The sequence below is a fragment of the Anopheles nili genome, chromosome 3 (genome assembly GCF_943737925.1).
Source record: "Anopheles nili chromosome 3, idAnoNiliSN_F5_01, whole genome shotgun sequence".
Taxonomy (NCBI): domain Eukaryota; kingdom Metazoa; phylum Arthropoda; class Insecta; order Diptera; family Culicidae; genus Anopheles; species Anopheles nili.
This window is the reverse complement of record NC_071292.1, coordinates 38,657,658-38,762,345: the sequence shown is the minus strand read 5'-3', so window position 1 is coordinate 38,762,345 and position 104,688 is coordinate 38,657,658. Positions and strand designations below refer to the sequence as shown.

At 45.7% G+C, this 104,688-nt stretch overlaps 7 protein-coding genes across 8 annotated transcripts; 3 read left to right on the top strand and 4 right to left on the bottom strand.

Moving 5' to 3' along the window:
* Nucleotides 1-6,120: 6,120 nt before the first annotated feature.
* LOC128726328 (GTP-binding protein Di-Ras1) lies at nucleotides 6,121-16,940 on the top strand. Its single transcript, XM_053820130.1, has 5 exons — nucleotides 6,121-6,291; nucleotides 6,376-6,653; nucleotides 16,242-16,402; nucleotides 16,612-16,777; nucleotides 16,859-16,940. The coding sequence occupies exons 1-5, from the start codon at nucleotides 6,121-6,123 to the stop codon at nucleotides 16,938-16,940; spliced, it is 858 nt and encodes a 285-aa protein (XP_053676105.1).
* Nucleotides 16,941-21,674: 4,734 nt separating this feature from the next.
* LOC128723542 (protein kintoun) lies at nucleotides 21,675-24,717 on the top strand. The gene is made up of 3 exons (XM_053817295.1): nucleotides 21,675-23,959; nucleotides 24,022-24,142; nucleotides 24,228-24,717. Exons 1-3 carry the CDS (start codon nucleotides 21,675-21,677, stop codon nucleotides 24,498-24,500), a joined length of 2,679 nt encoding a protein of 892 aa, XP_053673270.1. The 3' UTR covers nucleotides 24,501-24,717.
* Nucleotides 24,718-41,718: 17,001 nt separating this feature from the next.
* On the top strand, nucleotides 41,719-62,699 carry LOC128727358 (potassium voltage-gated channel subfamily H member 8). The gene is made up of 17 exons (XM_053821262.1): nucleotides 41,719-41,794; nucleotides 44,008-44,118; nucleotides 44,208-44,327; nucleotides 46,212-46,349; nucleotides 49,179-49,366; nucleotides 50,254-50,482; nucleotides 50,892-51,055; nucleotides 52,400-52,604; nucleotides 53,924-54,103; nucleotides 56,294-56,412; nucleotides 56,605-56,685; nucleotides 58,458-58,553; nucleotides 58,638-58,791; nucleotides 58,876-58,991; nucleotides 59,065-59,381; nucleotides 60,154-60,373; nucleotides 61,580-62,699. Exons 1-17 carry the CDS (start codon nucleotides 41,719-41,721, stop codon nucleotides 62,507-62,509), a joined length of 3,444 nt encoding a protein of 1,147 aa, XP_053677237.1. The 3' UTR covers nucleotides 62,510-62,699.
* Nucleotides 62,700-63,221: 522 nt separating this feature from the next.
* Nucleotides 63,222-64,687, bottom strand: LOC128723690 (myeloid differentiation primary response protein MyD88). The gene is made up of 2 exons (XM_053817454.1): nucleotides 64,320-64,687; nucleotides 63,222-64,260 (listed from the first exon to the last, which is right to left on the bottom strand). The coding sequence occupies exons 1-2, from the start codon at nucleotides 64,684-64,686 to the stop codon at nucleotides 63,251-63,253; spliced, it is 1,377 nt and encodes a 458-aa protein (XP_053673429.1). The 5' UTR covers nucleotide 64,687; the 3' UTR covers nucleotides 63,222-63,250.
* An 8,090-nt stretch (nucleotides 64,688-72,777) lies between these two features.
* LOC128726990 (uncharacterized) lies at nucleotides 72,778-80,220 on the bottom strand. 2 transcript variants are annotated; one of them, XM_053820848.1, is made up of 4 exons: nucleotides 79,987-80,220; nucleotides 76,733-76,829; nucleotides 75,298-75,471; nucleotides 72,778-75,121 (listed from the first exon to the last, which is right to left on the bottom strand). In XM_053820848.1, exons 1-4 carry the CDS (start codon nucleotides 79,996-79,998, stop codon nucleotides 74,067-74,069), a joined length of 1,338 nt encoding a protein of 445 aa, XP_053676823.1. In that variant the 5' UTR covers nucleotides 79,999-80,220; the 3' UTR covers nucleotides 72,778-74,066. The 2 variants fall into 2 exon arrangements, with proteins under 2 accessions (XP_053676823.1, XP_053676822.1); XM_053820847.1 differs by lacking the exon at nucleotides 79,987-80,220 and adding an exon at nucleotides 77,052-77,138.
* Nucleotides 80,221-86,706: 6,486 nt separating this feature from the next.
* Nucleotides 86,707-87,578, bottom strand: LOC128725940 (ras-related protein Rab-3). Its single transcript, XM_053819714.1, has 4 exons — nucleotides 87,354-87,578; nucleotides 87,155-87,273; nucleotides 86,926-87,097; nucleotides 86,707-86,856 (listed from the first exon to the last, which is right to left on the bottom strand). Exons 1-4 carry the CDS (start codon nucleotides 87,576-87,578, stop codon nucleotides 86,707-86,709), a joined length of 666 nt encoding a protein of 221 aa, XP_053675689.1.
* A 564-nt stretch (nucleotides 87,579-88,142) lies between these two features.
* On the bottom strand, nucleotides 88,143-89,495 carry LOC128727266 (juvenile hormone acid O-methyltransferase). The gene is made up of 3 exons (XM_053821161.1): nucleotides 88,997-89,495; nucleotides 88,632-88,912; nucleotides 88,143-88,567 (listed from the first exon to the last, which is right to left on the bottom strand). The coding sequence occupies exons 1-3, from the start codon at nucleotides 89,383-89,385 to the stop codon at nucleotides 88,383-88,385; spliced, it is 855 nt and encodes a 284-aa protein (XP_053677136.1). The 5' UTR covers nucleotides 89,386-89,495; the 3' UTR covers nucleotides 88,143-88,382.
* Nucleotides 89,496-104,688: the final 15,193 nt, after the last annotated feature.

Sequence of the window (104,688 nt, the reverse complement as noted above, 5' to 3'; positions counted from 1 at the left end):
CATTTCATCACCGGGAACTCGCACGGTGTAGAAAGCAAAGTGTCGGAGCTATCAGAAAATTCATTTATTGTGCCTATATTCGTGCACCGGCGCCTCGATGGTGTCACATTGGAAGTTTTTCCTGTTCATCGATTGATTACCTGCAAACTGCAAATCAAGCGCCTCCGTTTACGACATAACTGAAGCACAACGGTGATGAGAATGTTGATGGTTGATCCTGCCAGATTGCGTAAGAGCGAAGCGACCGGCGGGAACGGTGTTGGGCGAAAAGTGTTTACGGCTATTATGGGGCCATATCATTCGCGATAAATGAGTTACCCAACCGTTGGGAAATGGGGTAGGTTTGGGGCTGCATCCTGGCCAATGTCTATAAATCATTCCACAATCGGGCGGCCACAACGCGCACCTTTTCTGGGAATTGCTTGAAACCGAGTGGGGATGGGTAAACGAAGGATGCGATAAGTAAAACTACTGGGCTACTACAGACGTTGTACAGCCGTGGAAGTTCATATTTGTAAATACGTGGGGCTGCCAAGGTGGGAAAAATCGCCTTTGAAAACCGATCGTCCTCTTCGAATCACTTCTCCTGCAGGCAGGCGCGTTCAAGGAAGCGAGCGAATGTTCGGAACGATTTGGGTTCCAGCAAATGAACACTCTGTCTTTTTGTGGCCGCGATTCGCTTCGATCAGCGTGGTACGGCCAAATCATCGAAGTGAAATGTTGATTTATGGTTTCGTTTTACTGACTGGGTTCGTTCGTACACCCGCTACACTGTTGTCTGGGCGGAGTTCGCCCAAATGGGGGGAGCGAATGGAATGATAAAAATGAATGGACAACCGTTGGACGCGGCCAACCACGCGTTCGATTGATGCGCTCGAGCCGATTTGATAAATGTACTTAATTTATCTATTCACCGGGTGAATCCGAACGAATGAATGCAATTAAAAGCAGCACCATAGCAGCTGAGTAGGCTGTGATAAAGTAAAGAAACAAAAAAAACGCGCAAAAGATATTGAATAAGGACTTGCTCCTTCGATGGTTCTCGCTCCTTTCCCCGTTCACGAGGCTTCTCGGTTTCCGTAAGTCTCCCCGCTTATTCGAGCAACTTTTGCAAACTATTGCATCGGTGTGGCTTGCGCTTGGAACGTATCACGTTGAATGCACATCAAACGAAAGCAACTTCCGGAACGGGTTGCAGTACTTTCGATCGGTTCGTGTAAACATGAGCGCCTCGGGACACAATAGAAACGGAACCGTCGAGACCACCTTCATGGGAACTAAGAGCGAGTACTGTAAATACCGTTACGAAACTGTATCCACCCGTACGAGCACGAGCGGCAAATGTAATGGAAATATGTGTGAGGATGTCGTTTACGTCTCAAACAAATTTCTCAATACCTGGGGCTGGCTTTTTCGCAAACATTTAGCAACCTTTGGTGTGCTCGCACGAGCATCCGTTGCTGTAAACTGCCAGGAGCAAAAACCAGCAAAACGGTCCATTTGGACTGTACACAATTTCTCACAGCCGTACCGAAATGTGGTCCGATTTCCGGCGAGTCCCTGTGCAAGTGTTCATGCGGCATACCCACCAGACAGTGGTTAACGAGGTATCCATAAGTTACTCCACTCATACGTCAAACGAACTGCAGAAGCCACCGTCATTGAAACGAACCATCTCGACTGCTCAGCCAATTTAATTAAGTGCTGACTTCTGGTGGCTAAGAGCCCACCAGCCAGCAACTATGGCAGCTCGACCGTCACCAATAAGGGAGGCAATTTTTCCGTAGTGGTATTTGCAGTTCCATTCTGTTACTTCCAGAGTCCTTGCTTGCGCCATCCCGGGGGCGCTTTCGTGAAAAGGCACTCCACTTCCGTTTTCGGGCGAAGCGAAAGAATGACGGCTAAAGCAGGCGAATCTGGGGCTCATGGTACTTGTCGCACTTTTGCCCGGCGGGGGTGTATTGTAGTAAATATAAACAGCATCATTTGATAGGCGTTTGGCAGGCAGTATGACATTTTTAAGCGATCGCCTCGAGTGGGCCCCGGAGAAGCTCTCGAATCGGGCAGGAACCAGCAGCAGCACGTTTTCTATTGTGTCCCATCCAAGAAGAGGTACGTGCGTCGATTACACCGGTCCTTGGCGACGGTCTTGACGGTCGTGTTTCGTCCTGCGCGCGATTAGACAATATTGGGGGTGGCGTATCGTGTTTCACTTGCTTCAACGATTTTCTTCCCAGCCGTCTAAGGTAGACGCATCGTTTCCATCACAACGAACGTGAAACTTGGGTAGCCGGGATAAATTTTGAGCAACCGACACCATGTTCATCGAATACCGGCGCTGTTGAAATAGAATTCGCCAAAAGTTTGCAGGCATCCTATTTCTCTACCAGCACGGGCCAAAATGAGAATTCTCGTTACGCTGGATTGTATGTCAAGGGAGAATTAATTAAGTCATCCCACTATCGAATTTCATGCACCGGGTGTTGCGTGATGTTTTTTTCGTAGGGAAGTTCTCTGATTTGGCGAGAACATTCTCCGGTGTCTGTAGATTTGAATGTCATTTTCAAATGCCCATTTCCTTTTTACATTCGTATAGCTAACCCCTCACGTGCGACAAGGTTGGCATAATGGTAAACGAGATTGAACGCGCATTGCAGGGGTCGGTGTGATATGATAAAAAACCTCACTCAAATGGAAGCACGGTTGGTGGTCTCAAAAGCAAATATTACTATTGCGAATGATATCGTTTTCGATGTAGAACCGTAAATCTCAGTGCTATCGATGCTTACTAGCTCAAAAACACACCCACATACACACACATACACACAAACACACGCACACACACAGTCAGACACACTTTCAATGCGAACGTTGAAATATTCCAGATGTGGAATGCACGACTGAACGCGTTGCTTCAAACCGCACATTCAGCTAGACACAAGAATTGGAAGCTGCGGCACGCATTGAATGGAAAGCTTTTCTACGCTGGCGCATGGCATGTAACGTGATCATAAATTCCACACCAAAACGAGAAAGGAGACGCATTATTCGAGCGTGATGGGCTGGCTGAGCTGAACTAGCTGAGGATAAACGGCATGAGCATAAAACGTTCATCGATGGATTGTAACGCCATCGGTTGGTCATTTTCTCCCTGCTAGAGTGCTCGCGCGCCACTGTCACGTATGATTTAGCTTTTGTGGATGGCGGATTGGCTGTTGTCCCAGAAAGGCTGGCCCCTTCTTGTCGGTGCGCTAAAATTGTGTCGGTTCGGGTCGCTAATTAAGACGCCAGCGCGTTTGGCGAACAGACGCTGTCACAGCTTGCGAACGGAGACACCGACAAGTGCTATTAATTGCGCTCGCCTCAGGAATTCGTCTTGGGGGTCGCAGGCATATCGCTTCACCTCGCCACCGAGACGGAATTCCTCGGACGAAGGTTCATGTGGAATGACTCCGGCTGTTTACGAGGCGTATGGGATCCCTTGACCTTCATGCGGCGTGGATCCAAATTCGTTTCAAGCCTCCCCGGAAACCGCCTTGGGGCGGCGTTTCGGAGAGAGGAGGGACCGTTTTCGATCTTTATCTAACGAGCCTAATCTGCGACCTCCGGGCTTGCTATCTAAACTACACTCCCCCTGCTTCCTTCCTTTTCCCTTGACCGCGTCACCACCACCGTAATTCCAGGAATAATTTTCCCACGAGGGCACTTCGTTGAAGCGGAAAATCATTGGCCGACATGCGGTCATGCCAAGCTGACCCAGCGGTATGTCCAATATGTTTGCCTAATGAGAAAGGGCCTGCTCCACCCGCATGCTTTCCGTGGCCGTGATCCTTCCCCGTGCGGTTCGTACGAAGGAAAGCTAAATTGGAAAACACGTCCACCCCAAAAGCGCAAATGGGCCCCCTGCGACAGGTGAGCCAGAGGGTGTGTTCGGGTGTGTGTGTGTGTCTGTGTGTGTGGAAGGACTTCTCATTGCGAGTAAAATTATAAACATGGAATTAGAATTTTGTAGTCAACGGATGGATGCTACTTTGAAGCCGTGATCCTCGCACAAATTTCCGCTAATAGCGTGGTGGCTTTTCCCGCGGAAACGCTACGGATCGTACGAAATTCATTAACACTTGTCAGCCACCCTGCCGTCCGGTTGAAGGGCGGAAACGAATCGAGAGACCCTAGCGCGCTGCAAAAACGAGGCCACCACTGCCAACCGGCCATTAGCGGGTGCTCGAGTACGGTTTTTAGTCAATTCAAAATTCTAGACCGGTGGTTACATGCATCAAGCACCCGTGTGACGCCCCGACCGTTGATTGACGGTGGACGTGCTAAGCCGTGTCGCTAATGAGGTGGGATATACGTTACAAGCCCGAAGCCTAATGGCAGGCAATGCGGGCGTATAACTTTACTTTCAATTATTGCGATCTGGCATCACACCGGCAATTACCGGCGCGCTCGAAACGGGGCTTCAAACACTCGCGGAATCATGAGTCTGTTTGTCGCATTAGATAATTTGTGTTTAATTATGCACGGGGCGAATTAATTTTCGCAACCATTCAGGATTTGCCTCTCTCGGTGCGAGTTGAGGTTCGACCAGCGGTTTTACAAAGGTATAGCCCGTATTGGATTGATGGAAAAAAGCAGTGCGCTGTTTGCTGTCTGGTGTGGTTAAATGGTTTGCGGCAAAATCGCAGAAAGTAATTGAGTATGCACCAAATATCTCAACAGTGCTTGCTTAAAAAGTGCATAATTTATAATTCTCTGCTATGAAAATTATGCCACGTTGGCTCGTTTGCTTTCGCAGGTGTTGAATTTCAAAGTATGTCTTTTTAGCCACAGAAAATATCTGCTTAAAACGATTTCTAATTCCTTATAACAATTTCTAATTCCTACGCATATGACGCTTGAAAGGGAAAGTAAAATGCGACATAAATGAGTGGAAGGAAGGAAAACGCACGAGATTTGTCAAATGGTTAAGCGCTATTTGTGAGCTACCTATAGAACTATGGAAATTGAAACATCTAAATTTTTTTATCGTTTTATTTTGTCCATGTTAGAAATAGAAATTAAAAATGTCGTATTTTGGTATTCGTATGATGTATTCGTTAGTTTCGAATAGTCGCTAAACGAAACCAAACTTAAAGGAAAATCCCAAGCCGTCTAAAAGTGAGCTCATTTAATTAGGAACATAAAGGAATCCACTGAGCTCTGATCTATCTTCCCCACTTGGGAAACATTCAGAGACATTACACTAACAATTCTTCTCACATACCAATATGGTGTTATTCGACCGATTCCAAAATTCGTTTACTGGCAGCTCTTGAGGTTCGAATGAAAATCGATTAGAACCCGCCTGCACGTGCTCGTTATGCCGTACATTATGATTCATTTTCTGTAAGCATTTTCGTGGTAGAAACAGGCTGCAAGCTTCTCGATGTAAAACGCACTGCCGCAGAAACGCTCTGTTAGTTCGCAGACTAATAACTCGTCTGTGGGAGCTAAATTATACGCACTGCTTGATTTGAAAGCGGAGGCCTTGCAGATGTGGAAAAAATTCTTCCTAAGAATGCAGCGATGTGGAAGACCATTTTCGTTGCTTCTTGCGCATATCGTGCCGTTCGTCTTGGGCAGCATCGTTACAGCGTGCTGCATTTCGCAGGAGGAAATGTTTACGAAAGCAGACGGGGAAAAATTCAATTCTTGTATATGCTAACCGTGACGATTTTCCTTTGGTCGGTTTGTACTGTTTCGTTTCGTTCGCAGATTGGAGTCCCGTATTGAACGATGAGAGTGAATTCGAAAACCGAAACGAATCTGCCAGTCGCTGACACGCGTATGTTCCGCCTGCTGGCGAAGTGCTAGACGCCATTCATCCGTCGGAGTAGCAGCGGCAGGCTCAATCCCAGCGAGCCGTGTTTGGCCGTGGAAGCGTGAAGAACCTCGTTGCAGCGTCTGCCGCGACAGGAACACGAAGGAAAACGTGCAACACTGGAGCTCGAAGGCTTGTTCGGCGTCTCTTGCCACTCGGAAATAAGCCACTTCTAGGAGAATCCGACAACGCACCCGATTCCCATCCATCCACGCCATCGCGTTCGAGGTACGGAGCGCGCGCGGCGAACGGGTTAAATGAAAATGTCAGACTTCGAACGAATAAGGCTCGTGATTTTGGGCGGGGCCGGCGTCGGTAAGAGTTGCATCATAAAGCGGTTCCTGTTTAAAACGTACTCCGACAAGTACCGGCCAACGGTGGAAGACCTGTACAACCGGGAGTATGACCTCGGTTCGGTAACACTCAAGGTAAGTTGCCGTGTGCGGCTTGTGCTGCGACTGCGAACGCAAAACTCGGTTTCTTCACAATCGAACGGAACTTCTCGTTCGCAGGTTGACATCCTTGATACGTCCGGTGAGATGCAGTTTCCGGCCATGAGACGGCTCTCGATTGCGACGGCCCATGCGTTCCTGCTGGTGTACGCGACCACGTCCGAGGCGAGCTTGGGCTGTATCAAGCAGTGCTTCGAGGAGATCCGCGAGCAGCGGGCCGACTTCCAGGACATTCCCATGGTGATCGTCGGCAACAAGTACGACCTGACGGCGTCACATCGCGAGGTGCGCATCGAGGACGTCTCCGAGTGGGTGTTCTGTGAGCTGCCAAAGCTGAAGTAAGTGAAACAGATTGGCACGTTAGTGGCACGAGGCGGGCACCCGCGGTGTTCCTAATGCTGCTTTCCTCTAGACACAGTGCCTAGTCGCCTTGACGCTCGTTGGAACGAGTCTGTTTAATTGCCATCGCAACGGTTGTCATGGTGGCGTTGATCGTAAAGTTAATGAAAGTAAACCGTCAACGTGCCATAAGTTTTCCCTCCCTAGAACCGATCGATGCTTGTCGACAATGATAACGGACGACTTGTAAGGAATATACTGTACGGCCTACAAAATTTCACACATACCAATGTCGTGTGTCGCTAGAATGGCATTTCAAACTCAAAAATGTATGGTAATTTCGTTGCGATAGCATTAACATGAAACTATTTGCTCATTGCTAGCAATTTGAAGTAGTTATGAGATTTTTTTCGGTTCATATATTCATACGTACTATGTACTTTTTACTATTGCCATGAGGAATCAAAAATGGTTTCCTGTTTCGTAAATGCAGCTCCTGTGGATGGATGTATTCAATCGACACATCCTTCTTTGTCAGAAACAGTTTACGTTGTAATACCATACGCCATCCATGCAGCAAACGTTAAATATCAAACTATTCTATACGTGTCAAACGTCCAACGTTCTGTTTAATGCAGAATTTACTCGCATTTGTGCTAGCGCTTTCAGTGTTTCGATGCAAACAAGAAATGCCCCTCTACAGAAAACAACGAAACAACTGAATCCAGAGATTAACATTAATTGCAACGGATGCAAACAAATGCCACCGCAAAACTGTTGCCACCTTGCCGGTGCGAACATACCATAGGATGGAAAGGTGTGTTGTACTCTGTCCAACGATCGCACAATGCAATCGGTCTGACGCGGTGCAGCAAATTGTCTCTCAGCGCGAGGCTGAAGTATCAATTTTAAATTAATTTGTTCTCGCACAACAAATATGCCCCCAACCAGGCTGCTGCGGTGCACCCGCGGAATATTATTAGTATTACAGCCGCGGAAACACTGTACGGGAGCATTGTTGTCAGAAGATTGGATTTGTCGGTGGAATGACACATTCGCCCTGTGTGCGCGACCGTTGCTGGCATTTTCAGGTATTTCCGCTCACCATCACCATGGCAACTGTGGTGTCGAGATTACGAGCGAGTTTTCGGGAAAGCGAAAATTCAATTCCGACCCTAATATTTGCTGTCGCGTGGCAACAAAAGTAAGGTGAAAGGATGATGCACCGCTGGCTGCACCAGGAGCCAGCATCGTGGCGCACGGCTAACGGGAACGTTGCATAATTCCTTGCACTATGAATAATCAGAACCGCTGAAAGTGTTCCAATAAAGCGCCCGTTTGTCGCTGCAAACGATTGACAGAAATTATTCAGTTCGCAAAACCATTTCCTGGCCAGGCGCCCGTCCAGGCGTATCCAGATCCGCCAGCACCAGAGACCGACAACTAGAGCACCACAGAGGCGTCGGAATTAAAGCGCCCGGTGCCGGTACGGGGATCGTGGCTGCTCTGTGAAAGATAAATAGAAGACCCGGAACTTCCACACCCTTCCGGGCTTTTCAAACTGAAATGAACTGATTCTAATGGGTTTCTCGCACGTTAGCCTGGCACGTTCGGGTTGATTCGGAAACACATGCTCGCGTTCCCATAAGCATTAATGTTGCTGCAATTCCCTGCACATAATCCCGGGACGGTGCTTTGGCTGGGGCGAAATGTCGAAGATTGCCAAATTGATTGCACAATTGAACGTGTCTGTATTGTATTGATTGCATTTTTTGTACACATTTCAATAGAGTGCGCGAATATTTCAAATGTTTAAGTGGTGGAATTCTTTCATTGCAAAAATAAACGGACTGATGATGGTCCAGCAAAATGAAGCCGGTTGGAGAAATGTTGCTCGTGGGTAAGCATATTTCTGACAATACAAGATCCGCATAGTTTGTGATCTCAAAGTACTTATCTACAAGTTTGCTTTTGTTGCTTTGTGAATAATTTGGAACATATTCGTTTCATAAAACTGCTTAAAATATATCCTTAGCTTCATGTCGAAGTCTCTTTTGTCAAAGTTTTTGGTTTCCCAAACTTAGGATCTCCAATGGGTTTCGTCTCATTTAGTGCTAGTTAGAGTTAACATTTATTGTCAACCATATCGCTCATGAGCCCCTTTCGTGTAGTGAAGCAATTCCAAAGTCGTTTTGCGATTGAGAGAATCTCAAAATTGCGCCCCATAACGTCGAGTCAATTGTGATCTCAAACACCGCATGATTATTACACTCGATTGAGGTGTCAGGTCTTCGATAGAGTCTTCTTCTCACTTGATCGATCATCTCAATGTCACAGCCAGAGAAACGTCGAATCGGTGCGAATGTTGCCGCGTGCCGGATCATAACTCACCGGCAACGCACGGAGGTCACGATTCGAAAACTGATACGTAACATGACAAATGTGCACGGCTACACGTCCTTCTGACATGGGCCATTTATTACGATAGTGCTCAACCGTTCCATGCCATGGTTTTACGAAGATATGTGCCTAATAGTCGCGAGACGGTTCCGACAAGTCACGGTGTTTCACTTGTCGAGCATCGAGCGAGGGGCAACTGTGAATGCGTCGTGCATGCGCCGACAAATATGTTGAGAGGGTAAAATTCCCCTCAAAAAGCTCAGCAACCCGGCACCATACCAACGGAAAATCATTGGGATTTTCAACAGATGACTTTGCCCTCGGTGCGACCTCGCGATCCACGGCACGATGGGTGCGCTTCCGTGCGTGCGAGTGTGTGTTTGATTGTTAAATAAATACATCCTCGAATCGCGCCTCCGGGAATGTTTGTCACAGAATCGAAGCGAACGAGCGCCCGGTAAAGCCAACCACTTGTCATGTTTGGGGGCGACATAGTAGGCTGTCAAGTGTATAGCGCTAGGACGAAGCGCGCGAAAAGTGACAGTGCCGGGCGGTAACGTGACTAAAGCCAATTGTGTAGGATAAATCTTAATTCAATCTTTTCGTGTGCCGTACTCTTTAAGGGCTCCGTTGTCTGCGAGCGTACGTGCGTTGGTTTATTTATGTGGGTTTGGGAGTGTTTTTTTTTTAGTTCATTCGTATTGGTGCAGGTTTTATGCTAAAGCACAAAGCCACATCTGCAAATTGGTGGGAGGACTTGAAGAGATAGCAGAAACCCATTTTGGATTGTTTCGAAATGGCTCGAGGATAAGTTCACTTACAATAATTACCGATCATAAGCTCAATTACAGCAGCAACGCTTAACGCGCAAAATGGCACACAGCCGGGGAGAAATAGTGGCATTTGTATATAGGTAAAAGCATTATGGTCGCTGTGTGCAGGGATGCAAATAGTGGGGAGGGCTACTTTTTGCCCCGACACAAAACTTTCATTTTGCAATGCCATTATAATCCCAGCGCAACTGGTAAGCGGATGGATATGGTGGCGGTGATAGAGGAATAAAGTTTTGCTTTCCGTAATGAGGCAGACACTGCTGAATAGGGGGTATTGTATTTTAAACAGCACACACAAACAAACAAACCGCCCATAAACATGCTGGTGGAGGATAATTAAACCGTAATCAAAAGAATTACACAACCACATGATCGCGATAGCGCTTATTACCATGCACTGCCATCTGAAGCGATAGAATGGGTGATGCGGCACTGGCAGCATTGATGGGATAATTTTTTAAGCCAATGAAGATAATTTTTCTACGCTTCGTCGGCCGTGCCAACACTTTTGTTGGCCGGTGTAAATCTGTATCAGGATAACTGATTCGGTGTATGTGCTCCGTTCTACGTGGAATTCGTTTTCATCCGAAAAGTGGATAACCATCCAAACATGAACTAGTGAAAGAAACATTATCAGATGTTTCACAATTTCAGAACTTCAGAAGAACAAAGACGCCCGCTATCTAGAGCAAATTTGTATCTTTTGTCTCTCAGATTGGGCTTCGAACAGGACGTTTTCCCGAACGAGTTTGGCGAGAAGCAAAGCGAAACAATCAGCTCAAGCGCAGGTATTGCAGGTTATTCTGTTGCCAACGACCCAGAAAACGCTACTACAGTAGATGCAGAATGTGCTCCCAAAGCAGTGAGCAACTTATCATGGGAGCTGATAACGCGCATATCGGCTTTGATGGCGAGTTGGCGTGAACACTCACCCCCCTGTCGATCATTACGTCGGAACGCGTGTGTGTGTGTGTGTGTTTGCAATGGGTAAAACTTCAATCAATAGTACATGCCCTCGGAACAGGACTGCGCAAAAGTTTCACCACTTTCTCAGGAGAATGTCACAAACTGATGCTCGCAGGTTCATCAGTGACCCTTGGCGCCCTCACACGGATGTAAAAGCACACGACGGGAAAAAAGCGAACCCTTGTGTGTGGAAGAAAAACAGAAGCCCATAGCGCCATCGTTGGGATGAGCGTGGCAAACGTCGACAAGACAAGGCCCCTTCCGGTTGTAATCGGTGCCATAACGGGTTTCAATTGTTCCGCCGTGTGCGAACGGTGTCCTGGTGTGAGTGGGTGGGTCCTCGATGCACACCGACCGAGAAGGCGGAAGGCACACTGTAATGGTCTAATCGCGTCCCTTTTATTGTGCAATCGTTGGTGTGTGTGAGTGTGTGTTTTTTTTACTTTTATTCCCGACGATGGAGCTCCTGCGTGCAGGGACAGAAGAACATGCAGAACATGCTGTGGCCGTGGGTTGCAACAATGAACACGAGGAAACGGTTGCATGCAAAACACAAAACCATCCGACATGATTTGCTGCACCGTGGCACGGGAGTTTTGAAAAACAAAAAAGGTCCACGAGCCACTTCGGGCGAAACCCGACGGAACTAATCGAATTTTAATTGCACACACACTCACTCCCAGGGACTTTCAGGGACAGCCGTACGCAGTCTCCGGTGCGGGATCCTGCTGTTGGGAAAATTGAAATCTACGGTTGCGGGAGTGCCACCCTCGCGTTAAGCACCGAATGACATGGTTACATCGCATTTGTTTCTTTCCTGTGGCAGCCCCCGTGAAATCTGGGGGTGATTGTGGGCTTCCCCGGCCAAACTTTCCCAGCGAAAAACCGCACAGGGGTGTGTGCTAGCACACGATAAGCGGACACACCGCAGTCGTTGGCGGTGGACCAGGTAATTAACTTCGGTGTTCGCTGAACGACGGTGCTGTTGGGTTTGGAAGATGGGTGAAGAACGCTTCAGCCGGATCTGGCGATGAGCTGCGCGGATAACAAGCGGATCTTAAACTTTTTCGGAGTGAGCGTGTGCTTCGATGGTGCTTCCTTCCCTTGGAGCCTTCGCGTGATTTGGCCCGATGAAGCGCGAACGGGAGTATAAATTCATAACGCTTCTCGGAATCTCGTGCATCTCGTCCTGGGGGAGGGAAAAAAAGCATACGGGTTATGTCGAAATACAGCGCAAAACAGCTCCAAGTACGCGTATGATCCTAGCTAGTAGGATGCTGTAGGCTTGCGTGTACTACCATCGCAATATGCTGCTTCGCACATGCATGAAACACGGCTTGGGGAGCTTCGCGATGAGATGAGTTGCGTTTGGTAGGGTTGCTTTATCCGTTCTCTTCTTCCCGAACGTGTGTTCTCGAAGTCCTGGAGTGAGCCTCACGATTCCCGGGGGCCCGCAGCATAACGCAGCATTAATTACAATTTTTCTCCAACGATGATAATACGCTTCTCCGAAGTGAAGCCGCTCCGTTGCTGCGGTACGGTCGCACTTTTCCAACAGACCCGCTCGACAGGATCCGCTCACAAAGCGGTTATTACAGGGCTGATCAAACATCGTACCGTCGTGCCTGCCCCCACCATGGACCAGGGCGGTTCAATTTGAATTGATTATTTTAATCAGCATTTTAAGGAGCGGTCTCGGATGCTGCGTTGCTTGCGTAATCGGTTGCGCAGGCGACCGTGTGCCCTGCGGCTACACGAAACCAATCGAAGCCGGTGCTCTACAGCTCGGTCCTTCGGGAGGAGCCAAATTGGCAAGTTTCACCACATTGCTCTATTTCACCAAATTTGCCATGCCCGCGGGACCTCAGATGCCAGGGAACACTGATACGGGGGCTGGGCTGGGAGACTTTAATCCCACCCACGCGAAGGTTGCAGAAGGTAGGTGAAAATTGGAAATTGTTCCCACCATATTGGCCCCACAGCACACAGCGGAACGTCGTGCTCCTAATGACGGACCAAAACACGGAGAAAAGGTCAACCGTTTGATTGTGTGATTGAGGTTGTCGAAAACAGGACGCGCCCAACGCGTCCTGCTGAGTCGAACTAATTGAATACGCAGCGAAGGTGGTGGAAAACGCACACCCACCACCCCGGGAAAGCGTCTTATCACGGATCGTTCGAGTGGGAAAAGGTGTGCGATGGGTGGAAGTGATACACAACATTCCGTGCATTGATTTCGTTTCCAAAACAGTGCCTTCGCATTTGATGTATTCTTCTGTGTTGTCTCTTTTTTTTTGTTACGCCTTATACAGCCGATTGCGTGGCACATCATACAATCGTTTTCAAAGCGAATGAATTTGGCACAGCACCAGTAGCAGTTTCACACTCTACTACTGGAGTTAAATGGCGTGGACATAAGCGAATGCTTTGATCTATTTTGAGCCACGTGGCGAGAGCTTATGGATAGGGCTTCGGTACGTAAGATAGCGAAGCAGATATTCCCATCAAGGGGATTGTTTTTTTTGTAGCAAAATATTTGCACTATAATGTGCTTAAAAAGTATGACGCATAATATATGAAACGAAGATATGCGACTGACACGTCATGCACATGGCCACGCAATGAGATGATACCGATAGAGGCAACTAGCGGGAAGAAAAATATATATGTATAGATATCCGACATATCATGCTTCTCCACACTGATTCTGTCACCGCAAGCTATCGGAACAGAAGCAGCGACAACATCTAACAGCCTCTGTTTGTCCTGCTGTGGCTCATGACGGGACAAAATCAGAACGTTCGTCTAATGCTGGTGAAGTTCGAAAGAAAATGATACAACACGCGTCGACGGACCAGCACAAAGGATGGAATGGACAAAAAAGGGTAGACGTACGGAACTGTAAAAAGCCGATTCTAGAGTCAACAACGGGTCGGAGATCTAGTGCGACATAAATCTCTCTCCCGGTATTAGACCGGTTTCGGGTCCACTTGAGCAGCAAATCGCATGAAGTGGGGGTGACAAACATACACATACATGGTGCCGGTACGTACGGGATTGATACGCCAAAGGTTGTCCCGTCGAAGCGTCCATCTTTAGGGCTTTTCATTCCAGGAGGCAATTCGTACCACTCGATTCGCCTCTGGTTCAACGTAACACAGCAAAGACGAACAATTACTCGCCGCTGCTGCTTGTCGCTAATGATGGCGAAAAAAAGTTCAAGGGGAAAGTCGTTAAGAAGGAATTTTGGTGGATTTATGAAGCAACATAATATTGAAGTACATAAATAGCTTAAGTCATTCGTTTAACATCTAAGTATCACATTTTAGCCATTGCCTGTTACGTAGAGTTAGTCATAAATGGAATGAGACCCGACGTGATATTGAAATTGATTTCAGATTGCTTGAGCTTCACTATTTTTTATTATCTTTGCAGTGTATGCATAAAAGCCAATCCAAACGTAAGAGGACTGTGAAAATAAATCAAAGCCCGATTCCAAGAAAAAAATCTGCTTCTAAAAATATACTCTACGCAATACGTAGTAATATGCTCTACGGGTTGAAAAAGACTCTACGATACACCTATACGTTGTTCAAAACATCAGCATCCTGCGTATACTCTCGTTACCCATTTTAAAATTATACTTCATTATTCCTGAGAGTAAAAAAAACATACACCAGGCTGTTCCGGCAAAAAAGCAAACGGAGAAAGAAAATTCTGCTAGGAGTGTGCCTTTTCTTCGTCCTTGTTTTTTTTTCAAAACCGCAAATTGAAGCACAACGACCAAGCCTTAGTGAACGTAAAGAGTTCTCGCTGAATGCGTCTGCCGTTACCGTTAGACTGCTTCTGCAGCATCGTGACATTACGTATTCCCTTTGAAGAAGTTGAAACCATCGTCCGTATAAAATAACAAGCAACGAGTGAGCCTTCTAATTATCGCGCAAATAAAATTGAGCCTAACTCGTGCGAGGTTTTTCAAGCTTTACGGCGGGTTTTTGAGCTCATCTAAGCAAGCGACGACCAAAAGCTGACCATTCACAACTGCCGTGGCTCTGTCGATTGCTCCAAAGGGCCATTTTCCGATGACGCCCGTTTCCTGGATTAGTGTTTTTAATTTTCCCCCAATGTGATTAGCGTAACTCGACGCTGCCATTTAATCGTGACGAGGTGCTGTGAATCCACCGCTTCGAATGGGTACATACCCTGATTAGTGCCTCACTTTGCTGGAAGCATGGCTGCGCCTCTTTACCAAACATGAAGGTATGAATTAATCAAAAGATCCGCGGTCTTGCGGCCCGCGCGCTCAATCGTCTTGGAGTAGGGGTATAAAAAAGAACCGGTACGGAAACGGAAATACGAACATTTGGACCAGCCAAAAAAGCACCCATTACATCGTCTTTATGAAAAAGGGCTTCAGGTTTTATGAGCGCCAACGCCTACTACGTTGCTGGGAAGCCCCTGCGTTGGCCAGCTGGGTAGAAGAATGGGATAAATTTGAAATTAATTTCATCACGGCACGGTTTCCAGTTGAGTGTTCTTGTCCCGAGCGAGCTTAGGCGTTTTGTGCCCTTCCGCAGTGCTGCAGAAGTGTTACTCGGTGTCCTCATCAGTGCCTGGTGGCCTTCCGGTGGTCATTCGTGATGAGGAGAAGGATAATAAAAATCGATCGTTCCTGTGTGTCTTTTTCCCCCCAGTGGCTGGAAACACCTAAACGCCGTACGAGATTCACCTGGTAAGGCTGGTCCAAAGCCGATAGAACTTTATGACCCAAACCATCTGCCCTGGAATGGAGCCTGTGTTCAACGCTCTGCAGTGGTACGAAAAAAGCCACGCGATTAAGCTGGCTAGCGTTTATTTCCGCTGTGTGTGTGTGTTTGGATTTTTTTGTCGTGTTTTCCGTTTTTCCGATTCGCTTACGGCTCATTTGGTATAAAGCAATTTTGTGATCAAATGTTTGACCAGGCCTCTTCTGCATGGCGCGCAAGGACTAGCAGCGGAAATGAGGTCGACAAGGGGACGAACACGCGGCAAACGATAGGAAAATTGGCGGCAAATTGTTGCAGGCGCGAAGAGGAAAAAGTCATAAAAAGCGGCATAACGGGTTTAAGCACGAGAATTAAGCGCTTAGCGGTAACCGCTCCCGATCCCAATCGATCGGTTCGAGGATTTCCATTTTCCAAAAACGTCACATCGAGCGGGTCCGCGGCATTACCGCCGGTAGAATTTGTTACCGTCGCTTAATTGCTTTCGACAGGATTTGCACGTGAAGCGTACGCGCACCAAAGGCCCGATATGTAATTCTGTGTGTTTTCCCTCTATTTCTCTCTCTCTCTCTCTCTCTCTGTGTGTTTTTCCGCTTCATCCTATTTTATCATGGCGACCGTGAAGAGTGAAGGTGCTCGAGTGTTCGGCAAAGGACGATTACAATATCATGGAGATATTTCGAACGTTTGTCACACTGTCCCGAATTCTACCAGCGAATGGGAGCGCCGAGTCCGGCTCTGGGTTGAAACGTCGTTCATCCGCCTACGTCAGCGCCAGCAGTAAAGGTAAGAACGTGTAGTGCGATAAAAGAGGCGCCGTCATAAGTGGATGTTACGGAGCATCGTTCTCAACCGGAGTCTGCTCATTACTATGCCAACGAGAAGATCTAATTAACCGAGGCTCTACTGAAGATGAATTTGCAGCACACGCAAGGCATTATATTCTACGGGTTTTTTTCTCTTTGCTTTTGTGTCATTTTCCTTTGCACGTGCAGCAAAATCGAGAATCGGAAGTCCGTCCATTGGAGGTTGTGAAAAGTCCAAAGACCCGTCGTACCTAGTGGCAGCCACATCGGAGGGTACGAGTGGCGGCTGCAGCAGTGGTGCCAGTGGTGTTGCCAACGCAACTGCGGCAGATCTGAAGGCGAAACCACGATCAAGGTAGGCCATGTAGTATACAGCATCAGCCTTGGCTATCACTAAACGTACTCTGGCACCGTTTTTACTCTGGCACCGTTTCAGATCGCTCATACGAAGATCATCCCGCAAGACCAAGCAACAGATTCAGAATGCGTCGGGAGCTGAAGACTGCAATATCCAATAAGAGCGAATGCTCCAGTGTGTATGTGTGTGTGTGTGTGTCCTTGCAACTTCAAGGATTGCTTTCTCTGCTCCATTGCGCGTTCCCCTGGGGTTGGGGGACGACCATTTGAGAGAAATTGGCTGTTAAACTCCTTGACGAATAGAAAAGCTCATCGGTGAACGTTACGAACGTCGTGTTTCTTAATGGCACACTTACACATTTGCACGTCGGTTTTCTTGTTACATATTGTTGTTGTAGCGACTAGAAACCACCCCATGACAGGGCAGGTCGAACTGGACGAAAAGAACCAGAGCGGAATGGCAGGATGGCAGGAAGCCACAGGTATAAACGTAGCGCATAAAGAGGGCCCCTTTCTGCGAACGATTGTGATCCCCAGCGGCACAAATGGAGGAGATCGAATAAAATTATATTAATTGAACTAACCGCGACCGGGGGCATGTACACGCGCCACGCTGCATTGGCAGTGTGTATGCGTGTGCTGTAAGTGTGCCCCGACCATGTGAAGGCCCCAACTGTCGTAGCTGATACTTGCAGGGAACAGTAGTACAGTAGCCAGCCATTGTAGTAGCGTTTTTGGACGATTATTGACCCTATGGTACAAGGGAGCTAAGTGACAAGTTTTCAGTTTTATTTTAAGTTTTTATGAGCAAATATGACGCCTCGTCTTTACCAGGCAGCGGTTGCTGTGTGCGATTAGGAACCGAGGTGACTATGCCAAATGAAGATCGATGCTATTACCATCCAGCACAAGGACTCGAGAGCACAAGAGTTGAAATCTTGAAATTGGTCTTGTTATCAAGTGACAACAAGAAGCCTTTAATGCGATTCGAGTAGACTAACCGACATGTCGGTACTTCACCTGACCGGTGTCGGTGGATGCGTGGATGCAATTGGCGCAGATTGTAAAAAGCAATAATTTTTGAGTAGATATGAACTCCGAACGATAGGCTCGAAGCAAGCGTATAGAAATTGACACATTGTCAAGAAACCGTACGATAATGCGAGATTGAAATGAATACTATTTTTCCCCACTCAGTACCGGTAACAATTTCGACCATAACAGTTATTGCCTCGAAGAACTAAAAAAGGGCATGACACGATTTAACACAGTACCGTAGGAGAGGGATTTGAGAGAAAGCTGATCGTAACAAATTTAGCAAATGGAAAACCCAGCAACCTTCAGACCGGAACTCAACCGATCCAGCAATCTACATTATTAAACATGCAAAACAAACACATTTCATTCACGTATGTACGTGTATGTTTAATATAACAAACAAATTTATCTACATTTATAACGTAACACATGGAGGGACACTGTTAAGTAGTTGGTTTATTCTACCCTATAATAGCTATCGAAACAAGGCAAACAAATATGTATAACGTATCGCTCAACCTTAAAAAAAACATGCGGCTATATTCACCGCTAAATCATGTGAACAGTTCTTTTAGTTTTCCAATCAATCCATGACCACAAAAGCAAGTGACCCTATTTGTCAGCCCTACGACCACTAACTACATAAGTTATATAGGAGCATAATGAAGGAATGGTGTCATACTAGTTCGAACAAGCTGAGCTTATCCTTTTATACGCATCAATCACTCGCTGTGTGTACGTTTCCAAGTGTAAGCAAGCTATGCATGAGCTAATATTCAACTAATCTACATTTTACAGTACCATAATTGATCAAATACAACACAGATCGCTATTTGAAATTGAAAATGGACACGGTTAATGGTGTTCTTTGAAAACAGCTCATCATTTATTCAGCATATTGATAACAGCGTGTTAACGATCAGAACAAACCCAAACAGAACATTTGGCCGTGCTTCTGTGTATTTACTCCCATGCGAGGCTACTAGCAACAAATGCTTCACTAAATTTATGTTATTGACATTCAAATTTACACGTTTAACTTTTTCACCCTGTTGATCTGAGAGCTCAAATGCAAAATTCCGATTGTAGTCGTTCGGTAGTGACATTCCCATTATCGATTTTGTTTCTCTGGCGAACTGATTATTGCTATTGCGTAATTTGGGAGGAAACAAACTAACTGCAAGAATCATGCAAATATTCGACGCACATCTCAAACTATACTATCTAGTCTTAAATGAATGTAATGTAGCTTTCTAATTTGAATGATCGCATCGCATAAGAGCAAAACTGAGACGCTTGGAGTTGGCTAGGATAAGTTTATACAAATAAACGTTGCGCATCAACGAGGAAGCTCATATGATGGCCATCGAGAGACAGAGTGAGAAGCAGTTGATTCTGGACGTTGTGTTCCACGAATAAACGCTAAGGAACACTCGCCAGAAGAATTATAATTCATACATTCACTGTTGGCTGGAAGAAAATCCTTGTGGACGTGCGAAATGAGATGTCTTATGATGAAACGCTAAATTGACATGTAAAAATAGTGGAATATGTTTACAGCTGCGCGAGTGGCTCGTTTGCCCATTGTAGCATTTAGCGCTGGTGGTTTGACGAACAAACCACGGTTGAGAGGATCAAAAAAAGATTGCTTGGAGTGCCCTGAACGATATTCCACGTCAGTAGAATACCCAATGGAATGATTCGGTAGTTATTAGCCAAGGGAATGACAAGACATACATACATTTAATTGTTGTAGCGGTTTCGAAAATTCGTCCTCTGGAACTTATCTGGTCAGCCAGACGGAGAGATTCGATGCATAACATTCGTAATGCCGACGAACGCCGGGCCATCAAACTGTGTGGGGGATAACATATCGTCGTTACATCAGTTATTGTTCGTACGTTGGAACAATGTTTATCAGTAGGATGTTTTTTCAAAATACGAAGAGACTGTTGTTTAGGTGGAAATAGTGCAAAGTTACAGCGGCAGCATTGAATGTGATTTCAAGTTCGTTGGTTGCACAGGCGATACTGTAGTTGTCATGGTGTGTATTGCCCTTCCATTTTCCATTTTCCTCAATTGCGGCTCCATTTCCTATTTCAAAACGAAAATGGGCGCATTGTTTGCCCTTTTGCCACGGTTTTTCCATTCGAAATAATGTACACGTTTGTTTGATTTCAACTTTCCGAAAGCTCTCCTTCGGGGGGCTTCGGAGTGAATCCAATGCATGACTCTCTACTGATAAATGTCTGAATGTTGTGTCAAAAGTACAGTGTTTTTCTATTTTGTTCGGTTGGTTTTTGAAGCGTTTCTCTAGTTCGATACTATCTATTGCACTCTAGCCACTAGGAAGTCGTTAAGGATAAAGCTAAAGTAAAATTTTGTAGTCTAAGTGTGGGGGTAACAACTCATGATTGGAAAACAAAGACGATCTTACTCATTCCTAAATCGAATGCGAGTGTAAATTTTGCTGGAAAATAATTTCCTACCACTAGAAACGGTTTGATCGATACTCTAGTATGTGCTGTAGGACGTTTGCTCCTGTGATCGTCCGGCGATTTAAATACATCACTTGACCTGAGAATGCACTCAATAATGAGCATTATCTCTGTAATGGGTATTGATTTTACCTGTCGGTTGATTAGCTAAGATAAGAAACAAAAAAAGAGCTAAGGTGAAAATTAAAATTAAATATATCGAGCGTAATACATTCGCATAAACACAAGCACAAGACGACAAAAGCGCGGGCATGTAGAGTGTAACTTACCAATTTGGAGAGAAACTTACCATAAGAAGAAACCAAACTGTTACTTATGAGATATCAAAATAAGATAATTGGAAGCGTTTATTAACGGATGGCGATGTCCAGAAACATTGCGGAGACATTCGCAGCCAACCAAATGCATTTGTAACGAGGTATCGCGGTGAAATATTTCTAACTAATAAAATGTTTCGATTATCCTTTCCTTATACAAACCATAATGCTCTTTTTGACTAACAAATTGATTTATTCAGTATATGATGACCCGCTGACTATTAGTCTCAAGTACAGTTGATCATACTTTTCCAAAAGTATAATTCAATGAAATGTGTCTTTTTCAACGATGTGTCATTGTTCTAAAAATGCGATAGTTTTGAAGTTGCTATAAAGGGCAACATTTCATGAGCCGAATAATCGATTTATAGCAACAATTCGATGGCTGAATTTGACGTAATGTTGACATCTGTTGACATTTGTTTTGACACGCCGGTGTTACAAACACGAACACAACTACTCTGTGAGACACAAAGTATTATATAGAATTTGGAAAATTTTACTATTTCTAGCTCACAGATAGCTGTTAAAAGTACCTTGAATTGTGTAAACATTGTTTTGTTGTTTTTGTACGGCCTATATGTACAAGATCTGCAATCGTTGAAGAAAAATAAGATAAAATTTTAGTGGAGCATTGTTTTTTGACTGGAACTGTGGTCACGATATTAGTGTGTTGTTCGCATACATGCGGCGAAGTAAAAAAGTTTTCACGTAAAATAAATTTGTTACTACTTTTCTCGTTGTGGGTTACAATTGTGATCAAAAGTTTACATAAAAAGCAAAGCAACCGATGTCTAGAGACGTGACGGTGTAAAATAAGCATATATTGTATTTGAAAAACGCCATTTCCACTGCTACTTCGCAAGGCCAAGAACAGGAAGGAGAGAAAAACAAGCAACTTCTTGGCAACGAAACGCCGCACGAAAAGTGGTCGTCAGATAAACAAAGTATACTGCGTAATACGTAGTTTTCGTTCGTTCGTAATCGCTGCCTGTTATATATTTATCCTGAGCGAAGATTTGTTTATCCGGACTATCTGAATATGGCAACGAAAGATTTTGAAATCTCGCGGGATGAATTTCGAAACATAACGCGGTGTTTGGATAATAAGGAGTTCCGTGATCTCTTTGCGGATTACTGCAACGAGCTGCGTGATAATCGGAAACAGTACGAAGAAGAGCTGTCCATACTTGAGGCGGAGCGTGGATACGACGTGAAGTTCCTAAAGCCCTTGCCGGGTTACGTAATAAAAACAATTGTTGACGGAAAACACAAAGGATTCATCAATGTGTGTCAGTGCGAGTTGGTGCAAAAACCGACGAGCGCTTCCGGCATCAACGAAGATGGAACGAAGGGCCTAAAGTGGAACATCCCTTACGCCCAAACACAACCGCGCCGGGATTACGACAACAAGCGGATAGAGTGCACTGTTTACGATGTGATGTTTCATCCGGACTCGCTGCACTTGGCCTCGAAGCACGATGGTTTCCGGAAGCTGCTCACCGATACATCGCTGGATGCGGTAGAAAAATCTTTCGGCGTAAAGTTGGATCGCGCGAATCTGCGATTCCCGAAGCTTCACTACAAGGGCACCCCAAGCTCTTCGGTAGTCCGCGAAAAAATGCCCCATTTCGAGAACCTACCTAGGGACGAACTTTTCGACAAACTGCTGCCACCAATTCCGAGTTCAGCCACCGCAAAGGCGGGAGCTCATCGTTCGGAGTTAAAAATCGAGCGTGAAGAGAACGTTAAAAACAAAGAAAACATCAAGCGATCAATCCCTGTCGGTGAGACATTTTATACAACACCCGAGTACAAAATCATTCAGCGTCGAGATGTCGAGTACGAGGAAATGACAAACGAGCTTGACGCCAAAATCGACGTGACAATTCCGCGCGAACTGAAAATAGTCATCACGTTGCCATTGCTAAAGTCAACCTCTGAGTGTGCGCTGGACGTAACCAAGACGATGTTGCACTTGGTAAGCGAAAAACCGGCCAAATATAAGCTGGAACTAAAGCTGCCCTATGAGGTGAAGGAAAGTGAAGGAAAGGCCACCTTCAACGTGGATGAACGGACGCTCACGGTAACGTTACCGGTGTTCCGAAAACGAAACATCACCCTGCAAGACATTAATTCCATTAACGCGAAAGAAACGGGGAAACTGATCGAAGAATTTCACACAGTTCCTGCGCACACCTTGCCTCAGGTCGGTTTGCAGGCGACCGAAACACATAGTGCTCTGGCGGCAGTGGTAGAAACACCGAGGAAAACGATTTTCCCCAAATTTTCGGTCAACAAGATGGAAAATCTGCTAGCTTTCACGCTCAACGTACGCAATGTAGATCCGGCGACGATCGAGCTGGACAACCGTAGCGATTCGGTTTACTGCCGGTTCACAAACGTTGGAAACGGATATTTCCCCTGCTTCTACGTATTTTTCGTGCGCTTTCCCAATGCACTTGTGACGGAAGTGCAACATGAAGAGTGGGACAACAATCTCATCATTCAAATCACTCTCAACACGGCAAACATTTCGTCCTATCAGGCAGGGCCCGACGAACATGAAACAGTGGAGTACTCCATCATGGAGGACATAACGGACAAAATAAATAAATTTGGCAAAGAGATAGAGGACGACAGTTTGTGTATAGCGGTGGTGCGCCAAGGCAAGACCTCGTCGAAGGTGAAGTCGGGAGGGATGATGAGCATCGAAATCACCAAGAGAGATCAAGCCGAACACTCTGCAGAAGAGTCCCTGGAGGATGAGGAGATGGCGAAAGAGGAAAGCAAATCTTCGATGCCGAATGCGCACTCGGCCACTTCTGCCGAAGAGTGCGACGAAAAGGATGGGTCGGAAGCGGAAAAGGCTAGAGCGGCTCTGAAGGCCAAAAGAAACTCCCGTAGGAAGAAGAAGGAGCGTTCGCTATCTGAATCATTTTGCGATCATCTTAAGGTGATCGTGGAAAATGAAGCTAGCACCGGTAGTTTCGGCGATCAGCCAAAGGCAATTTCCGAGGTTCCGAGTTCAGGGCCAGCATCGCAGACAGCTGATACACCGGACGGGAAGGCGAGAAAGGTTCGTAGTCTGTCCGAATGCTACCCGGTAAAGGATTCAGAAGCTGCCGATGAAGTAGCAAGCATCCCAACGCTAACGCGCAAGTACAAGGGTATCCTGAAACGCAGCTCGTACGACCGGAGCATCAGCGAGTGTTCTTCGGTTGATGATTTGGGCACGTCAGTTGAGATGAATTTAGCTCAATCCGTCGGCGAAGAGTGCCGGAAAACAGTTCGGTTTAATAATGCCATCCGGAAGCAGTTGTTCAGGTAGAACTATCCCGAATCATATAATTCAGTATGACTGAAGTAACGATTTTTTTTCTCCTTAGATCAAATTCATGCATTCTTACTATGAAGAGACGGACGCAGAAGAAAAAGGAGGTGAAGCGTCGTGCGGCGGCCCGTCGAATGAGCGAAGGGGAGAGCACTGATAATGACGAAAAAGAAGCGGTATGCGATTTTTGCATGAATTTTCCTATGTTGCATGTATGGATGACACTTGCTTTTTTGTTCATTTTATACATCAATTCTTCAGCAACACCAGGAAGATGACCATGGCTCGAGCAGTGACCAACAGGATGAAAAGGATGCGATAGAGGACGACAGCGGTGTGTCTTTCGATTCAGAATCTGGCGATAAGGATGTTGCTGACGTGAAGGAGGGAAATTCGAAGTTGACAACGAAACGGAAAAACAACAATAAGAACTCTCATTCAGCAGGTTCTAAGCAAACTCCTGGCAAAAAACGTGGCAGGGAGGTGAAGAACATTGAGTTTAAAAGTGATATGATTTTCGATATTGAACTGTAAAACGTTTGTGTTTTGATCTGTCGAAATTTTTTAGCCAATATAATGCATTATCCTACTTTCCCTCTAATATGTTACTCTTTTAATTGGCACGTACGGTTTACACTTTACAGTAGATTGGTACACAACACACGTAAAATTAAAATTATTTTGAATAAACGAGGCAATGTATTGCAATATTTGAGTCATATATGTATGGGCTGTATCACAAAATTTTTCCTAAACGGATGAGAGAAAACCATGTGGTATCAGTTGGGAATTTTTTTTATCGGAGCTAAACCATGCGAATTGGTTGCAACGACGTATTGCTAAATGTTAATAACCTTGTGCATGGGAATGATCGTTTGTAATGACTAAGACAACGGGTAATTAATAACACATAATTTGAGCACAAATGAGGGAGCAAACAGATAATGGTTTTTTATTTTGATAGCAAAAAAATCAATCGATATCTTAACAAGTATGATTATCCTATCTAAAGGATAAGGTTCAGAAAAAAATATAAGACATTTCAAAATCGGGATAGAAAAGCACAGGTAGGATTGAATTATTTACTTATTTAAATATGGTGTGCATCGAATCCCTTTTTTCACTTTTCCCAAACTTTAACCGAGGTAAAAGGATTTTAGTACTTGTGACGAACATAGAAATCATAGAAAAGTAAAATTCCGTAAATTTGCTCTACAATTATGACTACGAACCCATGAGATGTGTTTCAGATTGAATGAAAAAATGTTTTTTAATCTAGCATGTGTCTTACAAAAATAACAACTAAAGAAGAAAAACAAATAGTATTCTTTCATAAAAAAATATGGCTCTAGTAGAAATGGCCAATAATAAATCTTTTAGTTTTTCCCACCAGAAAATCTTTTTTAAAAGAATATTCGAGTTTTTGATTACCAACATATACTAACATTTTTTTTCGAAAATTAGAAGAAAATTAAGCATATGTTTTTTGTCATATATCATTGATTATGGGTTGAACATTAATAAATTTATGTTTCGCTCGGTCTAGCGCGATTTTGACCCAGCGGTTTGAGTTCAATGATATGATATAGTATTATCAACAATACCTTTAACTGTGGTACGTTTTTTTTTCGATGACCAAATCATTCTATCCATTCAAAATGCTGATTCTTTGTTGTATAGGTATTAAAGAAACGCGAAAAGATTTACCAGTAGTATTCCTGAAACGTGTCAAAAAGTCAAAGTTTGTCGGCTCGATTGATGACTTATCGAACTTTACACACATTTAGGGTCATAAGAAGGATATCTAAGTTTTCCATCATATCCATGATTACCCGATTATCCATATTAGAGCTTGTTTTGGACAGGCATTGCGATGATGCGGGAGGTTAATATGTTTATCTGGGACGTTGTTGATGTTTATCATACCGAACCATGCTTGTTCGAAAATAAACAAACTTTTGTGAAACCCTGGAACCGGGAATCTCGGTCTAGAACAATTTGTAATCTTAGGCAAGCAAAGGCCTAGCTGGGTTTAGTTTCAATTTATTTCCATACACTGGATAATGTGCCGCTGATTTGGGTTACGTTTACTTGAGGATAATAGTATTATTAATCTCCAATAACATCCGGATTATTCCCCGATAAATTAAATGAATCCTACCAACCATCACAAGCTAGTTGTTTTACGATCGCGAATATTGAACATGAGTATTTTTCTGCTTGATATGCAATATTCATGTACCTATAAGCGTAGTTTTCTTCAATATTATATTTAATGCGTTTTTAAGTAAACTGATTTTATATAGCATTATATAGGGAATGCAACAGCAACGAGGATGAAAATTCAATCGCTTCAAAAATAGCTTTGCTCATTCGTTTCCACGATCAAACCAATTCCCCGCTTTGCGAACGAAAGAGATCGATAAAAAAACATTAAATCGAAAAATCGTCACGCACTTGGTGGCTAATTAGCGTGGCCTAATAAACCTGGTTAAATTATTCATCTCCATTGGATCCGAGTGGCAAGCGAGGGTGGACGCGTGGTGTGGCGGAAATAATTGAATGAAAATTGCACCAGTATCCGGGGCAGCGAAATCCAGAACCGTTGCTGACGTACCGGATCCTTCGGCAAACGGAAAGTCGACGAAGGAAAAAAGAAAAAAAAGACTGAAAAGAAAATAAAACGCGGCACATGAAGCTAGGAGAAAAAAAACACCGACGAACGAAATAATAAACGCACAAACAACGCCGATAAAGATGGTGTCGATTTTTCTCACCATAATTTCCCTCTCGGTACCGGGAATATTACCTTCCCTCTCCTTCCTTGCCCATGCTTCGTAACGGCCGCGAAACCGAGCTGGCGTACATGAAAGCCGATCTAATTCATGACTCATTAGCCTCATGGTTAGGATTTGTTGGCAAAACGGAAGGCAAATTGATGAGCAATCATATATAAAGCGGACCACCTTTGGCACCCCCATGGGCGCCCATTAATTGGCGGGGGCCGGGAAGCGGTGGTTGATCGATTGAACAAACGGACCGACTGCCGCGGAACCAAGCGGACCGGCTGGAAAGGCCATCGAAAGATGCATACCAATCCCGGCCATGGTTGGCTATTTTCGAAGCTCGTTCCGTTTCCACTTATCAACAGGTGAGCGTCGCGCTCGGAATAGAAAACTTCGGGTGGCCTTCGATTGGGAAGGGCGGTTGGATTGGAACTGAAACCGTGCAGCTGGGTGTGCGGAGCGGGGTGTGTAATGTATGTTTTATTTCGCTAAACATTGTTACGCGCGCGTTCGCTTGGCATGGCTATTGGGTGGGTGGGAAAACGTGAAAATGGAAGCGTAGAATCGGTGCGCATGGTGGCGAATTTGACCCGATGGCGGTGTCCCGTTCTCGCGGCCCTCGGACTTAGGAGGGCACAGTGCGAGTGGATGTGTAAAAAATAATGACCGCTTGCACCGAGGGAATCATTTATTTGGAAAGCAAGGGCAAAAACACGAAACGAAACATGCAAAAAAAAAAGAAACCAAATCGAAAGCGAGTGCATAAACGGGAATACAACAGTCCATATGCGCGTGAGGGAACAACAAAAAAAATGAACGGCAATCATTTGGTGTAGCGGTTTAATTGGTTTGTTTGTAATAACTTGTTTGCTTAGTGCAGCAGTATGAGCTACGGAGAGTGTTGCTTTTTTTGGTACGTACTCATGGTGGCAATATTTTAATAGCATTTGCGGAGAATAAGTGAGTTCAAATAGTCCGGGGGATTTTTGGTATCGTTGATAGCATCAGGCTGTTCAATAAAATGTTCTTTTTTGGTGCTGATTGACTTTCATTTGTGATTGTGCAGAATACGTTCAGTGCGTTGATGGAAAAGTATGTCGGGAAGCAACCTATGTGCTCTATGTACACAACAGTATCAACGCGAAACCACACGTTTAAATTAGTTTCATTCATAGGTTTTGAACAGTTCTCGTGTATAATTTTAATGCAATAAGATTATCATTATGTTTATTTCACAAATGCATATACTTTAAGTTCCATCTGCTGAACATAAATGATTCATAACTCATTTTGCAATGCAACATGAATTTCTTATTGTTACAACAGCTAGGATAAAGGAATGTTAATCTGCAATTGCTTGATATTGCCGCCAAAGTTCCAGTATGATAATACCACCAAAGTTCTACACCAGTGTACATTACACTCGCCATTCATGGTGGCAAAAACGGAAATAATATTGTAATGAGCGCGCTTTTGTTAAATATAGCAATGGCAGTTTTGCCGCTGGCAGATGGGCACTCTGCTTTATTCCTATCGCTTAAATTGAAAAGCGTTTATAGATGCTTACGATAACAGTTATCGATCGTCATATCTGGCGGAAAGCGACCCTCCAGACCAGGCGCGTTGTAATCTGTATCAGGTATTATTGCATGATGCCCCATCGCTCCGAGCTCATTTTTCCTAGCAATGTGTACTGACGGTCGACGAAGTAGGCTAGATTTTCCTACCAAATTTTTTTTTCGGTACACCCAAGTACAAACTGGGCCAGTATGTCACGGATATGTGCTACGATTATTATGTTGAATAAACGTGCATCAGCTAACAGGAAATATTCCTCCTTCTCACCATTAAAAGGGACGCTCAAATACATGATGATCACACATTTTGAAGGAAGTAATTGGCAGCAGCATTACCTACGACCGTTTTCTTTGTTTTACGAAAATAATAGTACACAATATAGGTAGAAAATGTGTACATAAAAAGAAGCCGAACTCGGTTTTGTTTGAATAAGCTTGCCTGTTCTATTACACTACTATTGCAAAAAAAAACGATTCCTGCCTGAAAATGATCAGCATGGGAGCAACATAAATAGTTGTGCTCAGTGCGAAATAGCATGCACCGGGTCGTTGTCGTGGAAGAATCGTCGTTCGTTATCGCAGCGACGAAGGCTCCCACGGATCATGATGCCACCCGGTGTCTGTTTGCTTTGAATCAATCACACATACCGTACGCAGCCAAATGTTGCGTATTATCCCGACCTGATTTGCACAAGCGACGGTGTGTTAGGTGGACCAAAAAAGAAATAAAGACTGGAATAGTTCCCAGCGTATGGATATATTTCCAAAGGGTATCCGCAGGGCCGCTTGGTACCGGTTGCGTTTTAGGCAGTTTTGTTAGCTTCTGCTAGACAAATAATGAGTCAAGTGGCGGTAGAGCTAGCAATTGTGCCCAGGTAACGTCAGGTCCTGTTAGAGCTAGCCTCAAGGTAGTACCACATTCGAAGCCATAGCTTAAGGTCGCTCGACAGCTGTTCCCGAAGGGATCTACATGTTTGGAGTAGTGCGAGACACCGTATGGTTCCGTTCCCAATCGACAATTGTGGTGCGAACGCAACCCAGGGGCTCTTATTTGTTTGCTTTTCGGGCTTATGTTTTGCATTCCAAATGTCGGACGTCCGAAAGGCGCGTGGAGATTCTTTAATCGAATCCATCCCATCATCCAACAAGCGGGGTTTTTCTGACTTTCGGCGCGTCAGCCCCTCTTCCGGTCTGCTTGGCTTCTTGGCACCCGGGAGGCTCTGACCGAAACAAGGTCATGGGCATTTCGGTGATTACCGCGCGCAAAAGGGACGATTATCGCCGAATGGGGCTTCCGGTGCAGGCAAACGCAAACGCTATCAGAGGGTCCTTATCAAGTGAACATCGTTCGTGGAGGGAAGTTCCGGATTTTGCCGGGCAATGGGTGAGAAAAGTCAACCACCAGCCAAACCCCCCATCGGAACCGTCGGCACGTCGGTGAATCATGCCCGTGATGGTGCGAAATTCTGCGGAACCAACGTGGCACCCGTCCACCGGTGTCCCATCGGCGTCCTGGACGGGAGATGGCGCTTCGCTCGAGTTCACTGACGGGGGTTCCAGTGTTCCGGCGTTCGGCGACGGAGCGTTCGGAGCAGGCGAACACGAACCAGCACCAGCACCAGCACCATCAACAGCATCAGCAACAGCACCACTGCCATCGGTTGCGCATGTCCGCCAGGCCGTTTGCGAACGACGGCGTTGCACGACGTGCTCGAAAGCCATGCTCTTGCCCAGGGCAACAGTTTGTTCCGAGGATGGTTCATTCCGCGTTGATCCAATCGTCGCTCCGGTTCGTCAGTTCCGTCGCTCGCAGGTCGCGCTTGCATCGCTGGGCACTTGTGGACTCACTCGGTCAGCCGTAGCTGGTCACATGTAGTCGCAGTCGAGCCCGGGGCAGGCAGCATCGTCGACCCGTTTTGTGCTGCAGTCAATTACGAGCGCGCACGCGAGGTCCCCGGAGTGTCCGTGCCGTCTCGCGATCCTGGTAGGCTGTGCTCAGCTTCTTGCAGACTCCCATAGTAGGCTGGGGCCGCGGACGAAGAGGTTAGTGACGGTGGACCGAAGGGAGTGTTTACGGAGGAATCGAGCCCCAAAACGGTGACCGAAACCATGTGGCTTTGCTAATGAAGTTTGCTTAGCGTCTCGGCATTGGGTTAGCAGAGTGTGGGGAACACGATTTATGGTGGAACCCGCGTGGAAGTCGAAAAACCGCATGGAGAACTACACTCCGACCTTTTTGGGACAGCGGTGGACTGTTTAGTATTCGCAGCGAGACGCATGTGATGAAAGTTACGACCTTATCCCCCGGGGGGACGAGATCCAGTGTTGGCCGAAAGTAATCGAAGTTATCGTAAGCGAGTTGAGGCCTCGAACAAAGAAGGCACATTTTGCCCCATATTTCACGTTCGACACCAGCTTGATCCTCGAACGTGGCGTGGTAACGTGCAGGTGATGCATCTCGTGCAAGTACACTGTTACGATCCGTTATCGATTCAGCACAGAATTCGCAGCAACCGCCGTGAAAAGTGCGCCCCAAGTACGCCACCAAGAGCTGCTAATCGTTTTGGCGCGGTTTGACGTGGGTTGTGAAATTGCATACAACCAGGCGCATCCTGGACGCTGCTGTTGGGTGCTGCTGCAATCGTTTCACCTGATGCACGTTTTTCCGCAGCTCTTCCGAGCACACACAACAGCAACACGCGCGAGCATTTGTGTTCCCGTGCGCTGCTTTCAGAGCGCGAGGACTACGACGACGAAGATGGCGATGATGATGATGATGATAATGATGATGATGATGATGATGATGCTGTTTGCATTTCGCGCCTGCATCCATGGCATCGCTTCGCCTACTTTGTCAGTGTCGTAAGAAAATGAGCGAGGATTCAAGCGTGCATCCCTTTCGGTGGTAGCACAAAAGAAGGAAAAAATAAAGCCGAGGACGTGGTGAACGAAGAGGCATACTTACAGAGCATGAGAGAGAGAGAGAGAGAGAGAGAGAAAAAGTGAACACACTAGCCCACAATCTGCTGATCCAAATCCACAGTCAGCCACAGTGTTTCCCTTTTCCGGCCGACTGCCACGGTGGGTGGCGCAGATGGCAGTGGGAGTGTTGAGAGTGTTTTAAAATATACATAAGGTGAACTGCTTGCCGTTGGCGGCGTCCTCCAAGGGTGCGCGCAATGCCAGGCAGGGTGAAAAGCGTGCGTACGGGCAGGAGAAAATCAGCTCAAGTATAAATAGTGCAAGGAAAGTGCCGCCCGAGGTACTGCTGGTGCGGCGAAGAAGGACGCGCTCGGGGATAACTTCAGCCAGCGCCACAGCGTTGGGGCTGTTTGTGTGCCGTTGGTGTGTACGTGTGCTGCGCATATGTGTGTGGGCAGGAAGATTAGAGACGATGCCATTTTGTGTGTGTGTATGTGTGTGTGTATGTTTTTTTTTTTGTTTTCTTCGCGACCACCCGGTCGGATCGTTTTTAGTGGGAGCAATTTTTCACTTCATTTTCCCTCCCCGAGCGAGGCTTCCAGCCCACCGGGCCGTTTCCGATTTGCGATTTCCTTCCAGAGGAACCGCTTTCTTTCGTAGACCAGAGCCTGTCGTACACCGGCAGAGGGGGGACTTAATCCGCCCGAGGGGAGTCGAACCGAGCGTCTTTCGTTTCGTGGTTGCTTGGATGCCATCATTCAAAGATCAAACCGTCCCGGGGGACAGGTGGTTTCGTCGTGGAAAACTGACCTTGCTCTCGTTGCGCGGACACCGTGTTCACCGTCCTGCATCGTGGGCTTGTTTGCTCGTGTTTTTGTGTTTCATGTGATTCTTTTCTTTTTCTTGCTGCTACGACCGTTGCTTGTTTGTTTCGTCCACTTTTCGCTCCTACCGTGCGCTAGAACTGACCACTGGCCTGACTGGTTCTGGCGCTCGTGCGATTATCCTTGCGCTGCGACCTTCCAGCGTCGAGTCGAGTGCCGAACGAGCCACCAAAAACATTAGCATCTCACCGGCACACTCCGTCGGTCAACAGCACCTATTCTTTCCGCCTGCTTGTCGCAAGGATGCAAGGATCCGTGTGATTTCCCGCAGTTCGTCCGCCTTTCACGCATCCTTCGCACCGAGGGCGCCACGCAGCAGGTGAGTGGCAATTTTCTGATTGACTTCTCCATTTACTTCCCCAAGGCTCGGGTCCTTTTCCTCCGGCACGTGACCTTCCCGCTCGGCTTGTCCCCATCCCGTTCCTGTTCGTTGACGTTCTTTTTTTGTCAGCGATACCTTCGCCCGCGATATGGCCTCGCGCGTTCGTTCGTTAGATCTGCTGATTTTCTGATTTTTCCCCACCGGCCCGGGTGAGCGAAGGATGACAGAAAGAGATGTCACGGAAAGCGCACCGGGTCAAAGAAAAAGTAACACACACACACACCAGCGAGAGCTTCGGCACCCCGGAACGGGTCTATTTGGCAATATTTGTCCCGATCCCCTCTTGAAATCCGCTGTAATCCAGTTTTAATGGACCAACAACTTTTATGGGCCTACGAAGGGCCCGAAACACAGCTTCGCAATCGACTACCGTGAGTATCGGGACCATCGATGGCAGAGTTGGCTGACCAACGCTCAGTTTGCGGGAAAAACAAAAACAAGTCTAATGGACAAGAAAATGACAGCTTTCGGTGTGTCGGCACCGTGGGTGGGATGAGCCCAACGGCGGATTAGCCAGATGGGCCGGAACTGCTTTTGAAAATGCTCTGCCTTTTGGCGGAGCGACAGTGTGGTGTTTTTCCGTTTGGAACCAATACTGTGCCGTCTTGATCATGCAAATGAAGCCCCTCGAGGGCCGTTTATTGCACCATGAAAATCGACCACAACAGAGAACAAGGAACAATGAATGGTTGTGTGACTTCCAATCTATGGTTCAACTCCAAAGCTCGTTTTGGTCAGGAGTTTATTCCTCACGATCTGCTCAAATGTTGTGTTAAGGTACTTATTAAATGCAAATAAAAACTCATCTTGTCGAAAAAAAAGATCGTCAAACTTACCTATAAACTGGAATTTCACAAATGGCATCTTATTGTTTTACAAATTGAATGTCCCCTACTATTCATTCATTTCAGCACACCATCATCAAGTGGTTCGTATCAAGATACGATTCCAGTATCGTTAGAACAAATTCCGTGCAAGCCGTGATTTAGGTCAGCATCTTTCGTTAAATGTGGCACTTTTTCAAAATGCTAAGCATCTTATTAAAACACTCCCAATGCGGGGAGCGTTGCGAGAAATTGCTCGGGAACCAACATTATCACGTGATTTTAAATGCGCCCCACTCGTGAAGCGGAAACGGCACCGAATTGAAGTGAATCCGATGGAACGGATCCGAAATGAGTTTGCGTCCGGTTTACTTTCGAGTAAGTCGCAAACGCCAGAAGCGGGCAACCCGATGGGGGCTTTGGGGGATTCGATTTTTCATCACCCTTCAGGCGTCGTTAAATCCCGGTGACGGAGATGAGTACGGTTTTGCCGATCTGCTCCGGTACGGGACGATTTGACCCATGAACACTCGTGTCGTTGATAACGAGTCCCGGGTCGAGTCGGAAGTGGGACTTCCCATCCTAGCCGGTGGTTGGGATTGAGAAGAGGCCGCCTGCGAACGTGATATCGGTTGCCTGGGACGGGAGATGATTTAGATTAGGTGGAAGAAGAACCAGAAGGAAAAAGCTCTTAACGTAAAGGGAAAATCGCTGCTGTTTTCGGCTGTGTTCGGCCAACATCTACGACCAACGGCAGAGCACGTTCCGCCGGTCCAGGCTGTTGCCATTCCTGAACTTGAGCGACTTCGGAACAGTCGGAACACGAAACAATGGTCTGGGAAAATAGAGAGCTTTTATCCGGGGTTTTTGGCCTGCTTGCTGGCAAACCGCGGGAACTCTGCGCTCCAAGCAGCCAAAGTTGGAACCATTACGGGGAATGCGGGACCGACCATAAATCTGATTCGTGGTAAAGTTTCCGTCCAACAGGTGGTCCGATATTGCGAACGGAAAGTTTAAAGTTATACACCGACCGGGAGGGCATGGTTTTGCGTGGATTTCGTGTTTCCGTGGATGCTGGAATTTGCACCGCGGTTTGGTAATGGCGCCGGATCGATTTAACGAGAAAAATGTATGCGTTTTATTTCCCACCGTCGTTAGAAGCGCCCCATTGCACGGTGCTACGTGCGTTGAAAAGGAGGATACTGATTTTGCGCGTACTAGCAAATTGTTTTTCGGTTTCCACCAGTGATTTTCGAGCGATTCCTTTGCGATTAAGTTGAGCTTGTTATTTCTGGTAAATGATCAGACCAACAGCACAAGCTCGTTCGCTTTCGGTTTCGCTTTACCGCGGGCTTTCTTGGGCTTTATTGGCAGCATTTCTGTGGAACTTGTGATGTCCAATTTTCTGAGTAATTTTTAGACGCAGCTGCGGATATAGGAACAAGATATGACGATTGACTTGCAGGATGGTAAAACTTTCCCGTTACTATCAAGCTTTACGAACATGCAAGCGAATTTTCCTAGTTATCCTGGAAATCCTGGCATCTCGATCAAGGGCGAGACTCGCTTTCTCGCGACCTTAGGTGAAGTGAAAAAACGTACAATGTTCGAAGACAGGCGCCAGCATCGAGCTACTCGTTGATTAGCGCGTTCTGGTCTTCCGATACGTGTCTGGAAGTATTTCCCGACATGCGCTTTCAATCTAGCTTGAATGGAAATATTTGATAATATTGGAGCAATCACGTGAAAGGATACCCTCGTGCATGGCGTTCGATGTGAATTGTGAAGACAGCAAGGAGCGTATTCATTTTTTTTTCGCGTACCCTGTCTCCGGCTAAATCCTGCTTTGGATTTCGTTAAATCAGAAACAACTTCTCCCCACGCCCTGGTCGGAGAAACGAAGGCAACCGGTGGAGTGGTGAACGATACCTACAGACACACAATTGTAAGAATTGATGGTATTATATCGAACCGCGGCAAGAGTAGAGAAAGAAAAAAGGAAAAAAAGAAAGAAAAAAAAGTTGCAATAAGAGAAAGGCGCCAAAACCTGCAGAGACGCGGAGTGTAGATAGCTTTAGCGATGCAAACGATGTCGGTGGATATCAGCATTATTAACTGTTCTTTTGTAAATGAAACATAATTCGGAAAATTCCCCCAACTAATAACGATTGAGGAAATGGCAAATTTGTTCCGGCAACCGTAATAACACGGGCAATCGTTACGGCTGCGGCGTTGGATGAATAGCAGAGAGTCTATTGAGTCTGGCAAAAGAACGTTTGGGTGCACAAAGCGCACCGGCACGGTACGGTTCTGTATTGGCTCGAGCTCAACATGGTAAAACACTTCAGAATGGAGTAGCTAGAATACAGTGCCAATTTGGATGAGCTTCCATAGCACTTGGGTTGAGCTGGGTAGCTGAATTACGCACATGGGAAAAGTACTTTATTTATGGAACATCGTGCAAAGTTTGCAAACATGAATTAAACTGCAAGGTTTAACGATATATTGTTTTTTTCATCCTTAAATTGCTAACCAAACACAATTTTAACATTGAACATTCACCCTGCATTTATTGAATGGCGTGTTTTTATGCAAAACTACAGGACATTTTCAACTCAAACATCACTAATGTTGATCATTGTGTGAAAACGAATACAATAAATGACAATTTTTATTTCCAATTTGTTATCCGATTTAAGAATCATTTTTTCCCCTGGGTATCACAGTTCTTTGCAATAAAAGCAAAACAAATTCAGATTACTGATAAGTTATTTGTGCTTCGGTATTATTCAAATGAAGTGTTCATCATGTTTAGAACACTGTGCAGAATGCCAAAATTCACCACCCAAATCGAGCATCGTCAATGAATTTTCGTAGAGTGACGTACAATCATCAAACCCCAGCACGGTAGCTATTAACAATAGCATGCGTAAGCTTTCTTTAGACACTCATCCATTTTTCAGTAGCGAATTTTCCACTCAATGCCACACCAGATGGCGTCGAGAAGAAGCGAAGGTAGAAAAGATAATTTATTGCTCTAAATAACAAACGGCCCCATATAAATCTTCTGGCCAAGATTGTCTGCGGTACCGTTCGGGCAGGTGTCCTGCATTCCATCAGGAGTGCGGACGGTTGCATCGACGGCACCAAGGACGGCCAACTAGAGTCGGAAATGAGTGATAAATTGACTAATGCGATGAAAGCTCCCGTTAGCGACACAGGTCGAGAGAGGTGAAAAAAGGGTCGTGGGTTCAACCACTTGCCGGCTGGTGGAACGCCACGATCATTTCCCTTCCCAAGTCGGCTGTATCTTTGAGTAGTTAATTTAATTTGCAAGGCAAGCAGGAAATGGGCGCCTTCCGTAACACCACCACCGAAGCTGCCCCATCCATGTTAAAGCATTTGGTTGCAATCTTCTCTGTGTTGTTTCTCCGACACTAAGTTCGGGGCGTCTGGAACCGCAAGAACGGAGCCACTTCGCAGAGTATCTCCGCTTCGCTGGGGTTTGAAAATGAAACGGTTTCGCTACGTCCGGGCAGCATCGAGTTGTCGCGGAGTTCAAGGGCATCCGATGGGCGTAGCAGCAGTTCTTGCACCGGTTGCATCTCGACAATCATCCGCATCGCAGATGGGCTGCATAGCGCAGCAGGAGCAGAAATTTATTCATGAGATTTTGGGGCGCAAAATGGCGCTGCATATTGCAGCAAATATTGAACACGTAGCACAATCGGAGGATCCGTGCGTCCTTTTGGGCCCACTGCCATCTGCTCCGCCCACACCAGCACCCAGCTCGATCAGCATCAAACAGGCAATTGGACGTGTACGTACGCAAGCCAACTGGTGCTATCGTTGGTTATTTTGCAACGCCAGGGATTATTACGGTCATGCCAGTTTGATTGAACGTAAAACAGAAATGGTGCCTTTGCGTTGCGTGCCCGATGGCTTATCGCATGGTTCAAATGACATTCGAATGACGGAATTGGCAAAAACTTTATCGTTTCCATCGGCATCCAGCGTTCGTCGAGTAAAGGAGAGCAAAACACTTGCGAATATGTGGTGAATATAGATATTTGGCAGTCGCTGGTAAATAAATTTGTATTACTTTTAAAGCACCAGCATTTTTGAATTCCCCTGATTCAAAGAGAAACTTTCAAGCGGGAAAACTAATCACGTGGTAATAGAAAACATCCATGTTGCTCATTAGCAACAGATGAGTTTGGTACATTTTTTATGCAGAATAACATTTAGGAGCTGCACACTGGAGCAAATGTTTATGCTCGCATGATGAAAAATACTTATAACTTTGCCTTACGAGCTTACGAGATCGTCTCCAAACTTTCAAAGCAGGGCTATGCGGCTATAACTGATACGAATAAGAATACGATAAACTGCAACTACATGAACGAATTTATTATTATCCAAACCGAAAGCTTACAGTCCGTAGCTTTTCTTGCACATTTATTTTATCCCACCGTTGGCTCATTGCTGCGTACAGTTCAAACGAATGGAAGACGACGTCCCGCTGGTGACTTTCCGGTCCAATATCATTACTGATTATTTCCCAAAGCTCAGAGCGATTATCTGCTTTGGCCGCTGGAATCGGAAACACCAAACCAAGCGGCCCAAGAAGGCAAACGGAGCCGTGAACGGCTTTGGTGGAAATGTTCAGCTTTAGTTGTACGAATTCGATACCCGTATCAGGGTGAATTTGTGACTTGAAGCCGGTTCCATCCCTTTCCCATTGGTGGCATTTTGTCAGTGGGGAACACAGAACGCCCAGGATTGGATTGCAAATTTTATGGGATTAAATTGATGTGCCTTGGATTTGAGGGTATCTGAATGTAAGGTTGAAACGGTATAGCCCTAGGAAAACGTGAGCCTCGATGTACATTATGTATAAACATTGTACACTAATTCTATAACCGGCCGTTATGCGCGATGGGAACGATTCTCTCGTGATCTTGTGTACTGGCCGACTGTACCACGGAGACGGATTCATCGTTTTGATTTGTCGCTTTGAAAACGGGTTCGAACCGAGTTGAAGCCATCCTTCTGAGGCTTTAATATTTAATGCCACTATATTATTTAGCATGCGAACCACAGGGAACGATCAACGGGACGGGTTGGTTGGGTGAAAAATTCTTCACAGGCTTCATTTGCTTCGTAATCATGCCATCATGCTGTCAGCTGTTTGATCGGCGAGATTGCTGTGTAATGGGAACCGATTTCGGTTGGGGAAAAAATTTAATTTGCCTTCACGCTCAAAGCTCGACGATTGATGATACGAAAATGCTATTTTACCTTCGCTTCTTCTCACAACCGCAGCTCACAGCCATCCCTCTATTGACAGCCAACCCAACACCCATGAGGGTATTGAGCAAAAGGAGAGAAAGTTCTATACGTTGAGCAAAAAGTAGCTCGAAGAAATGGGCCTTCGGTGCAAGCAGCCAGCTTGGGGCTGAAAATCCTGCTTTGTATTACTTTTCAAAGGCTACATTATGGTACCTGTTGCGAGGACACACATGCGGACTCAGCAATCGCTAGCCGTAGATACGAGCGAAAAGTGATTCCCCGCAGAACAAAATGTAAACCCGATAACGAGCTCGCCCCGACAAAAGGCCCGCAAAGGGCGACGTATAACTCAATCTTCAATTTTCGTTCTGTGTCCACGCTTTCGAAGGCGATGTACAAAATGCTGCAAAACTTCAACATTTATGCTCATAGTGCGGGTAAGGCGGGTAACTGCGAAAAATTTTCATGACGTCTTTATGTTGAGCAAACTTTGAGCAGCTCATGTAGTGGAAGGTGTGTGTATATGAACCAGCCGTGTGGAAGTGTACAAGTAGTTGAACTTTCGGTTTGCACGAAATTCAGCATTCACACTTTAGGTTAACACCTAAGAAAACATTTGCAGTTCACACTTCATGGCGCACGGGCTGTAGTTGACATTCTAGCCCGCAGGGACGACCTAAAGTGTTAAAGTGCTGCACTAAAAAGGGCCCTTGGATCGGGTCTAGTCGCGACGGTCCCACAAATAAAGTAAGCGTGTCGATTTAAAAATAATCATATCCTGACCTCGGATAGGCTTCCCCAAGCACGCCTACCTGTTGCATCTATGTTTAACGCTGTCCACCGTTGCGCTCCGTTGGCGCGGCGGCAACGAGAAGTAAAAGCGAAAAAAAGGGTTCCGATGGAAGCGGGATCCTTTTTTTACCACCCACCCAACGGTCGGGACATCGAGCACCGAAGCCAGCCGGGCAGGGTGGAGCCTTCTCGACCTCGACGGTCGCAGTAGTTGGGACGTGGGTGAAGAAGAAAAAAAAAGTACCACTAGAGAGTTTTGCGCAATTTTCTCACTTCATTTTTTATTTAATGACCGCCTCATTGTCTCGCCTGCGGCCATAGGAGGTTGCGCCTTTATTTCCACTTGCCACCGACACTTTGCCCGTGGTCAGTGTTCCGGACGGTCCGAACGGAGTTCGAATGGGTGTGGGGGATTTTTTGTTGTTGTTAGTGTTGTTGTTGCTATCCTATGCGGGACTCAGTTGACGGTGGGCCACGCGAGGCACGCCTCTGCTTCATTGCAGGCGGAAAGGACACGGTGCCAATAAAAATTCTGCATCGTGACAACGACGCCAGCATGGACATCGTTGGCATAATTGATGGGTGCAATCGCACCGACCGGTTCAAGAGCACTTTCGTGACAGTTAAAATTAACACGCTCAGGCGCGATATCGCTCCCCGGAAGTCTCGCTCTAGCCGGAGCATACCGATGACGATCGCCGGTCGTCGATAAGGATATTCGCAGCTATCGTTGGTCTGGCCATTGAAAAGGCCAGCGATGTGCCGTTTCAGCGCATCTACACGCTAGCCACGCTAGCCGAGTGGCCAGGATTGTTGTGAAAGCAATTCTCACAGCGTGAACCAACATAGAACAGTGTAGTTATTCCCAATTCCCGGCTCTGCAGGCGGTGCCACACTACCGGCTGACTGCTCGACCTTTCGCGTCCCTGAATTCGAGCGCCCAATAGTGCGACGAGCACGTGGGCGAAGGTGCGATTGGTGGGTGGTGATGTGTAGGCGCTTGGCGTAATGTTTACACAATCAATATGCTAGCAATGGCACGGCATAAACAAAGTCAACCAGGTACCGGGCCAGGCGATCATTTTCCCCTTTCCCGATTTTCGGCCAGGTTATCTATTCCGGGGAGGCCGGTAGTATTTGGTGGCGGATTGAAAAGTGATCGGTTTGAGGGCTGCCATTTGATTGGGATTGGGCACGATGGGGATAAAATCGGACATCGGTGTTTTGCAGGTTAGCTTAAATTCTACGCCCAAAACCTGGCTTAAGATGTTCAGATGAATAATTTTTGGGGTTTTTTTTTGGCGAATATAATACCATTCGAAGATAACACTATCCCAGATTTTAGCCAAATAAAACCCACAAAAAAAAATAAAATGGACATTTTCGTGTACACTGGGTAGCATGATAATTTGCAATTAATTGGGCACAAGCGATGCACTCACTTTGCCTACCTAGCCAAATTCATGAACTGCTTGTTTTGATAATGTACAACAAAAATCCAAACAACCAGCTAATGACAACCAAAAAATGGTAAACTCCCGTGCTCGGGACTTTTCCATCCATCCCGACACGTTCGGAAAATGTACAAAAATGTACACGTATCCTAATCTGCTTGGTACTCACGTCAACAGCGAGAGCCGGTTGTTTGCTGTAAGTTATCTAATCGTCTTCTGGACCACCTCACCCCGTAGTGATAGTGATTAGTCACACTTCTCCCTCGTTCTCGGCGTTAATCCCTTCGGCCAGGCATGTCCCTGCACACTCCGTGCATCGGGTTGGCATAGCTGGTACATGATTTGGCATTCCGCCGGTTCAGTTTCAGGTGTATACAGCGATGCGCGCTGAAAATGCCAATGTTTGCCCTTTGATAGTGCCGGCCAACGGAAAGCCTGGAAGGTTGTGGGGAGTGCCATTTGGCTTCTGCGAACAAATTCACCTTCACGACGAATCGGGTTGATCGATTCGCGCAGAAGGAAAATCGATCTAGTGCTCGGATCAGGTTCCACACGCGCGCTCGTGTGTGTCCTCCTGTAAATATTTACCGAAATCAGCATGTGCCATACGCGTATCGTTTACAATTTCAAACTCCTTTCTGATTCCGTTACGTCCACTCGGCCTAGGAACCGTGGCTGAGTATCGCTCACTAAACAATCCCCCTTCACCTCGGCTAACGGAATTCTGAATTGTTTCGTTTTTCTCATCGTATGCCATCGTAACGTTTTCGTCGCAGGTTTAGCCGCCTCAGCCCACCCACTCGATCCCGAGGAGAAACGGAAAACAACACGCAGCACAAATGCCGGCACGAAAGGGGCTCCTGGCGCCCCAGAACACCTTCCTCGACACAATCGCGACCCGCTTCGATGGCACACGTAAGTAGACCGTTTAATTAAAGAGGCATTAAAATTTCCCCAAAGTGACTTATAACTGCGAAAGGCTCCAGCACACACACACACACACACACACACACACACGAGAGTGTGTCCTCGATTAATTTCATCACGCGCCGTAAAGGATTCGAATGGATCTGGAGGTCGCAATTTTGCCGTGTGATTCTTTCCGCGTACTCGTGGTGTGTCTTGGTGGCGTCTTCTGAGCATGTGAGTGCCTTTTTTGGGGTCGCAGAAACCAACAGCCGTTTGATACTCGAAGGTGCGGGAACCAAACGTACGTAAAATGGAAACTCCGGGGAAAGGCGGAAAAGAGTATTTTTTTTAATTTTCTCCGTCCGTACTACCGTCCCGTCCCGTTCTCGTCGTCTGCCTCGTCAAGGTTGGCGTTTCGGAACGGGTTCATAATTTCATGATTGGTCGTTCGCATGGCTTGTTAGCCGGCACGAAGCTACCAGAGAAGGATGGAAGAAAATTAATTGAGTTCACATAAACGTGTGATTTCTCGTTTGTACGTGCTGCGTGGCTGTTCGAGCGTCCTGGTACACTTATGTGCTTGGCCACGAGCTCCTTACAAACCGAACGTAATTCTAGGCTGCGGGATTTTAATAGCTCAAGTTAAACTTTAAATTTAATTGGCAACAAGAAAGGGTTAACGGGCTCGTACCAAAGCGTATTCGTGTGTTATTTCATAGATATAATTCCTCACAGTTCGTGAAGAGGTAGAGTAGGCAACCAACTTGATGTAATTGCGCATAAAGAGCATGTAGCATTTTCTACAAGTTCGAGTTTTCATTTTTGCTATCTCATTTTTTTTGCTAAACAATCTATTTACCACAAATGTTTCAAGGGCGCAGTTATTTGTTTCTCGTCCTTATAGCCGTTGGATTTATTCTTGATAATAAAATTCTAAATATTCTAATTTAACATAAACTAATTCTTAAAATTGTTCAAATTATTCTCTAAGACCATATAAAAATAATTGCTCAAAACTTGTACAGCAATCATGAACATTTTTTTTATAAATAGTATATATTAGTTTTGATTTATTACTATTGGTCATGCTTGTCATATCTCGATTCAGTAGTTTTCAAACGTTTTCAGTAGGTTTTCTTCTAAACTCAGTTATAAACGTACGATTTTTCTCTCTCGGATATTTGATTACAATAGTCCTCATAAATAAGGACAATGAAAGTTCTATGTAATCCATATTGATTTGTTGAGAAAACGTGCTTTATTGGAGTGTACCGGGGAAATCACCCGCACATATCGTAACAGTTAGTACGAAACGCGGTAGTACTTCCACAGCTGCATGTTTCATCATCTAAACTATGTTGCGAAATAGAAATGTAAAGAATTGTCAAATGTTTTTTTTAAAATTATTAATACGCGGCTTATGTTGGAAAACTTCAATTTCTAATAATGACTTATACGCATCAATAGATTTAGATTAACATTGTAGAACAGCTCGTCATTCAATATCATCATTCATGTATTATACTATCCTGCATCTATAGCATATCTTTAAAAACTGAACAAAAACAAAAAAATTAGATTGAATCACAAAAATTGATTGCTCATTTGATGCTTATCGTCTTTGCAGTAATTACCAGCATTACACAAAAAATCAAACTTTGCCTAAGGTTAGATAACAAGAATAAAAAATGAAAAAGGATGTTTGTTATCCATCGCTTGTACGGCTAGAAAACAAATATCAATTCTCATTTTTCCTACACCTACATTGTTACAGCTAAACCAACAGTTAATGTGTTGTAATTAATAGTCATACCCACACATTTCCTTTCAAAGATTTCACTTCAACAAAAGTAGACGTGACGTTTCGGAGAAGAATGTGTGTATTTTTGTCGTCTTCGTAATAATTGTTCAATGATTTATCATCTAAACGCACTGCTATTCATTCCTGCCACTTAAATCTCTTTGTTTGAAGTAATGATTAGAATGAATATTTAATACGATTTACAGTCTTAAAACAAGATCAATATAGCAAAATGCTTCTGCTAGCGGTTATGTATAAGGTGATTTGACTTTTCTCATAAGCTTTAAGACTCAGCAAACCCTAAAATTGAAAGTCTGGTTTTAAAACCACCGAAAAGAAGACAGTGCCTAAAGAATTTGTTTGCATATTTTTGTAAGGTAATCGCATCACATAATACTATTGCAATCTTTATTTCCAGATTCCAATTTCGTACTGGGCAACGCACAAGTAAACGGGTATCCTATAGTGTACTGCTCCGATGGCTTCGTTGAGTTGTCGGGGTTTTCTCGAGCGCAAATTATGCAAAAAGGTAATAAACCCGTGCATTATCCCTTGCACACGATAGCATTAAAGCTCGCCTTCTGTTCTCCATCTCGCTCGTCCCTGCCTTTTTGACAGGCTGTGCCTGTCGCTTCCTGTACGGTCCCGAGACCAAGGACGAGCATAAAAGCATGATCGAAACCAGTCTAGATGGAAAGTCGGAGCTGAAACTGGAGGTCATCTTCTACAAGAAAAACGGTAGGTAACGTTTCCATGGACATTGGCGTCGTAAAATCGGGGGCATTCATGAAAATAAGCTCTCGCTTCGGTATTCGCCAGTCGGTGCATCGTGCTGGCGGTATGCTAACGACAGTAGAGATGATTTTTTCGATAAATCATCGTTAAAATAACATCATCACGCAAATGAAATGCATCCTAAATGACGTTTATGTACACTTAATATAAAGATAATCGTCGATCAAACGAAACAGCATTAGGATACGGCGAGATTAGCATGAGCTTTCGATTTTCTCGAACAATCCTGCGGATATGCTGGTGGCACGATGTTCCCAAAATAAAATCGTCATGCGCATTCGTATCGATCTTTCGGGAAATTGTTTCGTAAAAGATGTTTAGCCCAGTATTCGATCGTTCCGAATAGTTTGCGGAATTCTGATATAACGTTTCTTGTCACATAACGCTTACGAGAGTAATTCAAGCTAAATCTGCCCGTGTTTCCCAGAAGCCAATCAAATGCTGGCCCTTTTAGAACTGCTCTGCCAGAGTCTAGCGCAGGTTCGGCGAACGATTTAACACAAAGTGTAGCCTAATTGAGTATTTTTGCTTTGCATTCGATTCCAGTAAAACGGAAGTGGAAAGCGGAGGGAAACTTGATTCTCGCTCTTGACTCATCGCCCAATAGACAACATTGACGTGAAATTCGGCCGTTCGATCTGTTCGATCGGTTCTCGTTCAGGCCGACTGTGTCGCTTCTCGTGACAAGCGACGCCCAGCTATGAATGCTCATTTTATGCACATTGTCTTTAAAGAGCCTTGGATACTCACAGTTGCCACGGTTGAAATGCGATTATATCTCCATCGCTTAAGCAAACAATCACAACAGATCATCCACCAGCCTAACTCCATTCAGGCACCTTTTGCGATTTACCGCTTCAGCTGTTGTGACACAACATCTTAATATTTTGCGTCTATCACTGTCACTTACTCTGTTGCGTAGGTGAGCGATTTCGGGCGATGTTCTCGCATGCAAATGTACTTATTAACGGCCCCATTTGCACCTGATTCGCGAACGCGAACGTCAAATTAATATAAACTGTGGGCGACGTCTCCGCCCGAAATTCCCGAGAGGCTAACCAAACCGCAGAAAGCCCACAACGCTGGGCATCGTGATGCGGGTCGGGATGGCAGAGGTCGTTATCTGTCAACAGCCTGCGTACCGGAGTTTCTGTTCTTTTTTATTTTTGCTCGAGTCAACGACGAGACATGTTTTTGGCTCACGCGGAGAAAAGTTTACCGGGCAACACCATTTTGAGTGGAAGATCCACTTTCGTATCTGGCGCGGGCGAAGGCTCACGTTACACTTGTCTCACATTTGATGCGGCATCAAGCGAGCAGCGGCTATGGGGGAGAAGCGATCTAAATGGTGTACTCTTAACCTGCAGCCGGGATGGTCGGAAAGCGTGATTTATGGGACAGACACCGGGACTTCAAAACTTACCGCGTAATGAAATTCCCGCCCAAGCCGTCGTTCCTGAAAAGTGTGTTCGCAAATGCCCTAACGAAAATAAATAGAACAGCCGGCAAAAGTCACCTCAGAAAACACACGGCATTAGGCGTCCGATTGTCCGGAAGATGAAAGCTGGTTACTAGCGGAAAGGCAAACGGCAGGAGTATAAAGGGATAGAGATGGTGGCTATTGTTTTTTTTCCATCTCGCATAGCATTCTCCGTTCCCGGAATCGAGCTCACAATGCCGCTGAAACTTTTACCTTTTCACCGAAGTTTACTCGTAATCGCTTTAATGAGTTATTATGCTTGTTATGCTTAACATTTCATGTCTTTTCGACAACTTTTTTGATCCGTTTCGTTCGCTCTATTGCCTCCCCGATCGCCTGGTCCGTAGGTACTCCGTTCTGGTGCTTGCTCGACATTGTGCCCATCAAAAATGAGAAGCGCGAGGTTGTGCTGTTCCTGGCATCGCACAAGGACGTCACGACGGCCAAAATGTCGGAGATGTCGATGTCGGACGAATGTGATAGCGGTAAGTAAGCCGACTTTACGCCCCTTTCCTCGCTTTTCGACTGCGACCGACGCGTCGTTTTCGGTGTGTGTGTTTTCCACTTTTTTGCGCAATTTATAACCTTCAATTCTGTTCGTTCCGTGACTGTTTCTGTCTGCCCGTGCTCGATATCTTGTGCGAATAAATAAATAAAAAAAACCCGCTCCTGTTTCCTTATTCTTGACGCGTCTTGATCTATGATGCTCACATATGTGGCAAGAAGACATTAGTTGTCTCGTGTTACCTTTCCTGGTCGTGGATAGTTTACTGCGGTGGGAAAACCCGCCTTGGTAGTTGTGTAAACAGGCAACGGATGTTCCAACAATTTATCTTGTAACGGTAGATTTGAGTTAGTTCGATATGCATAGCGCCGCCCTTCAAACCCCCATTTTAGCCGTTGAGTGTACATACTGCCAATACTAGCCAAACTCAGTGGCCTGGCTTGTGCTCTAAACTTTGGCATGGCATCAAAAGGTTCACTTTCGGTAAATCATTTCTTGTATAAAAGTAATTTACCGCAACTACCGTAGAATGGAATGAAGTTAATTCAAAAGTAATAAAATGGTGTAAAAAACCTGTTGAAAGATTTTGTAATAATTTCGTCATAATAATTTCCCAAAAAACAAAGTAAAATCAAATCAAGAATGATGTTTATGTCATGAAGTGGATTTATTCCATGTAAAAGTGAAGGAAAGGTATGTTACTTATGAAGTTACGCATGTATTTGAGTGGTTAGTTTATTGATCTGTTTGCCTGAACTGAAACCAACGTGAGTTGAAATCTAAATCTTCACTCATTCTTATTTTGTAGACATGAATTTGAAACCAGTTCGATTTGCATTTAAAAACAAACTTTTTCAATAAAATATCAATGTGAATGTATGTGTGAAAGTAAAAGCCCGATAGTAGCGCCATTTAATGCTGATGTTAAATCCAAACCACAATAATTATCCGCCCATGGGTTGTTTCACCAGTTACACAGGACACTTAGTGCAACCGCTCATAATTGTGATTTCACTAGTCATGGCTATACAGTTCGGTATCCCGAGAAAAGACTCCAACTGGCGTAGCTCATCGCTCGCGGATGTTGTTTTCAAGAATTTCCATTCGCTACCGGATGGAACAACAGCGTCAGGTTCACTCAAATGCGCACATCCCCGAAGGACGATACGTAACGAGGTTTGCTGCCGCCGATGCATTCTGTTTAATTTTGCTTCGTAATTACTCACCAGCGCCCGGGACCTGCTTCCGGATACCCAAACTGACCCTCCGCCATCGGGAGCGGTTATTTCGTTCATTGGCTCAAACGAAGTTCATTTATTCGTTGCTCCGGTTGGATGCCGCATGCGTTGGATGTGATTTCAGCCAACTCACTGGCAGCCAGCACCCAAATGGGACGAAATATTTGCATTTACATTGCCGCTTATGATTTTGTTCTGATAGTGAACGCAATACTCGTAGCTCGCGAGAACAGTCTACAAAATGTGTGCACAAACTTCCTCGTTGCATACTGTAATTGGATTATTGAGAATGGTTAAAAACGAAGAGGCCCTCTCCCCTGGAGATTCCACCAAGCGCGTAGTTTGAGCGTTGATTGATTCAGAATATAGCAGAAAAGACCACTTGCTATGCATATATTCTTCAAAACTGCGTTGTTTAAATACAACAGCTCTGAATTATCGTAGAACTATTCAGTGGCCATTCAAAATTTTGTAAAATTTAATAAAATTATAAAAAAACTGTAACGTATTTTAAAAAAGGGTCTATTAAGTATCCCAGTGGAAAATAATTCAACTGATAGAATAATAAAGATCATTAAAATACCTATTCATTAAATCAAAAGATGAATAATCAATCAATTAGTTCAAGATCAAATTAATCGCGCATCTAAAACCGGCACCCGTGAAATGTCGAATCCTAATGAAATGGACATTCTGCTACGTAATGATGCATTTTCGAATCACTTTCTTTTCCTTCCTGGAAAAGAGAAATAAATCCGTCTGAGCATTCCAGAGCCCTTCGTTTTGGGAGCAAAAATGTCATAAGAAATTAGGCAATTCCTTGAAGAACGGCTGTGCCCTTAGAGCATGGTTTTAGCTTTCATAAAAACAGATTTATCTGATGCACACACAGAAAATCCTCTCGAAAACCATTCCAACTTGCGACTGCCAATTGAAAAAAAAAATGATTCTCTCACTAAATAACATACTGACTGCATGGATGTTTCCCAGCTGAGCAATACGTTTTATTGTACCGATTATCAATGTAAGCGAAAGTGTTTCCATCTCGTTAAATCGTAGTTAGGAACAGTTAATGTATTACGTCTACCCTGTCACAACGATCGTTACGTGTAGTGTTCTTTTTCGTTACAAAACAAATAGAATGAGACTGCCATAAACCATACGCAATTGGAATTTCTCATCGAGCCAAAATTGAAAAGCATACATTTAGCTCATTAATAAGCGAAAGCTTTCAAAATTCACGCCAGAGCTCATGCCAAGGTCACCTCTAAGGAGACAGTAGGATTTTTCATCTTTCCGTGCCAAGTTTGGACGTTTTCTGTGGAGCAAGTAAATGTGTTAATTTTCTCTGTGTTTCGCTCGTACAGCAAAGCCGTTTTCTACGTTTCAATATTCGTTCATTTTCTTTGATGTTTCTAAACCCTGCTCGCTGCTATCCTGTCCAATCTTTACGTATCTTTCACCTTTGGCCCTCTAGTGCTGGCCCTCTCAGTACTCTTCTATTGAATGTTTCAGTGTGTGTTTTTTAATCAATTCAATTCTCTCGATATTTACACCGATGGAAATTTTAGCTGCTTTGTTGGGAGCACGATTTCGATCAGCTGAAACCTCTTTGCTTGCAGACGATGGGGCGGAGGATGATAGTTTGGAGATACCACCGGGTGTCAATATGGGCCGTCGACGCTCGCGAGCCGTTCTTTATCAGCTGTCCGGGCACTATAAGCCGGAGAAGATGAAAACCAAAATTAAACTAAATAGCGTAAGTATCATAATTGTGCTTTAATGTGCGCTTAGTTGTTTTTCTTTTCTTTTGATTTCAAATTGTTTCAAACGATACTCTAATCCATAAAAAGCACTTTCCGTACAATATTCTATATCGCTTTTCGGTAGGTTATATACTGATATTATTTCACTGTCTAGGTTTTCAATTTTTCAAACAGGATATTGGCAGTGATAAGCATACCTAATCTTGCGCAATTATCATGAGTATGTCTGCTTGAAAATTCTGAATCGTATTTATTTTATTTATTGCATATTCAAATGGTTCAACTTACATATTTTATATGATAGTAGATGATAAAATTTATGAAAATTGCGATAAGTTTTAAAATATTGAGATGAGAACTCTAAATAAATATTTTTCCAGTAATAAAACTATGTTTACATTATGCAAGATATAAGTTATACACTCGGAATACGGGTATATAATACCATGTGGTGTACAATTTTGCTGCAATGCTAATACGTTTTATGTGTATTGTATCATTAGCTCAATATGTTTGATGCAAATATGATTTTTAATTTATCTTTTTTCAAATTGAAAAATCAAACTGAAGCTCCATATAAAAAAATCGAATGACGAAGTTAATGAAAAGTATTGAAAACGATCAACTTCGTTTGCAGTAGATTAAGTAGTATTGCATTAGTCCAATATTTTTGCTTGTACCGTCATGTCGGCGGAAGATACATTCGCAAACTCATTGAAACATGTTCGCGATGAAGATTGATTGTCGGAAATGGAAAAGATCAGAACATAAATTCCAATGCAAACGGCGCTACGGAAACGAGTCGGTGTGCATGCCGATGCCGCATCGCTTGATCGCGATCTAAACCGTCTTATTTCTGGTTATCGATTTTCCTTTGCAGAATCTACTGCACTCGAGTGAGGCACCGCTACCTGAATACAAGACGCAAGCCTTAAAGAAATCGCGTTTCATTCTATCGCACTACGGCATGTTCAAGGGTTGCTGGGACTGGATGATCCTGGTTGCTACGTTCTACGTCGCCGTCGCCGTGCCGTACAATGCGGCGTTCGTTAAAACCGATCGTTTAACCATGGTGTCGGATGTTGTTGTCGAGGCTTTATTTATTGTTGGTAAATATTAATCTCCTCTCTCTCCTTTCCACCCACCAATGTCTTGTGCCATCACACGAGCGCAAAACCGAACGATCAGCCCTGTAATGGCAGGCAGTAAACTTTATCTCCTTGCCTCGGCAGCCCCAAGCAGGCCAGTAGCCATTTTGGGGATGTTTGCCTTTTTTGCGTTTGCTTACTGCGGATATATAACTAATTGCATCATTTTACTGAATCATTGCTCGGGCGGATTTTGGACCATCATTCCGGGCCCAATCCTGAACGCTGGCTGCAAATCGCTCCACCAGCACCTTTTCCTCAGCGACATCAGCATGCCGCATCCTGCAACGTGTTATTAACTTGCGCTTCCTTTCGTTTCCAACCTGACGCTCGCTTCACCCCATCTGGCATCAACCACCACCTTCGGCAGATATTTTAGTGAACTTCCGCACGACGTACGTCTCGCGCAAGGGAGAGGTAGTATCGGATTCCAAAAGCATCGCCCTGAACTATCTCCGCAGCTGGTTCATCGTGGATCTGCTGGCCGCCCTACCCTTCGATCACCTCTACGCAAGCAATGTCATTAGTGGTGAGGTAAGTTAATTTTCCACCCCCGATCGTCGGTCCGCTCAGCCACACGTTGGGTTGATCTGAGGAATCGCCCTGCAACTGGGCGAACTGATTCCCCAGTAAAGCCGTACAGGCGGAGCAGCCGCTGCTAAAAGGGATGAAAACCTTCACCACAAGATGACGGCAGAAGCACGAAACTCCACAGGTTTGCCGCTGCTCGAGCGAAAGCAGGATTCCCAAGTACGAGAGTCAACTGTGGAAGATGTTGCAGCGCTGTCTTTACGCGCCCATGAAATTGCGAGTTATAGCGGAGCCATTACATAGTTTTACGGGCGGTCGTCCTTGAGAGTGAAACTTTTCAGCTTCACAGTTGTGCTACAAACTGTTATCCAAAATATCCGCAATAGAACGGTTTCGTTTGCATTCGCGATGGCTCGAAACGATGGAGACTAGTGCAGTTTACGCAATGCGTAAGTGGTACGGAAATAGTGAGCAAAGAAATACAAGCAAGCTTTGTTCTTCACCATCATTTTCAAAATGATGGCCATTTTTCAGAGCTTTAAATCACTTTACAGCTGCAACAACAAGTTCGAAAACCTTATACATCTTAAATCCGCACTCTAGTTTGACTCTAGCACAATCATCTTATTTTCATCGTTATAAAAAGCTTAGATTTTTCACGTCTCTTTGAAATACAGCATTTTGCTCAACCTATTGAATAATTTACTCTCATCGATTTAAACTGCTCTGATTGTTCTCTTATTCCCTTACGCAAACATTTTTGTTTTGCTAAAAATATTGTTGAAATATTTCCTTATCTCATTACAAAGTGATGCTTACGAATCCCGTAATGCGGTTATAACTGATTTGTTTCTTATATCATTTCAACATAATATTCAAGTCATAGAAAAGAGAAAAATGGACTCCAAACTCAATACAGATGTATTTAAACAACAGGTTATATGGTTTACAAACATACAAAAATACACACGACAAATCCGCAGCGTGAATTTGTTAAAGATAAGTTTTTTTAATTTCAAGGACTTTCAATAATTTCAATAGCTAGGATCGGACGGTGAAAATTTTTAACAGCAGGTCATTTTTATTAGAGTATAGTTTGTCAAATTACATCTACATAATCACCAACTTGCTTACTACTTCTGTATTCGACACTGGCATCCAAATAGTAGCTACAATACTACATATTTGTTCCAATTCGCTGGAGTACTGCGATGTGATTGCCAACGGGCACGAGCACAACCACTATGTGGGCCTTGGGATGCATTTTTTTTTTTGCTCCAACATTGTATTTCCTCACCAGCACCAGTAAAATGATCCATCTTCTTCTCCCGTTTCTACCCCGCACAGGAATCTCACATACACTTAGTCAAATTAACACGTTTATTGCGGCTGGCACGATTGCTTCAAAAGATGGATAGATACTCGCAGTACACGGCTATGATTTTAACCCTGTTGATGCTATGCTTCTCTTTAGTTGCACATTGGCTGGCTTGTGTTTGGTATGTGATTGCAGAGAAAGAAAGACTCATAAACGACGCGGACTGGGACATCGGTAAGTGTTGCAAATGCGCCGCAGTACAGTGTTTTGTTCGGATCTTGTTTTTGTTGTTGTTGTTGTTGTTTGTGGTCGCAAGACCACTCGCAAAGAAATGTAGAACCGAGCGCGTATTAATATGCAATAGGACCGCCAACCGTGTGCCGGAGCGCTCGAGTACTGTTCCACTACCGTCCTTGAGGTTCTATTCCCTGGATGGATAATTAGGCCATGGCTGAAAGTTGAACGTCTGGTACGATGGTGTACGATTGGTCTTAAAATCAAACGCGCGCCAAACAATCTCGTGTTGTTTCCGGTGGCAAAACTTCGCAGCACACCCGTTGGAAGTTTGTATTAGATTTTTCACGTTCTCCGATTTCGCATAATTTCGGGAGGGAAAAAAGCTTTTAGCGTGCATGCATCAATTGAATCCTTTAGGAGCGACAGCCGCCTTGAACTCAATGCACAACTGCAGTACAACAGCGGGAAAAGGGCCACCCTTTAGCTCAATTTAATCGGCACCATGTTTGGCAAGCACTTTTGAGCGCGTTTTTCGAAAGCTAGAAGCAGTAGCGCGTATTATGCATGTGTAGATTTGATGCTAAGAATTTGTAGGCTCTCTCTGTCGGCAGATGTGCCGTCTACAGACCATCTAGATTCTATTCTGCAACGAGTATTTCGTTCCGCACACTAGACGCGTTTTCTTCCAACCACTCGGTATAGGTAGCCTAGCAGTTGCAAGCTGTTCCGCTTCCGTAGGCATCTCTTCCAGCAACTCACCACTATTCGCGACGGCACAAGAGACGTTTCTTGCCCGTGAAAACTTCGCCACACACAACACCTGAAGCAACATGAATAGCGTGCTGGTCCGCTAGCAGCACACCTAATAAACAAGAGCAAAGGTCTCACCGCGGTCGGGAGAAAGCCTAGGACACCGCAAGGATCCTGTACCCTGATTGGGCCCTCAATCGATGGTGAACATCGTGGGAAACCTCCTCGCCGGTTTCGAAGCAAGAGAAGGCGCCTCCTTTTTTGGCTCATTTGTTTGTTATATCAGTCGAGTTCCGGTGCTGCGGCACCCGACGCTTGATGCTCTCGAGCAGATTGTGGGAGATTATACGAAAGCACAAGGAAAGCAAGCGGTTTTTATGCGGTTAAGCGTTTACTGGCGAGGTCCTTGCGGAAAGTTCGGTGTAGTGTTTGAAAAGTTTTCCAACATCCCCTCCCGGCGCCGGTTCTAGGCCTGTGAGGCTGTTCATCAACCGCAAATCCGTTACGAGATGGTTTCGAGTTTCGAAACCTCCGCTGCTTCTCAACCCAGTTTCTTTTCCTCGCAGGATGGATCCACACGCTGGCGGAGCGTCTTAAAATTCCCGTATCGAACGTGACGCACGGCGAGGCGTACATAACGGCGTTATATTTCACCTTCACCAGCCTTACGTCCGTGGGATTCGGCAACGTTTCGGCGACTACACTGAGTGAGAAAATTTTCAGCATCATCATGATGCTGATCGGAGGTAAGTGCACGTGCACGTCGCTTCGTGTTGATTGGATCGTCCCGCTAGGCAGGATCTCGTGAAAAGAAGCAAAACCCCTCTGGTCTGGGTGCGTGCTTGTCGCTTCTGGTTTTCCCTATTTTTTTTTGTTTGTTTTTTGCTGGCAGCTGTTAGCGATTACACCGCGAGGTTGGTCCCGAGCTAGTTGCGATCTAGTTTGGCCCACCCAAATGGTGCCCGCCGTGCCCTGGGCAGCCATATCAAACACCAACCGACAGCAAATGAAGTCATGCGAATGCACTCTGTGTAAGCAGTTGGCGTAAATGAGAATAGAATCCCTTAGCTGGCTGGGTGGCTGGCTGACTGGAAGCGGCACAAGGCTCTCGCAGGGAATGGCATTCGTGTCGAAATGCTTCACGATCACGATGCTGTGTGTGGAGAGAAATCATAACGTGGGTTAGGTAACTGCGAAGCCCCGGGGAAAGCTGCTAGCATGGCTTCGTTTTGCGGATCCTAGGGGCATTATGGTTGATTTTCTTCCCATCATCGTCGTGGGGCAACAGTTGCTGATTTGCGATGATTTGGAAAGTTGTGGCTGATTTGAAGCGCCACGGGGCAGTTTTTCTTATTTTACTCTTTAACCAATAGACAATATGGTGTGCATAACTAATGATGAGTAACTGTAATAATCCCTTTACTTATAGAGTCATGCATCCGCTATTTCAGTATGATTTTGAAGTGAATATTGTGTAGAATCGGGAAAGGAAAAAAATGTTAATAAAGACAGGTTTTTGCATGTGTTAATAGTGGAGGGTTTATTTCTCGCACACAATGGTTGCAAGTAGGCAAAAGTATTCATTTGCGTTTCACTATTCCAGCTCTATAACTCATCACCTGGGCCTAAGTTGAAAGGATAGGTTTCTAGTGGAAAATTATGCGTCATCTAATGTTTTCCTCCTGCTAAATGGAGAGGGTGACACACTCCGAAAACCTTGCCGAAAGCACGATTCGGCTTAAAACGCGACCCGCATAATGTAATGAATTTCCAACCACGAACCACCCGTCCCGTCCTGTCCCGGAAAACCCGTTCATGTGGGTGTTGATGCTTGAAGATTTGAATGCTTTTCGGGGAATAAATAACCAGCGTCTTGGAGGGGGTAATTTTGTTTTGTTGCTGTCATTTGTCCAAAAAGAAAAAAAAATACCCGACTAAAAACAGGCGGATGAAAAATGGTGCTCGCTTTTGCGCGCAACGCATTCACAACGCGCCCCATCAAGATTAACTTTATCTCACCTTGCCAAAGGTTTAGCGACAGCGCTTGGCCAGCTCCCATTGCAAGGGCTTATTTTTCTCCCTTTCAATCTTTTTCCCCCCTTCGAACCGACACGCCACCGCAAAAGGTCGAAGCTCTGGGTTGAAGAAAATGCTGCCCCGAGATGGTGCCTTTGACCAGCATAACAATAGGTGCAAATGACAGAATCTTAGAAACGCGCATCGAATAACATAGGCCGATGGGTGGCCGCGAAAATGGGAAAATAATACCGCCAGCGATGCTGTGGGTGCGCAAATGGAAAGCGGGACCGAAAACAACCACCCCCGTGAATGGCGTGCGTGGCATGGCGCAGTGTGGTTTCGTGGTTTGGGAAACAGGCGGACATGAATTTGTTTTCGCTTCTTTGCGTCCTTTCGAAAGACCCACCCTTCCAAAACGTGACCCCGAGAAAGGGTGGGTGGGTCCGAGTGGCAATGTTTATTCGACCCAGAAGCCGCCAGAGGCTCCGGCCTGGACGCGGCTTCCCGGATTCGCGGGACGAAAAACCAAATCAAATCTCCTTCAAACCGCACGATTGAGTTCGCGATATCGACTGTCCTAATGAGGTTTTGCGGGCAAACGGGCGGTGTCAGACAGGCGGAATTAATACCCTGCGCCCCCGTCCCCCCCGTCCACCTCCCTCCCACTGATTGCCCACCCACCGGGAGTCCAATTCAATCTCGGCGATGTGACAATGGCAGGCCCAATTTCGAGCGCCGTATATATCCCACGTACGCCTTCCGGTCCGCGGACGAAAGGAAGGAAAGCAGCATCTTCGCCTGCTCCACGGGATCCCGGGGAGGGTTTTTCGGCCGTCCGCTCATTCTCCACATGTAATCCCCAAACCCGTGGGCTCACCGTGCTTTTTCGGTTTCTCCTCTCGCCCCGCTCTTCGCAGCCCTTATGCACGCCGTGGTGTTCGGAAACGTGACGGCCATAATTCAGCGCATGTATTCACGCCGCTCACTGTACCAGAGCAAGTGGCGTGACTTGAAGGATTTCATCGCTCTGCATCAGGTGAGTTGCAAGGCTCGACCTTCAGCCTTTTCCCGCACCGCAAAGCATCGCCGGCACCGAGGGCTGGGTGACATTTCGCTGGTGCAACGTGATTCGGCACTCGTTCCCGGCAAACCCGCAGCTGGAACCTAATTTAATTTTCCCTTCCGTGTACTTGACTTTTTTGCCGTCCTACCACTCGCGTGCTCCCAGATGCCCAAGGAGCTGAAGCAGCGGATGCAAGATTACTTCCAAACAATGTGGTCACTTAATCATGGAATTGACGTGTACGAGGTAGGTACCCTCACAAGCTCACCCGCGTGGCTCGTAAACTTACGTGTAGAATTAAACCAAACCCGCCCGGGACAAGTTGGCTACATTGGGAGCAGATTGACCTTGTGGGTGCAAGCAGGGTCGCTTCGACGAAAATGAGCCGTTTGGAGCCGTTCTGCAACTTTTAATGGAACCCGGTTGCTGCTTCTGTGGCGTTCTGGGATAACGAAAAAAAAACAACAATCGCACACGGATTCCCGTTGCGGATTTGTGCCTTCAAAACTGCGACACTTCTGTCGCTGGTGCAGATTTGCTGCTGCAGTGGCGAGTAACTTTGCAGCTTTGTGCAATTTTTGTGTGCGATTCTTGTGTCTTTGTGTGCGTTTTAATCAGTGCCAAAGTTGGAAAGTTTCTCCCGGTGGGCGAAATGGGTTTTGCCTCCTAGATCCTAGAGATTTTCCCGCCACTCCGTGTGGTTTGGGTGGTGCAATTATTTCCGAATTTTTCTTTGTTGCCATCGAAAGGGGTTTGCATTGTTTGCGATGGCCATTATAGCCACTTTGCAGTGGCTCAAAAAGTGGGAAGAGATGATGGGTTTAGGTTTTGGCGTGCTTGGGGTTCCGTTGTTTTAGCAGTGTTTTGTTTCGCTCCAGCAATGTGTGCTCAGAACGCACGAGGCCGAACTAGAGCCCAACGTGGTACGTAAATACAGCATGCAAATATTTGACGTTGAACGGCAGGTCTTATTCAATGGGCTCTGGTGGGGGGAGGCGCACGTTGGTGTTCGAGAATTTTAACATTTTCTTCTACACGCCACACTTCCAGCAAGTAGCTACTTCATAAATAATTCACAGCCGATAAATAGTAACACCACAAACACCTTGAGTTAATTTGCATGCTTTTGAGTGCCACTTTTCGCGGCGTTTTTCGCCGGTGGGAGTAATGCAAAGTGGCGACGTTCTCTGAGAAGCTCCCGTCACAAGATGAAGATGTAATGTAATGTTCTTTCTTCGATTCGAACACGCGTCGGTTATTGTTCACCGACAGGGCATCAAAGTGTGCGCCATTACCGCAAAATTCACCAGGAACTTTTATATTCCAAATTTGTCGGAACCATCAATCCAATCGAGGCTCAACAAGGTATCTAGTAGTCTTCATGTTCTGAGAATGTTTATCCGGCCATGTAGCTGTCGCTCATAGCAACCCGTCGTAACCATCTACGGCCAGGGGTGAACAAATTTGTTCCCAATGTGTGGAACGAAGTTAACGCATTATATGCGCGCACATCACACCATTCGGAATGCTTGTTAAAAGCCGGCATCATATCGATCAGGCTCGATTGCCGAAAAGCGACGCTTGAGAGAAACAGAGTTGTGATGTTTGTGAAAGCAACACGTGGGCGCTCGTATCCTCGAATGATATCGGGTGACGGTGACGCTCGAAAATTGCCCACCCCTGACGGCGTAATCGTAAGCGAAGTGCTGTTCGGTTGAATGGCCCGAGTGAATTCAGAAAAGGACGAAATTTGAGTCTCAAGAACTTGACAGACGAGTAGACAGCCCAGGCAGGGAAGTTAACCGTTTTCGCGAAATTCCGTTTCGCAAATTCGCGTTGGCCAATCTGGTTGAATTGAACGGGCCTTCGCACGAGTTTCATTCATTCACGCTGGTGATGCATATTTAACACCACCGAATAGAGGCGCAGGACGCAAAAAAAACCCAGCATGACTGGAGTAATGGACTTCTTTTTTTTTCTTGTTCGTCTTCCTCCTCGTTGACGGTGTCGTCGGTTAGATTCTGAAAGAATTTCCCGAGGAGCTCCGGGGAGACATATCAATGCATCTGCATCGCGAGATCCTTCAGCTGCCGATATTCGAATCCGCGTCCCAGGTAAGTTAGCAGCTGGTCGAGTGGGGTTTTTCTTTTTGCTTTCGTTTGCACCTACACACGCGTGTTTTCTTCACACCCCCGTAGGGCTGCCTGAAGCTGCTCTCTCTACATATCAAGGCGAACTTTTGCGCCCCGGGCGAGTATCTGATACACAAGGGCGACGCACTAAGCTACATCTACTACATATGCAACGGCTCGATGGAGGTGATGCAAAACAACATGGTCGTGGCCATCCTGGGTAGGTACACCCACCCCCTTCCGGCTAATTAGCATCACGAACGGATCGGTAATCCGCTAAATCTGCAATCGCCCTGTTTTGCAGGCAAAGGAGACCTCGTGGGCTGTGACATAAGCATACACCTGCTGCACGGAAATCAGGGCAACTCGGGTAACACCGGCTCGCAGGACACGATCGTGAAGAGCAGCGGTGACGTGAAGGTGCGTTGGCATTCGTTTCGTTCCACCTTCTGCCTAACTCCGGTCCGGGTTTTTCCCCGTTGTGTCCTCGTAGGCGCTCACTTACTGCGATCTGAAGAGCATCCACATGGGCGGGTTGGTCGAGGTGCTGCGGTTGTACCCGGAGTACCAGCAGGAGTTCGCGAATGACATCCAGCACGACCTGACGTACAACCTGCGCGAGGGTTACGAGGCCGAGGAGGAAACGGAAAACAACGGGCCGTGTCTAGCGCTGCCGTCGATCAGCGAGGATGACGAGAATCAGTCGGATGCGGAGACGAACTCTGCTTCACCGATGAACACCTCGTTGCAGAAATCACCGGCGCACAACCTGGGCACGGCCAGTCCGCGGCATGCCAAGCTCGTCCATAGGTGAGTCGCGAGCAATAGATCGCCAAATAGGGCGTGGAAAATTTCAACAAACGAACGTTCGAGTCCCCGGCGGACTTCCTGGGTGGGTTAAATCCAACGGATGAAGCTATCGGAACACACACACAGAGCGTTAGCAGTAGCTGTGGGCGCGTTACGGCGTCGACATGCAATGGTGCAACGGAATGCAAAATCGGAGATTACCGAAATTTAGTATACTATTCGCGGTCACACGTTGCTGTTTGATGTGCGGTACATTTACGTGCTCATTGAACGGTGTTTCGGACGGACTCCGATCCATATGGTTGTGGGTACTTTTGACATCTTTTTTTTTTTCAACCAAAACCAGAAAGATGAATCACCATAAGTGGCTCACCTAGTGGTTTATTTGCATTAAAAAATTGGTTTCATAACACAAGAACGACTAGTGGAGCGTCGTGGAGCATTGAAGCAATATCAATCTATGGAAAAAAGAAATCCCAAATCCACCAGCAAACAGTTCCCAGTGCCCATTTCGATAATCATAAAGCTCATCCTGCCGATTGGCTCATGACCGTCCATGAGCTTAACACCATTCCATCGCCGATAACACGGACTGTCGGTACGTTGGGACACAGCTTGGCCTCGCCTAAACACCGTTGCGATTTGGCGCGCGCGCTCTCAGCACGTTTACACTAAGCTCATCCCATAATGCAGCTAGCGAGCGGTGGCACGAATGCCATTGGATTGCCGAGAATATTATTAATTCATTTCATCTTGCTCAAACGCAACACAGCCGCAATCGGTCGTTAGTGGCCCTGAGGGAGCGAGTCGAGCGTCAGCGGTCAGTGCAGGCGGCAACCGGCAACCAAGCGGCAACCGTGGAGCAGACCAGCTCCTTCGAAGGACTCAACCTCGAGGTGGCGAAGGAGAAGGAAAAAGGGCGCGTGTCCGTGGAGCGGCTAGACAATCAGGTCACCACACTGCACAACGACGTGGCGGCGCTCAGCGTGGAGGTAAGTGCACGCGAACCGAGGAACCGAGCGAGTGGGAGGATTCTAATTAGCTTGCGTTTGCACTGGCTTGTTGGTGGTGGGAGTGGTGGTTTGACGTGCTTTTTCGATTAGATGTCCCGGGTGAAGCGGATTAGCTGCAGAATGGGGAAAGAATTGTCAGGTTTTGGGGAGTCGTTTCTGTAGCCTTTTTTTACGCCTGCCAATGAGGCAATGCGGATTGTCAATGATGCGAAACTGTCGAAAAAAATTTCATTACACGGGCCGATATTCATTAGCACAACACATGAATAACGGTCCTATTCACGTTTGCAATGTAACGGAAAACCTACGTTAGTGCCATTACGAGGGCGTTTCGTATCGTCGTGGATCAAGCTGCAGTTATATACACACACACATAAGTAGTGTGATTTTAGCAAGTGTGCAAAGTTCCGGACCTTAGCGAAACAGTATCGGTAGGTCAAGTGTATGGGAATGTCCAATTCGCACGCGGTTTGCTGCATTGCTGCATCACATCGCTTTCATTCAATTATTGTAGCAAATTCTTCAACTTTTCCGCGATCTGTTCTTGTCGATAGTGTTTCCGCACTTGAGCAGCCAAGTTTTAAATTGTCTCCTCCGTCGCTCGTTGCTAATTGATAAACCCCGGTACGGGAAACCCATGAATGGGTGCGCGATAGATGCAATGGACGATTGAGCGTGAATCACATGATGTCACGTTGTGGAATTCCAAGCAGTGGTATTTATTGCTCTTTTTTATGGCTGCATGATTCGTTTTATTTTGCAATTCATTTGTACTGCTGTTCGTTGGCTTACAGAAAGAATATACACAGCATGATTCATTGCGTTATGTGTTTTTAATAAGCGAACAGAAGATGCATGAATGGAATGTGAGCTAAAAACGGGCTCCAAACGCCTTTCTCAATGAATAGTGTCCATCTTACTGAAAAGAACTCTTACTGCCACTTCAAGCTTGTTGACACCGCCTGTGGGCGAACGAAGCGACATGGGCTTTCTCCATTCCCCCCTTCGAAAACACAAACTGCCCGTTTGTGATCGTGTGCGATTGATAGCCAATAGATAGACGTACTCAAACCCGTGATGGACATGCGATGGTAGCGATAGAGGGAAGATGCTCGTCATGCATGGAAATTTCCCTTGTTTTGCAAATATGGAACACCACTAACACGGGATCGCATATTGCTGCAGGTACGGAACGCCATACAGGCCCTGCAAGAGATGACGTACAACACCATGAACTCCCAGCTGGATCTGGGACATTTTCAGCCTGCCCGGTCCATTCCGAACCTGCAGAACGGTGTCGTCGGGATACTGCGGGACAGCGATCACGTGCTGATGGCACGCAGTAGCTCTCACCCGCCGGAAATGTGGTGCCGGGAGATGAACGTCTTCGCCGAGACGGGCCTGGCCAGCCCGAACGGGACAGAGGTACTGTCCGAAGCGATGTACCGCCGCAAGTCGATCCTGTCCCAAAAGTACTCGGAGGAGATGTCGAGCTCGACGCAGACGGAGAACATGATCGACTTCGACACGCTGGAAAAGATCGTGCTAGCTCATCCGCACCTTGTGCTCAAGATCCTCGGTGTGGAGGCCGTCTTCGGGAAGGAGAGCGACCATCACAACAAAGCGTACCCACTAAACACCATCTCCGAGGTGGCCAGCTCGGGGGAAACCATCTCGTCCCGGGTGCACGACTCGGGCAGCCTCAAACTGGCCACGTTTACGAACACCAACATCACAAGCAATCCGCCGATGCAGCACGCGGAATCGGGCGGACATCTGTACGGTAGCCACGCGTTGATCACCGCCTATCACCAGACCGACGAGTACTATCCAGCGAGCGGCGTCTGCCCCAAGGACGACACGACGAGCGAGAACATATCTTTGGCGGGACTGGCAGCACACCCGGAGGACGGCCAGTGCCCAGTCCCGGTGCCGGACACGGACTGCATTCTGATAGACGAGAACGTGAACGTACTGAAGCAATCTGCTATGAACCATATCTTCCGCAAACAGGACCGCGTACCACCGAATTATCGCTTCTCCGCCGGTGACGCCGACCACCTCGAGAAGGGGCTGAAGAATATACCTTCGTCCCGCTCGCTGGGTGGGAGTTGAATCGCACCGGATGCGGCCGGCGGAGAAGCCACATCAGCCACATGAATGTCGTAGTGATGAAACTGTTCTTTCTTTTTACATCGTCACTGTGTTGAATCTGTTTTAAAACCAAAAAAAACCTAGTGAGAGAAATCAATAAAATGAGACATATTTTAATGCTTAGCATGCAGATAATCGCTGCGCAATGGTACAGCAGGCGTTTTGTTGAGGGTTTTCAACCGACAAGCTGTCGAAGCCACTACGTAACGGAATCGGCGGAATTCTCCGAAAGGGCCATGAAGAAGTTTTGTGAAACAAACACACGGACATACAAAATTACCTGATTCCTTCTAATGTAATCAGAGGTTGGCATTCCAAACATTTGTCAGTGACCGTATTCTTCGTAATAGCCTCGGAGGCTATTATCTGATGCTTAAACGCACAACGCACAAATCAGTGCACACAAACAGACCGCTATCGTTATCGATAACGATGATTACCGGCCGGCTCAATGGAATGTCCGTTAGGCGCGAGGGGCTATTCAAATTTTGACCGATGTTTGTTTTTTTGGGTTCCCAGATAATAGAGCAGCCTAAGCCAGAGGCATGAGTTTCGCAAAAGCGATCAATTTATTTACTGCATTGTTGCGTATGGTGGTGGTTTTGATTAAAAAAAAAAAACAACGTTTCAAAGAGAATGTAACAGTTAAGCGTGTATATGCTAGTACGGTTGTATTGCACGAGACCTTCGGCGGCACTGGTATCACACGGGGGTAGCAACCTTCCGGCTAGTCGGTTTGTACCACTTCTTCTTCGATTTCACTGGCTTTTCCGCTTTGTCCAGCGGACATTCGGACGGCACGGACGAAGCCCCAAACAGGGGTTGCTTTTTCTCTCGCCCCAACGTCGAAAAACCCATCTTCTTTGGGTTCGTAGTCGATGCCGTCCCACTGATATTCAGCTGCGACACACTGCCGTTGAGTTTGTCCTTTTTGTGGTTGAAGCTTGGGAACAGGTCCCAGAAGGAGTGCGATTTTTTCAGGCTACTCGATTGGCTCTCCTCCTGCTCGACCGCGGTGGGCAGTTTCACTACAAGCGTCGGTTTGTCCACCACCACCGTCGGTATTGTCGGTTTGGGAGGCGGACTGATCGCGACAGGGGCGCTCCTCACTGGCACGTTTTGCTCCGTCTTCTGTTTGAGGCCCGGGCTTTCAACGGGCGTTTTGCGCGGACTGTCTCTGATGGACACGGCCAGCTTGTCCCAAAAGTTGTACAGATTCTGCGAGCGCTGGTAGTCTAACCGGCAGGTGTACCGTAGGTGCGGTGGCAACTCGCAACGATCGTACACGCACGGGATAACCTTACGTTCCTTCTTCTCGATCTGCAGCGCTTGGGCGAACGTGACGGTGAAATCGTTCAACGGACTCTCGAGGAATGCCTTCGAAATGATGACCACCACCCGGCGACAGCGCTCGGAGATGAGGCGCGATATGACCTCGTGTTCGAAGTTGCTTCCACCCAGGATGTCGCGGTCCTTCAGGCAAAGCTTCATTCCACGCGCTTCCAGCCGGTCCACCATCTTCGTGGCGAATTCGATGTCCGCGTCCGCGTACAGAATAAACGCATCGTACTGCTGCTTGTGGTCGGGAGTATCGTCCTTCGTGATGATGCCGCTATCCTCCACGCCTATCCGATCCTTCGATGTGCTTTCTTGTGCTGTTTTCATCGTCAACCGTTTCTGTTCTCTCGCCAGATGCTGCTCCGCGTCTTGGTCTGTGAAGCAAAGGATAAGGTTACTTTCTGTGCGGAGCTTATTTCGGACTCACACTTACCGAACATTTTCGATGTATCGTCCAGTATGTCCCAACGGTCGATGCAACCGAGCACGGTTTGCAGTTCGGCCAAATTTGCGCCGCGTTTGCAATGCTGCGATTCGTTTTGCCATAGTTCGAGCAAGCATCGAGTGGGACTGGGATTGGAGGACACCAGCGGCAGATAGCTTTTGGGAATACCGATCACATCAAACACACCGCGCCAATCGCGGAAGTATCCATCCTCGGACGTAAAGATACGCCGTTGATTCAACAGCTCGGCCACCAGGTCGCGTGTTCGAACGTTTAGTGCTTCCAGAGGAATCTCTCTCAGATCGATACGATTCCGAACGCTGACCTCCGTCGGTTTAACGGGATTGTCCAGCATTGCTACGTCCACGCGAAACTTAATATCACACGGCACAGTTTACCAACGACTATCGCGAACACATCAATAATCCACCGCAACGATTGATAATCTGCGCGGAAGTCTATCTATGTGTATCTTATCACAGAATGTTTCACCACACAAAAGTAAACAACCAAACAAAGGGGGAGGATGGTCAAAAGAGCAGATCATTCGGGAAGTAAATACGTTCATCAAACTGGTTTGAATTGGGTGTAACATACACTGAAGCTATACCGAACGACAATGCTGTTTTCAAACCAAGTTAAGCCGCTGAGCGTACGGGATATAAACCAAAACCTGATGATTTTGACAGTTGTGCAAAACCCTACAACGTGCGTTTCTTTATTCGAGCAGCTCTAGAATTTCAGAGCTAATAGATATTTTACAGTTTCTCGTATATAACCACAGTGTATGTATTAACTTTTAGCAAAATTGATGCAGAAAAAGGCCAATTTAGGTCTAAAGATCATCAATACGTAAAATAATAAATCACTGATTAGAATCACCGAATATATCACATGCATGATAAGCTGATGCTAATCAATGAATCTGATGGATATTATGAATTTTTGTTACATACATATGCAATTACGTTAATTAAAAATTTTTAATGTTCATTTAAATGATGAAGTTAAAACATGTTTCTAATAAATATTCTCTTACTAAAAAATAATACTTTGAGCAAAATATGTCAAAAAGTTGTAAGAAATAAAGTATTTCTAGGTAAAATGTAAGTTGTTTTGAAGAAAGAACTTTAAAGAAGAAGAACTTTTGCTTTTTTCGCTGCATGATTTGTGGGTGGAGACGCCTATTGATTGATGAACATAGCAGTTCTATTCAAACAATTTTAAAAGTATTATTTTATATAAAAGCCATTCGTCGAAATCATAAAAATCAAATCTTATTAATATCCACTTATAATATCAACTATTAAACATTTCGGGAAACTTATAACTCGACAAACAATAATATTGTACGCTTTATGTCACTGCACTTAAAATTTAAACTTTAAGGTTATGGAGCTGCTTTTAATATAACAATGAGGTTAACTTTTGTATGCAGATATCAACATTTTAAATAATCCATCATATAATTAAAACAAAATTGACCTATATTTGACCATTTAAATATAAATGTTAAAAATTCAAGTTAGAGATCATGGAACACATGAATATTTGAACGAATTATAAAATATCGCCATTTTAATCCAAATAGATCGATAAGAATACAGTCAGAAGTACAGATTCTGCTTGTGATGTTGAGAGAAGTTGAGAAAAGATGCCGAACATTGCCAGATATTTTCTAAGAATATTAACAACTGACCATGTGATCGAAATTAAAACAATTCAAAACGCAATGGAAAAATACTAAAGGCCGCGATCTGATTTTCCACTATGCCCTATAGCTGATTCATTTATTTTTCTAGACCACAATATCATAATAATAACAAGTTTATTTAACAAATCCTATCATCACATTCCGACTTAATACATCTTATTTTTAATAAGTTTAACATACCATAAAAAAACCTACATATTTAACTCTACAACGATGTAAATAAAACGGAAAAATGTATCATTATCACTCAGGAAAACAAAGCAAAATTTGTAGCTTTACTGTTTCTTAATCACATAATCCAACGAAGATTAACACGTGAGCTTATTATTCTGGAATAGACGAAGGACGCGCAGCATTGGAAATACTTCTTGTGATTTCCAGACCTTGAAACAGTCCTAAGAGGAGAATGGACGTCGATGAGGTTCACTGCGCACTTGTAAAATTAACAGATAAAGAGCATTGAAAAATAAAGAATGATTTCAACATAACGAACGTGTTGGACTTTAGCTTGATAATTTCTAGGATATAGGGATATGACAATTGTGTCATCAAATATGTGCATCAAGTATTCGCCCCAGAGGTGGCTGGAAGAGCGGAATCTTTTATAGGGAAATAATTTATTTCCTACCCGAAGAAGTAATGCGTCCCAGCAGCTCCGAATGTACGAGAACGGATTGGTTTATCATTTTATTTTAAACTTCTTAAGCGATTAATTTTTATTCATTTTTAAATAATTTTTACATAATATAACAGAAATATTCTATACAAAACATTAGTTATTCTTTTATTTTTTTTCTTTGTTTCTTTAAATATACTTTCATATTTTTGCGTACTTTCCGTCGGCAGCGATTTTGTTATGCGCACTGTTGTAATACTCTGTCACCGGTCGGCCGCTAACCACCCTCGACAGAGGGTGGCGCTTCCGGTCGGCAGATCGATCGAGCAGCATCTACTTCCAGTGAGTCTCGCGCATCTATAATACTGCGCCATGCGTGCACCCAGCCGGTGCCATAGTTACCGTCTAGTTACCGTTTCCTTTTTCGTTACGTTGCCTCGGCGTCCCATGGGGCTGGGACTTGCTTAGCATTCCACTGCATTCATTGCGTTGGTATATGCGAATGACCGTGTACGTATGTGTGTGTGTGTTCTGTGTGGTAGTGTGTACGAGTAATTCTTAACCCTCTCCCCTGGCACGAATCTCGATGTTTGCTACTAAATTCCAACCATGATGGGAACAAATCCATTACTAACCCTTTTCCCACTCCGTTGTCGGTTTGCTGATTTAGATTTAAGTGTAATTATGCACGACATTGCTACTTGTGATTGTATGATGTGTACGGGTGTGTGTGTGTGTGTGTGTGTATGTTTTGTGTACGTGTGTGGCTGCGTGTATTATTGTTCGTATGACGTGACGGAGCCTATTCATTATGCGTGCACCTGCGTGCGCCTCTCAGTTACTATAGTGCGTGTTTCGCAGGCGATAATGGCTTGCTCGTTTGGCATATTTGCTTCTGTTTTGTTCTATTTTGTTTACTTGTTGAATTATATTCAAAACCCGTTTAATTAGTTCTCATCCTTCGTCCTCCCTATCCGCTGCTTTGCTAGTTTACCCACACTTTGCGTCTCTCGTGTCCTCGTTAGCCATCACCGTTTAAATACTTGAATATTTAGATTAATAATTCTAGGTCTTAAATGAATTCGACTTTAATCAATGTGTTTTGTATGGGTACGTGTAAGTGTATCTGTTGGCTTCGTTACGCTAGTTTCCATCTGGCAATCGATGAACTATCGGTTGGCGAGATCCGATTGGCTTTGTTTTCCTGGGACTTTTGTTTGCACTTTAGTCACTAATTTTCGATTGATTTTCCATTTTTTCGCCTGTAACTTTTTAGGTCAACCTGTTACTTTACTTACTGTGTATGTGTGTGTGTGTTTTTTTTTCGTTTCGAGAGGTCGTCTGTACCACTTGCTTGTGTGCTTGCATTTTTGCTTTCCTGCTTCGTGTTGCTTCTCGCCCGGTCTCGTTTATATTTTTTGACGCTTTTTTTCTTTTATATATTTAAAAAAATATGTTACGATATCGTTTTGTATTAGAAGTTTGCTATATTTCAATTATTTTTTATCCACCATTCGTAACCAAGTACTACTGCCGCCTCACTGCTGCCGGTTCAAAGTTTGTTTTTTTTTATTCACCGTTTTTGCTCTCTGTCGTCGTGATCGCGCCCGCTGCTATGCCACGGTATGCTCGAAGGATTGTCAGCCCTCCCCAAGAACGAACGAACGGTTGATTAGTGGTTAGATATAATCCTTCATTCGCATTGCATTGCACAGTGTGGTTTGTAGGTGTGCATGGTTTTATGTGTGAGTGTGTGTTATTGGTGTGTAACGCAGTCGTCCGCTAATTTCAGTATTTCATTTATATATCCGCTGCTACTAGCTTCCTGACGCATTAGAGTAAGACGAACATTGGACTTGTTATTGTTTTGTTTGTTGGATCGTTTTGGCGTGCTTGGTTTATGTTGGTTTAGATTTGGTTTACTTTCCTATTTGGGGCTGTAGTTTAATGGCCTTTTCGGTTTAACGTACACTCAGCCTGTGTTCGGTGCAATAGGTTAAATGTTGGACTGCTTATCGGCTCTTGGCTTGAGGCTCTTGGGCGAAGCTGACGATTTCGAGCCAAAATCTCACTTGCCAATCCACTGCACGGCGGTTGATAGAAGAACTGGTTTCTACCGTTTCGTAATAGGGCTTAGGGCAGTGTCAGATATAATTTTAACCTCGCTATCTGTATCTACGAATTCGTACAGCTGCGTTGAGTTACTACATTTTTAACGACTGTGATTGATTCCTCGGCTTCTCGGCTTCTTACTGTGGGGCTAGTACAACGATGATCGTGGTATTGCGTGATCATGCTGGGGCCTCTCCTCCTCGCATCCAATGTAGGAAAATCAGCGTACTACGAAACATCTAACATCGTACATCAGCATTCCATGCGGCGTGCTGTTTTGTCACACTCACTCGAGCTACTTCCCACAGTTTAGGTACGGTGCTTGCTTTTGTCAGATCATTACAGGGCCTTCCGATCGCTATCGCTATCGAAGACTACCCATTCACTCGAGCTACGTTCCAATTTAACGTTCGATCCAGGGATAGGTCTCCGCCTTCCGTTCTCCCCTGTTGCGGATCGATGGTACTTCGTTCGTTTGCCAATTTGCTTTTTTTATAATTTGAACAACTCGCCCTACCTTCGATTCGTGTTTGCACAAAACAAAAAATGCACTGCTGCCGTTTTCTCTTCAACAACTTCTCCAGCTTCGTCTACCGTTCTCGGCTAAATCGCTCGTGCTACAATTCATTCGAAAATCGAAAAACACAATATAAACCGAAAATAGACACATATAAAACGGGCACCGTTCGCCCAGGCTACGGGGTTGTTCGCACGTACTAGTAGCAGAAAAAGATGCATTTATCAACTAAGGTGCAGCAGCTCTCAATGCATGAAACGGTTTCGAGTCAACTAATTACTCTCAAGCGGCCACAAATGCGCGCTTCTGTGTTTCCTTACGAAGAGTTGCTGTTTTCTCTCTCACTCTCTCTTTCTCTCTCTGTCTCTCTCTCTCTCTCTCTCTCTCTCTCGATCGCGCTCTGTGGCTACTCTATTTTACAGCTGCAGCTCAGGTGCACCCCATGGAATGATTGTAAGTGTTTTGGGTAAAAATTACCCGTGGTAATGATTCAGCGCGCACGATCGCGCCCACACCGGGTTTCTTGTCTTGTTCGCTTGCTCTAAAACTGGTAATCATTACATATACAATGGATTAACAAATCAACGCATCCATTCATATATTGTTGTCGCTTCTTTCTGGGCTACCGCTTAATTACTAACGTGGTAGGAGAGGTTCTTCTTTTTTCTTTATTTTTTTTATAACAATAATGCATGTATTTATGGTAAACCGACGGGTCCTAGCGCCTATGCGGTGTGCATTTGTTTCTGATCTCAGTTCTCCTCCCAACATCGAGCCCGTACCATTTCCTTCCGATGTGCGCCACAGTCGCGGATGCTCCATAGCATAGCCATTTGCCAGCTCTGCCACTCGTTCCAGTGAGGCGTTCATTCTTCACTCAAAAAGGGTCCTAAACACAAAATGGAGTGTGCCTCGATGTGTGTGAAGCATTTTGGAGAGTAACTCGCGAGTAACAAAATTCTACACCGAACGGTAGGCTTCGTCAAGCGTGATTGTGTGCTGAAAGCTGAAACACATGTGGCTTTTGGCACTGGGTTGTTTTGTTTCCTTTTATTTGGCATTTTTTTTTGATTTGACGCTTCCTTTTTCCCACCTCCCACCCTCCTCATAACCTCAGCTACGTCCCGTGTCCTTCCGAGACGTCCGCTAGTGTCCTGAGATGAGAGCCCACCCCCTTTCCGGTTGAACGAATGATGTGTGAACCAAGTCGAACCCTTGTCAGATACGGCAGCTTTGAGTTGTTTGGCAAGAACGGAAATCGGTACGGTTAGCCCCCACCGGCAGTCGTTTAGAGTTAAAATATCACAATGAACACTAGAATTATCCTCGCCAGCGTTACACCTACGCGGTGGCTCTACGATCGCGTGGCCGCCCTTATTCGTGAAGTTGGGATTTTATTCCAATCGATCAAATATGCCTCGTGTTGGAAGTTTGTTGCAACGCATGGCACAACGGAGCGCGCACGTGGTGAAGCATTTGCGAAACGCAACAAGATAGTTAACCGATGGTTTGTCATGGCTGCCAACGTTCAGCAAAGCAGTTCCACAAGCACACTCAAACACCTAACGGTCTAACGCAAGGGAACGCCATACCACTGGGAACGGTGATCGCGCGGAAAATGGCGGTACGCGATTCGTGATGCAAACAAGAAAAAAAATCCGGCCCGTTCGTCAGCCCGCCAGCCGGGATATGCTGTGCCTGTTCCTAGCGTTATTTGTCGCGTCGGGTGCTTGCACAGATCCGATTGCCACAAAGTGGTCGCCAAAACTAAAAAACCCAAAATCTCACTGGAAAGGAAAAACACACACCGAGCAAAAAGACACCGGGAGTGAAGACTATGTGCAATACACCACGTACAACATTATTCAAACATTTAATGTAAGCTTGCGACGATCGCCGTGCAGCCGACCCGCGATCACTGCAGGCAGCTGATCTCACTTGCTAATGCCCTTCCTGATCCTTCGGCGGGTCTTGGCCCAATTTTCCTACCTTCCAGACCATCCCATCCCAGACACGCACACACACAAACACCCACTTGGACACGTTTATACACATTTTCCAACAAACACCCACACGTAACATTTGCGGGTGTGTATTTTTAATACATCGACATGTGTTTTTTTCTCTTCCAATTCGTTTCTGAGTTTTTCTTCATCGTCTCGGCTCGTCCCTGGACGGCCTTCAACCAATTCAAAATGGCTCCCCCCCATGCACTGCTGCCATTTTTGTTGGGCAGAGCGCTGGAGGTGAATCGTTCGTACGTATGCTGTATGTGTGGGTGTGTGTGGGTGTGCGGGTGAATGTGCCTCCCTTCCCCACCCCCCTTTATCCACACCTCTTGTCACTCAATTACTTGCTAATATGTAGTTGTCTCCAAACCATTGCCGACCAAAATGATTATTGCATTTTATAGTACGTCGAGTTTCGCTTCAACTGCTGCCTCGCCTTCGTTTCTCCTGTAGTCTATCGGTAACATGGATTGTGTACGTGTGTTTGTGTGCGTGTATGTATGTGTGTGTGTGTGTGTGTGTGTGTGATGATACTCGTCATCATCATCGTCATGATCCAAATGCTACTATGGATTGTAACACCTGCTCGAACCTGCTCATTATCAATAATATAATATATATTATTTTCACCCACCATCACATCGCGTCCGATCCACTAACCGGTATGCCACTAACGCATACGGATAGGTTCCATATCATGGTTAATGTGTTCAATTTTTTTCTTACTGCGTTTATCCTATACCACTTTGCTATATTTGTTATACGAATGTGGGTCCGGTCCAGTTTGGTTGTTATTCGGATTAGTGTTTTTTTTTTCTGTTGCGCTTTAAATTTGAGCTTTCTCCGCTTTTCTTCCCCGGGAGGGGCGAGAGTGCGAATCGAGTTGAGAATCCTGTCTGGCCTAGGTTTCGGAGCATTTAATTTTGTGGGACCTGTGAGCGATGTCGGGTTTTCGAGCGGGCCTTATTTCTCGTGACTGTTTGTGAGCTGGTGTGGCTCGTGGGCTTGCCTTGCGTTGTAAGAACTGCTGCTGAGCGCCACCACCGCATGCATTCGAGTATGATCGTCGCACTCGACGATGTAGGTATTGGTTTCTCTAACGAATCGTATGGCATTGCGCGCTGTCACAGGGACCTAAAGTGTCTCTACCCATCTACGATCATCCACGGGTGTGATTCTTTTTTTTGTTGCTTTTATTGTAACCTATTCAAACTCTATCATCGAATCATGGATGCAATCAAAGCATCGTTACAAATGACGCAGATGCATTCGGGCTGGCGCGTGCGGCTCCTCCGGGCCTCGTTCTGCTGTATTTTACAAATAAATCTAGTGTAGTACCGACTGATTTTTGTTATCCTATGTTTTTTTGAAATTGTCCTTGGTTGCCAACCTTTCGCCGCGACTGTCCGCCCTTTCGCCCTGCTACAGGTTCTCGATACCGGCCCGACGGTCCGCTCTGGGGGTTGAGTGAATGTATATGATTTATACCGTTTATTTATAAGCTAATCCGACCGCGACACGTCCATTTACGATATTTTGTTGGTTTTTTTTTCATCTTTTACGGTGCCAGTTTTAAAGTTTGACTTTTTTTTATTTAATTGCTTCGTTTATATTTTATATTCTACCCCTGCGCCGCAGCGAATGTACTTTTCGCGTGCTGTCTGATTACAATGTGCTGCTGTACGCCCGTTTTCGTATGCTGCCTGCTACCTGAGGCGGTTTTCGGTATTCCGGACCGGTACGGGAGAGCTTACTCCGTTTCCAGCGCTGCTGCTACTGCTGTTACTGTATCAAACGGGTTAGTTTGCGGTAGCAAAAAACTGGCGGCTGGCGCACCCTTGTACGTTTGATTCGATTCACAAATGTTTCGTTTTAGGTTACCGTCGCAAATGGCAGCTTGTTTAAAAACGTGTCCCACTCCCGCGCTCGCTCGCGCTTGCCTGCGTTCTGCTCTGCTTGGGTTCATTTTCCAACCGTCAAATTGCGCCTTCGCACCGGGGGCGCTTAAATATGCCGCGCAGTGCGTCAGATTTGCTTTAGTTGCTTTATCATTTTTTTTATTTTATTCGTTTTGTTTGTTTGTTAAATTTATCTTAACGAGTTCTCACTCTGGCGCTAGCCTCGCTTTGTTTCGTGCCGCGTGCTCCTCCGCTCTCTAGTAATAATAATTCTTTGAACTACGGAAATGAAGTTTGTGTTTTCTTACTTTCACCTGCTGGGTGCTCCTTCACACGTCTCCCCGAACTGCACTTGGTGGATAACAGGGCCACGTCGTTGCTGCCGCGTGACGTTCGCATTTTGCTAACCTGAATTCCGACGGCTTCCGGCTATCGGAAGCCTGTGTGGGTGTAGTGCATGTTTGCCCCTTACGATCGAGAAACGATCACCAGCTTCACAGGCAACGTGCGCCCTACAAAATGGCGGCCGTGTGCTCTTGAGGACATGCAAACATGGCATCGGAGGCGTTCCAGTTCGACAAGACAAGACAAGAACAGTCACACTGGGCTCCTAGTAAGGGCGTGCTTTCGAGTTGTTCGTTTTTACGCGAACGATCCAAACAACAGCCTAACTCCCAAAAGAAGTTTGCTCGCACTGAACAAAGTCTGTTCCCAGTCTGATTCCGGTCTGCAGCTACATCACCAGGACTCGAACGCCCCATTCCGGCACGGAAGCTAACTGCACCACAAAACGCACCCCCGATCTGACCAACGTTCGGTGGCATGTAGAGATAATCCTAACTTATTGCACCCTTCGGCCCTGCACGACCTTATAACCTATCCTCGTCCTCCTCCTCCGCGTCCTCGCCGTTCTCCTCGTTCTCCTCCTTGTAGCCGGGATGCTCTGATATTGCGTAATAGTTTCCATTATAAATAACACCTAGCTCGCGCAACGCGTCGCCGCGTATCGTCGCCTTGATCGTCCAGTTGTAGCAATCGTCCGACTCGCTCTCGCGATCCAGCCGCTCCACGTCGAGGATCTTCGAGCTCAGCCGCTCGAGGATGATGCCGATGTCCTTGATGCTGAGGTGGCGCTTCTGGTCGACGGACAGCTGGTCGATCAGCAGCAGAAATTTCTCGGACGTCACGGTTTCATCCTCCATGACGGTGTTCTCCGTCTCGCTCTCGGAGCTGTCCCGCTCGGGCCCAATGTCGAGGAACCGCACGTGGCCCTTGGTCGTGGACGTGCGCCGGCTGTCGGACATGCTGCTCGGCGGTGGCTGCGGGCTCGCGGACCCATCCTGTATCGGCGAGGTGGCCACGTTCTTGTGCACCGCGATCTTGCGGCCTTCCTCGTGCAACGCGCAGCAGTGAAAATCGCACTCGGTCGCGCCAGGGCTGCCGGCACGCGTGGGCATATGCGCGTGATGCGCACACTCCGGCGTATGCACGTGCACCGCCCCAACGGCACTGTCGAAGGACCCACCCTGCTTGGAGAGCCGCCGGGCCGAGTGGTAGATCTGGGACTGCGGATCGTCATGGTTGATGACCGTGATTTGTGGGCTCGGGAAACGCTGCTGCTGTTGTTGACCCACCACCGACGACTTGTCGATCGAGTTCTGCGTCGACAGGATCTTTTTCGAGGGCGAAAACTTGTCCGACGTGGGTCCGTTGCTTAGGCCCACGCCCGGACCACCCGAGCTTTGGCTGATTCCACCTCCACCGCTACCACCGCCACCGCCTTGCCCGCCGCCTTGCCGTTGATCCCAGTGCAACACAACAGTGACTCGACCCTTGTTATCCATAATCTTCCAAGAGGGTGTTTCATCCTGCAGCTCCAACGCATGTATAGTCTCGCAAACAATCTTTGGTATTGCTGATATTGCTGCACGAGCCGTTCCGTTGCGTTGCGGTGAATGAAACGAAATGTAAGCAGAGAGAAACCACCCACGCGAGAGAGAGAGAGAGAGAGAGAGAGAGAGAGTGAGTAAGTGAAAACACACCTGTCAAATGTTCACCCATTACCCAGGGTGGATAGGATGTGCGAGGCGTTGCACTTACCAGCCTTAATTACATCGACGCCCGTAGGGTACCAGCGTTCACCTTGCCGCAGCAGGAGTAGCACCGTATTGTTCGCTAACGTTCTGAAGTATTCGCCATCCTCGACCTGCGTGCCGTCGCATTCCAGCACCAGTCGCACGGGTTCGGAGGCTGGCACTCCTAATTTATCTTTCCCTGCCGAAATGCACGTTGACGGTTGCGGTGAATCGTTGGAAAAGAGGAAGAAAAAAAACAACAGATAAGTGCCTTAAAAATGCACGTATTTTCCCACATCACGTAAGGCAGCAGCTAGCACGCGACCGCGAGGTCAGCACACCCACAGGAATTGCACAGGAGTTATTCGAGTCGGATTGGTATTGGGGATTCACGTTCTAGCACTACCAACGAAGCTACCTTCTCGATGCTCACGGGGCAGATCTTAACGACGGCTCTACTGTCCTGCGGATTGGCAGAAATAATTGAAGAAACAAAGCGCTGATTGCTGTCGTGGCCACCTACTCCAGCGTGGCTGTTTGAGGCGGACAGCTTTCCACAGTGGTGGCCATCGAAGAATGGTTCGCCCGTCGATGAGAAACGCACGATTTTTTCCACTTCACCCGTACGCGCACGGGAGAGCACATCCATCCATGCTCACTCGAGACGGGCTCCGTTTGGAGCATGGCACTCACCCACCCACGCGCGGAAAAACGACCATCACTCATTTTCCGCGCGCTCTCACTTTCACTCGAACGGCTCCACTCGCTCGGTCGCTCTGATTCTTGTCTTGTGTGTGAGTGCTGCTTCTCTTTCTCTCGCTCTCTCCTTTGCAGTCGCGAGCACGCAATCTCCCGTGCCTCTCACAAGCTCTCACAGGCTCTCGCAGGTACGGCCGTCTCGTGAGCGGTTCGCTCTCATCGCAGCAGGCAATGGCGCGCCATCCTGCTCGCACGCTCGTCGCTAGTCATAATTGGCAATGGCAGATTCGTTGTGCCCTAGTTTGGCCTACTTTTCCATTACTCGGTCACTTGCATTCTTCTCGCCAAAATTTCGGTCCACTTCGGTTTCGTGCGATCCTGTCGTGTGTACCTTGGCGCGGTAGCGCTTCTATAGCGAATCTTCTTGCACACGTGAACGTATGGATGGGAGAGTGCGCGCGTGTATGTGTGTGTGTGCGTATGTACGGGCGCGTGAGAATGAATGCTTTTTCCGATGGTACTATTTTTGCGTAAAATCATCGAATCCGCCTCCCGTTCACAGCACACACATGGCTGACACAACGCACAACGACGCCAACGGTCGCTCAGGTTCCAGGAGCGTTTCAGCTGGGGGTTTTGCTGGAGGGACGCTGTAAAGCCAGGAAAGACGAAAAGGACGAGAAAAAAGGCACCCTCGGAAAGGGCGTTTGTGCTGCTGCCCCACGCGGTTGCCCACGATGGAACTCGGGTTCGGCACGTACCTCTAACTATCAGCTCCTCGAAGCTGCCCACTACGAGACCTTTACGGACATTGCGCCAACTGTCCCAGATTTTTAAAGGCCTCTTGCCACGAGACTCCTGTTGAAAAAAGAAGGGTGGGAAATCGAAAAGAAAGAAAAGAAAAAAGCAAACAGTAATGAGAAAACCGATTGGCTCATGGGAAAAGGCTTCTGCCAAGCACGCCCCAGATGCACTCCACCGAACGTTTCGGCGATCGAGCTTCTAATTAGACGCCCCCCCTCTCCCCCCTTCTCGTACAGTGGCAAATGCCACATCTGCAGGACTGCAGGGACCACGTACCACGGACATTCCTTGGCGAAAGTTCAAACAGTTGCAGCCCCAAATCGGTTTCGAAACGCCCAATGTGCACAACGCTGCGGACCACATCTTCGGTGTGTTCGATGCCACCGTAGGCCAGCGGAGATGCTGTTTGTTTTAGCTCGCCTTTGATTGCCTTCTCTTCTTCTGCTGCCAACTTCTACCGCCTGTAGAAGGGTCCAATTCATCGCCAGTTCACCATAGCCACCCAACGTTGGCCCGCCATGCTGTGTCCGTTCGTTCGTTTGTTCGCTTTTATTTTCTGTTCTTGCGCTTGTTTGCCTACTACTTCGTCAGCTTCCTACTTCCGGTTGGCTGTCGGATCGATCGATGCACCGACCTGCGGTAATGATGAAACCCGGTGGGTCATGATGCCCGCGCAGGATCTGGCGTAGTTGCACTTAGCACTTGCAACACTGCACTTTTGCACTTCCGCCTGGGCTCAGCTCTCTAAGTCAGCGAGCTGCTGAAACTGGCTCTTCACGGTCTTCACGATACATTCACGCTGTATGGTGTGAGTTCATGACCCAAACCGGGTTCTCCAACCGCACAAAAAAACATTGACCTAGGTACGAGAACGTCAAACGGAAGCCCAATAGGATCTCCTCTCCTGCCGGATTGGGAATTGTACAAAAACGTGGCCCACAAAAGGGGCCACCTCTATCACAGGAAGCCAGCAGTATAGCAGTATCCACCGGTTGCGGGTGTAGCTCGTACGCCAAGCTAATACGCTCGTTACAGCGGGGCGGGCTTTTACAGGAACACAACAATCGCCACAACTCTAAACCGCCACCGCTGATCGGACGATCTCGGCGCGTCCTAACCGAACCAGTCTCAATTCCGACTGCATGTGGGGCTTTTTTAGAACACCACACTGCCTGCAACTCGTCCAGATCTTCCGTCTCGCTCGCGGCCAGGACAACGGCCAGCAGGTCGAGAGCTGAATACAGCGAAAAGGATGGCAGAGCGTGGTGTGTATGTACTACATAGTGGATTGTGCAGGCTACTACCACACATACACATATACACACACACACACACGCAAACCCACTAGACGCCACTCTCAGTTGGCCTACATTCGCTCCACGGGTTGCTGCCACTTCCTCGCTCGGGTTTTTCCTAACCCCCGGCGGTCCTGAAGCTGATGCTGCCACCGATGGCGAAGGCTGCTCGTCAGTAATGGGCGCTTCGGTTGTCCAGTGTGCCCGGTCTACCGTTGATTGCCTAACTTCTGTGCCAACCCCCGTGGCCGGGTGCTGGTTCTTGACTTGACTTTATCGAGGCTTATCACTGGCTACCGTACGTGGCTTATCGCCATCGCAAAATCCAGACCGCGTTTCAACTTCTTTTCGCACTTTCAACGCAACCACTCCAGCACATCAAGCGCACAATCGCTCGAGCTCAATGACCATTCAGGGGCGCGCTGGAGGACGGATATTTTTGGATATCGTCCTCGCGGGCTCTACGACGGTTCACGTTCACGTTCACCCACCAACGCAGCAGAATGCGATGGACCCCGCGCAAGGACGACGACCGCAATAGAAAACGGCAAAGGACGGTGGCCCACGCACAGCCACGGCCAACGCCACAACTGCCGACTGCCCGAAAGTCGATGGGTCCGCGGGTTCGACGATTGCTACGGTGACGGTGGCCCAAAGTGCACTGCCCTCATGACCGAAAAAGTTGGCATCGACAGTCGGTCGTTTACGGTGCCCGATCGTGTAACCTCGTTTCGGGCACAAAGTAGCGCTTGCAATGCAATAAATTTACAATCCCTATGTACCAGAAAACGGCCACCACCGCACGCTACCGTGAAAAACGGGTTGCCCTTTCCTTCCCCATCAAGATCCCGATTCATACTCACACACACACGACCGTGCTGGAGATGTGCGAGATGCTCTTTTTTTTTGCTCCCCGAGACACCAACCGAGATGGTGAGTCCTATCTCACTCTCGCTCTCTCGCGCTGTGCTCTCTTGTCTTCAAGGTGAGCTTCTTCTCCATAGAGCTCTCTCTCTCTCTCTCAGGGCTCTCAGCGCTCTCGGCGCTCTCTAGCCGAACTCTCTCCTCATGCTCACTGGCTGCCTGCGACTATGCAGCGATGAGTGAGCACTCTCGCAGCATCCATCTAAATGAAACGGAGTGCATTCCACGTTGAGGCACTCGGGCGCCTCTGTGAGTATCTGCAAGCCGTGCCTCGCTGGATCAGTGATAGCGAGTGCCTCGCGGTGTTGCATAAAGCGTACCCTACCCGCACAGCAAAAAGCAAAAACGCATGTCCCGCAAGTGCACATGTTGAATGTACCGAACCAGTAAAGCAGCAACGCATTTCTAGAGAGCAAACACTAGCAGGACTTCGCTTTTTGGCATCTCAACCTAGGTTTAGAACGAAATTCTACATTATTATCTCGACATCTCGTTGTGGACCTTTGAAAGCATTCGCTTTCGTTCGTCCCACAAGCTATGGTGTACCAGTTTGTCTCCGTGCTAGGATCTACACCACTCCTAACCGACGGTGATTCCGAAACGATTGCGAGACCCACCCGACCAGGACCTGGACCTGGACGGCACATCGCTGCACCAATGTTTTGACAGCACCTCGGACGGAGCAACGGTGGCCGCGGCAAATGGCTCCCATCTGTCAACCGGCGGTGGGGCGTTCGAATGGGATTGTTTTCATTAACCTTTTCCACCCGCCCACGCAAGCTGTCATCTCCTGGGCTGTCGACTCGTGTGGGCGAAAATTGGCCCACACTGTACGCATCGGGAGAGTCCCGATTCACACCCATATGAGAGCGCCGTGGTGGAATGGAATGATGATTTGCAGCAACAACGGCAGTAGCACAAGAGGGACGAGTTCGAAACCTGAAACACCTGCAGGATTGGCTTGGGGAGCTGCTGTTGTCGATCACACCTACCTCCCTTGCCATTACGACATGCCTCAAAGGAACGAACTAGGGGGCACTGCCTTGAGCCCCCTCGCTGCATCGACACTCGCCGGTGGTAAACACGACATCCGTCAGCTCCTGCACCGCAACTCCGTCCACGGCAAGTGACGGACCTTGCCCAACCTGCGAGCTCACGGTGCGACTAAACCAAGCTCCATCGTTCGCGAGGCTCTGGCAAGAAACTGGCGGGCTCCGGCGGCAAGCTTTAGCTACTCCTTTTTCTTCTGCTGCTGTTTGCAGTCGGTGTGTCGGGGAGGTGCCCGTCCGTAAAACCTGTTTCCGTGTCCACGTTGAATGTCTACCACCAGAGGACGAGTGAGAAGGACGAGTTCCCTACCGCACGGAGCCTCCCACGTTGCAGCACGCTCGAAGATGCCGATCCGTGCCGTGGCAGCTCTCTGCCATCGCACTGACACGCACTGTTCGAACACGGCACGGCCAACGATCGATCGAATCGAGTTTCGAATATCCTGCCCCGCGCTCCGGCCAAACCAACTGCCCGCTCGAGGCGTGTGTGTGTGTGTGCCTTTTCACTCGGTTGGCAGCGCGCAGACGCAGTGCGCGTGGTCGCTGTTTTCCTCACAATTTTCCGACACTACCACCGGCCGTTCCACCATGGAACGGTATCACCAGCACCAGCACCAGTACCACTATCACCACTACCACTACCACTACCACCAACACCAACAGCAGCACTGAGCCAACGTGGGGCACTCAATCGCACAATTCCACCCCACTAGGAGGTCCACCGCCAGGAGCTGCACCGATGGCAGCGATGAAGAATGGAGTGTGTCCAGCACGCGCTACTTCCATAGCCGGACCTGCAGGATCAATGTTTCACGCACCGCCACCGTCCCGATTCACTTGCGGCCATATCCGCTCGTTTTTTTTTTTCCTTCGATTTTTTTTTCGTTTGTTCCACACCGTCTAGGCACACGCGCACGCACACGGGCACATGGCGTTACGGTGGCTCTGTTCCGTTGGGCGGCCCTTTTCGTGCGTCGCGTTCGCGGGGTGGGAGCTGCTGAAAAGCAGGGGGAAACTGAAGGAAAGGGAAATGGTGGGTTCCTGGCCGATGAGGCAACAAGAGAGGGTCTTGGTGCCGTTGCCTACGTACCGCACTGCGCTCCGATACGCCCTTTCTCACTGCTGGCTGGTCGCCATCGCGATTGCATCTGGCGTTCGTGAAAAGCCACACTCGCCCTAATCGCACTAACGCCCCACTAACTTGCACGTTTTTTTCTTCTTTTCTTGCCTGTGCCCCTGCTGGAAGCGCACTGCCCTACTCCGACCGGTGCCTTTGGTGAACCGCCTAGTCGCGGTTGGTTCGAGCGCGTTGGGATCGCACGAAACGCGAATCGAATGAGCCGCCCTACGAGTAAAAGCAACACGACCGGAAGATACGGATGGAATTTTCGGGGCGATTGCGTTTGCAGCAACTCATTCGATCACGAGTTTTGACACGCGCGGGCGCTAAGGTAGGGCCTTCGACTTTTGTGAGTCAAGCTCGGCGAAAAGGGCACACGGTTCCACGAAACCACTGGCACATGGACTCTGTGGCAGCCCTTGTGTGAAGGATGTCAAACGGATGCTCGATGGTCGGTGGTGATGGTGTGCCACGGTGCACGATGCTGCGAACATAAATGAGCGTGCGTGGGATTTGTTTAATTTTGTTCGATTTTTTACGAGCGTCTTCTAGGCGCCTCCTTTTCTTTACGTCAGTTAGTGCAACGATGTTCGACGAAAAATGGCGTAAAAGTAAGCTCCATCGAGACACGTGTACGAAGACAAGAACGTACGAATTAGGTGTAAAAAGGTGTCATAAAGTGGGTCGGTTATGGGTAAAAAAAGGACAAAAAGTATTTTTGTTACCAAGCTGCTTTCTACTTATGACCACAGTCAAACCCATAATTGAAACCAACCGAAAAGTGTTGCAGGGTTGCTGCCAACTCAAATTTGAGCTTTTACTATATTGGAACAATTCTTCTAATGGTTTTATATTTTATAAGTTTGAGAGAACGTGATAACATTCAAAACAAAACTGATAAAAAATGGTAATCATACAAAACAGTCTAAATTTCATTGATAACTCTAATAATATGCATTGAAAACAAGTCATCTATAAATGCTGAAAGTAATGATATGAAAGAACCTGAAGAATTAGTTTGTGAAGAAATATGGAAATGCAAATATAATGGGCGAGGGAAGGAAGATCAAACGAATTACAAGCAAAATTTTGGTAAACTATAATTAAGAACACAACAGTAGCAGTGCAGTAGCGTCCTATGACTTATATTTTTACTTCTACATTTTAACATTATTCGCAACATTTCTGTTTCTGAAAGGATGGAAGCATACATTGGGACTTTACTCAACATCCTCAAAAATGGAAATTGTAAAAAATTCTTTTAAGCAAATGCACGAGCGCCAGCTCATTAAACAAGATCAAGGCTGCAACGACTACTACTCATTATCGCAACGATTTAGGAGTAATTTTTCGAAAAACAAATGACAAGAATTTCGACATTTCCTCTCTTTCCACGACAATCTTTTGGAAAAGAAGCTCATTCAAGAATTTAGCCGTTTCGAATACAATTTAATAGACGTTCTTAACTAATCTGAATTTTGGAAATATTTTTTTTCGATTGCATTCTTCTATTAAATAACGACCAAAAACCTGTGGGTGCAAAAAAAAACAAATAATGGACATGAATTTTAAAGCTCATTTTGAGCATATTTCAACTTAATATAATTGGCTAATTTTTTTAGATTTCAGCTCAAGTATGGCTCAAAAAGTGCGAAACATGCATTTAACATGCATTGATAACAATTTAGCTTCTAGAATGTTTACAAGGACTAAATAAAAGTCATCAAGACAACTTAATTTAGTCCTCCTAGTAAATACATAAACATCAATTGTTCAAATGCTAGACTGTCCACAGTAATAACAAATAATTTAAATGAATAGATTGCTTAACAATCGTTTCGAACAGTTTAGACTAATTTTTTAAATCCAAGAGATTGATAGAAGGAAAAACAATAGATAAGCCGTTTGACATGAAAATAAATTAATATTAACAACTAAATAAAACGTTGTTTATCAATCGTCTATATTTCTATTTAAATATTATTTTCTTTTGAAATGTCAAATTACTGACCTGACTTAAAGGTTTTTATGCAGGCTAAGGAAATAAACTTTTCATGTGTAAACTTCTCGTATACAATAAAATATCAAGTGTCTTTCAGGTAAAAAGTAAATAATTTAAAACATAGGGCCCTGTTCTCATACACGAATAAAGACCCCAAAAACTCGCAACAGCAGGAGGTAATAATTTTTCTATGTGTAAAATCTCAATTATCACAGGATCAAAATCAAGCTCATACAACAATGCAATTGTAGGCATTTCATTTTATAAAACTACTTATCAGAATTAGATTTCGATGACGATATAAAAATAATATTAATTTAAATGGAAAGCTACTTACCATACAACATCCAATAATTTACATAAAATAGTAACTAAACGAACTCTCACACTTGTAGGACCTGGTTTTCCTCGTATATATTTTGCTAAATATATATATATATATATTTTTATGTATATATATACTTTTAATTATTACAACAATTATGATGACCAATAATTTACTTCTTGGTTTCGCTATCCGGTCGGATTAGAAACAGTACTAGCTTTACGATCACCGAACCTGAAACGTCCTCCATGTTTTCTCCGAGGAGTCTGTCATGTGTGTAAGTTTTCTTCGCTTCGGCACGCTTCCATACACTGCGTAACCGTATGTCTTATTGTTTCCTGTGAGTAAGGGACTCGAGTTGAGTGCAGTCCGTTCAAGTACGGTTTGCGTGTGTTGGTCGACTAAAGCTGTAAATGCGTGCAAAAATAATGAGAGTTGACTTAAGTGCGCTTGTCCAGCCGCGTCCTTCAATTACGCAGTTATATTTCTTTGGTGGCATTAATGAAGCTTCGCTGAACGGACGCGTACTTTGTGTGTGTACAAGCGACCCCACCACGTGGTGCAGGTTGTGCAGAGATAGTGGCTATTTGCAGGTTCACTTGGTAGTTTCTTTAGCCGACAAGGCAGTGCAGTCAAGCAAGCGAAAAGATATGTAAAAATTGGGATGGCATGCCTGGCCCTTGGCGTGATAGCATTCAGAAAAATTACCTTTTTTCATGTCGCTCTGTGAGCTATGTCATGTCAAGAAGGAAAGATATCTTAAACGACCTTTCGATTGGGATTTCAAGAAATGTACGTAGGAAACGCGTCATGCCGGTTCTTCTATTAAGTAGAATGCATTTTGCTGTTTACGATAATGGAAGCCAACCAAGAGCGCCCGTACCACATCGTGACATTTCGTTATTCATTCCATTTTTAACCATTGGTGTAGTGTAGGCACAAATAGATTCAAATTCTTGTTCGATTCATACGTGGAAAATGCATTAAAACATGAACGTATACACACATACACCTACGTCGATTGTTCTTTGTAACGTTGAATTATTTTCACTAAACCTGGTTAGCCATCTGCATGCCGCTGCGCCATTGACGAATGCCTTTTCGACAATGTGAACCACACCTGTCTTGGCGAACGAGCTCAAAACATTCGTTTAGCTATGTTTCTTGCAAAGAGGGGAAAAATCTTCAAAGTCGATGTGATTGTTTGCGAAAAACTAAAGTACACTCCTACTCGCGTACGCAGTTCATTCTCCAACATTTTTCCAATTATATCGCTATATGTGTATGTGTAGTTTTACACAGTGATGATGATTATGACACATATATTTAAATGACACATTTCGAAACGCCGTTTGGTCTTTCAAATTGACAAACACCCACTTACCGTGCCTGTCTACTAGTATCCTTTGCGTGCAGTACGATTATCTAAGGTTCTGTCTAAAATTAGTACACCACAAACGAAACGATATTAAACTGGCATGCGATAGCAGCATCTCCCATTTTCTCTACTCGATTCATCCGAATCAACCCGCTAAAGATTGATCACGGAACAACTGAATGGAAAAATGTACAACGCAAGCAATGAATGAAATCGTGAAATCTCTAAACGTGGCGCACTTCTCTGTACATTGTAATACTGTATCTATTACATGCGATGGTTCACGGTTACGGGTTGGGTGCTTTTGAGTGTTGATTGGAATGAGCAAACCTGACCTACGATGTGCCCAGCCACGATGGCTGTCCTTTTCGTCCAACAATCAGTGATCAGTTTTCGTACGTTACTATTCGGATCAGCTCGAATGGATTCCACTCCACGAAGCGACGCGCTAGCCGATAATGAGACAGTGTCCGGGGCTATTTAAATTTAAATGTCACCTTTTCCTCTTAAGCTTATTGTCGCTACTCGCTACAAACAACGTACCTACGCAATGTAAATCCTTGCCTTCATATAGCATGTGTGCTAGTTAAAATAATCGCATACTTTCGCGCAATTTCCTACCGCTAATACAGGTCGCTCGGCCGGCGGTGGACTGCGCCGCTTGACGCGTGTTCAGTCCGCTCAGAGCGTTGCCATAGCAACTGAAGCCACACGCTTACAGAAACTCCCCCAGCCAAAACGAACCCACGAAAGTCGACGAGTGAAACCAAACAACTGAAATGTATCAGCAGGCGCAACGTTAGGAGTAGTACGAATGATTCGGTTTCTGCCGCTTTTCGCTTCGACACCCATCGTGGCCTGCGTTCTCTCGTTCATTGTGCACTAAATTACTCACATCTACAGCTTCATTCGCTGGAAATAGGAGCGAGAATCGATTTGAGCGCCCTTCCTACCTTCCTTAACGCAATACCCTCACGTGGAGCCAACAAACGAGTGTCAGTATGTTTACAACAATAGACCGATTTCTGCAGCGCCGTGACGTCGAAGTCCTCGCGGTACTCCGCGCACGTAATACTAGGTCCATTTACTGGCTTTCTCTCGCGCGTCCAAATCAATAACCCTTGGCTACACATAATGACGATCAATGTATTAATTCTTTGCGGTTGGTTTCGATATGAATATTTCTGCACGTATTGAAGTTATACTTTCGTTAAATTACGGAATAGGTTCTAATAATCGTTTCAATTTGTGTTGTATAAGTTTAATTTTATCCTTTGTTCAGCTTTGCTTTCCATCTCAGCGCTTCGTGTAGCTCCTGGTTTTGTGTACGTTATAGGATTCGTTTCTCATCGAACTAGATTTTGTTGTATTTTGCTGTTGTGCTCTAGCGTTTCGTCGCCGTACGGAAAGTTATCTGCGAACCAAATTACACGGTACCATCGCTTTTCCGAGCTACATTCCAATGACAAATGCACCCCCGCACGGGTTGTCTCGAACCGATGCCTTTGGCAATGACGGTTGGACTATCTGACACTAAATTTGTATCTTTCCACCTCCTGCTGCGGCATTTATCTAACAACTCTGTTATTTTCTGTGTTTCGTTAGATTGAATCTGCGAGGATGAGGATCCCTGTGTTCCAGATCCTTTCGTGGACTGCTTGCAGCACGAGACCATAACGAGTGCTTACATGTGTTGAGTGTGCCAGAGTGGGGGTTTTTATGTGTTTTAAAGGTTTGTGTTTGCTTTTTTGTTTTGCGTTTGCTCCGTTCAGTTACATGGAAAAACTAATCCCAGCGTAGATAGGTAATGCGTTCTCAAATAGAAGCCATTGCAACTTTTAGCAGTTGCAGTTCGCGTTGGCTGCACCCTGGCCGGGTTGATCGGTCAACCGCTGAGCCTTGGGACCACCAGCCACCAGCGTGGGGTCGGAATCTAAGCTCTCCGACATCTTATCGCAGATGATATCCACCAGTCGCTCGAACACGTCCTAAAAGCACAGTGAAATACGCAGTTTCTATAAACGAAGTTTCGATGGGGATTGCATCGCTTAACTTACCGTTACGTGTACGTTTTCCTTGGCGGATGTTTCGAAGAACTCAACACCAAGCTGGTCAGCCAACTGCTTGCCGCGCTCGAACGAAATCACTCGCTCGTCCTCCATGTCGCATTTGTTGCCCACCAATATAACTTGTGCGTTGTCCCACGAGTAGGTTTTAATTTGTGTCACCCTGCGAAGGATCCGGTGTCAGGACATGCTATAGACTGATGGCGTTCATCTTGCTTACCAATCTTGCACGGAGTTGAAGCTCTCTTCGTTGGTGATGTCATACATCAGAATGAAACCCATCGCCCCGCGGTAGTACGCTGTCGTGATCGTGCGGTACCGTTCTTGTCCGGCGGTATCCTGTTGTCCAACCCAACCAAAGTACATAAATTAATAAGATTGTCGATCATCCCATGGTTTCTTTTGTGGCCGTTACTCACCCAAATCTGTAGCTTCACGCGCTTATCATGACGAAAGACGGTTTTCACTTTAAAGTCGATGCCTACCGTCGAGACGAACGCGGACGTAAACGAGTCATCTGCATAGCGAAACAGGAAGCTGGTTTTGCCAACACTCGAGTTACCGATGATGAGCAGCTTGAACATGTAGTCGAAGTTCTGGTCAGAAGCATCTTTCTGCCATTTTGGATCACCACCACCGGCCATCTGGAGAGGATAGTGATCGAAGCACAAGTGTCGTTATGATGACGTACTACAGGCAATAGTGGTGTTGATTGTAATGAAAAATAAAAATAGCTGCTGAAGGCCATTCATACCTAACTTGACCTTGTTGAGCAGTAAGCTGAGCTACTTAAATATGTATGATACAAAACTGGCTTGCAATAGGCACATCACAACACAAGACCTTTTAGTAAGCACTGTACGCCCGATGGATACCATTAAACTAGACCTTCCCAGAAGTAACTGCAAAGCAAACTAACAAGTAAACGTGAACTTTGTACTGGTGCTTCTAGTTCGCGAGCCAGTTTTCATTCGATAACATAAACGGAGCATTTGCGAATTGTTCCCTTATCAGCACACTCCGGTGCAGTTCATTTGAGTGAAGTAATAACCTAATTAACATGGTGCGCTCCGGCACGTGACGACCTGGTATACCTGTGATATTGACATTTTCATTTCTCCTACCCCGCAGCTAATTTTCGATGCTTCGATAGTCTAAATAAGCATAAGCGTTAGGAAATGTTTGCAGTATTTATTGCAACAGATGCGTTTGTGTCTTAAACAGTTTCATTATAATAGAGCAATGGTAGCGACCAATAACGTAATTGCAGCTGTTGATGCTTTTTTCGTCAAGGTTGCCAAGATCGTGATAAAGGCACATACCTATGCTTGAAATACGTTACAGGAATAAAACATAATTAGCTAAATTTTGACGGATTTTGCGTCTGATCTACACTGGAAACTGTGTTTTGTACACAAACTGAAAACCTTCCAAGCGAAAACGTATGTCTATTTCTTTGCATAAACGATCACCAGCTTGTACGGTGAGATGAACTGCAGATCACAATCGTTCTCGACATCACCATTCTTCGCCAGGTACATCTGGCGCACAACAGCGATGTAATCGACAAGGAACTTATCCTGCAAGTCGGAAGGCATACGTTCGCTGAATGGGTTTACTGCCAATACCGCTCCTGGGTATAAGATAAGGGTAAGAATCATAATGTATACAGCATTGAAAGATCTGATCGTGCTCACGTTTTAGGTTCTCCAATCCCTCGTAGACATACAACTTGTCGCGCACTTGAATCTGATATTGCTGAAAGCCTACCGTGCACAGGAGGTCCTCGATCTCACTAGCCGGATTTTCACAAAACTGGTACGGCGAAATGTACTTCTCCACGTCGTACATGTACTTCGACCACTTTGGCGAACGAGATAGTTGGTTATATATGTCAAATATGGGATTGTTGGCTAAAAACACCAGCAAACAATTGCCGCCTGGTTCCAGCAACTGGTAGATGTTGGAAAAAGCGATGCTGCGAGCAAAAACAAGTACTCATTGGTTCATTGAAACTTTGACCAAACCTGACGGAGGGCACGCGTGAAGGGACGGTACTTACTGTTGGTTCTGCACCCAATGCAGACAATAGAAGGATGTAACGCACCGGAACTGACCCCAACGTGCGAGACTGACCGGGTCCAACGTCGATCCAATATCAAGCGTGTCAAAATTAACCGTTCCAAGGTGTCGGTAGGATTCTCGCGCATATCGCACCATCTGTTCGGAGATATCCGTTCCTAGCACTCGACCCGTGTAGGTCTCACACCGGCTAAGCACGGGCAGTACTAAGTCCACCAGCACATCCCCACTGCCACAGCCGATGTCCAGAAGCGCAGCATCTTCGCCACCTCGCGCACAGCTGATGAGAGGAGCGTATTCTTTCAAAATCTCCATCGCATCTCGCCGCTGCACGCCGTTCGCCTGCTGATACAGATTGGCTCTGTTCATTTCACTTTCACTTTTGATTCTATGGATGGGCGACCGTTTCTAGTTACGGTTCTTGAGTCCCTCTTTCCCCAGAATCAGATGCGTTTATCCGACGGTTTCGAGTTCAGAGACCCCGCTGTCACGTCGATCGAGTGGACAATGCTGGATCTGCTGTGGACCGCTACCGGACAGGGGATGTGTGCTTCTGACCGGCTTGGCATTTAACGGTTCCTGTTTTATAGCCCAGCGTGACACCTCGACACCTCGACACCATCTGCCGTGGCCTGTGCTATCCCCACCCATTGGGTGAGATCGCCGATCTCTGCCCTTGCTCTCGATCGCTGCGATCTAAGCACACCCGAAAAGGGGATCAACATCAACGGGAATGCTTAAGAATGGGCGATTAGAATCTCATGCCCTTTCCCCTGGGAGGCTGCTTTGTTGCCTGCGTTAAGGCAACAACGCGTCACAACGCGGGTTTCGTGCGTTGGTTACGCTGTTCCGGCGACTTACCAGTTCAATACCTAAGCCGCGCACCAACCTACGTCCCGGGTTTGATTTATCTGATCGCGTGCCCGGTCGCGATACCAGCTTCAGAACAGCCTTGCGCCTAACCTTCTTTACATTCATGTGAATACGCGCCGGGTTGCGCAATCGAGAGAGTGTTTACGTTGCTTGACACGTGATTTTTTTAAATAACACATAGTTGTTTGCATAAGAACAGACTCAACATTGTACGCTTCTACTGCAGCATGAGAAAAGAAACTTTTTTGAAATGATGCCCGATATCGCCTCACGGCAACAAAATTTTTGGTGACGAGTTCGGCAAATCAGTTAAGATCTGTTTTGTGGCATACCATGTGCGAATACGAATCGTATCAGGCTTCGAATCTGCCTACAAAATCTTGCTATTTGAGTAATGATTCCAGCCGGGTTTTCCGCAGTAAACCCGCAAATATAGATGCTTTCAGGAGCTATCTGCGATATACCAAACGCATTGAGGGCCGTAGTTAGCGTAGCATAGCTACTACCCAATTGTCCAGAACATAAGCACTTCAATAGTTGATGGAAAATGAGTGCGGCTTGTATCCAAAAATAGTTTTGATTGCATCTTTAGCTTTTCAGTAGAAGATACCAAGATTAGTTTCCTTATATTTTGCTATAATGAAGTTTAATCAACTTCTAATGACGAACCTAATAAAAAAAAGTTTTTGTCCGCAAAACATTTCGTTTTATTTTACACGCAATTGATGCTGTTTGTACAATGCTTTTCTTTGATATATCACTATCGCTATACCATACAGTAATTGAGATATGAGAAATTGAGATATGAATGTATAGCAAATTAAATCTTCAATTCAACTAAGTTCTCGTGTCTTCAAATAAGTATCACTATCATTCTACATAAAGTAGATGGGTTAATATGTGCACCACTTCTCACACAGCTTTGTATTAATTATATGTCTTAAATAGTAGTAGTTATGAAATCTTAAATTCATTTGATTCCATAGTCCTAACTATCAATGAACGACTAATGCAGAAAATATAGAACCTAGGTTAAATAAGAACTAGGTACAATAACCGTTATACGACTATAAAATAAATACTAACTAATGCAACGCATAAATTCGAGGGAAAAGTACGAAGTTGAATTGCAGGATTATGCGGATGTAATGTTTTACTTTTCAACATTACATAGAAAAAAATTATGCGTGTGTGTGGGTGTACGTGTGGTTTGTTGAAAAAAGCGCACGCTAGTCAAGTTTGATCGGTAGCAAAAGGAAACCGCCTGTAGCCCAATCTCCGGCGAGTGATTTCGTGAAAACGGAAACAATTATTTGCTCGGTCACAGCAGAACGTTTTCCTTCGAATGTCTCTACCCATCCGTCTCATCCGGGGACAGCTTAACTTTTGCTTATCCGTGATTGTTATTGATTTTTTCGTTAGCCGTTCATACATTTATGCATCGGAGGAGAGCGAGACCAACGTTCTGCCAGGCCTGCCGCAGCTAGCCAACGCAGCGATTGAAATAAAATGCGAAACGCAACCAATCGAAGCGACGTTGTGGAAAACTTTACCACTGCAGGGCGACAATCCAGCGCCAAGCCGTTCGCCAGCCTGCTCTCGATAGTTGGCGCTGAGATTGACCTTCCCGAGCCAGCGGAAACATCTTGCGTAATACAGCGGAATCGGAAGAAAAACATGACAAGCTGTTCTGACATTGTGCTACTTTTCTCGTGCTGCCCCACGATCCATGCCCCCAGGGTCGTCTCCGATGTGGTACAATCGCTTCGCGCTTGCTTCCGCAGGACACAGGACTGGCCCTTGTTGACAGCGACAGGCGTGACAGGCGGTTTCGGGAATGGAGAAGGAAATCGTACACGTACCTTTTTGCAGCGAGAGCGCGCTGGCAGAAGGTTCCCACGGAAAGATTTGTGCCTCGGAGGCTAGTAAACACCAGAAGTGCAGCTGGTCCGTTCGCGACCGAACCCTGAATGGAGGATGCGCTCGATGTGTTGAGGTCGCGGCAGTGAGAATTTGGCAGCGGTCGGGCCAATATCACTAAGCTCCACCGAGCGAAATAGGTCACACTGTACTCCGGAGCGTGCACGAACGAACGGAACTGTTGCCCACTTTCACTTGGCTAACGCGCACTTTAGTTCACCACACTGCAGCAGCTGCGGTAGTTGTTGATGTGGATGGGTTGTTTCTGGCAAACCTGGTGAACCCGTTGCGTGGCTTCGTTGCGTCTCGATGTTCCTAAAAGAAACGGAAAAAATGCGTCAGCGAGGCGACCCGATACGCGTTCCACCGTATGCCTAGTAGCTCCTGGATCTGTCAATATTTTCCACTTCATTCTAGGCTTCTCCCTCGCCCCACGCCCTTGCACACAGGTGACAACGCTTCCTTGTTGCCTTGTTCTTTTCCCACCTGCAGCCGCACCAGAGGTGAGAGCTTGGCCCCAGAGTGGCACTTTCGACTTTGCTGCACGCCGTCAGAGTGCTACCCACGAGCACGAACTATGTGTCAAAATTCACAGTGCTTTTTTACCATCTAGTAGAGCCCATCTGCCACTGACTCACCTACACATATATGCGCGCATTCACACACACACACACACCCACATAAAAATACACACCCTCGCAAACCAGTCCATGCACACGTGTGCATGCCGTGCCATGCCGAGAGGGGAAACCAATATGGGACCAACGGGGGAGCGAAAAAAGAGAATCCAAATCCCCCAAAGGACCCCACTGCGTCCGTGGACACGCAGGATCCGTTTTTCACGTCGTGCAGCCTGTCGAATGCAGCCCTTTTTGCTTACAAAGCGCCACACTCACCTCGCACGTAAGCGCTTTTCCAGCACTTCCACCACGGATTTGTGAAGCACAAATTAGTGGGAGCGAAAAATTTTCCACCCACAGGAGCACGGGTTGGCTGTATTACACCGAGCCGACGCTGACGAAGACTACGGACACGAACGCAACGGCGTGTTTTTCGTGGGGCTGGATTCGACTCAATTATTGATCTTATTTACAAACGCTCGCCTCCATACGACCACATCGCGAGTGGGAGCGAGCCCTTGGGCATGCGCACGAGCAGCGCATAAAAATTGTCCCCACTGCTCGACACGCTCCTTTCAGCGTGCTTTGCGAGGCTCTAGAATTGAAACCTTTGCGCTGGGATGCGCTGGGGCGATTTTTATGAATGAATGGTTGACGTTTCGCGGTACGCAATTCTGCTGAATGTATCCCGGACGGATGTGGTTTCGAAATCGGAAAGCCTGTGTTGGTGCTCGAAAAGGCGAAAGCTTTCGTTCAGCTTTCGCGTAGCGTATACTCTAATTTCGTTCAAAATGACCAGTTTGTAGTATATTTCCTTGGGAATGCCTACCGGGTGGCAACATCGGAGAGTAGTGTTTTCCAACACAATAATTTAAGCCATATTGAAATTTTATTACCATCATTTTGTCAAGGAATTCCAATACCAAGAACAAACATACCTAATTTGATTTTTTTTAAATAAGAATATACTACATGGATGAAAAAGTTGATAAATATGTGACAAATAATAATATTCAAAAAGATTTCAATTTAAGCTCTAACTTAAGCGGAACTTCAGCACTCCTCAAATTTTTGGTAGAAATTTAAATTGCATTCCAGCGTCGGTAACTGGTTGAAAGATTTAAGAAAATAATCTGGGGAACCCAAGAATTAATTCATACACGAGAAATGAGCGTTATCTTATCATACATAATTTAGAAGCCACGTAAAATAATATGTTTGCAGAAATATGAAACGTTCTTTTTTAGAGGTTAAACGTAATCTATGAAACTAAACCATATATCTTACAGGTAGATTAAAAATTATGACATACTAAATGATTTCTTTGACTTGTGATTTTATTATCCGCAATATGTAAAGATGCAGAAGAAGATTATTTTTCTTAAAATAATCCAGCCTCAAATTGTATTCATTGTAAATTAAATATTCCATTGAATAAAGTCAAGGTCCCCAATGAATTCGAACAAAAAATATAGGCATCTAGAGCAAGTACCTTGTACCAAAATTCCTCGTAAACTGTGATGAAAGATCATTCAAAAAGGGCCATTTGAAAATCCTTGGTGAGTGAGACATCAACCACAAAGTGGTGTTATAACCAAATCAGAAGTATTGAACGGAAACAGAAGCCATCTTTAGGTACATCAGGAACACCAAGAAAATTCTTAAATGCTTGAAAAAAGATTCTGCATGATTTGGTTTGCAATGAACAATAAATCTAACAAAACATTGCGTGTATAGCACACTCATACAGTAAGATACACAGGGGCAAAAATTGGTATAATATTGGTGTTTGTTTGTTATTGGACGTGGCTATAGGTTGAAAAGTTGGTATTCAGCAAAATATATTTGGAAGCAATCGGATATAATCCATCTGCATATAATGCCCAACTATTTGGGATGTCAATCCATTATTAAAATCAAAGCCTTTTAAACCGAATTGTAACGAAAACTACAATGTATTTAGTATGTACTGAATCCAACAATAGTTAGTAACACATTTTACATTGAAGTTGAGTTGGTGATACCTGAAAAAAATATGACATCTTCATACAAAAAAAAGAAATCGTTAATTAATATTGCACATAATTATTCATTTATTTATCTATTTATTTATTTAACATATTGGTTCAAACTGGTGGTTTATTTAACATCACCAACATGTATACTAACTTATACTTTGCTCCTTAATCCGCAAGATAAAGATTTATAGCGTTCATTATTGAAAACACCAATATCGTTGCAAAAAGTTATAAATTATCACATACAGTACCACAGTCCTCATCTCTTTTTTTTTCGGTAAAGACCAAACTCTCTTGAACATCCTTTTTTACTTGGCTGAATACCACACCAGCTGCACCGGGTTCTCACAATAATGTCTTATCTCAGCACGTAGTTTTACGATACGATATCATTATTCCATCTGCGGCCAGCGTGGGCTGTCTTATCAATTCAACATGAGTACCATTTCGAAAGCACTATCTTTCCGATATCCTTTTGCGTCATACTTGGTACACTCTTAAGTGCAAAGTAATTGAATGTGGTCGACTAGAACATAAGCGTTGCATTCTCTACTGAATGACAAAAAATCGTTTTTAACAAGAGCGTTCAAAGTGTAAGCAACATAAAAGGCAAAACCGCAGGAGTAACAGTGTTAGGTGATAAAGTAAGCTATTGAGGGTATGCTTTGAAAAGCATCATGGTTTACTAACATTAGAATGGTCCGATCACTTACATTGAAACAATTATACAACGACTGAATGAGCACTTTAATCCAGTATTCCACATATGCAAATTGATATGATGTCACATTAACGCCGGTAAGATTTATTTCACCAAAAAACTGCTGGTCGTATTTAAACACAGGTCCATCGACGCCTAAGTGGTATGGGTTTAGATTACATCTAATTCTATGCTCGTTAAGAAAGCATATTGGTTGGCTCTACCAAAGCTTGAACCTTTCTTTGGTGCGCTAAAACAACTAACGATGCTCACTGGTAGCCGAAAATCCAATTTCATGTCAGACCACAAACCATCCAATGAACCATGTGCACCGTAATCAATAATGCATTGGTTTTAATCCAAATACTCAAGATATAAGACCATCTCTGTGACGGACAGGTAAGTGTAAAATCGATTTGCAGCTCCTGTTGCATTCTTTTGTCCTTGCATAGATTGTGCTTTTAGCTACGTGTGCTAGCTCCGGAAAATGTAATCATATAATAATTAAAATTAATAAAAACGAGCGGGTTGACAAAATTTATTGAGAGAGGTTTATCGCTGATTAAAAGATGTTCAGTACATTTTATTTCATAACTATTCTAAACTAATTTGTTTATACGTATATAGGCTTCAAATGTATGAAAAAATGACAAAATAACATTTATTGAAAGATGTTTATCGTCGATTAAAAGATATAGGCCTATATATTAAAATATTTTAGCTATAAATTTATAAACGAACGACATAATAACGAATTTTACTTACTATTATATAAAAATTATTGATCTTTACTCTCGATAGCTTGAGGTAAAACTCAAATAAAATTATGGTTTGACAAATTTTACATTAAAAATCAATAATGTTTATTTCGTTAAAATTTGTTTTTGTATTTTTTAGGTAATTAATTAATTTATTCAGCATGCTCACAATAAAAGAAATACATTATATTACAAAAAAATAGCAATACTTGATGCCTGTGTGTACCGCATACAATACTATAATACTCTATTGCATTATATAGAGTTCAACAAATACACTGATCTACAAAACAAAAATAAATTGTATCGTTTTTTCAGCTCTTTTTTTTAATTAAATGATATGATTCTTCTATACACGTGTGTACCTTCCTGAAGAACTTGAGCCACATGGACGCATGAATATCACTTTCATGGTAAAGACACGTGGCTAAAATAACTATGCTTTTGCGGCCCAAAGCATCAATGTACGTAATGAGTGTACTTCTAACTCGGCAGCATCTTTCTTTGAGTATAATCCCATTTTCAACATCATCCAAACAGCGATTCTGCATAAAAAAAAGATATCGCTACAAAGAGATGCCGTTGAGGTGCCATTTTTGATGGATTCGTACTCACCCAATGCTACCAGGGCCACCAGTGTAGTGTATATCTCATAGCACGGACGCGCGTATGACCAGCGAAGCGTGCGAATAAGCACGTTTGGCATTGCACCTTGTGCTCAACGCATCGATATATACCTGCGTCCATGCGAGTTGGACCGTCCCTGACAGCCAAAAGAACCGTGTGGGAAAACGGACCCACCGAACGCAACGTTTTTCCCGCTGCTTTTCCGCACACACACACTGTCGCACCAGGGGCGAGCCAGGAAGCGAGAGCGAACTAGCGCGACCGAGCTGGCAGAAAAATATGCTCGCTTTCATCGCACACCGTCACGCTCCCAGCCCCAGATGCTTGCCACCCCGGAGAGCCAACGGCAGCAGCAGCAACCAGTAATGCTGCGCCAGTCAGCTGCTCCTTGTAATAATAATCTCGCTACGTGCACTGCGCTCGCACACGCTCACACGTTGCGGCTGTTGCCAGCGCGAAGCCGTCGTCGGTACCGTAGCGCCGAGCGATCGTAGTAACCACCGGCTGCGGTCGGTTAGTTCGAACCAAAATGCGCTACCGCGCGGACGTGTCCTAGGGGTTTGCACTGCGTGTCCTGCGCGTCTCTGTCGGTCCGTAGCATAGTGGTCCGTTGTGCGTGTGACTGGTGACCAGCACGGGAAAGGGTGTTTGCTGAAAACCGTCGTGCTGTTGAACGGTACCTCCGGTACACGGCGGACTAGCGTACGAGAGTGCGATAGTGTGGGCGTGTGTTTGTGTGTATGTGTGCTCGAAAGCATGTGTGTGTGTACTTTTTCTCGACCTGTTCCGTTGTGGCGCGGTTGGGATAAATTTATTTCATTCCCTTTTGCCTCCTCTCACGACCACTCTCTTGTTGCCCTTTCGCTGCCAATCGCCCTGCTCAGTGTCATTCAATCCGGGACCAGCGTTTTAAAATATTCCGTCACGCACGGGATAACACCGCGCGGCTGAAATTCCCGCATTTTTCCGGCAGCCCGCGAGCGGCCCCACTTGATTTGCTTTAGTTTGTTAGGTTTATTTGTGCGATCGAACGACAAAAACGAAGGCGCAGGAAAGGACCACAGAAACGCATCGGAAATGCGTTTGCAACGGGTGCATTTCGACCAGTGAGTGTCTTGCCCCAAAGAGTCACCCTTTCTAGCCATCCAGCTAAATCTCGTTTGCGAACCCCACAAAAGCAAAAGCCGATGGACGCTCTCATACGGGTTGGCAAACGCGCAGCAGAGTTGGAAATGGTACGGTCCGTCTCGAGACGATCGACCGACGGGCCATTTCTGCCCCAAAATGCCGTCAAACCGTGCCGAAGTCGACGTCGTTGTGTGCCTTGACCGACGCGTAGGGATCACATTTCAATAAGTTATTAAATATCAGTTGTAAAAATAAACTCAAACCTGTCCCTCCGTCGGTTCGGGCGCGCGGGTATCATTGGCACGGGTTTTCGCCAAAACAGCCCGGACGCAAGTGGTGTGTGACGTGGGGGCAAAAAATGTCAGTGAAAACCCGCGTCGGTGTGAAGTGCGTCGGACTCACTAGACGGTTGTTTCGCACGTCCTAATGTCTGCCTGCACTAATCATTGTTTTGCAGTTCATCGCATGCAGCACTTCGAATCCTGGACCGACCCAGCAGCAGACAACCGGAGTGACGCGCCGTCAGGATCCGACGCCGTGAGTGCAGCGCGAGTGCATCCGAACGAAAGAGCGCGCGTGTGTGTGTGCGCGTGAGTGTGTGTTGGGACGTGTGTGCATCCGAGTCCGGCCGCCCGGTGAGGTGAGTGGCCCGTTTTGATTAATGCTATCAACTGGTGGCAGCTAGCATGGATCGTTATGCTCACCCGACGCACACTTGTGCACGCGGCCAGCGCCGCACAGTGTTGCACACGACGATCGCCGCTGGCGAGTGCTTGTGTGTGTTTGTGGTCGTGTGGGGGTTTTCGGGTGAAGAGGTGTTATTTTTACACGCCATGCTAGCTCCACGGTGACAACCGCGTCGGTTGATGGGTGGGACATATTTATATAGCGGGATTGCTGGTGCATCGTCGCGCGCGATCTTGAAATCGCGCTATTGCGTGCTTGTGTGTGTGCGTGCGCTTCAGGCACCGCAACGTCAGACCCGCGATAGCAGGAACCTCGGGCCGGAAGGGTCGGCCCGGTGAATCTAATGGCAGATCACACAAAATCCTCCGGAGCACGGAAGGCGACACTTGTTATCGTTCGTTACATTTAACTAAATCTAATTATACCGTCGGCAAAAAATAAACGTGTCGCTGTCACACCCCGCGTCGCCGGGCCATGGGCTAGCGCGTGGACAGACACATTCGCACACGCAGGCGACCGTCTTTTGGCCGTCTTGACTCGCTTTCTCGAGTGTAAATGTCTTTTGCGTAATGATTGCTGGGATTTTTTCGTGTGTATTTTATGTTGTTTTATCTTTTCCTCCCGCGAGCCTCCCACAAATCCACACGCAACGTGGTCAAGCGAGGGCACGTTGTTTGCTTGCTGCCAGCTCTGTACATCTACGATATTCGGAAAAATGTACGCTGATGAAGAAAAAAGTAGACTAAAAAACAAGAAAAACCAGCCTCATGAACGATGATCCAATTGGCGTTCACGATGGCGGTCGTGGAGCAGCGGGAAAGATTTTAACTGCATCATGAACCGCAAACGAATGGCGGTCGGCATGAATTGGAAGAAAAAAAACCACCCACAATAATACGAAGGACAGCGAAATTAGATGGTTTGTTGAAATACCTTTATGAAAAACATGCCCACGAGTGGCAAGTCATGGATCATGGTGAAGTAATTCTTCAAAGTGTGATGCGGCAAATTTAGCTGGATACCTTCTTTTTCCATCAAAACATGTCCTTGATATTGATTCACGAGTATTTCTGTCACTCGCCCAATTTCCACCATCCTTGTGCGTCCGTTCGCTTCTATGATGCTCACAGTTGATATATGTCTCAGGGTTCTCCGGACCATTGGACCGATCATTCATACGCTGTGCGTCTAGGAAAATCCGTCTCCGTCCTCAAAATGTGTCTCCGTACGATACAATGATGTTGCTTGTGTAGCATGTAAATATGCCATGTGATTAGGGCTAACGAATGCTCGCCACCACCTTACGAGCTGTGTCCTGCATCTTAGTCACGAGCAGCCTTGAGTGGAAAACTGGAAAATATAAAAAAAAACGAGCGCACATACACAATCTCTTCACGTATCGCCCAATTAGTCACGTGTATAATTAGAGAAGAAACATCCCACAATTTTTAGTGTGGCGAGGTAACGCTGACGTCATTGCAACATCTGTCGCGTGTGCATGGCTTGATAGCAAGATGAACCAAAGCTCTGTTCTACACGTCGAAGGGAAAAAAATAGCTAATTGCATGAAATATCTGCTTGTTAAAGAGGTGCTAGCTCAAAGTGAACTGTAGGTGATGTGTAGCATCATTGAACGTTCTTTTATAAATATTATTATTCATGTTAAAAGATTGCCGTAAATTCTAAATACGGCCCGGCCGTTCTAAAATAAATAACACATTGCCGAAAATACAATAGGAAAGAAAATTAATATTTTATTTATTCACCTAAACCTAGCTCTATAGGAATGTATGAAAGCCGAACGAAATACCTTGGCCTAGCATTCGCTAGCAAACGACCGGTACCGAAATACTACCAAATTGATTGCCGTTTGACGTTTGGAAATAATTTATTTCAGGAAGTTCACTATTGCAGCACAGTAAATCTTGTGAAAAGTTCGTTATTTGGCCGTAGGGTGCTTCAATTTTACAGTCTTACCGTATCGAACTTGACAGCCTACGGGATCAATTTTCCAATCTTTATGTATGGATTACACGAAGCCTCGCTGGGTCTGTTCTTTTGAAGGTCGACCCTTTCCACGAGCAAAAAAGCGCTTTACTTTCGACATGCAGTGCTGATTCGTTCTTGAGGGCACCATTTTCCTGTTTCGTGGGGAGCGGTTCTACAACAGAGCCTGAGTATGTGTACGTGTAAATTGCCACAGACGCGATTCGCACGCTTCGTCGACTGCTAGAGCGATAGAGCATGAAACGGGGAAGCTCATGTAGAAATGAAGAAGAAAAAAAAATTAAATCGAATTTTAGCCGTAGGCAACGATTTGATTTCCTAACGAACTTGTCTAACGGTTCGTAAACTTATGATAGACTAACATGAAAGCGCCATGATCAAATTCGCATCATCATGAGGGCACGTACGCGAGGAATGAAGCGAAAAGGAACGGAATGCACTCGAATGGAACGAAGCCATGGCTTCTTCGGGCACATTGAAAGGTTGCACTTGGTGAGGCTGGGCTGTACTTTGGCCCAGAAAATTGCCCATCACCCACCCGGCGCCTCCATTCTGCACTTACAGGGTACTGGGCGCCTCCACCGTTAAGCCAATTGACAGCGCACCCATAAATTGTTGTCTGTCGTACAGGGAAAGGAAACGGAATTGCAAATAAGCAAACAACCATTGTGGATCTTAGCTGCAGTAGCCGGCTGGGAAGGTCTCGCTTTTACCTGAACACTTTGTTCGCATCAGAACAGGTGTATGCTTTAAGAAAATTCGCCAAGAAGGTAATTCGCCAATACGCTAAAGTTATTCGCACGTGTTTGCATTACATGTGTATTTGTTTAGAGCAGGATAATTTAATTTGAATCTACACCTTCGTGTGCTTCACATGGGTCGTAGACCACAATTCTCCCAAAAAGAGCCGTAAAAAACCTCGTAAATCCGAATCCTCGCACAGGCGTCGATGGGTCGATGGCACAGGAAGAGTTTGAAAAAGTCTTCCACACCGGGAGAGCTCTTATCGTTTTGTCATGCGCACATTATTACATTTGTTAGATTCTACGTTATTGATAAAGGTGGTAAAAAAAACTCCCACTCATTACAATGACAATAATTGGTACAAAAAAAACAGAACAAAATTCATTCATTCACATCCAATAAGACGCTAAAAGCCACAAAGTGCTGCAGGACACCAGTCACACTCCCTAATAACGGTAATCAACATTTATAGCTTTCGTTCGTTCTTCCGTGGTCACACTTATCCGTGACGTGACTCGTCATAACATGACTAAAAAGTTCCAACTTTCAAAAGTATTACAATCCCGAAATCCATGAAACAGGCAAAGTTTGACTTTTCCGTGACGAGAGACAATTACCGTAATGGTGATAAAACGTGGCAGGGAGCAAAAAGGCGTCCTACTGCGAACGATTTTTTTGTCTTTGCCTTTTCTGCTGTATCTTGTGACACAAGCTTCGACGCAGCGTGTGGTTTGCTACACGTCAGCCGCGTAACCGTAGGGGAAGACGTGATCCTAAACTGTTTCGATGCCAGTTCCGAAATATCTTCCATTATTACTTGCGACGTACTTTCACGAACATAAATGCTTTGGGAGGTTTCTGACGGAGAAGAAAAGAATTGTACGATACACTGTTCCATGCAATATACTACATTTTCTCTAGCAGAAGACTCACCAATAGAATCTATCTTTCAAATTTCACCTGCCAGTCTCGCACCAAATCGAAATCAACAGCTGGGGCCCTGGTCGATCATACTGCTTTTTACTTTAAACCATATGATGCTCGAACATTTTCCCCATCACCAGGTAATGCAATGAAACTCCAAAAAGCCTAATGCGGTGGTATCACTAAGAGTATAGAAATTCCTTGCTATGGTGAGAGTATACCACACGCGTTTTAAAGCCTCCCCTTTTCAATCTAATTAATGCAAGTATTTAACTTATTTATCTCATCAAAGCATCCCCTTAATGGATTGCTATCTTGTGCAGAACCCTTAACAGCATTTGTCGTCTGTTTGAGCGATGATGAAACGTGTGTCAAGATAGCTTTTTTCCATTCAAAAGAAGCTAAACTAATTATATAAATGGCTGTCCTACGAATGATCTTGAATTACTTTTCATTGCATTGCACCATACTGATGGAATTACGATTTAATCCTGTTGAATCAATTTATCAATCATACTATTTTTATTTTTGCATATTTGATCTCGATAGAATAAATTAATCTCTCGATGAATAAAGTAATTATTTTATGAAATTTTTTTTATGGTTGGAGATGCGATAATATAACGAAAATGTAAATAAAATATGAGCATGTATAAACTCATACTGTGTAACGTTGAATATTTTAAAACCATTGATTAGTGATTATTATAATAGAAAACATTACTTTGCTTCTATGTTTCCAGTATCTTTCTGATACTATTCTGAATGTTCTTGCAGCAGTAGTTAAAGTTATAGTGAAGTTATACATGTATGAAGGCACGTATGAAAGTTCATATATAAAAGAACAGTTCTTATGCAATGATCAACAATGCGTTTGATTATGAAATGAAATGAATCTATTTTATATTACAAAATGTGTAAATGTGAATCTACACTTTGAGCACTTGTATTGAGCACAACTTGAGTGATATAGTTCGGCCATTTGCAGAAGAGCAAGGACAGGATCCAGGCATTTTAGAACATCGAAGCTGGTCCATTTTGAGAATTGAGTTCTTTGCTACGTGTCAGTAGTGCCATCTTCCAACCCAACAACCATACGACCATGGATCAAGTGGTCTCCAACGGGTAGGATGCATTTATCTACCACAAATAGCACTGTATCAAATTCTACGCGAAATCCTGCGGGAAGAGAATGGAAGGACGACAAGGAATCAACTTCCTACTCGCAGTCAGGTCATGGCGCTTGAAATCTACTTGAAATTAATAAGGTGATATGACAGAAGCTGCATTGAAGAGTACTTTAAAACTGCTTGCGAATGAGAATGAAATATGTACCGAATCGATATTCTACGGCAAAAACTTTTGCTACAACATTATGAGCTTACAAAGAATTGTTTACTTTAGAAGCTTTCTTGTTAAAAGTTTAACCAAAGAAAAAAAATTACATATCTGAATACTGATTTGTGCAATTGTGTATTATTATAAACATATATGTTTATGTACAAATATGCATAAATACAGCAAAGTCAATCAAAATTGTATGACATACAGCGGATATTGAAATCAAAAAAGTGCATAAGACATTCCCGATGATCAATTTGCTGCTCTGCGCTATCACAGGAAGTGTATATTTGTTATTATCATTCTTCGATCTATTATCATTTCATTGCACATAAAAGAACGTTCACAGTTAGCTGGGAGCGAAGAAACGGACAATGTGCATGAAATGGCAAGGCTGCCTTCAACAAAACTGGCACGGAACAAAATAGGAAAACAAAAAAATGGAATGAAAGGTTGGCAGTTCTGTTTGCATGCAGAAAGGCAAATAGCACAATCAAGAGTGTGAGCTCGTAGGCGTGTGTGTGTGTGTGAAAATCTCGTGCGAACTAGCGATGGGTAGAATGTTACAACACAATCGTTAGTAAAACGCATCTCGGGAAAAGGAGCGGCAATGATTTCGCTTGCCTCATCTGCAGAATTGTTGACATTGCTAACGAAAGACGCCTCGGTAAACGAGCTGCTGCAGGGGTGGAGGCCTTCGGCGTGAAGGTGTATTTAGAGAGAAAATAAAACCGGGACAGCGAGTCAAGTGCAAACGCCATTTTACGATGGCATTGAGCGGTCCCCCGGGTTTGAAACCAAACAATGCACAGAAATGGGGAAAGTCGATATGAATAAAAATAACTGGCAAGCCTGTCGAAACCAGTCCACTACATCCATGGGGAAGTGCGATAAGCCCTCGTGCTGGTCGATATTTCGATCCGTGCCGGTGGAATAGGAAACGTACGCGAGTAATGAAGTAATTAATTGATTTCCTGGTCGTCGCGCTTCCTTCATCAACCTTCGCCGCACGCAATAAAGACAAGTGCATTTATAAACCATGATTCTCTATCGACAGGAAGTTCTAAGGCCAGCAATTAAGCTTGGAGCCTACAGTGGCCGCGAAAGGACTGCTGTGTGGCCGTCTTCAATGAGGAATGTCATGTGTATAATTTAGAGAATTTCACAAGCGACTCGCAACTTGCATTGCGCCGAGTGCTTCATCAGCATCCGTGTGCATCGAGATGTTGGCTGCATTTCGCGCCCAGCTAACAACCCACGGTCTATGATTTCGCAACAAAACGAGACTCAACAGATTCGCGTTGCTTCGCTAGCGGTTTTGTACA

Excerpts from the sequence above, each read along its gene's own strand:
- LOC128726990 (XM_053820847.1), bottom strand. The coding sequence starts at position 77,138 with ATGTGGTCCGCAGCGTTGTGCACATTGGGCGTTTCGAAACCGATTTGG. Across the intron at positions 76,830-77,051 it reads TTCGCCAAGGAATGTCCGTG|GAGTCTCGTGGCAAGAGGCC; the intron begins GTACGTGGTCCC and ends TTTTTTCAACAG. Across the intron at positions 75,122-75,297 it reads CGTCGATGTAATTAAGGCTG|CAATATCAGCAATACCAAAG; the intron begins GTAAGTGCAACG and ends CGGCTCGTGCAG.
- LOC128727358 (XM_053821262.1), top strand. The coding sequence starts at position 41,719 with ATGCCGGCACGAAAGGGGCTCCTGGCGCCCCAGAACACCTTCCTCGAC. Across the intron at positions 56,413-56,604 it reads ATTTCATCGCTCTGCATCAG|ATGCCCAAGGAGCTGAAGCA; the intron begins GTGAGTTGCAAG and ends GCGTGCTCCCAG. Across the intron at positions 58,792-58,875 it reads CATGGTCGTGGCCATCCTGG|GCAAAGGAGACCTCGTGGGC; the intron begins GTAGGTACACCC and ends CCTGTTTTGCAG.
- LOC128726328 (XM_053820130.1), top strand. The coding sequence starts at position 6,121 with ATGAAAATGTCAGACTTCGAACGAATAAGGCTCGTGATTTTGGGCGGG. Across the intron at positions 6,292-6,375 it reads TCGGTTCGGTAACACTCAAG|GTTGACATCCTTGATACGTC; the intron begins GTAAGTTGCCGT and ends TCTCGTTCGCAG. Across the intron at positions 6,654-16,241 it reads TGTGAGCTGCCAAAGCTGAA|AGTGAAGGTGCTCGAGTGTT; the intron begins GTAAGTGAAACA and ends GCGACCGTGAAG.
- LOC128723542 (XM_053817295.1), top strand. The coding sequence starts at position 21,675 with ATGGCAACGAAAGATTTTGAAATCTCGCGGGATGAATTTCGAAACATA. Across the intron at positions 23,960-24,021 it reads ATCCGGAAGCAGTTGTTCAG|ATCAAATTCATGCATTCTTA; the intron begins GTAGAACTATCC and ends TTTTCTCCTTAG. Across the intron at positions 24,143-24,227 it reads ATAATGACGAAAAAGAAGCG|CAACACCAGGAAGATGACCA; the intron begins GTATGCGATTTT and ends TCAATTCTTCAG.
- LOC128725940 (XM_053819714.1), bottom strand. The coding sequence starts at position 87,578 with ATGGCCGGTGGTGGTGATCCAAAATGGCAGAAAGATGCTTCTGACCAG. Across the intron at positions 87,274-87,353 it reads GCGTGAAGCTACAGATTTGG|GATACCGCCGGACAAGAACG; the intron begins GTGAGTAACGGC and ends GTTGGACAACAG. Across the intron at positions 87,098-87,154 it reads TTCAACTCCGTGCAAGATTG|GGTGACACAAATTAAAACCT; the intron begins GTAAGCAAGATG and ends GATCCTTCGCAG.
- LOC128723690 (XM_053817454.1), bottom strand. The coding sequence starts at position 64,686 with ATGCTGGACAATCCCGTTAAACCGACGGAGGTCAGCGTTCGGAATCGT. Across the intron at positions 64,261-64,319 it reads CGATACATCGAAAATGTTCG|ACCAAGACGCGGAGCAGCAT; the intron begins GTAAGTGTGAGT and ends TTTGCTTCACAG.
- LOC128727266 (XM_053821161.1), bottom strand. The coding sequence starts at position 89,385 with ATGAACAGAGCCAATCTGTATCAGCAGGCGAACGGCGTGCAGCGGCGA. Across the intron at positions 88,913-88,996 it reads CATTGGGTGCAGAACCAACA|CATCGCTTTTTCCAACATCT; the intron begins GTAAGTACCGTC and ends TTTTGCTCGCAG. Across the intron at positions 88,568-88,631 it reads GGGATTGGAGAACCTAAAAC|GAGCGGTATTGGCAGTAAAC; the intron begins GTGAGCACGATC and ends TCTTATACCCAG.